Source organism: Giraffa tippelskirchi, chromosome 3, assembly GCF_054371585.1.
Source record: "Giraffa tippelskirchi isolate mGirTip1 chromosome 3, T2T-mGirTip1v1.2.pri, whole genome shotgun sequence".
NCBI classification, from domain to species: domain Eukaryota; kingdom Metazoa; phylum Chordata; class Mammalia; order Artiodactyla; family Giraffidae; genus Giraffa; species Giraffa tippelskirchi.
In genome coordinates this window covers 8,292,164-8,435,248 of record NC_137277.1, presented here as the reverse complement: position 1 = coordinate 8,435,248, position 143,085 = coordinate 8,292,164, and the positions used below count along the sequence as shown (strand labels likewise).

At 50.8% G+C, this 143,085-nt stretch overlaps 1 protein-coding gene across 2 annotated transcripts; it reads right to left on the bottom strand.

The window, feature by feature from the left end:
* Positions 1-73,523: 73,523 nt before the first annotated feature.
* Positions 73,524-141,476, bottom strand: MGAT5B (alpha-1,6-mannosylglycoprotein 6-beta-N-acetylglucosaminyltransferase B). Of its 2 annotated transcripts, XM_081575582.1 has the most exons (18): positions 140,976-141,224; positions 137,060-137,172; positions 127,863-128,010; positions 117,424-117,539; positions 116,836-116,909; positions 115,647-115,817; positions 114,720-114,884; positions 113,862-114,031; positions 96,945-97,076; positions 95,467-95,600; positions 91,088-91,218; positions 90,697-90,702; positions 83,191-83,346; positions 82,036-82,182; positions 81,735-81,851; positions 76,096-76,170; positions 75,462-75,718; positions 73,524-75,049 (listed from the first exon to the last, which is right to left on the bottom strand). In XM_081575582.1, exons 1-18 carry the CDS (start codon positions 141,041-141,043, stop codon positions 74,851-74,853), a joined length of 2,379 nt encoding a protein of 792 aa, XP_081431708.1. In that variant the 5' UTR covers positions 141,044-141,224; the 3' UTR covers positions 73,524-74,850. The 2 variants fall into 2 exon arrangements, with proteins under 2 accessions (XP_081431708.1, XP_081431707.1); XM_081575581.1 differs by lacking the exon at positions 90,697-90,702 and having other exon boundaries at positions 140,976-141,476.
* Positions 141,477-143,085: the final 1,609 nt, after the last annotated feature.

Below are 143,085 nucleotides of genomic sequence, written 5' to 3'. Positions count from 1 at the left end.
AAGAATCCACCTGCCAATGCAGGAGATGCAGGTTCGATCCCTGGGAAAGGAAAGATCTCCTGGAAAAGGAAATGGCAACCCACTCCAGTATTCTTGCCTGGAAAATCCCATGGGCAGAGGAGTCTGGCAGGCTACAGTCCATGGGGCTGCAAAAGAGTCAGGCACAACTCAGGGACTAAACAATAAAAATAATAGTTTCACAGCCAGTGATTGGTTCAGGAATGACCATGTGGCTCCATTCTGACCAATGAGTGCTGAGAGAAAGTCTGCTGAAGAACTTCTAGGAAAGACCTTCATAGCTCTTTTCTTCCTTTGGATGATGTTCTCTGAATTCAATGCCTGGAGCTGGCTCAGCCATCTGGCAGCCCTGAGGGGAGCCAGCCTGGGGCCCTGGCCAACACCCTGGGGAAGGCAGAGCAGGGAGAGAGAAAAGCTGGGTCGCTGTGTCCCTGTTGATCAGCTGACAACAACCTGCTCCCTGCTCCTCCCCAACAGCTCTGCTCCGGAGACAGCAAACTTCTTACCAATAAAACCAAATTGATTCAGGGTCTCTCTCACCTCAGCTAAAAGCATGTGGTGTGTTAGCCGCTCAGTCATGTCCGACTCTTTGCAACCCCATGGACTGTAGCCCACCAGGCTCCTCTGTCCCTGGGATTTTCCAGGCAAGAATATTGGAGTGGGCTGCCACTCCCTTCTCCAGGGGATCTTCCCAACCAAGGAATCAAACACAGGTCTCCAGCATTGGAGGCAGATTCTTTACTCTCTGAGCCACCAGGGAAGCCACTAGCTAAAAGTACCCAAACTGATTTACCAATAAGCGATTGCCAAATGCCATGACAGATGCTAGAATGGAAATAGACTCAGAACCTACCTAACACAGCCCCCTTAGGGGCTTTTTGAAGCTTTTCATGGACCAAGCCAGTGGTGATGTTGGGGTACAGATGCTGGGATGTGAGGTTGGGAGAGGATGCTAACCTTTCTCCTTGTGCCCAAGTTTCAAGGTTAGAGCGTCAAGGTAAAGGAACCACTTGACAGCTGATGTCAGGAGTGCCACGTGCATCGTTGATACTCAGCTCTATTTGGGGGCAGGAGAGCTGGTGAGGGGGACTCTGCAAGCTCTTCTCAGCTTCCCTGGAGTGGGATGGAGGCAGTGGGGCTGCTTCCTAAAAAATTTCATGTGGGGAGACTACTTTACCGTCTTCGAGGAGAACTAAAAGGGATTTACGCTCCTGGGTTTGGCTAAAGGAGACAAATAAACCCTCAGTTATTGGATTAGCATCGCAGAGGCCGCAACTGATTCAACTTTCCTTTTGGGTGCTTCGTGAGCAGGACAGTAGAATCTCAGAAGTCCTTGGCCACTGTCCAAACCCTGCCTTGGGGCTGCTAAAGCCTCTTGTCTCTTTGGGGCATGATCTAAAAATAAAAAATGAAGTCCAAAGTCCTCAGCACAAACCATTTAGATGCCACATGGTGACTGATGTTCTTTTTCTGGCAAATATAGTTCCCAGAACAAAGCAAAGGAAGAAGGGAGAACCGGATGATGGAGCTGGGTGCCTGCAAGACAACTTGAGGCTCAGTCCTTCAAGATCAGAGCCTCTGAAGCAGGGCTCTGGGAAATGGGCAAAACAGAAAGTCATCTGTGACCATAAAGGTAATTTGTGTGAAAGCCAGACTTGGAAGGAGTCATTGGTATGACTTCTTTAAAAAAAGAAAATGGAGTTAAGGTTTCCCTGGTGGTCCAGTGGTTAAGAATCCACCTGCAGGGTACATGGGTTCAGTCCCTGGTCCAGGAGGATCCCACATGCTGCAGAGCAACTAAGCCCGTGTGCCTAAACTAGGGACTCCTTGCGCTGCAAAGAAAGATCCCGAATGACACAACAAAGATCCTGTGTGCCAAAACTAAGACCCGACGCAACCAAATAAATAAATATCAAAAAACAAAATATTAGGAGGATTAAATGAGCTAATGCGTCTTAAAGACTTAGGACAGGGCGTGTTGCATAGTACGTGCTATATAGGTATTTGCTGTAATTATAATGACTTCTGCTTATAATCAGATACTTTTTTAAAGAAAAATACTTCCTTCTTTCTTCTTTTCCTCAGGATTGGAGCATGTGCCGTGAGAGGGTTGGGGGTGGGGAGGGTTTAGTGGGGACAGCAGGGGCTGGCTCCATGGATGTGATGAGAAAGACAGCTTCTCATCCCTGGCGGTTGTCGCTAGTGGGACCCGGGGAGGGCAAGAATCCGCCCTGGCCACAGAGATCCTCATCCAGTCTAGAAATTCTGCAAAGAGGCCTTCAATGTGTTGTCAACAGATTGTTGCTAGGAAAGGTGTAGCGTAGCGTCTGACTGTGCCAAGGTGACACCTGAGGATGGGGTTCGTGCCAGGGGAGGTGTAGTTTTCAGGTATTCAGGGAGCTCTGCCTGGTGGAAAGCACCCCGATACAGGTTTCCTCCCCTAACACCTAGGGCCCTGGGGAGGAGTAGGAGAGTCAGCAGGGGACAGGAGGGGGGGTGCCTATACCCCTGCCTCCCACCCTCTTTCAGGTATCAGGAAGGCACCTGGATGCCAGGTGTCCAGACGCTTTGCCTGTGTGGCTTTGCCACAAGGGGGAGCGCCAAGCACCACAAGGAGCTTCCATGCGCCTCCGGTAAAAGAAAAAGGAAAACCATTAGCATCTTGTCATGGAGAGGGGCTTTAGACGCACTGGGTCATTCCTAAGCCAGGTGGTGCAGACAAGGCAAATGAGCTGAGGGGCGTTTGGAGTAATTTCTCTGCCTGGCCTGCGGGCAGGGCCTGAAGGTGGAAGCCTGGCCTTCTGCAAAGACACTCAGTCTCCCTGAGAGAGGCTGATCTGGGCAGGTGCAGGAGGCTGGGAGGCAGGAGGCAGAGATTTGGGTGTCCAAAGGGGCCCCAGAGGGACAGGGGGTGGGTGTCAGAGCCCACCCCTCCTGGGCAAACAGCCTGGCTGCTGCAGCTTCTGGGGTTAACAGAGAACTTGGGCCTCAAAGGTCTGCTGAGAACTGAGCCCTGTCTGCTGGGGTCTCCAGAGCCTTCTGCCATGCAGTGGCTTAATATCACAGTATTGACAGAGTGCCTGGCCCTGCGGGCATCGTGGGTGCTCTGACTGCCCACAGGATGCCAGCTGGTGGTGTCCAGGGTGGAATGTTTCTGCCAGGGCTTTCCAAGGTGAAACTCAATCTCACCCCTGATATCAGATCCCAGGCCTCTGGCCCAGGGCTTGTAAACACACTCATGCACATGCATGCACACTCCTGCACACACATATACACACACATGGGCTTCCCAGGTGGCGCTAGTGGTAAAGAACCCCCCTGCCAATGCAGGAGATGTTAAGAGACATGGGTTCGATCCCTGGGTGGGGAAGATCCCCTGGAGGAGGGCATGGCAACCCACTCCTGTATTCTTGCCTGGAGAATCCCAAGCACAGAGGGCTACAGTCCATAGGGTCTCAAAGAGTCAGACACCACTGAAGCAGCTTAGCATAAGCACACACATACAGACCTCTACCGCCTAGAGATAATGTGATGAGACAGACCAAGAAGAACAGAAAAATGTAGAGGCTGATAGAAGCCAAACCTCCAGGCTGCTAGTTACCTGTAATCAGTTCCCCTGAGTCGTGACTGAAGCAGAAACCCAGTGATTTGCCTGCTGACATCCCATGGACGTGCCACTAATATCATTTGCTTCTAAGTGGGGCCGGCTGTGCTTTTCTGGTGACTCAGCACCGGTGGGGGGAGCGGGGAGCCGGGGAGGGAAGGGGCCGACCTGCGCTGGGCCAGGCTGAACTGGCTGGAGATTCCAGCCCCCCAGCCCCCTGTGCCGACCCCCTGAGATGTCAGAGAGGCAGGGTGCCGGTCCCCTTCAGCTGGCTGCGGAACTGTGACCTTCAGCCTGGCTCTGCTCTGTGCATGACCTTTTGACCTTGAACATGGAGCTAGGAGATTCCTGTTTCTGCCCTGGGTGCTCTGGGGCCACCCCTGCCCCTGCTCACAGGATGAGGCTGCTGGGCTGACCAGCATCTTGGGTGTGGGCTTTAGAGAACAGGCTCCTCTGGCTTCTGGCTGAAGGGCTTCCCAAGCTGGCTTCCACTGTCCCCTTAAATTCTGCGTCTGAATCACACCCTGCACTGCCTGTCTCTCCTGCCCCTTCCTGCCGCCCGAATTCCTTCCATGCTCTGATCCCTCCGAGTCCTGTCCTCAACTCTGCAAACATTTTTTTTTTAAGGTATATGTCTTTTTAAAATAATTAATTAATTAATTTTTGGCTGTGCTGGGTCTTCGTTGCTGCCCTCGGGCTTTCTCTAGTTGCTCGGGCTTTCTCTCGTTGCAGAGCACGGGCTCTGGGGTGCGCCCAGTTGCCCCAAGGCCTGTGGGATCTTCCCAGACCAGGGCTCGAACCCGTGTCCCCTGCACTGGCAGGTGGATTCTTAGCCATCAGACCATTAGGAAAGTCCCACTTTTTTTTTGTTTTGAAATGAGCCTTTTTGTCTCATAAAACGGCCTTCTTTCTGCCCACCTCCTCCTGGGAGGGCCTATTGGTGAGAAGGAGTTAGGGAGAGGCTTCTTTTATGTGATTCTCCACCAGAGTCTGTCCGCAGAGGTTTGTAGGAAGGAGGCCTCCAGCAGGATCCCAGGTAGAGGTGGGGGTGAAGAAGAGGGAGCTGGGAGATGGAAAAATAACAATGAGGGGGCAAAAGGGAGGGAGGCCAGGAGAGAAGCCCCTCCCGGTGGGATGTGGGTTCCGGAAGGAATCCTGATGACCCCACAGGGAATGGAAGGGACATTTACACTGTCCTACCCCAGCAATTCAGTGAGAGACCTGATACCCCTGGAAGGGACAACCTGGACCCGCCCTGCAGACGGCCTTAAGCCCCTCTCACTGAGGTCCCCCTTGGCCATCCAGATGAAGCCTGGACTCCCTGAAGCCCTGCCTGTCCCAGGGTGGCCCTCTCTGTGAGGCTGTTGCCCCGAGCTCAGTACTGCAGCCAGAGGATACACACAGAAAAAGCAGAGTCAGGACATGAACATGGGCTTCTCTAAATCCCAAGCCTGGACTCCGCTGCACTGGGACTTCCTCTCACTATTTTCCTATGGTTGCGTGTGTGTGTGTTCAGTCATGTCCAACTCTTTGCGACCCCATGGACTGTAGCCCGCCAGGCTCCTCTGTCCACGGAATTCTCCAGGCAAGGATGCTGGAGTGGGTTGCCATTTCCTCCTCCAATTTTCCTATGGTTGGGTCTCCTGTTACCTGGATCCTGTGTCTTTGTCTGACTCATGTCCTTGTTTTGCTGGAGCACATCCACCAGTACCTTCCACAGAAGGGGTAATTGGGAGTTGATGTCTTGGTGACTCTGAACTCCTTTTGTCTAGAGGGTTCTACTCTGCTCAGTCCTCATATTGGCTCCCTCCATGATCCAAAGAGACAAAAATCATCTGGAACCAAACCCTAGGCCAGAGCCAGGTGAGTTCCAGGTATCACAAGAGGAGGATAAACTCTGGGTCATCAGCCTCCAGAGGATCCTGTCTTCTGCATCTGCCCAGGGCTCGGCTGCTCTGACCTTGCAGGTCTTGTTTTTCCAACCAGTCTGCCTGAGAGCTAAGGTCTGGTCTCATGGTCTGTAACCTCTAAAGGACCACCTGAAAGGGCTCCTGCCTTAGGTACCAGCCTGGGAGGCCCAGCCTCAGTGGCCACAGGCTTTTCCCAAACCCTGATTTTTTTTTTTTTTTGTAAAAGAGAACATACCCCCTGCCCCCATGTAGCCTACTTCCTTCTCCAGACCTGTTTCTATTGTGAATCATAAGGCAGTTCAGACGGCTTCCCTGGTGGATCAGTGGTAAAGAATCTACCTGCAATTCAGGAGCCGCAGGAGGCTCGAGTTCGATCCCTGGGTTAGGAAAATTCCCTGGAGAAGGAAATGGCAACCCCCTCCAGTATGCTTGCCTGAAGAATCCCATGGACAGAGGAGCTTGGTGGGCTACAGTTCATAGAGTCGCAGAGTCAGATAGTACTGAGCAACTTAGGGTTCATGCACACAAGGCAGTTCAGGTGGGAAGGTCCTGAGCTCAGAGTCAGAAGCCGGATTTGAACTTCAAACTACCATAAGCAAATCACTCAGCTCCATTTTACAGATGAGTAAGTAGAAGCTCAGAGATCCAGATATACTTTCCCATGGTCATGTTCAAATAAGAACATATACGAAGGGTTTATATAGTATCTCAACATCACACAGAGTTTGGGACTGTTAGGACTCTTGAGGGAAATAAAGTTTTTCCTGGGGGGCCCGTCTTTGGTTAACTTGCCAGGTTGCTGAGGTTTCCTGGGTCCATATTACCCACGTGCAGGTACAGAATTGAGCGACCTTCTTAAAGCCAGAGGGATGCAGAGTTTCCAGGGGCTCATTTTAAAGCAGAAGGAATGAAAGTGTTCAGAGTAGTGGTTCAACCTTGGCTGAACATTAGACTTACCTGGGGAGCTTTTAAAAAAAAAATCTTGCTGCCTAGGCTCTACCCCAGGACCACTAAATCATGATCTCTGAAGCGAGGTCCTGCCATCAGTATTGTTTAACGCTTCAGAGAATTTCAACAGTAGCCAGAGTTAAGGGAAAATCTGGCATCAGAGATTCCCATAAGGGGGTGATTCTCAACCCTGGGCCTTCAGATCCTCCTCTTGGGAGAACCCTGATGCCCGACCTCACCGCAGAGGCCTGGATTGAACTTGCTTTGGGGCAAAAGTAGCCCAAGTGATTCAGAAATGCAGGCAGGTAGAGAAACTTTGCTCTAACATTGTTCTCATCCTTCCCTGAGGCCACCAGGAATTAGAAGGAAGAGGCTGAGAGTGGGTATCTTGTGATCCGCGGAGCTTTGGGACGTAACACTTGCTTTGCCTGGAGGAGCCAAGGGGAGCTGGTGCTGCCTTTTGACTGCTTCTCCTGCTTCCACAGCTGCTGCTGGCATTTCTTTCCAAACCATTTCCCCCATCGTTGTTCCCATCGATGCAGAAGACCCTGCAAACCCCAGGGTGATGGAAGGCAGCTTTTCAGCTCAGCTGGAAAACTCCATTGGCAAAGTGGATGGGGCCTGGGCTGGAGGGTGTTACTTCCTGAACATATGCCTGTAGAAGAAACTTAAGGTTGTTCCTTTGCCCACCATAGTCAAGAGCTCAGCCTGGGGACTTCCTTGGTGGCTCAGTGGTAAAGAATCCACCTGCCAGCACAGGAGACAGAGGTTCAACCTCTGATCGGGGAAGATCGCACATCCTGTGGAGCAACTAGGCCCGTGAACCACAACTCTTGAGCCTGTGCCTTACAGCCTGGGAGCCACAAGGACTGAAGCCTGCACACCCTAGAACTCGTGATCCCCAAGAGAAGCCACCACAATGAGAAGCCCATGTGCTGCAACTAGAGAAGAGCGCACGCAGCAACGAAGACCCAGCATAGCCAAAAATAAAAATAAACAAATGAAGAGGTAAGCCTGGAATCTGGTTCACTCAGAGACTACACACAGAGACTCTCTCACCCTTAAGAATAAACCGTGATGGGGGGATTGTTATTGGAAGTAGCATATGCCTTTTCCCTGGAGAGAAATGAAAGAATCTGAGTCTGTCCTTCTGCAGAGAACTTGCCCACTGGGACATGGCTTCCTTACTGCCTAACGGTGTACAGAGCACCCTCATGAAGGAGGTATAAACCCAGTCACTTCCTGGTCCACAGAAGGCTGGCCAAAAAAGCAGCAGGATATGGGTTTCACTTCCTGATCATCAAGGTGATACCCTGTGCTAGTCCTCTTTGTGAGCTGTTGGATTCACTCTGATGCATTAACAGCCTCAGTGCCAGGCATGGTTGAGTTACCAGAATTCCTGAATGAAGACTGCAGCTCTTGCCTTTAGGACCTCCCCACTGGTGCCCCGTCAGTGGCAAACTGGACCAGGCTGGGCTTAGAGGGGGGTAGATTCTAGGTTGGTGCTTTCACTCACCTGTTCTTCATCTGGACTTTGGATGGGAGTTTTCTCACCCCCATATAGGATATTGGTAATTAGGATAATTGCTTTACTTCAATAGATTTTGTGAGGCTCAAACACGGTAATGTGAGTGAATTGGCTTTGAGAAGCATTTCCAAGGCATATAAACACAGGGATTACAGGCCCAGGTCCCTCTGGCTCTGCGGTGCTGTGGAGCTGTGTGAACAGCCCACGATCCCCCATGGAATTGGGGGCTGCGGAATTCATTGCCTTTGGAGGCTCAATTTGCTGTGTGTGCACAGTGAAGAGAAACGGGGTGGGGGGAGGCGGCCTTTGCCTTTTATGGCAGTCTGGGAACTTGAAACACTCAAACCCATCCTTCCCAAAAAGCTTTTTATAGTCCTTCAGAAGCCTATGTCTGGGCAGATCCACATATCACAGGTATGCAGCTAGACAGGGCTCATTAAGTCATGAGCTAATGCAGGGGCTAATTAAATGCTTTTGACACTTGTTACCATCTGCTGAGGTTGGAGTAAAGTCTGAAAGTTCTGTGGGTTTTATTAAAGCCTTCGAGTCCCCACCACCCTCTTGGGCCGAGGTCCTGTGTGGTTTCCGCCCCAGAAACTAAGCAAACACTATCAGAAGACAGATTCGATCCTTAACTGATTTCCATTTTAAGACGTAAGCTTTGGGGATTATTACGAAATTACTTCAGTTAATTAAAAAAGGGAAAAGCTTTGAAGTAATTTACTAGTGTTTATGCATTTGGTCCCAGAGTGGTCTCCCTGGATATAGTAACTTCTGGCTTTCCCTGTTACTGACGGCAACAAGGAGAATCTGGGAGATTAATTATTGACATTGATTTTTTGGGGTCATCAAATGAATCCCTCAGTAAGTCTGAAGAATCTTGGTCAGACGGGTTCGGAAACTGATTGAAGAAATGGCCCTCCTTCTTCTCCTCCAGTAAACATGTGAAGAGATCATTCCCATGGTTAAAGGGGGAGGAATGACATCTCATTATGCCACCTCCCTGTTTCCCTTTTCCCTGATGCAGCCTAAACCTTCTATTAATTGATTTTTGTGTTTACACTTGGTTCTAGGAGAAAGGGAAAACTTTTATTCAGAAAGAGTGTTTTGTCACTTCTGGTGGAGTGTCTATGGTTTCCTTAATGATTAGTACAGGCTCTTTACATATACTAGATATGATCCTTTGTCAAATATATGTACCGCATATACTTCCTTTTACTCTGGGGATTGTGCATCCCTAATAAGCAACCAACACCTGCCAAAAGAGAACCAGGCATTAGAGACAACCGATAGAGAATATTCATAGGGACTTCCCTGCTGGTGCACTGGTTAAGAATCCACCTTCTAATGCAGGAGACTCGAGTTCAATCCCTGGTCCAGGAACTAAGATCCCACATGCCAGGGAGCAACTAAGCCCATGTGCCACAACTAGAGAGTTCATGTCCCATGATGAAAGAGCCACGTGATGAAACAAAGATCTCACGTGCCACAGCTAAGATGGATACAGACAAAAAAAAAAAGACTACTTATAAAGTAGTGTTACCAACACAACGAACCTGGATCTGATCCACTGCTCGGTCTAACTACCAAGTCACAGGAAATATGGGGGATGAAGGAACATGGTAAACCAAACCACGGAGTGTAAGATTTGGCTCACAGGACTCTCTACGGGACAAGTGAGCCTCCTTTTCAACAAATAAGATGCAAGGAAAACGGGTAGATTTAAAGAAACTGAAGAACCATACCAACCAATTACAGTATTTGAACCTCATATGGATCCTGATTACAGTAAAACTGTATGGAAAAATATTAAGAATTTGCTTAAATATAATCTTATGGAAAAGGAGATTAGTCTATCCTCGCCCCCCACCGTAGACTGAAGCTGATCTTTTTCTCTTCTTTTTTTTTTGCCCATGCCAGGGAGCATGCAGGATCTTAGTTCTCCAACCAAGGATTGAACCCATGATCCTGCAGTGGTATAGAATGGAGTTCTAACCACTGGACTGCCAGGGAAGTCCCAGGGGAAGACTGAAACTGAATTCACCAAGGGTTGTTAATTATTGAAGCTAGATGATGAGTCCATGGAGATTCATTATAGTATCTCTCTGTGTAATCATTTGAAACTTTCTACAGTGCAAAGGATTTTTCAACCAGGGTTTGTTGCAAGTCAGGGTGCCAGATGAAGCATCACTAAAGTCTTAAAAGCAGCAGGTCCCTCTTCACCCCATGATTTTATTTTTTGGCTTCACATGCCACTGACCCTTGAGAACTTACCCCACAGTGCTGTTCCACCATTCACAGTTCCCTTCATTGCATGAGGATGCTGTGAAAGCGTCCTGTTGCCTAGCAATGGCTGGCAGGAAATCGATCCCCCACTCTGTAGCACAGTAGTCAAATATCGATTATCTGGGTGATTTGGAGATTTGACTTTCTGGACGAACACAATTTTTTTCCTGGGTAATTGATCAAGACTGTGGCAGGGGTGAGCAACAGATATTACATAGAGGGGCTTGGATCAGGTAAAAAGACTGGCAAGGAAAGAGAGAGTGGTTGGGGCAGGGGTGGAGAGCAACTAACTGATGTCAGTGATGCCTGAGTACTCAAACCTCGAGTCTGCTCTCCAAGACTTCCGGGGGGCCTGCTCTCAATTCAGCACTCTGCAGCTGGACAGCACCTTGGGAGGCCAGGTTGTTTGAGGATGGGCCTCTACAGAACACATTCCTTCATGTGTTAGGATGGTCCTTGTTACAGCTGGCTAGTTCAGCAGCTTAATACACGATGTTAAGGAGGCCAAGGCCCCAGCCTGGAGCCTGGAATTGACCAATTGGCTTGACCAGCTGAACTAGCTTTGTTCTACTTATAACCGTATTGATATGTATTAAGGGGTGGATTTTTGCTGGGTATTTAATGGGTCTGACTCCATGTTAAGACCCTCACTGCTGGAAAAGCTGCCCTAAGTTCATGGTATTCTTTGTGGATGATCAGCAATGGTTATTATTGTTGTTCAGTTGCTTCCTACTCTTTGTGACCCCATGGACTGCAACACGCCAGGCTTCCCCGTCCTTCACTATTTATTTCTCAGCATTTGCTCAAACTCACGTCCACTGAGTTGGTGATACCATCCAACCATCTTATCCTCTGTCATCACCTTCTCCTTTTACCTTCACTCTTTCCCAGCATCAAGGTCTTTTCCAATGAGTTGGCTCTTCACATTAGGTGGCCAAAGTATTGGAGCTTCAGCAATGGTAATTGCTGCCAATTTCATCTTCAGAGGAATATGATGGGAAAGGAAGCCTGTCCCCTTAAGTTAGTAAATTATTCTTGCTTTCCAACCAGTTGCAAAACCCAGTGGCATACAACAATAAGCAATCACTTCCCACTCATCTGTCGGTAGGTCAATGGAGGTTGGCGCTGATCTTGTTTGGGCTCAGAGGGAATCGGCTCCACCATGTGAACGGGGTCCAGACTCGCTCCATGTACACCCACTCTCATTGGACTTGGAGTTATTCAGGGCACATTCTAGTCATAGGTGAAGGCAGATGGGCAAGAGAGCAAGCCTATTCACACTTACATACTTCAACCTACTGCTTATATTATGTCTGCTAACATTTCATGGGTCAAAGCAAGTCTCAAGGTCAAGCTCAGTATCAGTGTGGCAGGGGAGTATGCTCTGCCTGTGGTGGACAGTGAATATTTGCTGACCAGTAATTTATCACACCCTACACCTGAAAGGTGATCTGTACTCTAGCTTGACTAGTCCTGACATAGATATTGGTGGGAGGGGAAACATTGAGTGCACATTCCAGTTAGGAACTGCATAGGCAGGGTCTTGCTCTGGCCCACCTGCCCTCCGTGGGTCCCTGAACACGATAAGAAGTGAGGAAAGGATGCAGGACCCTGGGATCTGCTGGCTGCCAGCACAGGGGCTCTGAGAACCCCTGGAAGCTGGGAAAATGTGTCTGCAGCTTTTCCTGAGCTGAGCAGCTTTGCAGCATGAGAAGTTCTCCTATGTGTGCCTGTGCGTGCATCTCTCCCTCTATTTATAGACTCCTGAGAGGGGCAGGGATAAGTAAGGCCTCCATCATCACCAGGCAAAGAAGGCAAAGGGACTGTCAAGCCTGCCAAAGACATGTCGAAGATGCAGTCATGTTTGCACAGAAATCCCTGGCGCGCAATAAAGGCTGGGAAGAGCAAAGAGACTGAAATTAAAACACAGGCTGGCTAGTTACTAAATACAATGTTTTCTGGGAGGTGTTAGCAGCTGTTTCAAATCCAGAGCATGCAATATCATGTAACTCTGTCTTAGTAGCAACTACACAGGGCTCTGGCTGGGAACTGACACAGAGAAACCAGAAAGGCAAATGCATCAGCAGACCCACAGATTCCTAGACTGGTGCAAATAGCAGGTGAGTCCAGAGAGCCCCTGGGTGGTTCCCAGGGCTGAACCTCAGAGAGTGGGAGATGCTCGCCTTCCTCCTTCCTGGCAGAAAGTGACAATAAATTACCTCAGCCCTGGCACACAGGAAAAGTCTTTCTCTGCCTCCTACCTGCCACCATGGTTTTTGTTTTTTTTTTTTCCTTCTTTTAAGTACAGGATCAGGGAGAAGATGACAGCATTTCTGGAAATAGTAAGGAAGGCTCCCTGCAGAACATAACAATGAATTAAATCTTGAAAGATATTTAGGCCAAGAAGAAGAGTGCATAAGGACATTATGGACTAAGGAAAAAGCAGGAGGAGACAAGAAGTCAAAAAACAACAGTACGTTGTCTGTATCAGTCAACAATTGCTGCAATAGTGCCGCGTAACAAACATTCTAAAAAGTGGGTGAGGGTGAGCTGTATTCCGTGTACATTCATTCATCTGAGGACCCAGGCACAGCAGCTACCACAGGAAGCCCTTCTCCTCGCCATGACGGAAGTGCAAGAGGCAAACTCCAATGCACCTTTGCCTATGTCATGCCTGCTCCATCCCACTGATCAACACAAGTCACTTGGTCAAGACTTGCCTTTGGTGGGAAGAACTGCAAATGACATCATAAAAGGTCTGGGTACAGGGAGGGATGATGAATTGGGGCCAATACTAACATCTCCCACAGTATCTGAGGGGCATCCACAAACAATCAAACAATTTGCAGGAGTATTGCATGCAAGATGGGGTGGGGAGGAGAAGGCATTGAAGAGACGGGCCAAGTGGACAGCTGGAGCTTTGGGGTGCTGTGCAAGGAGCTTGGGCTTTTCCAGTGGGCAACAGGGGGACCAGTCTTAGCTTCCACTGCTATAGACTGGGGTGTTTCAACAACAGACATTTATTTCTTGCAGTTCTGGAAGCTTGGAAGTCTAAGATAAAGGTGCTGGATGATTCAGTTTCTAGTAAGAGTCCTGGCTTGCAGATGGCCACCTTTTCACTATGTCTTCACAAGGTGTGTGTGTGTGGAAACTCTCTGGAGTCACTTCTTCTTAGGGCCCTAATCCCACCATGATCACATCTAATCCCAAGCCCTACGCTTGTGACCTCATCTAAACCCAAGCACCTTCCCAAAGCTCCATCTCCAAACACCATTGCATCACAATGGGGCTTAGGGCTTCAATATATGAAGTGGAGAGGGGGATGCAATTCAGTCCTAGCAGAGCCTGTAAAGGATTTTGAGCTGCAGGGTGGCATGAGAAGGTTTGTGTTTTGAAATGTAGTTTTGTTTTGACTGTGCAGGAGAGATCTGAAGTGTTAAGATTGCTTGTGGTAGTGTGTGTGTGCATCTCTCCCTCTGTTGCAACAGGTTTGAACCATCCTGTGGTCATAAGAAAGGATAGGAAGGCAGAGAACAAAATTCTGAGAATTGTGTAAGCAAGAATGCCAAGGTAGATCAGGTGATGTGAGCCACCAGGGCAGACCTCCTGGGCTTCCATCTTGGGATGTGAGCCCCAAACCCCCACCAAGACTTCAGGATGAGATGCTGGTCTGAGGAGGAGTAACAAGAATGTGCATTCTAGTGTGAACCTGCCCAGGCATCACAGACATCTTCTTCGGGAGCCACTGGAAGAGGGGACCATGGGGACCTTCTGTGGTTTATTCACTGCTGGACCGTTGGTGTCTCAAACTGTGCCTGATACCCCATAGGCACCCAGGAAATGAGTGGATGGTTGAGACCTGCCTAGGCATTTGAGTCTGGAATTCAGGGAGAATGCTGGCCTACAGTCATGATCTGGTGGGTCATCCAGATTTAGATGTTCACTACAACATCAGGGGACAAATACCCTCACCCCCAGCTCTCCCAGTTCCCCATCCCTCTAAGACACACAGCACCAAATACAAGCTTTTAATTTGGGGCATATCTTGCTTCCTAAGTCTTCTTTGGGCTTCCCTCATGGCTCAGATGGTAAGGAATCTGCCTGCAATATAGGAGACCCGGGTTCAATCCCTGGATCGGGAAGATCCCCTGGAGAAGGGAATGGCATCCCCCTCCAGTATTCTTGCCTGGAGAATTCCATGGACAGAGGGATCTGGTAGGTTACAATCCTCGGGATCACAAAGAGTTGGATATGACTGAATGACTCACACACACACTCACACACTCAAGCTGAGTTGGGGAATTATTTTCAGACCACCCTGAGCCCTTACAAAGATTCCTTCCAGAATCAATACCCAAGGCCATTTAAATATTGTCTGACACCGAGCCAGCTCCCCCTGCCCTCTGCTCATCTCCCTTGCTCAGCTCCAAATGATGTTTAATTTTTCTATAAATTAACTCCCACAGTGTCCCACCACATTACCACACCTTGGAACATTCCTATTTCAATCTGTGAGCAGCTGACATGCCGAGTGATGCCACGATTTTCTCCGGGAACGTTTTCCTGTAATGTAGCTGATTAAAACATAGCTGACTGCAGGAGAAGCAGCCGTGCTCCAGCCAGCCTTGGGTGAACTAGTGAAACCCAGAGATAATGAATAATGGTTTGTGGCAAAACTGATAATGCACCCGCTATTATATTGACCGGGGCTTCGGCTTCAGTTAATCGTGCTAAATTGCTAGGCCGAAGCTCTGTTCCGCTGGAGGCCCGCCTGCTACCTTCATCTTCTGAAAATGTCCATTTGTCTGAAGTTGGGTTCCTGTTTCTTCATCCTGTAACCCCATTCAGATGAGATGGCTATTTTTGCTGGCGGCTGCCCGTGGGAGTGTGAGTTTGGAACATGCATGAAAGCTATGAACTCCATCTGCCGGCCTGTGTGCACACCTTCTTCTTGGGGCACGCACCATGTGTGCTGGACTCTGGGTGCTATGCCTTCCAGAAGCTTGTTGTCCAGGGGAGGAGACAGATACCCCACCCATCCTTTCTGTGCCCCCTGTTAAGGGCGGTGTGTGGGGCTCGGCTTTCTGTCTAGTGTTAGCTGCTCAGTGGTGGCCGACTCTTCGCGACTCCGTGGACTGCAGCTGCCAGATTCCTCTGTCCATGGAAGTCTTCAGGCAAGAACACTGGAGTGGGTTGTCATTCCCTTCTCCAGGGGATCTTCCCGATCTGGGGATCAAACCTGAGTCTCCTACACAGCAGGCAGACTCTTTATTGTTTGGGTCACCAGGGAAGCCCAAGTCTGTCTAGAGGTCAGTTCAAATCCTGCCTCCCCCACTTTCTAGCCATGAAACTCAATCCTCCACCCCTTGTCTGTAAAGTGGTGAGGGTCTCGTGCCCACTTCAGCGGGTCGTGGCATTAAACGGGCCACAGAAGTCATGTTGAGTACTGTGCTTGGGATAAAGCAAGCTCCTGCCCAACGAGCCTTGTGGTCACAATCAAGGCCCGTGCAAAGGGCCACCTGGCAAAAGGGAAGGAGGGAGCAGCTCCTGCGAAGGTCAGGGCAGCGTCACAGAGGAGGTGACTGCGACTTCAGTTTGTAGGAGGGGAGAGGTCGAAGGATCTGCTGGTGCAAGCACTTGGCATGGCCAGAGAGGGCAGGGTGAGGCCTGTCCTCCGACTTCAGCCAAGGCTGGTGGGCGGGCCTCGCCATCTGCCAGGCGCGGCCCTGACTCCATCAGGCCCCGATCAGAGCAGCCTCAAAGACAGGCGCCATTGCCCCTGGAGACAGGCCTCCACCCCGGCCCCGGAGTCGTGGCCTCCTGCCCTGCGGTGGGTAAGTCTGGGACCAGGCCTTGTGGCTCCTAGGGGTCCCCAGAGGCTGGGCTGTCAATACATCTTTCACTGGCTTGTCCTTCCCTCCCACTTCGTGGGATCGCACCATAACAACCCACCCATGTCCTTGCCTCAGATTCTGTTCTCGGGGAACCCAGCCGAGGGAGAGGAGCGTACCCCTCGCTGTCCCCCCGCCACCGAGTTGACCCTTCCCCCAGCCAAATCTTGAGAAGAGAAAACATGGGCACAATCACCCCCCTCCCCCGGCCAGTGACACCAACACTGGGACACAAGGGTGGGACAAACCACCTCCAAAGAGAAGCCTGGCTGGGGACTGGGAACCTCCTAGCGGGGTAACTGGGGTTTCCTCCACTGCTGTGGCCCACCCTCTGTCTCACTACAGTCCTCAGAGGGGCTGGGAAGGTGGTGGAGGTGGCTCGGCTCCACCCACCAGAAGCTGCCCACCCCTGCCCAGTCCTGGAACTACCCTCATGCAGCTAGACTGGCTGACTCGCCCAGTGCAGACTCTGGTTCAATTTCAAGTGTGTCAGTTGTCCAGTGCCACAGAAACGGTGTGTGACAACTCCACACATCCCAGCATCCCGCATGGAACAGTCACTTTGGCTCACAAGGCATCTACAGCTGGTGGGTGGGGTGGTTCTGGGGCTGTGGGTTGGGCTTGGCCAACCGCAGGTCCTTGCAGCCGCCTGCTGTTGACTGGGCCGAGTGGTGCAGGACAGACACAGCAGGGTCCACATCGCTGCCATCCTCCCCGGGTGAGCCAGGGATGGTGCTCACCCTCTGGTGGAGAGAGAAGGTCCCAGGAGAAAGGGGAGGTTGCGGCTTGGAGCTGGCAATGCTACACTTCTGCCCCATTTTTGCGGCCAAAGCAAATCACGTGGCCCGTCCAGATCCAAGGGGTGGGGAATAGTCTCTGTGCTGTCACAAAGGGTGTGGGGAGAGGGGAAGGCAGGAGGACTGGAGTCGTTCTTACAATCAGTCCAGAGGCAGTCTGTTGTCAGGAGAGAACCAGGTCCAAGCTCCTTTCTGCTCCTTCTCGCTGTGCAAACTTGGGCTGGTGCTGAACCTCTCATCTCAGATTCATCATCTGCAAAAAGAGATTAAACCTACCAGAAGGCTTCTTGTGTATAATAGATTAGAGACGACTCATCCAACCACATTTACTAAGCGTGTACTATGTGCTAAGCATTTCCTAGAAACTAGGATGATCAGTGAGTTGGACGAAGATGCCTGTCCTCATGGAGTTTACATTCCAGCAGCAGGAGACAGATTGTGAACAAGAGACAAGATAAGTACGTGAAAGAGAATTTAGGAGGTGCTGGGTGTGGTGGGTGGCAGAGTAAGGCAGAGAGGACGTGGGGGGAGTCTGGCGTGTGTGGGCTAGGATGCAATCAGAGAAGGCTTCACTGAGGAGGTGACATTTGATCCCAGGTATCAAGGTGATGAGGAAGTTGGCATTCCAGGCAGAGGGAGCAGCGCAGAGGCCCTGAGGCAGGGGTGTGGCTGGTGGGTTTGAAGAAGAGGAAGGAGCAGACTGAGTAAGGGGATTAGGGCACTTAGGTGGTAGGGCCAGATGGTGCCGCTTGGAAGCCCTGCAAGGGCCTTTACTCAGTGAGACGGGAGCCCAGGGAGAACCTGGAACATCTGACTGCCATGTGTGAGAAGGTCCTTGAGCTTCCCCTTTGGAGAATGCACCATGGGAACAGTACTGCTAAGAACAAAAAAGCAAGACCAGCTGGGGGCAACATCACATTCCATGTGGTGGGGACTGGGTGGGAACAGCAGGGGAAGGTGGGGGAGTGATGGTCCTACTCTGGGTCTATTTTTTTTATGCTCATTTTTATTTATTTATTTGGCTAGGTCTAAGTTGCGGCACATGGGGTCTTTAGTTGTGGCATGTGGGATCTAACTCCCCTGACCAGGGATCGAACCTGGGTCCCCTGCATTGGGAGCACAGATTCTAGCCATTGACCACCAAGGAAGTCTCACCTGGGTCTGTTCTGAAGGCCCCGGGTCCCACCTCCACTGTTTACTAGCTGTGTGGCCTTGGTCAAGTCTCTGCCTTTGAAAAAGGAGGGGTTAATAATGGCATCTTCCTCACGGGGTGCCATAGGAGACAAAGGAGCTGAAATCTGAAACACCATCTGGTAGATCTCGGGACAAAGATGACGCTGCGATGCACGGCGCTGAGGCCCCCATGGGGATGCCCACTGACCCCCTCCCGACCTCTGCTGCCTCCCCCTTTGCCCCGGTACGGAGAGCAGGAGGCCCAGAGTCCCTCCCCAGACAGGGTCTCAAGCAGGGGTTCCCCCTTGAGCTCTGTGGTGGGTGCCCATCCGTCTTCCCCAGCTCCATGTCCTGGCTAATGGCTCGGAGTGAAAACCCAGCTGCTGAGCTGTGGCGATTTCCCCCAGGGTCTTTGGTGATTATTTATCACCTTCACAGCCCGGAGTGGTTGGTTCTGCGCAGCCTGTTCTGAACTTCCTGATCTCAGGGCCGGCTGGCGTACTCCATCCAGGCTTGGAAGCCCCCCACCTTCTCCTCCCCCATCCAGGCCAGATAAAGACCCCCAGTGGTCAAGACTCCATCCTGCTGGTTAAAGGCGATTCATTAAATGGACAATCAGATGCGAATTGGCATGCATGCTCTCGGTGAGGTTTTTTTTATAAAAGTAAATGGCTAAATCAGGAAAACATCTTTGGGCAGACCATCTGTCTCAATTTGAGCTTTGAAAAATACGGTCACCTAGCAATGTTCCCATGTCAGACTCTAAAAACGAAAACCAGGCAGGCAAGCGAACATCACTCATGCTCTCAAGTGGATTGTCTGCCTCGGCTTCTTGAACCGCTGGAGACCTCCTTCCGGCCACAGCTGGCAGGGTCTGGGGCCGCCCAGAGGAGGCCAGCCGGGGGAGGGCCTAGGGCTCTTTGCAGAGGAGTGGGGAGGAGCAGCCCCACACCTGCCTCTGGGGCCTCGGTCTGTCCACAGCTGGCCACACCAAGAGAGGCACATACAGCGTTATCCGCGTTCTGTTTTATTTTCGACATCTCTGGGGCTTGCACTGTGGTTGAACAGGGCTGGCCTTTGGGGCACCCTCATGATGCAGAAATCAGACATAGCAGCTGGGCATCCTCTAGAGAAGCTGAGACAACTCAGGACTGAAAGATATGGAGGAGTGTGACTGAGATGCTGTGGGTGGCGAGTGGAGGAGTTGAGTTGCAAGTATTGGAGGCACAAAACCATTCAAAGACAGTGCCTTGGTGAGAAGGCTGTAGGGGAGATTCAAGGATGGAGCGTGAAAGTGAAAGTGAAGTCGCTCAATCGTGCCCGACTTTTTGCGACCCCATGGACTGTAGCCTACCACGCTCCTTCGTCCATGGGATTCTCCAGGCAAGAGTACTGGAGTGGGTTGCCTTTTCCTTCTCCAGGGGATCTTCCTGATCCAAGGATCGAACCCAGGTCTCCCGCATTGCAGGCAGACGCTTTACCCTCTGAGCCACCAGGGAAGCCCCATGGAGCTTGGGCTGGATCAAATACTCTGAGAATTTTTTCACTTCCATGACTTTTCCTTCTGCTTATTATATCATTCGAATATCAGTGAGGGCCCAAACGTTCCAGGTATTAAAATCGGAGTTCACTTAATGTAGGCGAGGTTGGGAAAGGCAGTCAGAGTCTGCCCTCTTGCCGCCCACAAAGTGGGCCTGGAACGTGTCCTCAGAGAGACAAAGCGTGTGTGAGGGCATCTCCCTTTGTTTGGGAATACATTTCTCTGCTCTGAGCTTGATTGTACTTCTTTGCTTGGTTTAAGTGGGTCTGCCGTATGGCATGTGGCCAGTGCCACCGTGAGCAAGGGGTGGGGTCCCTCACCTGTAGGGTGAGAGGGGTGCTTGCTGACTGTCGCCCTGCACCAGCTATAAGGTGAGACCCACTGGCCATGGGGAACCAACATGCTCTATTTAAAAGAAAAAAAATTTATTCAGCTGCGCTGTGTCTTAGTTGCAGCTTTCAGGATCTAGCTCCTGACCAGGGATCAAACCTGGGCCCCCTGTATTGGGAGTGTGGAGTCTTAGCCACGGGACCACCGGGGAAGCCTCAGGACTGACACGCTCTTGAATCTGATCTTACCCTTCTCGTCGTGGTGCACCCAGCTCCTGTGTGAGTTGTGTCTTGCATGGTGACCCCCAACAGCTGCAAACTGGGGCTGCTGCTCTTGGTAGATCCCCCAGCAGTGAGCCCCCTCCCTGGCAGTTTGCAACAGCCACTACCTGCTCCAGAGTTAATGGCTGCACAGATGGCCGAGGAGCTAGGATCTAACGGGGGTGGAGAGGCGACCTTGAAGTTGGCGTTGGTAGGATGTTGCTACCACCCTTAGGGCTGCAGGGACAAAGGCAGATGTGGAGCTGCAGACCTTAGGGCTGGGGCCACTGGTGGGGCCACCAGGAGGAGACATATCCCCTGGAGAGGCGTTGCCTGGGGGCAGAGGAAGAAAAAGGAGCTCTGGGGGTAATACTCCCACCCTCCTGTTTCCCACTAGTGGCCCCTGTGGCCTGAAACCAGGCAGCAGCTCACTGACATGGAAGCCCAGGAAACAGCCTGCAGGGCTCAGACCCCTGGAACTCAGCCATGGATGGTGAGGAGTGGATCTGGGTACAAATAAGCCCAAGACTGTGTGGGTCACACATACACACTCAGGACAAAACTGAAAAGGCACAGGACGGTTTTCTTTGGCTGCTGTAATGAATTACACAAACCTGGCGGTTCGTACATATAAGCAAATGGAGTGCATAAACCCACTGTTCTGCTCTTTGCTTTCTTCACTTAGCTGGACCCATGAAGAGCTGCCTTATTCCTTGTATCTGCTGTATGAATTGCTGCCATTTATTTAACGGGTCCTCTGGATTTTATGCTGTTTCCAATATTCTGCCATTGCACATAAGACTGCAAGAAATATTCGTATACTTGTGTTATGGCTGTTGCGTGCCAGTGTATTCATAGCATAAATGCCTGTAGTGGAACTGGTGGGTCAAAGGCCACCAGTGTGTGATAGATGTCATCTGGTCACCAGGCTGCTTTCTTGGAGGTTTTCCCTTTAACATGCCTGTGAACAATGTACAAGGGACCTGCTTCCCCATGGTCTGGCTCACTGACACCGGCTTCCATCAACCTTGTTCTTCTTGCCGGTATGATGGGTAAAAAATGGTATCTTGGTATAGCTTTCTTTTTTACATCTGAGATAAAATTCATGTAACATAAAATTAGCCATTTTTTAAAAAAGACTTCAGGGGCTTCCCTGGTAGTCCAGTGGTTAAAACTCCATACTTCCATGGCAAGGGGCAGGGGTTTGATCTCTGGTCAGGGAACTAAGATCCCACATGCCCCAGCCAAAAAGTAAAAAATAATAAAAATATTTTTAAAAGACTTTATTATGTAGAGCAGTTTTAGGTTCACTAAACTGAGCAGAAGGTCCAGAGATTTCCCATAAGCCCCTTGCCTCAATTCATGCACTGCCTCCCCACTTACCAACCCCCTCCTTCAGGGCAGCACATTGATTTCAGAGAATGAACTTCCATTGACACACTGTAATCACCCAGAATCCATTGTCTGCATTAGGGTTCATTCTTGGTGTTGTATATTCTATAGATTTTTTTTAAAAAAAATTATTGATTTAGCTGCACTGAGCCTTAATTGCAGCCCCTGGGATCTTTAGTTGCAACATGCAAGATCTTATTTCCCCACCCAGGGATCAAACCCACATCCCCTGCATTACAAGGTGGATTCTCACCCACTGGACCACCAGGGAAGTCCCTGGACAAATGTTTACCCATCACAGCAATTGCAGAGATCTTGAAATAGCATTTACACTTATCACTATTACAAAGTTACTGTGGTTATTAGGACTTCCACTGGGTCATGCTTTAATGTACTGGTATAAAGCTACATGGCTTTCTATTTAAAAAAAAACCATTTTGACAACTAGATTTCAATACAGTTGGAAGTTGCCTAATTCATGGGGCGTTGGTAGTAAATAGTTCATTTCTGTAATACTATCCCTCAATATGGGCTTTCCTGGTGGCTAAGATGGTAAAGAATCCTCCTGCAATGAGGGAGACCTGGGTTTGATCCCTGGGTTGGGAAGAAGATCCCCTGGAGGAGGGCATGGCAACCCACTCCAGTATTCTTGCCTGGAGAATCCCCATGGACAGAGGAGCCTGGTGGGCTACAGTCCATGGGGTCACAACGAGTTGGGCATAACTGAGCAATTAAGCACACATCCCTCCGTATGGGTCCAGATGCCCAGATCCCTACCACCCCTCCTCTCTCTCTGTGGGCATGGTGCCCAAGAAACTCAGTCCACCTTCCAGTACCCCCACTCCTTCACTCACCTACTCCATTTTCCCTTTACCTTCTCCCCTTGCCTACCAGGAAACTCATACTCATCCTTCAAAATCCAGCTTGTATATGGTGATGCCCCCAGTGTTGGTCACTTCCATGACTCCTCTATGGACATGCCATCTGACACCTAGAGTATAAATGTTATAAATGTACAGAGTTGGTTGAATAGTAAATTAACACAATACAGCCTGCAGTAGGCAAATAGCTTGCTCTTCCTTTTCACCAAATAAACGTACCCTCTTTGATTCATGTCTCTCATTTGGAATTTGGAGGGAATAAGAGAAGGCTAGACAGGTGTTTCCTTTAGCACTGTCCATAATAAATGACTTCACCTTTCTAGTCTCCATTTATAAAATCAGAGTCATAAGCCTTTGCACAGAGATGGTGAGAGGATTAAAAGGGACAATGTGTGCAGAGTGCCTGGTACCTAGCAGGTGCTCAATAAATGCGGGTTGTTATTAATCCTACAAGACAGCAAGAAATCACTGGCAAAAAGGTGAAATAAATGAGTTATGAGAGAGTTCTCAGGAGAGAGAGAGCGCACCTCCAGTGGAGGGATGGGATGATAAGGGAATAGACATTTGGATCTGGGAGGTGCCTGGTGGAAATGGCAAGGCTGTTTCACCTGCAAGCACTCTGTGGGATTTGGGCTGGTGCATAGGGTACCACCATGGAATCAGAATTAGATTTCCATCCTCCTTAAGTGTTTTTTACTCCTACATGATGGAGATGCTGATTGCAAATTGTCTCTTCCCATTCATTTCAGCAAGAAATTTGACTAGGCAAATTCTATTTTGTTATGTTGCTGTGCGTATTTTACAAGTTCTTGAAGAATCGTCCAACAATCTGTAATTTGGTCTTTTCCCTGAGTGAGACGGGGCTTGACCCCAGTTAGTCTAAATTAGAGCCGTGTTTGGAAGATGGAAGCCAGCAGCCACCTACGGGGGACCACCTGCCATCCCTGTTCTCTCCTTGGAGATCATCTGGGGAGCGGGTGGGGTGATGTCAACCTTTTCCCAGGTGCAGACCCTGTGCAAAGCACCAGTTTCTCAAGATAAGTGGCTGTTCCTATAGCTTAATTATGTCTTCACATTTCTACAAATGTTTGCTGGCCATGATTCCAGGTACAGAAGTGTAAAGACGTCAGGGGTTTGGACCATGCTTCCTGGGTGGGTGATCTGTGACTGGATCCATCCTCTGTGTGAGGGTCCCTTTCCTCTTCGCCCCTCCTTGTCCACTATCTCCCTCTGCACTTCCTACCTGCAACTCCCACCTCCCTCCCCTGCTCCAGGGGGCTGGAGGCTGTAGCAATCCTGAGGCTCACTGGGGAGAGGAATGTGGTACCTGAGAGCACCAATCAGCAGCCTGCCTTTAGTCCTGGCTGCTGCCCCATGCCTGTTTCCCCATCTGTAAAATGAAGACAAGGTGGTTGTAAGTATTTCATGAATTAAAAATTACAAAGTTCTGGGACTTCCCTGGCGGTCCAGTGGTTAAGACTCCACACTTCCAATTCAGGCAGTGCAGGTTCAATCACTGGTCAGGGAACTAAGATCTCACATGCTGCACAATGCAGGCAAAATAAACAAAAAATTATAAATGTTTAGAAGCCGTGTCCTGCCCAGAGGAAGCTCTCCCTGCATGTTTATTAAATTACATCCATTCATTCATTCATCATTTGTCTCTTATGACCCCATTTTTTCATTGCTATAACTTTTTCTCTTATTGTTGCTGTTGTTCTTGTCGTTCAGTCACCAAGTCGGGTCCAACTCTTCATGACCCCATGGACTGCAGCACACCAGGCTCCCTTGTCTTTCACTATCTCCCAGAGTTTGCTCAAATTCATGCCCATTGAGTCAATGATGCCACCCAACTATCTCATCCTCTGTTGCCTCCTTCTCCTCTTGCCCTCAATCTTTCCCAGCATAAGAGTCTTTTCCAGTGAGTCAATTCTTGGCATCAGGTGGCCAAAGTATTGGAGCTTCAGCTTCAGTATCAATTCTTCTGATAAATATTCAGGGTTGATTTCCTTTAGGATTGACTGGTTTGATCTCCTTGCTGTCCAAGGGACACTCAAGAGTCTTCTCCAACACTACAATTTGAAAGCATCAATTTGGCGCTCAGCTTTCTTTATGGTCCAACTTGCAAATCTGTACATGATTATCATTATTACTGTCATATATTAGCCAGAGATAATACAGGGACCTTACTTGGAAACAGAATTTTTGCAGATGTAATTAAGTTTCAGACAAGGCCCACCTGGATTAAAGTGGACCTGAGTTCTATATGACTGATGTCTTTATTTACTTATTTTGCTTTTTAGAAAAGAACTCTTGCTACTTATTTCAACTTCCAGCTGTGCCAGGCAGCTTGTGGGACTGGGGATTAGTTCCCTGACCAGGGATTGAACCTGTGTCCCCCTCACCAGTGGAAGCGCGGGGTTCTAACCACTGGACCACCAGGGAATTCCCCTTTATGACTGATGTCTTTATAACAAGAGAAGAAGACACACAGACAGACTGACAGGGGAAGAAGGCCCTGTGACAACTGAATCAGAAATCAGAGTGATGCTGCCACCAGGCAAGGATGCCAAAGATTGCTGGCAGCCCCCAGATGCCAGGAGAGAGGACTGGGACAGATTCTCCACCGCCCCCTCCCCCTTCCCCACCTCCCACTCCCCCATCCCCGCTCCCACCACCACAAAGGAACCAACTCTGCTGATGCCTTGATGTCAGACTTCCAGTCCCCAGAACTGTGAGAGGGATTTCTGCTGTGTCAAGTTCCCAGTTGATGGTGCTCTGGTACTGCAGCCCCAGGACATGAACACAGCCTCCTCATCCCTATTGAACGGCTTCCCTGGTGGCTCAAGATGGCAAAGAATCTGCCTGCAATGTGGGAGACCAGGGTTCGATCCCTGGGTTGGGAAGATTCCCTGGAGGAGGGCATGGCAACCCATTCCAGTATTCTTTCCTGGAGAATCCCACAGAGAAGCCTGGAGGGCTACAGTCCACGAGGTCACAAAGAGTCAGACACAACTGAGCGACTAAACAGCCCATCCCTGTAATCATACACATTCTGGTTTAAGCAGTTGGCAATCCACTCCAGTATTCTTGCTTGGAGAATCCCATGGAGAGAGGAGCCTGGCAGGCTACAGTCCATAGGGTCTCACAGAGTTGGACATGACTGAAGCGACTAAGCAGCAGCAACAACAGCAACAACATTCCTGTTGAACCTCACAGTTTGAAGCTTTCACCAGCAGTGTTGGCTGAAGAGGGGTCTGTTTGTCCCATGGACACTCTGCTCTGAAGAGTGAGCCCATCCAGGGCAGACCAGACTCAGAGCTCAGAGTACAGGGCATCTGTGGAGTAGGTTGGTCTGCACTGGGGTGGGGCCAGGAGGCCCCCCTCTGGGCGCTGCAGAGACGGCTGGTTCCCTCTGACTATGGACAGAGTCTCTGCCCTCCGGACACCACTGGCCTAAGCTCAGTCTTGGGGCCCATTAGAGATGAGGCTGTTGATTCTGAAAGAGGGCTCAGCGAGAACTGTAGATCTGGGAGCCACCCACACACAGGTGGAAGACAGGATTCTGTCCCCCTGGAGGGCCTCCATTCCTGGGGAAAGAATTTCTGTTCTGAGATCCAGGAAAAACATGAGAGCTGTCTCAGATCTTTTTTGGCCTGTGTCGCTCCTGCCCTTGGGTATCCCTTTCCATACGTTTTCATTAACAAATGTAGGAACTTAATCAGCACTGATTTCAACATGATTTAAAGCACTCCGTGCATGCATGCTAAGTCCCTTCAGTCGTGTCCTACTCTTTATGACTGCATGGACTGTAGCCTGCCAGCCTCTTCTGTCCATGGGATTCTCCAGGCAAGAATACTGGAGTGCGTTGCCAGGCCCTCCTCCAGGGGATCTTCCCGACCCAGGGGTCGCATCTGCATCTCTTATGTCTCCTGCATTGGCAGGCAGGTTCTTTACCACGGAGTAAAGACCCCAGGGAAGCCTTTTAAAGCTCTCCGGATTCCACAATTTTGACTGATGTGCGTTTGTATATGTTAAACATTAGTGAGATCATTAGATAGATACACTGGCACGTCAATAAAGCAGAACTGACGTTATTTTATCTAAATTCCTGTCTGTGGGCTCGGTCTGCATGTTTTGATGTTTGATCTCTGTGCCTCCTTCCAAAATGCTAAAAATCCCAGAATTTGCTTAGCTGTAGCCCAGGTTTGGGGGAAATGCTTTTATCCAGGGGCCTTTCTGAGGCCATTTCCTGGAACATTGACTCTGAAGGAATACCCTTAATGACAGTAGGACATGAAGAGCCCCAGGCTAAAACTGGCCTGGGTCTGCGTTAACCAGTTAGTGCCCAGAAAACAATTTTGAAGAGAAAAGGCAACACCAGATTTCTGGACAAACATCAGCATACGAAGGCTTCATAACACAAAGCACTCTGGATTAATTAGTGCACATTTTCACAGTTACTTTTGCATCGTGAGACACCTCAGCTTGTTCGGATAGAGCCTGCCCCAGCCCATCACCTTGCCTCTGGGCACTTGAAGACCAGTCGGTGATGGGTAGGACATAATTAACGGGGACCAAGCAGCTTGCTGGGCCCTCTGCCATTGGAGCACTGGAGGGTCCCCCTCCCCACATCAAGGAGTAAAAGCCACTGGCTAGGACAGGACAGACCCTGGAAAAGTGTCTAAATGCCACCGTTGGTGGGGTAGGTAAGTGTGGCCCCAAAGAGGGAGCCTGGGGCTAGGAGGAACTATACGAAGGTCAGAAAAGGTCTTTGGGGGTTTTCTTAGCAAACCGATAGCCCAGTTGCTGGAAAAGATCAGGGCTTCCCAGGTGGTGCTAGTGGTAAAGAATCTGCCTGCCAATGCAGGAGACTCAAGAGACAAGGGTTCAATCCCTGGGTCATGAAGATCTCCTTGAGAAGGAAGTTGCAACCCACTCTCGTATTCTTGCCTGGAGAATTCCATGGACAGAGGATCCTGGTGGGCTACAGTTCATGGGGTCGCAAAGAGTCGGACACCACTGAGTGACTAAGCACAGAAACGACCAGATCTGGAGAATCTGATGACATGGATCCCTTGATGTAAACATCAACTCCCTGGCTTCTGGCTGGTTCAATCTCCCATGGCCAGTGCCTCCCCTCAATCCAGATCAGTCCAGCCAACAGCACCCCAACCCAGTCGCCTTCCCAGGCCAGCTTCCCAGGAGGCTCCTGGGCTGGGTTAGATGCACTACTGTCATTAACTTGAAACCCTTCATATTTTTTGAACAAGGGCCCCTGCAGTTTTATTTTGCACAGGGGGCCAGAAACCAGGTAGCTGGCCCTGCTCCTTCCATATCAGAATTTTCTGCTTTCTTGTCTATCTCTGCTTCGGAACTATTGTTACTGTTTAGTCTCTAAGTCGTGTCCAACCCTTTGCGACCCCATGGACTGTAGCCCGCCAAGAGCTTCTGTCCATGGGATTTTCCAGGCAAGAATACTGGAAGGGGTTGCCATTTCTTTCTCCAGAGGATCTTCCCAACTCAGGGATCGAAGCCGCATCTCCTGTGTCTCCTGCATTGCTGGTGGACTCTTTACCACTGAGCTACAAGGGAAGCCCTCCTTATGGACTACAGACACACAACCCTCTTGGGCTGTTTTACTGGCCCCTGAGGGGCTTCCCAGGTGGTGCATGCCCACCTGCCACTGCAGGAGATGCAGGAGACGTGGGTTCGATCCCTGGGTCAGGAAGATCCCCTGGAGGAGGGCATGACAACCCACACCAGTATTCTTGCCTGGAGAATCCCATGGACAGAGGAGCCTGATGGGTTACAGTCCATAGGGTTGCAAAGAGTCAGATCCAACTGAAGCCACTTGGCATGCCGCATGCATGGATCCTCAGAAAGAGTCTGCTCATCGATGGACTTATTAGGGTGGTCAGAAGGATAAGACTTCTAAGCAGCAGACCATGACCACTAGAGACTGATCAGGTGGACTGCAAGCCAGCGCTCCCCCCAACCACCACATTCAGGTCCCTAGGAGAACTCCGATTTTGACTCCTGGTCAGCACCTCTCTCAGTGGCTGCTGGCAGGTGGCACAACCTGTTAGCTGGTCTGGTGGGGCTGTATTTCATGCACTGCCAGTGAGTCTCTGCTTCTGAAGCTCACTCCTGGGGAAGAACTTAACAGCTGGGTTGGCATTTAAATATCCTAAAATCGCTACTAAGAGTTTAGTCTAGGGTAGATCTTTAAGCTTGCAAATGAAATGTGTCTTTGCTCATGTAGAGAGCTTGGCAGAAAAACGTTTGGGGAGCAAACTAGGCTGGGCATGTGGGCAAGAAATGGAGCTGATCCAAACAGAGGGGGCGGCTGCGGGTGCCCTCCTTTGGTAGTCGATCCAAAGAGGTAAAGTCAATTAACCTGTGCTCTGCTGGGCCTTGGGTGCCAGATGCTGACAATAAGGTACACGCAAGAATAAATTCTTAATTTTGGCACTTTAATTTCATCCTTTCCTCCCAAAGCTCCAGACTGAGCAGCTGTTTAGCAGGAAAGGAAATTCAAAGCAGGGTAATAAAGAAGATTAGGTGACGAGAGCAGCCAGTGGTGTGGAACTGTATTAAACATGTTTCTAGCTTCTGTTAACTCAGTGTCTTGACACGCAGATGCCAGATCTGCCTTGCTCTGGACAACTCGATGATACCCCGGGGCATCTTGCCTTGGCCTCTTGCTCCATCGCCCGCTTTCACCCCCGCCCCCTTCTTACTCTCCACCCTGCACCTCACCCCAACTCAGAGGGAGTCCTCCTCCCTGGGGGCCACGCTTTTCCAATTCAATCCACAAGTCCACATCTCAGCCACACCCCTTATCAGATTCACACTCCTGACCCTAATCACCCCAGTGCCAGCCTCTATGCCCCAGAGTCATCTGAAATTACTCAAAGTAGCCAATCCTAGGCCTGCTCACCCTCCCTCGCCCCTTTCTTTCCAAGGAAACCACAAAAAAAGCTTCTGCTCACGGCTCCTTCCTCTCCCCCTGCCTCCCGACAGCTGCTGATGCTTCCCCACGTGGCCCCCCATGGAATGGTGTGTATCCCCTCTCTTGGAAACCATGAGTAATTAGCTATCTTTTTGGTGGGAGACATCTCCTGATCTTTTGTACCATACCTCAAATTTTCTATTCATGCACTCTATTTTAAAACACTAACAAACATCCAGGCTTCTTGCCCATTTCCAGGATAGGCAGAAGATTTCAACAAATGTTTCTTTCTTCACCCACTCATCCATCCATCCATCCATCCATCCATCCATATGTATATATATCTGTCCATTATCTATAGAGTAATTTGGTGGTTTTAAAACATCTGCCAAAGTAGAACTTGTCTATTTACTTTATTACATTGTCTTTTTAGTTTAGGAGCTTTCACTTTTACTGTAGTGAATTCTAATTATCTTATTCAGTATAATTTTTGCTTTGGGGCTCTTAAAAAGCCCTTCTCTATCTTTAAAAAAAAAGAAATGTACTATATTTTCTCCTAAAAGATTTAAAGATTTTCTTTTCCACATCTTGGACTTTAATTAATCTGAAATTGATTTTCATGCATGGTATATGATGAACCCAGGTACTCTGTGGTAAAGAGTCTGCCTGCAATGCAGGAGACACAGATTCAATCCCTGGGTCGAGAAGATCCCCTGGAAAAGGAAATGGCAACACACTCCAATATGCTTGCCTGCAAAATCCCATGGGCAGAGGGGCCTGATGGGCTACAGTTCATGGGTCGCAAAGGAGTCAGACAAGACTTAGCGACTAAACAAAAACATGATGAACAAATTTTATGTTTTTCTTCACAGATAGCCAGGCAATCTAACACCATTTATTGTATGACTCAATCTTCCCACCACTGGCTTGTCCTGATACCTCTGTCATTTGCCAAGTTTCTGCAAATGATCATCTTCTTTGGTTTCCCTATTCCATCTCATTGGTTTATTTGTCTTAGATCCAAACCACACTGTTTTATTTCTATATATTGCTCTATAGTAAGTATTTACATCTGAAAAGGCAAATTTCTTATCCATCTGCAAAATTGTCTTGGCAATAGTAGGACTTTTACACGTGGACATGGTGGCAGGTGTGGTGGACCACGGGATAAAGACACCACTCTAAGTGGTAAAATAACAAGATAGATGGAGTCTGGGATGCTGTACAACCTCATGAACCACAAACATCAGCCCTGGACCACCTCCAGATACTCTTGTGAGGGAGACATACTCATTTTTCTTGAGTCACTATTAATTTGCATGGATATCAATTAAATGCAGCCAAATATTTATCTTAGGTAATAATATTTTTCTTATTTATTAACTTAGATGAAGATCTTGGTAAAACACTGAATCAAAAGGATGGAGCAGGCAACTTTATCTTATTCTTGGCTTTAGAGAAAACAATTGTAATGTTTTACCTTTAGAGAAAACAATTGTAATGTTTTACCATTGAGTATGATGCTTTTAAAAAGGAGTACATCAAGGCTGTATATTGTCACCCTGCTTATTTGACTTATATGCAGAGTACATCATGAGAAATGTTGGGCTGGATGAAGCACAGGCTGGAATCAAGATTGCCAGGAGAAATATCAATAACCTCAGATATGCAGATGACACCACCCTTATGGCAGAAAGTGAAGAAGAACTAAAGAGCTTCTTGATGCAAGTGAAAGAGGAGAGTGAAAAAGTTGGCTTAAAACTCAAAATCAGAAAACTAAGATCATGGCATCCGGGCCCATCACATGGCAAATAGATGGGGAAACAATGGAAACAGTGACAGACTTTATTTTTGGGGGCTCCAAAATCACTGCAGATGGTGACTGCAGCCATGAAATTAAAAGATTCTTGCTCCTTGGAAGAAAAGGTTAAGACCAACCTAGACAGCATATTAAAAAGCAGAGACATTATTTTGCCAACAAGGGTCTGTCTAGTCAAAGCTATGGTTTTTCCAGTAGTCACATATGGATGTGAGAGTTGGACTATGAAGAAAGCTGAGCGCCAAAGAATTGATGCTTTTGAACTGTGGTGTTGGAGAAGACTCTTGAGAGTCCCTTGGACTGCAAGGAGATCCAGCCAGTCCATCCTAGAGGAGATCAGTCCTGAATATTCATTGGAAGGACTGATGCTGAAACTGATGTGAAGAACTGACTCATTTGAAAAGACCCTGATGCTGGGAAAGATTGAAGGCAGGAGGAGAAGAGGATGACAGAGGATGACACGGTTGGATCACATCACAGACTCAATGGACATGAATTTGAATAAACTCTGGGAGTTGGTGATGGACAGGGAGGCCTGGCACGTTGCAGTCCATGGGGTCGAAAAGAGTCAGACACACTGAGTGACTAAACTGAACTGATGATGCTTTTACCGTAGACATTTCTTATCAGCTTAAGAAAACTTCCATCTATTCTTTAAAAAATCATGAGTAGGGGCGCTTCCCTGGTGGCTCAGTGGTAAAGAATCCTCCTGCCAATGCAGGAGACGGGTTCCATCCCTGATTTGGGACGATCCCTCATGCCTCTGCGTGCGACAACTGCTGAGGCTGTGCTCTGGAGCCTGGGAGCCTCAACTACTGAGCCCATGTGCTACAACCACTGAAGCACTCGCCTAGAGCCTGTGCTCCACAAGAGAAGTCACGGCAGTGAAAAGCCCGTGCACCGCAACTAGAGAAAAAGCCTGGCAGCAATGAAGACCCAGCTCAGTAAAAAATAAATAAATAAAATTATATAAAGATTATAACTGGATATTACATTTTGTCAAATGCCTTTCCTGCGTTTGATAATAATAATCATAATAATAAGATTATTACATATATGGACTTTCTCCTAACCTTTTAATATGGTGAATGATTTTAGCAGAAATTTTAGTGTTAAGCTGTCTTTATATTCCTGAGTTTAAGACTGTGCTCACGATAAAGTATATATAGAGAGAGATTGCTGGATTTGGTTTGCTAATTTTGATATAGGATTTGTGCATCTGTGTTCCTATTTTTCTTGTAGGTACTGTTCTTGCCTGCTTTGAGGATTAAAATTCCACTACTCTTGTAAAAGGAGTTGGGAAGTCCTTCCTCCCGCTCCTATCCTAGGAAATTTCTGTGGAACAATTTGTATTTTATAAGGGTTAAGTATTCCTTGAAGGTTTGGTAAAACTTGTCTCGGTATTATTGTATAAAATTTACAAGTACAAAACTTACTTGGTAATATTGTCCAGTTTGGTGCTTTTTATTGCAAATAGATTTATGACTGCTGGTTTAATGTTCTTAATGCTTACAGGGTTTCTATTACTTTTTGAGACAGTTCTGATCATTTCTACTTTGTCTATGCATTTGTCTGTTTCATCTGTTTTTAAACATTTTGACATAAAGGTGTCCCTAATACTCTCTTTATTTTTCTAAAGAACTCTACTGTGGGGACTTCACTGGTGGTCCAGTGGCTAAGAATCCACCTGCCAATGCAGGAGACACAGGTTTGATCCCTGGTCAGGGAACTAAAATCCCACATGCTCATGTGCTACAACTGCTGAGCCGAGGTGCTCTGGATCCTATACGCTGCAGCAAAGACCTCATGTGCCACAACTGAGACCTGATGCAGACAACAAATAAATAAATACCATTAAAAAAAAAAAGAAGCTAAAGAATCAACTCTAAATATTCATTGGAAGGACTGATGCTGAAACTGAAGCTCCAATACTTTGGCCACCTGATGTGAAGAGCCAACTCATTGGGAAAACGAAGGCAAAAGGAGAAGGGGGTGGCAGAGGATGAGATGCTTATGTAGCATGACCAATTCGATGGGCATAAATCTGAGGAAACTCCAGGAGACAGTGGAGGACAGAGGAGCCTGGCGTGCTGCAGTCTACGGGGTTGCAAAGAGTGGGACATGACTTAGCAACTGAACAACAACAAAAGAATTTTTTTTTTAAAAGGAACTCTGCTGTGTAGTTATATCTTCCTTTGCATTCCTGATAATATTCATTTGTGATTTCCCTTTTTTCCCCTGATCTTTACATCTAAGAGTTTAACTACTTTGTCTTCTTGAAGAATCAACTTTGCACTGATTAATTAATTCTTTTGTAGATTTGTTTCACTAATTTCTGTACTTATCTTTATTATTTCCTTCTTCCTATTCTTTTAAATATTTCTCTAGTATTCTAATTTCTTGTGTTGAATGCTTAATTAATTTTCACTATTACTCGTTAACGAGTTTTTAAAATTATTCATTACTGCTTCAGTTATTTCCCCTGTTTGGAAATGCAGCTTTTTCATTGACATTCAGTTCTAAATATTTGATGCTTTTTATTATGTTTTATCCTCTGAATTATTTAGAAGTATGCTTTTCAGTTTCCAAACATTTGTGATTTCTCATTTCTTTAGTGTCAGGAAGTGATCTAGATGATATCAATTTTCTGGTATTTGTTGAAACTTCCTTTGTAGCCTAAGATCTAGTTAAATATATTAAGTAATAGATACATGTTTGAAAAAATATTTAGTTCCTGTGTATGTCTAGATCAAGTTTTTGCTAATTACGCAGTTCAAATCTTCTGTAACCTTACTAATTAAGCTATGATTTTCTGACAGTTCAGTTCAGTTCAGTTCAGTTCAGTCGCTCAGTCGTGTCCAACTCTTTGCGACCCCATGAATTGCAGCACACCAGGCCTCTCTGTCCATCACCAACTCCCGGAGTCTACCCAAACCCATGTCCATCGAGTCAGTGATGCCATCCAACCATCTCATCCTCTGTCATCCCCTTCTCCTCCTGCCCCCAATCCTACCCAGCATTAGGGTCTTTTCCAATGAGTCAACTCTTCGCATGAGGTGGCCGAAGTAGACAGGGAAATGTTAAATTTTTTTCACTGTGATTTTAAGTTATTAGTTTCTCCTGCAGTTTAACCTTTTTTTTGGCCACACTGCTTGGCTTATCGGTTCTTAGTTCCCTAACCAGGGCTTGAACCCAGGGATTTCAAGCAGTGAAAGTGTCAAGTCCTAACCATTGGGCCACCAGGGAATTCCTAGTTTGCTTTCTATGTGCACGTGTGCATGCTAAGTCGCTTCAGTCATGCCCGACTCTTTGCGACCCCATGGACTGTAACCCACCAGGCTCCTCTGTCCATGGGATTCTCCAGGCAAGAACACTGGAGTGGGTCGCCATGCCCTCCTCCAGGGGATTTTCCTGGCCCAGGGATGGAACCCAGGTCTTCTGCTTGGCAGGAGGATCCTTTACCACTAGCGCCACCTGGGAAGCCCTTGCTTTCTATATTTGAAACTAAACAGAGGCACAGAGGCTCAGGCTTGGCATATTTTCTTGAAGAATTATTTCTTTGATTATTGAGTACAGCCTTGCTTTCTGTTTTAATGACTCCTTTTCTGGCAGTAACCCTGCTACACCAGTTCAATCCTTCTTTGTTTTCAACCTTTCTGTATTGTTGGGGTCAGTTGTATCTTAAAACATCCTGTATAGGTGGATTTTTTTCATCCATATCAGTTAGTCAGGATTTTTTTTTTCACCCAGTTAGTATGTCAATTAAAACACAAGTGTAATACATTTACTATTATTGTAATTACAGATATACTTTTTTAAATTCTTTTTTAAAAAAATGAATGGTTCTTCATTTATTTATTCACCGCACTACACAGCATTTGAGATCTTAGTTCCCCAACCAAGGAAAAAACCTGTGCCCCCTGCAGTGAAAGTGTGGAGTCTTAACCAGTGGACCACCAGGGAAGTCCCTATTATGGGTATATTGGGATTTACACCTATTATTTTCTTTATCATGTCTCCTCCCTAATTTTTCCCTCCTGCCTTGTATGTTATTCTCAGCTAGTTTTTAAGTTTCAGTCTTTTTTTAAGCCCCTTGATTCATCATCATCATTATTAATATTACTGTTAATTATAGTCAATGCGTACTAGGTTAGTTATCATTTAAATCATTCTGGATTTAACTTTCACTCCAAATCTAGCAGTAGTTCTTTCAGTGAGGATCCGTGAGTAGCAACCTCTTTTTTTGTCCCTGTCTGAAAATGTCTCTAGTATAATCTTAAGATTTTGGATGATAGTTTAGCTGGGCATAGAATTCTAGGTTAGCAGACACATTCTCTCACTACTCCACAGACAGCTTTGTTTCTGGTATCACTGGTGATGCTGAGAACTGTCGATCAAATTGTCATCTCTCTTCAGGTAGTGAGTCTTATCTCTTGGGTTGCTTTTAAGATCTCTGTGTCTTTGATGTGCTCTTGTTTCTCCACAATGTGTCTAGATGCCTATTTATTTTTATTTGTCCTATTTAGATAATGTGACTATTCACTCTGACTCATTCTTTCAATTATGGAAAAACTCTGTAATTTTTTCCTTTAAATTTGCCTCTCCTCATTGCCTTTATTCTTTACTTCTAGACCATCTTAATTCTCTTCTTCCGGACATCTGAAGATGTGTTTTCAAAGTACTCATTCCATATTCCACATTTACATATTATGTTTTCACATTTTTGTCCTCTTTATATTTCACATTGCATTTTGGATGATTTCTTCTTATTTACATTCTACTTCTCTAATTCTTTCTTTAGTATTGTAAAAATTGCTATTTATCTCATAAACTTAATTATATTTTCAATGAAAATTTTTTTTTTTACTTTTAAGCCTGATTTTTCTCATGTCTGCCTTTTCGTTTTTCAAGATATTGTGGCTCTGATTCTTTTCACTTCTTATATCACTTAAAACACACTTTAAATGAAAAAATACACTTTAAATGTAGTTCAGATGTTCTATTAACTTTACTTATTGAGGAGATAATTCTCCTCTTGCTATTTCTAATGTCTCTTTTTTGTAATGGTTTGTTTATGACAACCCACTCCAGTATTCTTGCCTGGAGAATCCCAGGGACAGCAGAGCCTGGTGGGCTGCCGTCTATGGGGTCGCACAGAGTCGGACACGACTGAAGCAACTTAGCAGCAGCAGCAGCAGTTTACATACAAGTTTGTAATTTTTCAACTGTGGGTCCATATTAAGAGTGTGCCCGCTGCCCTGTGGGAGTCCAGTATGCTCCAGATTGTGTAATTGTCCCTGAAGAGAAGTTTCATATTTGCTTCTGCCAGAGTACAGGTGGTTTAAATGGTTCTGGACCTGATTTATGTTATTCTTGTGACTTGGATTTCCTCCATCTCTTGGATTTCATAAAATCACACATTTCCTGTTTTTGGCAGGGGTTTTGATTTCTGACAGGTGGATTTTTTTCTGTGTGAGTCTCAAAGACACTGGCCCAATAGGTGGAGTTTTTCTAGCTCCAGTTGAACCAGCTTCAGGGCAGGGATGAGCAGCTCAGAAAGACTCTAGGCTTCAAACAGGCCTTGCATTCCAGCCACATCACCTCAAGTGAGCTCTAAGCATCACCTCTTGGTGACAGAGCAGAACCTCAGCCCCATCCCCAAACCTGGGAGTCAGCCTCTACTATCCTGCTCCAGTCTTTAAAGATCTATTTTCCACCCTGTGAATTTTTTTCTCTCTTTTGACTGTGAATACTCATTTTAAAAACCTTTTGGTAGTGGCATTATATTCTGTCCTACAGAAGAGATGAGAGAAAAGCCCCCATCCACTTTGTCTACTAGAAGCCCCTCTTCTCCATTCACATGCTCTCCACCTGGTTTTAACATAGACACAGATATGTTTCCAAAGACCCTCAGATAGTGGAGGTAGGAGGATGGACACGGACCAGCAAAGGAGAGGAGGCCAAATAATGATGGAGGGACAGCTGACCCAAGTGACTGCAGGCCTAGTCTCTACAGGGATGGATTTGGGGAGACCTGGTTTTAGGGTCAGGGACAGGTCTACTTAAATAGGCAACTTGGGTGGAGTGACTGGAGAGACCCCCTTCAAAGAGTAGATATCTTATGTCTGACTCGGTTATCTTCTCAATGGTAACATGACTTCATGGGAATTAATACCATGGTTGCCCTCCATCAGCGCCGTGGTCCCGCCCAGTTAGCCACCTCCCTCTAGCAGAGGTCCAGCCTACAGACCAACTCAGCCCCTGAGCACACTGAGACCCATGGCTCTAGAATGCAGTATGGAAAGAGGACCCTGGAGGGAGAGCTTCACAGAGCCAAAAAAATAAATTCCGGGGAGGAGGCATCAATCTTCTAAAAGAGAAGCCTTCGCTTTGATCTCCAATCAGGCAGAGGAGACAGAAGGGGCAGCTGTCATCAAACTGTCACAGCTCTAGAATCATGGCTGAATAATGGCTTGGAACTTCAAGTCTGGGATGGGGCTCTTCAGACTGTATTTCATGGGAGACATTCTGAGCCCTCATCGGGAGGAAGAAATACGGTTGTTAAACAGACACATAATGGTACAGCATTCATCTAGGGGCAAATCACTGAGGTTCATTGAGCTGACCAGCCCAGCCTTGGAAGAGGGATGCAACATCAGCCAGAGGGTGGAAGAAAGACACTGCAAAGGAGTGGCATAGGGGAAGCTTGTCTTGGTTCAGCAACAGGAAAGGGAAGGGAAGGAGCTGGAGGTTTGTTTTCTTCCCTGCTCCTTGCAAGCAATGTTTTGACTCTGCAGCACAGACTTCCAAAATGAATCTCCAATCAGTGCATCTGACCAGCTATCCACCCCTACTTCCAAGATCACCGACTTTCACTGTTAAATTCCTACTCTGTGCCACCTCTAAAACCTTTGTGCAAAAGCCTGCACCATCACCCCGACCTCTGGGTAATCAGAAAATGGAGAACACCCTCCTCTCTTCAAGAAAAAGCTGGACTCTACCTGCCCAGGGAAATCTATATGTAAATTCAGATACTTTCTGAAGTAAATGCAGTCTTTCCTGTGCAATACTTTTGGTCTCCAGCCAAGTAGCAAGTGAAGATAAGACAGGCTGGCGGCAGATTGCGGGTCAGAGCTGGAACTGCCAGGATGAGGGGTTTCTGTTTGGGCGGGGACTGGGGGAGGGGGATCCATGTCCCAAAACCATGTCAAAAGGTCTCTGCTTTGTCCCAGAGAGCCCCAACAGATAGCTTACTTTCAATGCTTAACATTGTCATCAATGTACTCGGGAAAAAAAAATAGAAGAATGCGGTGGAAGAATAGTTTCAGAAGTTACGAAGCAAAGCTTTCTAAAGGCATGACACTCCCTAGGGTGTGTCTTCTATCACTGTCCAAGTTGGCCTGGTGACTGGCCCCGCCTGCCTTCCATGCTTCAAGGCTCATAGCCACCTTGCCCTGGTGTTGCCTAAGGTTTGACATCAGTCCACACAGGTTGAGTAGTGCAAAGGCAAACAAGTCCTGAGTCTCAGGGGCTCCTTGCGAATAGTGTCCATTGTGGGTCATCTATGGCTCTGCCCCCACGTGATGACAGAGGCAGAGGTTGGAGTGATGTAGCCAGGAAATCCAGAAACACTTGGGGCCACCAGGAGGTGGGAGCGGCAAGGATGAATTCTCCCCTAGAGGGTTTGGAGCACTGTCCTGTGACAGCCTGTTTTCTGACCTCTAGCCTCCAGTATCCTAAGAGAATCTTTTTCTGTTGTTTCAAGTTCATGGTACTTGGTCACAGCAACTGCAGGAAACTGATACAAAGATGTATCTTCACTCTGGGGCCCAGGCTGACCGAGCAGCCTCTACCCAGACCACTGGAGGTTTTCTGGAAGGAAAAGAAAGCAAGGCCCGGGGCTACCCTGGTGACTTAGTGGTAAAGAATCCGCCTGCCAATGCAGGAGACACAGATTCAATCCTTGATCTGGGAAGATCCCACATGCCACGGAGCAACTAAGCCCATGCGCCACAACTATTGAGCCTGTGCTCTAGAGCCCGGAAACCGCAATTACTGAGCCCACACACCCCAGCTACATAATCCCATGAGCCCTAGAGCCCATGCTCTGCAACAAGAGAAGCCGCTGCAATGAGAAGCCTGTGCACCACAATTAGAGAGTTGCCCCCTCTCTCCACAACTGGAGAAAAGCCTGCTCAGCAACAAAGACCCAGCACTGCCCAAAGTAAAATTATATTAAAAAAGAAAAGGAATCAAGGTTCACAGTATGAACTGGTCCTCAAAGCTTCCACCTAAAAGTGATCCAGTCACTCTGCTCATATTTCATTGGTCACCAGGACACCCCTGAGTCCGAAAAAGCAAGGGACTCTAATCCTCCACTGCAGAGGTTGGCAAACTTCTTTAAAGGGCCACATAGTAAATATTTTGCGGCTTCTCTGGTAGCTCAGCTGGTGAAGAATCTGTCTGCAATGCAGGAGACCCCAGTTTGATTCCTGGGTAGGGAAGATCCCCTGAAGAAGGGACAGGATACCCACTCCGGTATTCATGGTCTTCCCTGGTGGCTCAGATGGTAAAGAATCTACCTGCAATGCGGAAGACCTGGGTTCAATCCCTGGGTTGGGAAGATCCCCTGGAGGAGGACATGGCAACCCACTCTAGTATTCTTGCCTAGAGAATCCCCATGGACAGAGGAGCCTGGTGGGCTATACAGTCCATGGGGTCGCAAAGAGTCAGACACAAGAGCGACTAAGCACACACATGGTAAATATTTTAGACTGTGGGCTTCATGGCCTCTGTCACGGCCCCTAAGAGAGCCATGAAATGTGTCCGCTACAGTTGAGAGAAGCCAGACACCCAGCCCAGCCTGAAGAAGCTTGCATGAAGAGGGATGGGGGTCTGTACCCTCAGAGACATCACGGCAGGGGAATGGGGTTTGGCTGTCCTATGGCAGTGCCAAGAGAGGGCTGGGGGATGGGAAGACAGACCACACAAGTCCAGGTTTGTTAGTCCAAGCAGGGAGGTGAGATAGTCTTTGTGGACCAGAGAGAATCTGCCAGGGACCACGCACGGACCTGTCCAATGGGACCGTCTGATGGGGCTGGGGGCAGTACACCATAGGATGCTGCAGGAACTCCTGATAGATGTCCAGCCAGAGGAAGGAGTCACATGGGGCCATTCAGAATTTGACACGAGCACACCAGGGGTCACAGGTACCTTCAGAGTCGGGCAGGTAAAGTTACTCTTTCTCTTTCCTCCAAAACTCTGCCTCTGTATTTCTATTCGGCATCAGTTCATGGAGGGCCAATATTTTGGCAACAGGAACATTTAAGCAATCCATGGAAGCCAGAAGGGGAAGCTTTTCTTTGCAGCCAGATCCAGGAGCATTATGCTCTTTTACCATCCTGCCTCCTTGCAGGAGCCTCCATGAACCCCTCGAGGTGGCCAAAGGTTTGGGGTGCTGGGGTTTTCTGTTTTTGAGCTGCATTTGTTCTGCATGTGGCCTCCCTCACAGAGGTGGAAACCTGGTTAAGGCGCTATGAAGTGGGAAGTATGGAGGTCAGACTCGAGAATAGTGGGAGAGCAGTAGAAAAATAAAACCTCATTGTCTCCGATATTTCAGGAGGCCTCTGGGTTAATTGCGGTGCCAGGAGCTGTGAGTGGGATCCGCAGTCCTCCACGGTGGCCAGGGCAAATTCTGGAACACTCCTTAATTAATAGCTGTTCTTTCTGCTGTGGTTTCTGGGTCTCTCATCAGCCAATTGAACTGTTCTCCTGGAAACAAAGACCTGTTCGGAGGTGCTGTGCTTCCAGTAATTTCTTTCCTCCACCTCTTTGTCTGGAGAAGAGTTCACTGAATGGCGTGTCCAATGAATTCCATTTCTCAATGACAAAGCCCCTGGAGGGGGAGGTGGTTGCTATAGTGACCAGGGGTGGGCCACCCTCTTAATTTGCCGAGGAACAAAGAGGAAGGCACTGACCCTCAGCAGGAAGCCCGAAGTTGAACCGGCCATTGTCTCCGAGTTCTCCCCCTTCATCTCTGGGTGAGAGAGAAATGAACCCACAAGGCTGGATCAAGAGCAGGATAAGAAAATTGCCCAAGACCTCTGGGGGCCCTGGATGGTGACATTTCTGCTTCCTGTTCTTTCCAAATGTGTTTGCAGGATGCATCTCCACCCAACTCTCCTGGGAGACGGTGTGCAAATGTTGTTGTTATTTAGTCGCTAAGTCATGTCCAACTTTTTGCAACCCCATGGACTGCAGCCCGCCAGGCCCTCTGTCCATGGGATTTCCCAGGAAGGAATACTGGAGTGGGTTGCACAAGTGTAGCCTGTGCATTTAATAACTATCCACCATCCCAAAGAACAAATTGGGAGCAGACAGCTTCCCAAGGCCAGGGCTGGGAGGAGGACGGGATGGATGGAAGGGACTTCCTGGTACCATTAGCTGCCTTCACAGTCAGGCAGAACTTGTGCTGGTTTTGCTTTTAGCTGAGGATGAGGCAAAGCAAAAAAGGGAAACCAGAGGGGAAGGCTGGGAAGAACCACATCTCTGCTGGTCCTGATGCAGGACTGTGGTCATCATGCCCAAACGACCTTCACTTCCCCCTTCATGATCTTTAGTCCTTCACATCCCAGGCTCTGGGGCTCAGGGCTCAGGCTACCAGCAGGACTAGGGGTGCACAGGCATGCCCTCCATTTGCAGACACCACAAAATTTGAATCAAATTTCACTTTCAACTCAGGAAAGTCGTAGGAGCCAGTCACAAGGTGTCCTCAGCAGAATAAAGGCCCCCAGAGATGTCCACGTCCTGTTCTCAGGAGCTTGTGAATATATTACCTTATATATTTCATCTTTGTCCCGGACACAGGCCCAGAGTTCTGGAGACCCTCAACCTTTCCTAAGTGTTAAGAGTATCCTCTACCATTCATAAGGAGACCTCAACTTCTTAAAAAATTGATACATAGTTGATTTACAATGTTTTAGGTGTACAGAAAACTGATTCAGATATTCTTTTGCAGATTATTTTCTAATTTATTACCAGATCTTGAATATAGTTTCCAGCAGGTCCTTGTTGTTATCCATTTTATACATGGTAATTGGTATCTGTTAATACACATTCCTAATTTATCCCCCTCATAAGAAGACCCTTTTGATCTCACCTGAGTTTATGCTGATAAGGTAACTGAGGGTGCCCCCCCCCTCCAGCTACAGATGATCTGTGATAGGATAAATGGAAAAGAAATCCAAAAAAAAGAGGGGCTATATGTATATGTACAGCTGACTCACTTTGCTATACAGCAGAAACTAACACAACATTATAAAACAACTATACTCCAAAAACAAATTATTTTTTTTAAATCTAGAAAGAATGAGAATTTATAAAAAGTCTAAAGCATCAAGCAGAATTTTTAAATGTTTATGTAGCTTTCCCTTCTACTCTTTTTTTTGCTTCATATTTCCTGGCATTTCCAGGGCGAATTATATTACTTGTAATCTTAAAACACAATAAAATACATTCCCTAGAAAATAAACATAAAACAAAGTGGCAGACTGAAAACCAAGATTATAAAGATTTTAAATAAATAAATTTCAACTCCAAAAGAAGAGCAAGAAATAAGACACAGAGAGAACCAAGCCATAGTTTGTAGGAGGGTGGAAGGGCACCTGATTTCTGACTTCCAGCCTCCAGCACTGTGAGAAATGGACGTCTGCTGTTGATAATTCCCTCAGTCTACAGTAATGGGTTATACAGCAGCCTGAACTAAGAGAGAGCATCAGCCCACAGGCGTGGGAGGAAGGGTGACTCTCAGGATGGAGGAGGATGGAAGGAGAGAAGGTTCCTAGGAGGAGGATTTGGCCTCCATCCTTTGCAAAGAATCCCAGACATGCTGAGCCTGAGAGCTCACAGCGGATGGACTCACACCAGACAGACTGTCTGGGTCCCTAGAACACGTGTCACAAGGCATACATTGGTGTGTGCCCTGGGTGAGCAGGGAGGCTATTCACATACATATAGCCTGAGTGGGGAAGGGAGTGTGGTGCCTGGGCAAACCCTCACCCATACCCAATGGGGAGACCCCAGCCCAAGCTGGGAGAGGGGTCCCTGCTCAGAGGACAGCCAGGGAGGCCAGACCCACTTCAGAGAAGGCTTCTTAACTTGGGTCTGGGAGGGAACAGCCCTTGGGCATGTAAACTTTGACACGTGCTCATAGCCATGTGGTTAGAAAGGTTTTTTTTTTTTTTCCTGAACAGCTGATGTTAAAGAAGCACCAGGCAGGGACTTCCCTGGCTGTCCCATGGTTATGGCTTCAGGCTCCCGACACAGGGGGCCCATGTTTGATCCCTGGTCAGGGAACTAGATCCCACGTGTTGTAACTAAGAGTTTGCATGCTACAATTAAGACCTGGAGCGGCCAAGTGAATTTTTTTTTTAAAAAAGGATAATAAAGAAGCAGCAGGCAAGCTTTTACAAACAGCCAAGACCTTCCTGAGGAGCCCTGGAAACAGGGAGCGCCCTGCAGTGACCCAGTAATGAAGGGAGAGCAGAACCCTGGGGAGCAGTGGCACTTTGGGTCCCAGAAAGGCAGGACCCATCTGATCCCTGCTGGGGCGGCTGTAAAGAGGAGGCAACAAAAGTCCATCTCAGGAAGGCAGGAAAAAAAACCCCAAAAAACTCATGTATTTTCTGAGCCAAAAATTTTGCCTGGGTTCCCCCCTTCACCTCGAGAATGCGTTTAAAGAAAAAAGATGAGAGGAGCCAGGTCTGTTCCCCGTGGGGAGCCTGGTCCAGCTCTCTCCAGCCTGGGGGTGGGGGTGGAGGGCGGGCTCAGCTATTCCCGGTTCCTCTGCACGTCACTCCTTCCAGCAACCCCTTGACTCCAGGTAACCACAGTGCATCGGGACCACCGCCAAAACAGCCATAAACGTTAAGTCCCATTCTGTTAGCATTGAACAACTCTCCTTTATGAAAAGGGTAAAATCTCATGAGCAGAAATTGAAAAGTCTGCAAAAATATGTATCTGTTAATAAAACAGTGGAATTGCAAGGGGAGGAAGGACGCCTGTCATCTTGGGGACCCTGTCCCAGGGCGCTCGCATGGGTAAGACGCAAACATCTTCACCGTCACCTCACTCCCTCCAAGTCATCTTTGGAACCCAGATCCACTTCACCAGGGCAGTAGTTGGGGGGTCCCTGAAACCCAGGAGGGAGTCAGAATTTTGTGAGTTGAATTCTTTTTCCAGAGTCCTGGGGGTGATTGCTATTTAAAAGGGAAATTTTAGGGACTTCCTGGTGGCCCAGTGGCTAAGACTCCTTGCTCCCATGCCTGGGGCCTGGGTTCGATCCTTGGTCAGGGAACTAGATCCCGCTTGCTGCAACTAAAGATCTCGCACGTGGCAATGAAGATCCTAAGTGCCGCAATGAAGACCTGGCAGAGCCGAAGAATATTTGTTTTTAAAAAAGGAAACTTTAGGCATGGTAAAAAAAATATATATATTATAATGCGCATCAGCCCTCTCTATTCTTTTTATGGTAAAGCTGATTTTTAAAAAATATCTTACTTATTTGGCTGTGTTGAGTCTTGGTTGCAGCGCGCGGGCTCTCTGTGGTAGCAGGTGGGCTTCTGTCTAGCTGTGGCTTGTGGACTCAGTAGCCCCTTGGCATGTGGGATCTTGGTTCCCCGGCTAGATATTGAACCTGTGTCCCCTGCATTGGAAGGCAAATTCTTAACCACTGGACCACCAGGGAAGTCCTGGTAAAACTGATTTTTGACTCCTGTGTTTAGATCTGGGAAGAGTGTCCAGGAGGGAAAAGATGGGCAGTGACAGAAGCTTGTTGGTAACGGTCCAGCCGGATGTTCTAAGGCAACGGGCAGTTTGCAGGGGATGGACACAGGGAGAACTTGACCCTATTTGCACGTTTGCAGGGAAGGAGCTACGAGGACTCTGAGCCCTAAAGCTTCAGGTCAAGGGAACCAACTGGCTACTCTGTGGATGGTTTAGCAGAGCCTTGGCGCTCCCCTGCTCCCCTTAGCGTCCCCATCTCTATCCTCACTGTCAGGGCTATCACAGATGAAGCTGCTGTGACTATTTCTGTAGGAGTCTTTGAATACATACGTTTTCATTTCATTTGGGAGCGGAGTGATGGGTCATCTGGTAGAAGGATGTTTAACTTCTTAAGAAAGGAACCAGCTGTTTTCCGAAGTGGTTGTGCCATTTCTTCATCCCCACCAGCAACATCAGAGCATTCCAGTCCCTTAATATCCTCTCCAACAGTCATCTTGAGAGGTGTGTGGGGTTCTCTCAGGATGGTTTTAATTTACTCACATTTCCCTGCTGGCTAATGATGGTGAACATCTCTTCATGAGCTCCTTTGCTAGCTGTGTATCTTCTTCTGTGACGTGTGTGTGTTCAAATCTATTTCCATTAAAAAAGAATGTGTCATTTGTCTTTTCTCATAGTAAGAGTATTTTATACATTTTGGGTTGGGAGTGGGTGGGACGTGGTGGCCAGCTCTTCATTTTTTCACACACCAATCCATCAACTCTATATCTTGAATCCTTCAAAGCTGACTTTCAAAACCCCAGATCCCAGGTTCTTGCCAAACAGAAGCCTTGGTTTTAAAACTCAGACTCACCTTCTGCTTTTCTGCTCTGTCCTACCTTCCCTCCACCCCGGTGGGCCTGGCTCTGGCGAGGGAGGTGATGAGCTGGAGCAACTTTGTCCTTGCCCAACCCAGGGTCTCCGCCTGCTTCCAGGGAGCCACTAACCACCCCGCAGTGTGTTCTCTGAGCAGAACCTCCCAACATCCAGGTGATAACAGGAGGGGTTTCAACAAAGAAAGCCTTTAATGTCCAAACCTAGGAATTCTAGGCTGTGAAATTTGGAGCTGGGATGAGGGGATACCAGCTTTCCCCCTTGGACTCTATAAGTCCTCTGGAATCCTGTAATTCTTGTCTTTGCATACAACAAGCACCTTTCTGAGTCCCATGTGAACCCAGAAATAGGCAGCTATGGCTCTGTTTATGGGCACTTTGATATCCCCCCTCCAAGATGGAGCTGCCTTGTTACTTCAAAGCAAACCTCTGCTTCTCCCAGTGGCCAGGCCTCAGCGCCACTGTTTCTTTTTCCACATCTACCAGCACTATTTGTTATGCATGTGTTGTGTCCAGTTCCTCCACGAGGATGTAAGCGCCTCCAGGGCAGGAATCTTTCTCACATGCATCCATCCCTGCATCTCTGGGAGTGTGGCTGGCACAGAGGAGCAACAGAATGACTATTGCTTGAGTAAGGATGATCCCAAGAGGCCAAGCTCCTTGGAGTTAGCCTCAAGGGCCTCTCCCTCCTGATGCCCAGCCTCCCCATCAGGGGGTCCTCGAGTTGTTGGGGTCTCTAAGGGGTGGGAGGATGCTGTATCTCCCCATCCCGTACACAGAGGTTGAAATTACACCAAATTCCCTCCCTCACTTCCCCAATACTGCCTTTCTGCCTGACATAATCCTCAGTTCCCTGAATTTGCTAGTAAATGGTAGAGGATTCCCTCCAGTACCTCCCTAGTCAGCCCAGGAGACACTGGTGAGGTCTAAAGCTGCTTCTATGGCAACAGGATCAAGGATTTGATGCTGAAGAGCTTGGTACAAAGAGGGGTGCCTCCTGCCCTCCTGCCCTCCTGGGGAGGGATGTATGAATTGGGTATGGGTGAGTCACTTGGAATGGGACCTCATCATGAAGTAGAAACCACGGAGGCATCGATATACCTGGATGCTTCTTATAAATGTGTCACCTTCTTAACTTCTCTGAACCTCAGTGCCCACATCCCTAGAAATGCCTCTGGCTTAGCAGATGTGAGGTGCCCAGCATGGGCCTCGCATGTAGCAGGAGTCAATAGAGAGGGGCCTTGGTCCCCAAGAGCCCTGGCGTCTGGGAGGCACCACTCAGGGTAAAGGGCTCAGAACCGGTGGGAGGGCGATGGTTGGGGACAGTTCCCCCTGACTCTTTCTGATCCCATCCCAGTCTCCCAGCTTGTAGAGCCTTCACTCAAAGACCCTTTCTTGTCCCCATCTCATCCCCAGCAGCTCAGTTCCCAAGAGATACTTGATGCTCTCGCTGCTCTCATCACAGCAGACCTGTCCAGGGTCGTGCTTCTTCAGGGCCTCCTTCCAGCTGGAGAAAACGCACACGGGGGTTAGTCAAGGCACCCAGATCTCTGGCGGGCTGTTTCCTAGGTGGCACCTTGCCTTTCCCAGGGGACAGCAGGCTGGATTCCGTGTAGCCTTTGTTTCCACCCCAGCCCTGAGGAGTGGCTCTAAGGGCAGGGAGTCCAGGTTTCCAGTGGGCAGACTCTGCATGCGTAGGGGTGCAGACCTCAGGAGCAAGCCGGCCACAATATTTTTACAAATATGAGTAATATTAGTCCATAGGTCTGTCTTCCAATCCCTCCCAAGTGGCATGATTAGCCATAGAATATAATAGTTCCTACCAGAAAGGCCTCAAGAAACCACCAGATCTGAGTTCACAGACAGCTACAGGGCTGGGTATGGGGGGTGGAAGTGGGTGGGGGATGCCACAGGGTATGGAAAACTGGAGAGTACATGACCCCTCTAAAGGGGGGCTGCTACCCAGTTCCCCAGGGGTGTCACCACATAGGTACCTCCTAGCTGGGCCACCTCAGGCAAGTTACTTAACCTCTCTGAACCATTGTGTCTGCATGTGTAAAATGGGCCAGATGAGAGAACCTGCTGTATTTCAAAGGAGCCAACGAGATAACAGGTACAAACAAGCTGTCCAGTGTCAATATATGGCAGCTGTCACTGTCACTCCTCTCTCCAGGCCCCTTCTGTGTTTTGCTCGCTTGACAAGTATTTATTGAGCACCTGTGTGGTAGGTGCTAGAGCCGCCCAGATCCCTACTCACTAAGGAAGGACTGGGGGCCTGAGTCACCGACACACAGCCCACAGCTGGAAGCCCCTCCTGGGGAGGTTTACTTCAGCGGAAGACAGCTGCCTTGCATGAATGACATTCCCTTCGCAGAGTGACCCCTGTCAAAGGACTGATCGACACAGGGATATAAATAAAGTCTGGGCCTCTCCCTCCACCTCGGGATGGCTCTGTGGGTCGCCCATCTTCAGAACGCCCCGTGGGGTCCCCTGGGGATTCTGTTGTGACCACATCACACCCCAGCTTCCCCCTTGGCCCAATCTGCTTCCTACCCTCCCCTCCAGAGGTGTGAGCCCAAGAGCACCCTATCCACCTTGTGATGCTAATCTCTGGCTCAGAGTCTGCCCCCTGGAGAATCCAGCCTCAGGTGCTTGAAGGGTCCAAAAATACCCAAGTGGAATTGGACTTTGGAACTGGGTCATCTACCATCTGGCTGGCAATGGGGACCCCAGCTGTGGTGCGGGAAATCGTAGATTGTGGTGCAGGTAGCAAACATTGTGAAAAATTTCCCCCTGATGACCTGGCGTGGTGGGGGAGGAGAACGTACCAGCTGGTGTGGTGTGTGGGCTAGTCACTCAGTCGTGCTGGACTCGGCGACTCCATGGACTGTAGTCCACCAGGCTTTTTTGTCCATTGACTTCTCCAAGCAAGAATACTGGAGTCGGTTGCCATTCCTTTCTCCAGAGGATCTTCCCAACCCAGGGATTGAACATGGATCTCCTGCACTGTAGGCAGATTCTTTAGCGTCTGAGCCACCAGGGAAGCCCCCAGCTGGTGTGGTATATCTGGCCTTTGATAAACACTGAGGAAACACCTGAAGATGAATGATGCTTCCAGAAGAGATAATATAAAGCTGAGAGGGATTAATGTACAATTAAAAGCCAGTTGTTGGGACTTCCCTGGTGGCCCAGTGACTAAGGCTCCATGCTTCTAATACAGAAGGCCCAGGTTTAATCTCTGGTTGGGGAACAAGGTCCCCCATGCCGCAATGAAGAAAGACCTGGCACAGCCAAATAAATAACAAATTTTTAAAAGCCAAGTGTGAAAGATGGAGAGCCCTCTTGGAAAAACATAGGAGACTCTGATCTCTTGGGATGAGACCTCAGCTTCGTCCCAAGATGTGGCCCTAAAAATAGCAGAACTCTGTAGAAGGCTAAACTCCTAATCCAGGAAGATCTGCCATTGCCAAGGTCAGAGCCCTGGTTGGAATGAATAGGACCTTGATACATGGGATAAGAACAAATGGGTTGATTTGGGTTCCCTAAATCAAGGCTCCCCAAAACTTGAATCCCAAGATTTCCCCAAACTCTGTGAGCTTGCAGAGAGGTTCATGACTACATGTGAAAGGCCAGCACCCTCACTGCTTGACAACAATGTGGAGGCATCTCCCCTGCAAAACAACACGCATCCTTTCCAGAAACTGCTCCCTGGCTACCAACAAGTGGGGCAAGGTTGCAACATAGCTCAGCTGAGGGCACTCTGGGCCTAATGAAAGAAGAAGACCAGACCACAAAGGAGCTTGGGAAACAGCCAGCCAATTCCTGCAGGAGGCAGACAAGTCCGTATGGAACCAGTGCCGGAGGCGCTTGACCAGGTAAGTGGAACCTGGGGCCAGGGACGGGGGAACTCTGCTGGGCAGGGACCCCTGGATGTGATTCCAGCACTCTATTGGAACGGCTCCCAGCAGGGTAGGAAGGTGATGACCCAGACTGAGAGGTAGAAATGCCAGAATTCCATGGGGTCAAAAAGCCAGACAAGTGGGTGTGTTTGAGGAGATATACCAAGAAAAGCCAGAAAACCACCAGATGAGCAGGCCCCATGGGAAGGCCCAGAGGACACATCATTTACCAAAGGGTGTGGAATGTGCTGGAGAAAGGGCAGCAGCAACTCTAGGAGGTGCCTTGGTGACTCCTCTGTAAGCCCAGGGTGATGGTAGGCGGTACCACTGTCCTACCAGCATTGCTGATAGCAGTGGGAGGGAGTGGACCCCACCATTCCACTCTCTACAGAAGCAACAGAAGCCATGTAGCAGCACTTAACCATCAGCATCTCGGTGAATGCAACGATCACAATGAGCAGTAAGTTCAGAGGCTGCCATATTGGTACCACACCTTGGGGTCTCCAAGGCCATATCCATGGCCATCACAAATGCATATACCCCTGAAGCCAATAAGCCTACTGGCAATGTATCCCACAGCTGTCCCACATCAAGAAACATAATCCCAAACTGGAGGTTGCTTGTCAGTGTCCTGCGGGGGGGTATTGGTGTCTAGGCTCACGCAAGGATGATCTAATTTATATGGACGTGCGCACCTTGGTTTGACCTCCTTTTTAGTATGGGTTAGGAAATTTTACAATGCTGAAGGGCAGATGTCAGCTTTCAGAAAACTGTTAGCTATGCAAATGATTCTTGTCTAATAACAATTCAAATGAATTTTGTCTGGCAGAGATGCAAATAATTTCTGTCCTGTAGAAATGCTAATCCCAAAGGGTACAGTCTTAATGCCCTGGCGTTTATGTATTAACCAGTTTTCTATGTAACCCAGCTGCCTTATCCCAGCTTTCTCTCAGTGCCTGTATGTATCTAAGTCTCTCGATTTCTCTTTGAACCAGTTTTGCCGTGCTGCTGCTGTCTCCTCTAATGAGTTCAAGGTCTTTGACACACAGTCACTCTATAGTGGAACAGGAATCATGCTTTTTCACTTTTTGAAAATAAAACTTTGACCCCCTAGCACATATACACATAAAAGCATTTGTGGCATTATTGCTTGAAAGAGAAGTATTAGAAATGAATGTCAATCAGGAAGGAACAGGTTAAATTAATTATGGTGCATAGACAAAAGGCATATTGTGCAGCTCTTACAAAGGATGAGGCAATTGCATTTATATGGAAAACTCTCTGAGATTTAATGTTAAATTTAAAAATAGCAAGATGGAGTATGACATGAGCTCATTTAGATAAAAGAGGTGAACACCCTCCCCTTATCTCTCCAGATGGATTGATAGATAGATAGATAGATTTCTGTATATCTCTTAACCAATGTCTACATACACACACACACATTTTTCTAAGTGTATGTCTGGAAATCTACATAAGACACTTGTAACTATTAACCTCTGGAGAGAATAGATGGATTGGAAAAAAGGAGGTAAGAAGGAGAGACACTTTTTACTGCAAAAGCTTTTACTTTTTGCATTTTGTATCATTTACATATATATTCCAACAAGCAAGTTAATAAAAATTTAAATAGGGGAAAAGATGCCCAGAAGAGAACACAATATTCTAGAGATAATATAACAGTACAGGGCTTAAGACCACAAGCTCTGAGATTTGAATTTCTCTGACTGTGGACTAAGTCTATAATGGCTTTTCCCCCAAGGTTTATTGAAGTATAGTTAAATACAGTTAAATTTATGGTTTGTACATGTATGTTTTGACAAAAGTATGTAGTCACCTAACCACGACCATAATAACCAAGGTGCAAAGCGCAACACTTTCAAGCGTCATCTGTGTGATTGTGTCGTGACATATCTCATTTCTCTTTACAGATGAGAACTGTTGCATTGCATGAACGCACCACAGTTTATCTGTTCACCCATTAAGGGGTATTGGGTTGTTTCCAGTCTTGTGGTTATGAGCCAAAGCTGCTATAGACGTCCTCATCTGAGTTTCTGTGTGAACATATTTTTTTACCTTTTCTTGGATGTGGGGACTTAGTGTTACCAAACCAAATGAGGGTAATGGCTTGATACCTGTGTCAGTAATGACAGTCTAATGACACTGGGTTGTGGTGAAGGAAAGTGCAGAACTTACTGCAAGCACCAGCCAAGGAGTCCCGGGTGGCTACTGCTCAAAAAAATCAACTCCCTGATGAGTGGCAGGGAAGCATTTATAAAGGCAAGGTGAGGGGGAGTCACAGGGCATGTGATCAGCTCTTGCACAATTCCGAGTGGTTGACGGTGAGGTGGCAGGGGCGTGTCCAGGGGTTAACCTCATCAATCCTCAGACTCCAGTTGATCTGGAGGCTACATGCTTATGGTTGCAATGTAGTCAACCTCTTCCATCTGGTGGGGGTTTTAGTACCTGTAAAACAACTCAGCGATATATGATCAGATACAGCTATCCATGTGCTTCAGGGAGGAACTCAAGAGTCTGTGGCCACCATAAGGCTGAGTGTTAAATTGTTACCAGTTCTCCTGACCCGACTGTTATTTTTGTCACTACCTGTTCACACCCTTTCAGTCATTCATTCTTGAGCCAGGACTTTGTGTCTCAGAGGAGGCCTGGGAGACTACAGGTATTCTACAAACAAGAGGCGATCAGAGGACATGGGAAAGGTGGTCTGTCCAGGGAAGACCCCATAGGGTCCTGCTTGATTACACGTGGAGAGGGACGCCAGGTTTGCTTAATTTTGTAAGAAGCGGTCAGATATTTTCCAGAGCAGCCATTGCACTTTTCATTCCCACCAGCAGTATACAGAAGTTTCTGTGGCTCCGTATTCTCTGCTATTGTGTCACTAGGCTTCTCCATCCTTCAGAGTGAGAATTCAACAGAAGCCTCGTAAGGTCATGTTTATTTTAGAGAGAGCTCCTCCAGCTCCTCCAATACCTCTCAGTGCCAGTGGGTAGGGCTTTACAGTGCCCTCCTATGTGCCACAGTCCTGCTTGGTGGCCTTAGTTTTCCCTAACAACTGTTTTAACATCTTTAGCTGGGGTTTGGTTGGGTGAGAAGCCCAGGGATGGGGAAGGGTGAGCTGTCACTGGTGCTATTGTCTTATAAACAGACCCTCAGTGACTTCTCTGTCCTCAGCAACCCCTCTTTACTCTTGGGTTCTTCAGTGTCTCTTGACCTGAGCCTGAGCCTTGGAGGGTCCTGTGGCCAGTCCCTGACCCCGCTCTCTGCAGCTGTCACAGCGTATTCTGGGCTGAAACACGCTCTACTGGGGTAGCCCCATAAACCCCTCCTATCACTGGCTCTTCCAGGGACCAGGGAGCCCCCTTCCCAGGGCTATCTTTGCTGTTGTGGCTCTTCCTCTCCTGCTTGTACCCTTGCCTTTTGGTGGGGACTTGATGCTCATGTGCACAGCTCTCAAAATGGAAGCCTCACCCCAAGATTGAATCGGGGCTCGGCAGGAAATAGAAGCTCTCACAACATGAATGAAATTGGACATTGATCCACGCTTGTAATACCCCAGGCGCAAGGCTTCACATGCCTTTCTCATTTATTTATTTTTTAAAGATTTGTTTGGTTGCATCGGGTCTTAGTTGGGTACATGGGTTTAGCGGCTCTATAGCATGTGGGGGGCCTTAGTTTCCCAACAGGAGTCGAACCCACGTCCCCTGCATTGCAAGGCGGATTCTTTACTACTGGACCACCAGGGAAGTCCCTCATTTATTTCTTGTTGTTCTTTCCCCGTTTTACAGTTTAAAACTGAACTAGAAAAATCATCTCACTCCAAATTGAAGGAAACCAGAATTCCAACCCCAGCATGTTTGACACGAAGGTCCAGGTGACTCTGCAGCCTCCCTGAGGCCCTGCAGGACCATTGTCCATGGGCAATACAGCTCCAGCCTTCAGGAATCAGCAGAGTCCTCACTAAGCATCGGGGTGGGGGAAGGGAATGTTCCCGCCCACCCAGACCCCTGCATCCTGAATCCTCACCCATTTTTATGTTCCAAGAAAATTGCCAACACTAGCTTTCTCCAAGGCCCTGCTACCCCTTGCGGTGTCTTTCTCTCCTCCAGGTTATGAATGTACCCCAATTAGAGCCTCACCTGGGGCCACCTCCTGCTCTGATGGCAGTTGTAGGAGGAAGGAGATGAGATGCCTGGTGGGGATACCTGAGATCATGTCATCCTGTCCCATCACTTTATGGCAAATGGGGAAACAATGGAAACAGTGACAGACTTCATTTTCTTGGGCTCCAAAATCACTGCAGATGGTGACAGCAGCCATGAAATTAAAAGATGCTTGCTCCTTGGAAGAAAAGCTATGACCAACCTAGACAGCATATTAAAAAGCAGAGATATTACTTTGCCGACAAACGTCCATATAGTCAAAGCTATGATTTTTCCAGTAGTCATGTATGGATTGGAGAAGGCAATGGCACCCGACTCCTGTACTCTTGCCTGGGGAACCCCATGGATGGAGAAGCCTGGTAGGCTGCAGCCCATGGGGTCGTGAAGAGTCAGACACGACTGAGTGACTTCACTTTCACTTTTCACTTTCATGCACTGGAGGAGGAAATGGCAACCCACTCCAGTATTCTTGCCTGGAGAATCCCAGGGATGGCAGAGCCTGGTGGGCTGCCGTCTATGGGGTTGCACAGAGTCGGACACGACTGACGCGACTTAGCAGCAGCAGCAGCAGGTATGGATGTGAGGGTTGGACCATAAAGAAAGCTGAGTGCTGAAGAACTGATGCTTTTTTGTTGGAGAAGAGACTCTTGATAGTCCCTTGGACTTCAAGGAGATCAAACCAGTCAATCCAAAAGGAAATCAGTCCTGAATATTCATTGGAAGGACTGATGCTGAAGCTCCAATACTTTGGCCACCTGATATGAAGAGCTGACTTATTGGAAAAGACCTTGATGCTGGGAAAGATTGAAGGTGGGAGGAGAAGGGGATGACAGAGGACGAGATGGTTGGATGGCATCACTGACTCGATGGACACGAGTTTGAGCAAGCTCCAGCAGTTAGTAATGGACAGGGAAGCCTTACATGCGTCCATGGTGTCGCAAAGAGTTGGATACAACTGAGTGACTGAACTGAACTGAAGGCAGAGCTCCTCCCCATAATCCCCCACCTGATCTGCAGGTAACACCACTGGCAGAGCTTCAGAGAAACTGAAATGTATTGAAGGTCTGGGCTTCCCTGGTGGCTCAGTAGTAAAGAATCCACCTGCCAATTTAGGAGACACGGATTGGATCCCTGGGTCAGGAAAATCCCCTGGAGAAGGAAATGGCAACGCACTCCAGTACTCTTGCCTGGGAAATCCCATGGACAGAGGAGCTTGGCGGGCTACAGTCCATGGGGTCACAAAGAGGCGGGCACGAATGAGCAATTAAGCAACAGCAACAACATTGAAGGCCTACCAAAGTCACTAGCATTAGGGACACCATCTCTAATTTTCCAATAATCCTTTCAGGTAGGGAACGATCATCCCCATTCTTCTGATGAGGAAGCTGAATCTCAGAGGCTAAGAAGCTTGTCAGAGACCAGCAGCTGGTAAGTGGCATCGACATTAACCTGCTGGTGTCTGAAAGGTGCTCACATCCGTGTGTCCCATACAGAGTGACAGGACTCCCACCACCGCCACAGCCTGGCATGGCCTGGGGAGGCAGCTAAGCCCCAGAGGCTGAGCACAAGAGGCCCCAGGCCTGGACATTCTTAAGGCCACTCGGTTGGGATCCTGGGGAATTTTGGAGGTGAAACCTGGGCACCCCTCTCCCCAAGGTCCCGGAGGTAAAAACCACGTTGTTGTTGGTCAAGTTTCTGGGTCAGTCCTCTGTCGCCTGCGTGGTCCTGCTGGCCGCCCAAGCCCACGCAGCCCCTTCAACCCCTGCACAAATCGATCCAGCATTTCCTCACCTATGCAGGGCAGGAGATGCATCCCTGACAGACGACGGTAGAAAAAACCCAAGGAGGCAAGTGGAGAAGGGGGTGTGGTGCGCCGGAAAGGAAGAGGAAGTGAAATTTGACTTTTAAAGGAGAACTGTCCCCAAAATTGGTAGTTGGAGAGAACTTTGGAAAAACACCTGGTTCAGTGCCCTTCCCCCTCCCCACTTCCCACCCCCACCCCCTGCCAACTTTCCCAGCAGAGTGTGCGGGGGTGGGGTGGCATCTTGGTTCAGAGTAGGCACGGGGGGAGGGGGGAGCTGGAGGGAGTAGCAGAGGCTGGGGGCCAGCAGCTCGCTGGGTGGGGAGGGCGCTCAGGAGCCGGGGTGGGGTAGTGGGGACTGGAAGGAGCTCCTGCTTCGTGCCAGGCTCCGTGCCAGGCGCCCGCACGCTGAGCTCGTTAAATTCCAACACAGCCCTCTCCCCCCTCCACCCCCCCAACCTCAAGCCTCAGGACAAGGTCTCACAGTCTCCAGATGAAGAGGGGGAAGCCTGGCCTTGGGAAATTTCCATTCTCACCGTCAAGGGCTTACAATCAATCGATCCTGCCCTCTGGGCACCCTTGCCCTGAGTCCCTATTCTCCTTCCCCACCTGGGAGGCAGAGAAGGAAAGGGTTTGGGGGGCGGTTACTGGCCACTGGGGTCTCCTGGATTCCGAGGCGCAGCTCCTCATACATAAAACAGGAGGAACCTTTTCCTCCGCAGTTAATCAAAACCTCCGGGCAAAGACTACAAATGAAGGGCCCCTGTCAAGTCATTTCCCTTGCAAATGAAGCCACAGCTCAAGCATCTTTTCCTCTTTTAAACCTCATCAACTCAGCAGTCGACCCAGGAGCCCGGGGCTGCTCAGCTTGCCTGCTTCTCGAGCAGGTAGCTGGCACATTTCAATTAGCTTGACGAGTCCCCCATAAGTAAGGGGTTGGGCATCTTCGATCCCTGACCACCTGCCCTCACTGAAGCCCAGGGGACTGGGGCTCCTGCCCTCAGCTGTAATTAGTGTATTTACAAGGCTGGTGCCCCAAAGCCAGGCCCCGCTGAGAGATCTCCTGAGCAGGTCACCAAGCACACACACCAGGTCTTGAGGAGCCCCCAGTGGGGCCTTGGTGGAGGGATCTCAGCTTGCAGAGCTCAGCCCCAGATAAACCAAGAGATGAAGAAAAGATCCATTACTCACTCTCTGGGCACCTGGAGTTTCTCTATCTGTAAAATGTGTTAATATGATTATCTGCCTTGTAGAGCCATCGGGAGTAGTAAATGAGATGGTCTGGGCATAGCCCTTGGCACAGTATCTGGCACTTATAAAGCATTTCATAAATGTTAGCCAGGATTTATGTCAATATTCTATCAGCACCAACATCAGACCACCTCTACTGTGGAAAGCTGCCAGATCGTAGCATCAGCCATTCACTGGAAGAGCAGGAGCTTAGATAAGTTACCTAACCTCTCTGTGCTTTCCTGTTCTCATTCCACAAATAGTGTACTTATTTTGTGGGGTCAGTGAGGGGACTTAACTCAGACAAAAGAGCTCAAGGACTCTGAGAGGCATACAGACTCTAGAGCCAGAGTCCCAGGTCCAAATCCCAGGTCCACTTGTCTGTGTGACCTTGGGCAAACCGCTTTACCTCTCTGTGTTCCATGGTCTTCCTCTGTAACATGAAGGATTACAGTGTTACCCATGTCAAGGACTAGGAGACGTCACTAAAGGATAATTTCTGTAAGTAAAATCGTGGCTTAAACAGAAAATGAACATGTAGCAAAGATTTTCTTTGAACTCGTTAATTCCTGAGGGAACCACAGCCAGTACAAAGCAGAATTCAAAGAACACACACATGTGGTAGTTGGGAATGCTGAAATGAATTTACAAACAAATGTGATAGTCAACGCATTCCATCAGACTCAGCTCCTATGCATTCCTTTGGACAAAAATTGTGTATCTTACTATCAGTTTTCTACAACTTAGAATTGTAAAATAGCTCCAAGATGACACAAAGTGGAGATAACCCCAAAGGTGTGTGAGACAGGACACACAGCAACAGGTTTGAGATTTTTGTCTATGTCGGGGTCTTTCAGCATATACACAGAGCTTGGAATAGAGTGAGTACTATACAGGTTTTTGTAAAAATAAACAATGTGGAAATACATAAATGAAGGTGGACCAAGTGAGAACAGGCAACAACCATTTTATTCAAGGTTCCTATAGCCCCCAACACTTTTCTTCCGGAAGAAACAAAATCAGGCAGGTAAGGCTTTCCACGGGCCCCACCTGTGCGCTGGGAGCTGGCAGCCTGAGGCAGCTGGTGGAGGGGGTGGTCCACTAGCAGCGGGTCACCCCACGTGATTGGTTAGAGGTGCATATCTGGTGCTCTTTGATTGGTCCTAAGTTGGAGGTGGGGTCAAAAATTAGGGATGCTACTGGTTATGAATCAAGTCCTGGCTATTTGGGGCCAATTGTTACAGGAGTGGTTGTTAGAGACTGGTCTGACTTCCTCCAAATCTGACTTACAAGCCATCAGGCCAGCTTTTTGGACTGGTTACTGTAAATAGTGGGTTGGTTTCCTGGGCTGGTTGCTGCAGGCTGTGAGTCAGAGTTCTATTTTTATATACAGTCTGGCCATAGCGTTTGGATATTGAGTCTCTCAGTAACCACAGTGCCTGATGCCTTGGACCCTCCATCAGTGGTAATTACCATCAGCTGATACTCACTGATTACACACGATAGCTAATCCTGACTGGTTTAAGCAGAATCAGGAACTTACTGCCTTGGGAGCTAAGAAGCTGTCGGGAGGCTGGAGAGCCAGGCCGGGAGGACAGGAGCCAAAGTGGCTCCAGCCCTGTGCCTGACAACACCCGTGTCGGCTCTGTGTCACTCTTGGAGATAAGGTCCTAGGGAGGGTGGGCGTCTCTGTTGATCTGCCTTGGGTCATATGCCACCAAAGGAGAGAAGTGACTATTCTCCCAAGGAAACCGGGGTTCTGACACCATAAGAGCAATGCTCAGTTACTGCATCTCCAGAAAAACACCAACATCCACTCAACCACCCCAGGACATGGGTGCCATGGAAAATCCATGTTTCCAGGTGGGGACAATGAGGCACACAGGAGGTCAGTCATTTGTGGGATTCAAACAGAGTCAAAGTCTGCTCTCTTCAAAGCCCAGACTCTTCCCCGCTGTGTCCTTTTGCCTTGTTGAGTAGGTCATCCTGGTGTTCCCCGACACTTAGGTATCTCGGAGCTCCCACCTGCCCATCCCAGCACAGCACATGGAGTCCTTTCTATCCTTTAAATTCGAGTCCTTCTCTGCTTGAACACCCTTAAAAGTCTGTTCACATCACTGATCACCGTGTGTGGCCTCCTTCCCCAGCAGCAGACAAGCTCCTGGAGGTCACCTGTCAGTAAACATAGGAAAACTTTAAATGGAAATCTTGAAATCCAAGGGTCTATGAGAGAGGAACAGAGCAAGGAGAGTGAGCAGACTTTCTGGGGTTGTTCATTTTCTTATTGTTGGATTTTAAGAGTTCTTTGCATATTTTAGATCACAATCGTTTATCAGATGTGTCCTTTGGTAAATATTTTCTCCCAGTCTGTGACTTGTCTTCTCATCCTCTTGAATCGGATCACACTTGGCTAAATTCAGTTAAATCTTACTCCAAAATTCTGCTTCTGAGAGAGGCAAGAAATTTATGCCCCTCTCCACCCTCTCAGAGATCCCACAGGAATGGAGAAGCCCCCATCTTCATCCCCGTGTGATCCCCATGGAGATGCTTCTCTTCCAAGATACTGATGGTCCATTCAGTTATGGGCAGCTCCATCCCTGGAGGTGAGTTTGGGATTGGGATTCTTTGCCAGGGTTTCTGAGGCCAGAGCTCTTTCATCTCTATACCTGTGCACCATCTCTTCTGAAGACCTGTCACCTGGTAGGGGTCCTCATGGACCTGGGACACAGGTTTCCCCACCATCAGAATCATCCACCCTCAAAGTTCTGCTCTACTTTCTTCCTGGGGAAGCTGTACCCCAGGCTAGCCAGTGTCCCCATTTTGAAAGCCCCGGAACTGTCCACCCCCAGTAATTCAGTCATCTGGACTCAAGCCCACCCCACCTTGTTCTTTTGGGGGTGGGCAAGAAAAAAGAACTCTCTGAAGTCGGGTTCTTTTACAGGAAGGACAAATTAGACATGCCACAAGGGAAATTAACCTGTCGCAAATGGTCACCAGGAGGCCAGAATGGTGCCTTTGTTCAAAGCTGGGTTTTCTGAGTTCTGGAATTCTGCCAGGAGTCACTGCCTCCAGGGAGCTTTTTCTTTCCCCACCTCCCAACCATCCCCAGCTAACCCAGCCACGCCCGCCCCGTGTTGCCCTAACATCGTGGCTGCAGCTCTGATGCCACAGTGATGGGATGGGGGAGTCACCAGTCCATCTCCCTGATGGGCTGTGAACTCCCTGAGAGCAGGGCTGTGTCTTATTTGTCTCTCCAACATCTGGCACAGATGGAGCCAACGTATTTCCCATTGTTGTTGTTCAGCTGCTAAGTTGTGTCCGACTCTTTGCGACCCCATGGACTGTAGCACGCCAGGCTTCCCTGTCCTTCACTATCTCCCTGAGTTTGCTCAAACTCATGTCTCTTGAGTCAGTGATGCCCTCCAACCATCTCATTCTCTGTCGCCCCCTTCTCTTCCTGCCCTCAGTCTTTCCCAGCATCAGGGTCTTTTCTAATGAGTCAGCTCTTTGCATCAGGCGGCCAAAGTATTGGAGATTCAGCATCAGTCCTTGAAGGTGCCAACTCCAAGTCTTGGGTTGGTGCAGGAGGCGCCCCACCTTGGGGAAGCTCCTAGGCTGATGGGGTTGGGGGTAAGTGCTGGAGTCCTTGGCCTTTGGGTTCACCACACCTGCCTTGACTCCACTTTATGCCACTTTCCTCTGCCTACACATACTCCCCCGTTGGTGAGAGCAGCTCCTTTGAGATGCCTTTTGCATTTTCATTAATTTCTATTGAATAATTGAAACCATAAAATTAATACTTTCAACCTAAACCTGAATTTCAGTGTGTGTGCTTTTTATAATTGTAATTCCACTGGAGTCTGAAACATTTGAGCGAGTCCTCCTTCTCCAGGGACGGAGGGAACAAAGCTCTGTCTGGAGGGCTTAAAACACAGTGCTGGGCTCAGGCAGTGCACCCGGATGTCTTTTTTTAATTAACGGATGGATGGAAGGAAACAAGGACCCCAAAGATCAAACCAGCTGTATAGAAGCTTCCAAAATCAGGGATGATTCTCCTTACTTTCTGGGCTGGAACCAATTTTGTTTCTTTCATCAAAAATGAAATCAAAATTGCAGAACACCAAGGGGCTGAAGACCTGGCCTGAAAAAGTTTTGCTTTTCCTTTCTTTCCTGTCTGATGCCAGCCCACCTCATTCTGGATGTGACCTTCCTCCAGCCTTCTCCCAAAGGCAGAATTCTTAAAGCATAGGCACCATCCTGGGCCCTGGAGCATGTTTAGTGATGATGGGGAAGCAGAAAGCAGAGAGCTTTGGTCTGCAGTCCTTAGCGTGGTCCCTTGTTGGGACAGCCATGTGACAACTCTAGCAGGCGTGGACACCCTCCTTGTCTCTTTTACTACTACTTCTCCCACTCTGGGCAGGAATTAGGGGTCCTCGGTGTCACCTCAATGCGGTTCCCATTAGCCTTAGTTGGGATACAGAGGGATGAACATCTCGGATTTTAGAGAAACATAAAGAGCAAGTGAGCAGGGCAAATGCAGATGGTCACGTTCACGTGACCGCTGACCTCTGGGAGGAGCCCTGGCACCCCAATGAGTCCTGTTAATACCATTCTTTCCCCAGGAGAAGGGGAAGGACACAATTGTTATCCAGAGTCAGCAGTGACTCACAGCCTCCTGGAGGGGGTTTTCCCAAGGGGGTCTCAACAGGAAAAGAATAAGGCTGATGCATCCAGGGAAGCCAGGAGAGGACCCAGTTGGAGAGAGATGGAAAGCTGAGTGGGAGGCAGTCCCCAGGAGAAGCTACCTCCCGGATCCACCTTGGAGGCCCCTGGAGAGGTGGGAGATGCACAGGGGAGGGTTCTCTAGGCTCTACCACCTGTCCTTGTTCAAGTTTGGCTTGTTCAAGCCTCACCTGGCTGATCATCACAAGCCCTGGTAGCTTACGGTTCTGCTGCTACATTTTTCACTGTAATATAAATGCCTCTCCATTTTGGGGTCGACCACAGTACCTCGAGGGTCTAGCTCAGGTACAGAACTGGAGTTTAGGACTCAGTGTAGAAAGAAGTCTGACCACCACTGTCCCCATTCCTGTCTTTGCTCCACCCGCACCTCTTTTTTTTTTCCCCCACCTTGCTCCTTCCTGCCTCAGGGCCATTGCACAGCCTGTTCCCTCTGCCTGGGATGCTGTTCCTTTTGGCTCACTTCCTCCAGCTTCCTGGCCAAATGCCATCTCTGTAAGTACCTTCTTATAAATCAATAGCCACCTTCACACTCCCTCTCCTTGCTGTAATTTTCTTAGTTTGGTTTATCGTCTATCTTCCACCAGCTGCAGTATAAGCTCAATGGGAACAAGCATCTTTTGTGCACAGATTCCCTACATGGGATTCAGCACATAGTAGTTTCTCAATAAACACTTCCTGAATGAATGAGCAACTCACAATTGCTGGCAGGAGAGGGAGAGCAGGGTTCTGGGTTTAAGAAGTAGAAGTCTCAACTTTGGGCTCAGTTGGCACAGAGACCACATGGCCCCGAACTGGTACCAGTGGCTGTGTCTTGCCCCTTCCTGGAGGGCAGCCACCTGCTTCTAGGCCATCTGCTTCCCTCCACACTGGTGGCCACAGCCGCACCAGCTCTCTCAGATTTGAGGGCCCACTCTGATCTCTGGGGTCCCCCCTCCCTCCCTCTCCAGGACCCCTCCTATGTGTTCTGGCTGCACCTTTATCCCCATGACCAGGCCCCTCACTCACACCTTTGCAGGCCCCATCTGCAAAGTTGGGATCAGTGAGAGGAACGGGGGCATCTGAGCCAGCTTTCCATGGCAAATCAAAGTTTAAAAGATGCCACTTTTAATTACGCTTGAGCACAGTGTATCCTGAGGCTTTTTGTGGTAAATGGCTCTCAATAAACAGTTTCTTCATTATTTATTATTATTATTATTTTTAAGCAGTGGCAAGGCAGGAGGCAAGGCCCTGCTCAGCCCACAGCCATAAGTCAGCTGTCAAACCCTGGGATGAGTAGGGTGCTGAGCAGCTGCCTGCCTGGGCTCGGGGGGTAGCGGGAGTAGCCTGAATGGACCCAGAGCCACAAAGTGCAGACTCTGGGAGGAAAGAAAGCGGGGGGTGGGGGTGGGGTTGGTGCCGCACTGGCACAAACACCCCTGCCACCCCACGAGACACCCTTCTAGGGAGCCCCTCCATGGGGTAATCAGGACTTTATCTTTAGCAGAGGGGGAAAGAGAAGAGAACTATCATTTACTCAACAGTGACTGAGGCACCTTACATGTGGCAGAAACCCATTTTTCATAAATGAAATGCAGATAAGACATAAAAAGCCCTAATTTGTAGCATGTGCCAATTTCCAAGGCGTAAACACTCCCACCACAGCCAGTTTCAAGACACCAACTATGTGATACTTGGCTTGTAAAATTGCTAAAAATTTAAAAACCATTTCTGTGAGCCAGTAGGAACCAGGCCCCCTAGCCCCCCAGTGTATATGATGGGATTCAAAACTTCTCTGCAAGGAAGAGTGATGGTTAGTTAATTTCATGTGTCAGCTTGACTATGCCACGTGTGCCCAGATATTTGGTCAAATGTTATCCTTGGTGTGTCTCTGAGGGTGTTTCTGGATGAGATTAGCATTTGAGTGAGTAGGCCGAGTAACACAGATTGCCCTCCCCAATGTCAGTGGGCCTTGTCTAATCAGTTGAGGACCCGAAGAGGACAAAAAGGCTGACCCTGCCGTGAATGAGGCCTGACTGTCTTGAGCTGGGATATAGACTGTTTCCCACCTTTGGACTGAAACTGAAACACTGGTTCTTCTGGGTCTTAAGCCTGCTGATTTTTGGACTGGAACTTACACTATTGGCTTTAGGCCTTTGAACTCAGACTTGAATTACACCATCAGCCCCCTGGGTCTCCAGCTTGCTGGCTGAACATCATGTGTGCTGCCAGCCTTCATTTTATAGATAGATAGATATCTCCTATTGGTTCTGCTTCTCTGGAGAAACCTAATTAATACAGAGGTAGTTGGGGTCACCAGAATAATGCCCCCACCCACCAAAGATGTCCATGTTCTAATCTCCAGAACCTATAAATATGTTACCTCATATGTTGATTAATTTTATGTGTCAACTTCACAGGGCCACAGTGCCCAGATATATGGTTAAACATATTCTGGATGTTTCTGTGAGGGTTTTGGGATGAGATTAACATTTAAGCAGGTGGACTTTGAGCAAAGCAGATTGCCCTCCCTAATATGGGTAGGCCTTACCCAATCGGTTGAAAGCCTGAATAGAACAAAAGACTGAGCTCCCCTAGGAGAAAATTCTGCCTTCAGACTTGAACTGCAGCATCAGCTCTTCCCTGGGTCTCCAGCCAGGTGGAGACTTTGTACTATCCAGTCTCCATAATCATATGAGCCAACATCTTAAATCTCTTTTGATATATGTACCTACCCTGCATATACACATACATACACATCTGCCTCTCTCAAGAACCCTAATACGCGTGGCAAGGGAGAAGACGGGAGAATTATGGTTGCAGATGGAATTAAGGTTGCTAATCTGCTGACTTTGAAATAGTCTAAGTCAGGGAGATTGTCCTAGATAATCCACAAGGGCACAGTGGAACCACAAGATGGGCAGGAGGGGCAGTGTCCAAGTGATGAGATGTGACAAGGACTTGACCAGCCATTGACAGCTCTGAGGATGTAGAGGGGCCATGAACCAAGGAATGCAGGCAACCTCCAGAAGGAGGAAAAGGCAGGAACAGATTCTTACCCAGAATCTCTAGAAGGGACGCAGCCTTGCTGACACCTTGATTTTAGCCATGAGGCCCACCTCCAACTTTGACCTCCAGAACTGTAACCTGATACATCGGTGTTGTTTTATGCCACTAAGTTTGTGGTCATCTGTTACAGCAGCTGTGGGAAACTAATCCCAATATGTTTGGTCCACAGTTAACTAGACGATGCTCCTAAAGCCCAGAGAAGCAGGCTGCCCAGGTTGCAATAGTGATGAGCATCAAAGGGGTTTGAGCCCAGGGGTGCCTGATTCCAAAGCCCAAGTTCTTTGTTCTGTCTCATGAGAAAAGCCACTCTTGAAATATAAATGCCCTTGGGGAGGTTACCAACTTAGCTCTACTTCAGCCTAAGTAACTGGAAAGTTTTCTTTACAGAAAATAAACCACCACAAACAGCAATGTCCAGGTGAAGGCACAGCTGAGCTTGTGAGAAGGATGGAACCCGCCCCCTCCTCAGGGTGGGTGTGGCCCAGTTGTAGCTGGATATGAAGACTACCAGGTGGTCAGCCTAAGTGAGCAGACTTTAAGTCTATGAGGCCGAGGGGCGTTTCCAAGCCCTGCACCAAGAGGCCTGGGTGTTGACCACTCCCTGGAAGCCAGAGGCGTGGCCTGGGGTAGGGAAAAGCAACCTCTTAAGGACCACAGCTTCAAAGGAAATTAGGTGTCCCAGGGCAAGGAGATAAGGAAGAGGTTGATCTGTTTTCCTGGAAGAGGTGAAATTTGAGATGCTGGTGGAGCACTTTCCAGAATGGATGAAAACCAAGCGTCATCAGATGCAGGAAGCCTGGTGAGTCCCATTCCCCAGGCCCTGGGTACTCGTGCCCAAGACACAGACACCAGATAGGAGAACTTGTATCTCTTGGGTCAAACGCCGCACCAAGCACTTAGGCTGGTTGCCAATGTTTGTTGAATGAATGATAGGGAACAAGATGGAAAATGAGCATGCCAGCTTTAGACAAGATGGGGAATTCACAATCTCTACCCACCCCTCCATCCCCACCTTCTGAGGACCCCAGAACGTGGTGGCCAAGAGAGAGTTTCCAGAGGACTGAGGCAGGGGCTAGGGCAAGAGTATCAAGCATCCAGGGGTGTCTCACATGGGTCCAAGGAGCCCCCACACAGCCCAGCCCCCAGCTGCAATTTTCTCCAGAATCACCCATCTCCAGAGTCCCATATTCAAATAAATGCAGAAGTTGAGCCTGGGTTATACTTAGCAGAGTCAGAGGGAGTCTAAGGCTGAATCGAGCAGAGTCGACCTGGGAAGTCGGGCTCGAGGGACCGCACCCCTCCTGCTGGATGTGCCTGGATGATGCTCCCAGGTGCCCTGAGAGCCTGCATTTGGGGGTTTGTGGGGGAAGCACCGGCGTGATCCACAGCCTGCCTGCATGCCTGGGCACCAGCGTTGTCTCTCCTTTGAGGGCTTTTATCAAGTCAGCACCACACTTTTATGAGAAAAGATGGACTGGGCTGTGTTCTGGGGCTGACAGCCTGGCCAGGGAGCCATCCGGCTTGTGACCGAGGGCATTCGGCTCCGGCCTCTGGGCTGGTAACCTCTCGCTCCTGTTATTATCTTTAAAAGCAGCAGCAATCTGACCCCTTGTGTATTAGTTTCCTGTGGTTGCTGTAATCAGTTATCACAAACTGCATGGCTTAAAACAGCAGAAATTTTTTCTCTCACGGTTCTGGAGGTTAGAAGGCTGAGCTGAAGAAGGTGTTGGCAGGGCCATGCTCCCTCCGAAGGCTCTAGGAAAAAAACTTCCCCTGCCTCTTCCAGCTTCCTGTGTTGCAGGCATCCTTGGCGTTCCGTACTTTGTAGCTGCATCGCTCTAATCTCGGCTCCGTCTCCACGTGGCCTTCTCCCCTGTGTATGTGTGTGTCCAAATTTCCCTCTTTCCTAAGGACTCTGGGCCCATCCTAATCTGATACGACCTGATCTTAATTTTGTCTATGAAGACTTTCCAGATAACATTCATAGGCACCGGGGTTGGACTTCGATACATCTGGGGTGGGGAGGTGCGTACCATTCAACCGTGACACCATCCATCTCCTTCTACCCAAGGACAGCATCACCCCCGACCCCCATCTCCAGCAACCGTGGCAAAGAGAAGGCCCTCCAGGTGGAGGTCGAATATGTGGTTCAGCTGTGGGCTGGGTGCCGCTCTCATGAGGCTGACTGATCTCACTGGCCAGGTACCTGGAGGCAGCCCTGAGCCTTCACAGCCCACTTACTCAACACCCACCTCATCTCACTCGTTGCATCCCGGGTCGTACCTGCCTCACCTCCTTTCATCCTCAACTCTCCTGTGTGCTGGGATCATTTTCCTCGGATCGTACAGGAGGAAACAGGAGTAAAATGAGGTGAGCCCCACAGCAGCAGATTGGGTGTCCAGAAGCCAGCCTGGGCCTGATTCAGCTCTTGTAAGAGCTGAAATGGGGGCTTTCACTCCCATCTTCCCTTCCAAGCTGGGGAATAGGGGTCTGCACAGGCGGAGCCTGGGGGAGCAGGAGGGGCCTCTCCCTAGCACAGTCCTGAAACGATCCCTGCCACCACCTCCATTTAAGGAAATATTGTGACCACTTTAAAAGTAACTAGACAAGATGCTGGAGGAACCAGCGTGACCACGGGGCAGAAAGATAGAAGTTAAAACGTGGGCCTTTTTCTCCTGAGATTTTACCCTGCCCTGGGCTCATCTCCCCAGACATGACAGGAGGAACATGTGGGGTTCTGGGGTGGGGGGGCTTTGAGTCAGCCAAAGAGGGGGGGTGCAGCTATGGTGCCAGGACATGGGGCAGGCAAATCCGCCGGGCCCGGCCCCAGGTTAGAGGGTCCCTGGTGACCAGGAGGAGAAACAGGAGTCAGGAGTGCCTCCCAGCCCTCTGCAGAGACCAGAGGAGACCCTGGCCCCTCGGCAGGCCTCCCACCTCCCTGGTTCTTGGCAGGCACGCTGGTCAGTAGTCTCCCTGACTCTCCCTCCTGTCCTTGAACTCAGGATTCGGTCTGGGAGCCAGCTGAGCCCTGTGTGCACTCTTGGCCCCAAGCCTGGGCTGGACCCAGTCTCTTCCCTCCTCATTCACAGGCTTGGCAGCCTCCTGAGCCCTGGGCTGTAGGGAGGAGCTGCTCTGGGCCTGGAGGCTGCAGGGGGTGGGGTGGGGGTGGGGTGTAAGCCTTTAAACAAGGCCTCCTCCAGTGCCCTCAACCTAGCCCAGACTCTGAGAACAAAGCTGAAGGTTGAGGGAGCAGAGCGGAGCCATCCAGGCATGGTGGGGAGGCCCGTGGTTCATGTTGGATGCACATTAGAAACACCAAAGGAGGTTCTCAGGCCTGCCCATCACCGAGAGATTTCGGTTTAATTAGTCTGGGTGCATCCTGCATGTGAGGATGGCTAACACTCGCCACGGAGGACTGGGATGGGGCTTCACCACACCTGTGGCCACTCCATGCCTATTTCAGCAGGGGTGGGGGTGAAGCAAAGGGTTGCCAGCTTTGGTTTTAGGGAGGAAGGGCCCCCTTAAAAGTAGCATCTGGCCTTATATTGGGGTTGCAGTTTCTTCCCAGGGCCTGGCTTCTTTCTCCTGCCACTCACCTGCCCCTCCAGCTTCACTTGCCACCTCACATTAAGTTTTAAGAGACTTCAAATGTAGGCTCCTATACAAAAAACTCTCAAAACTTACAAAACTTAATAATAAGAAAGCAACCAGAGTTTAGAAATGGGCAAGAGACCTGATCAGACACATCACCAAGAAGATATATACCAATGGCCAATAAGCATATGAAAAGATGCTCCACATCCTATGTTATCAGGGGATTGCAAACTAAGACCCTATTAATAATAAGTAAAACACCTACCCTGCTCCAGTATTCTTGGCTGGGAAATCCCACGGACAGAGGAGCCTGGCGGGGTCACAGTCCATGGGGTCACAAAGAGTCGGACACGACTAAGAGACTAAACAACCACCCAGTTGGTCTAGATCAGTGGTTTGCAACATGTGGGCATTATCTTGGTAAGAACTCAAGTTCTCAAGCCCTACCCCAGACCGACTGAATCAGAAACTCGGTGGGGTGAGAGCAGCCTGGGCTTTAATAAGCTCAGAGTCAGATGACTCAGATGCTGCCCGAGTTTGAGAACCATGGGCCTAGAACAGGCTTTCTTACCTTAGTTCTGCCGATGTTCCAGGCCGGATGGTTCGTGTTGCTGGGGCCTGACCTGTGCACTGTAGGAGGCCGACACACATCCCTGTCCTCTACCCACTGATTTCTGGTAGCAGGCCATTCCCCCAGCCCTGTTGTGACTATCAAACATCTCCAGACAGTGCCAGTTGGCATCTGGGGAGCTCATTGTCCCTGTTGAGAACTAGGGGAGTGTCTCAAATACAGAATTACGCAAAACCCTGAATACATCCTATGACTTGGGCACCATACTAGGCTATCCCTCTACTGGGTCATTTGATTCTCACTTTATGGCAAATTCCATCTCACTGCTTACAAGCTGTGTGACCTTGGGCAAGTTAAACTCTCTGTTGCCTCAGTTTTCTCAGCTGTCAAATGGGGGATAACTCCGTTCACGTCAGTCGCTCAGTTGTGTCCGATTCTTTGAGACCCCATGGACCACAGCACCCCAGGCTTCCCTGTCCATCACCAACTCCCGGAGCTTGCTCAAACTCATGTCCATTGAGTCAGTGATGCCATCCAACCATCTCTTCTCTTCCTGCCTTCAATCTTTCCCAGCATCAGAGTCTTTTCCATTAAGTCAGCTCTTTGCATCAGGTGGCCAAAATATTGGGAGCTTCAGCTGGGGGATAACTAGTGCCTACCTGATAGGATGGCCAAGCACATAAAATGAAAAATTGTATACCAAACTCTCAGCATGGTGTCTGAAGCACAATAAATGCCCAGGAAATATTGGTCTTTTTTTCTAAATTGAAGTCTAGCTCATTTACAATACTATATTTGTTTCAAGGGTACAGCAAAGTGATTCAGTTATACATACACATATTTCAGATTCTTTTCTGTTATAGATTATTACAAGATATTATAGTTCTCTGTGCTATATAGTATATCCTTATTATCCATTGTATGTATGTGCGTGCATGCTAAGTTGCTTTAGTCATGTCCACGCTTTGTGACTGTAGGAACCGTAGCCCACCAGGCTCTTCTGTCTAAGGGATTCTCTAAGGAAGAATAATGGAGTGGGTTGCCATGCCCTCCTCCAGGGGATCTTCCCAACCCAGGGATCAAACCTGTGTCTTCTGTATCGGCAGGCGATTTTTTACCACTAGCGCCATCTGGGTAGCCGTGTATATCTGTTAACTTCATCCTAATTTATCTCTCCCTATCCTTTCCCCATTGGTAACCGTAAGTTTGTTTTCTATGTCTGTCTCTTTCAGTTTTGTAAACAAATTCATTTTCATTATTTTTAAATACATGTAAGTGACATCATATACACCACATCTATTGAGATGACCGTGTGGATTTTGTATCTTTTTGATGTGCTGTAACACATTTGTATATGCTGAATCATCCTTGCAACTCTGGAACGAAGCCAACTTGATCATGGTGTATGATCCTTTTTATACATCATTGGATTCATTTGCTAATATTTTGTTGAGGAGTTTTGCATCTATATTCATCAAAGACATTGGCCTATAATTTTCTTTTCTAGTGTTTTTGTCTGGTTTTGGTATTAGGGTGATGGTGGCTTCATAGAATGACTTTGGGTGTGTTCCCTCCTCTTGGGTCTTTTGGACTAGTTTGAGAAGGATTGGTGTAAGTTCTTTGTATATTTTTTTAGAATTCTGCAGTGAAACCATCTGGTCCTGGACTTTTGTTTACAGGGAGTTTTTTGTTTCATTAAATTACAGATTCTATTTCACTTCTAGAGGTCAGTCTGTTCAAATTATCTGTTTCTTCTTGACTTAATTTTGTCAGGCTGTATGTTTTTAGAAACTTGCCTATTTCTTCTAGGTTGTCCAGTTTGTTGACATATAAATGTTCATAGTGTTTTCTTATGATTTTATTTCTGTGAGATCAGTTGTCATTTCTCCTCTTTCATTTCTTATTTTGTTTATTTGGGTTCTCTCTGTTTTCTTGTTGCTGAACCTGGCTAGAAGGTCATCGATTTTTTTTATCCTTTCAGAAAAACCTTATTGATCTTGTTTGGTTTTTGTTTTTTAATCTCTATTTCATTTATCTACTCTCTAATCTTTATTATTTCCTCCATTCTGCTGACTTTGGGGTTTTTGTTCTTCTTTTTCTAAGTTCTTTTAGGGGTAGGTTAGGTTATTTGAGATTTTTCTTGTTTCTTGAGGAAGGCCTGTATCTCTATGAACGTCCCTCTTAGAACTACTTTAGTTGCATCCCATGGATTTTTGTTTTCATTGCCATTTGTCTCAAAGTATTTTCTGATTTCCTCTTGGATTTCATTGTCAGCCCATTATTTTTTAGTAGCATGTTGCTTAGTCTCCATGTAATCTCTTTTTCTCTTGTTTTTCTTTCAGTGGTTGATTTCTAGTTTCATACCATTGTGGTCAGAAAAGAAAGATGCTTGAAATAATTCCTATTCTCTTAAATCTGTTGAGGCTTATTTCATATTATACCTTGTGGTCTATCCTAGAGAATATTCCATGAGCACTTGAAAAGGAAAAAAAGTTATTTATTTACGGTTGTGCTGGGTCTTTGTTGCTGCGCGCAGGGCCCGTTCTGCATTGTGGCGTGCAGGTTTCTCACTGCAGGGCCTTCTCTTCTCGCAGAACACAGGTGCTAGGGCTCAAGAACTTTAGTAGTTACGATGCACAGGCTCAGTAGTTGCTGCACAGGCTTAGTTGCCTTGCAGCATGTGGGATCTTCCTATATCAGGGATCAAACCAGTGTTGCCTGCACTAGAAGGCAGATTCTTAACCACTGGACCACCAGGGAAGTCCCCATGTTATGTCTTTTGATCAGAGCATTTAGTCCATTGACATTTAAAATAGTTATTGATAAGTGTATTTATTGCCATTTTAAACCTTGTCTTCTAGTTGATTTCATAGTCCTTTATTCTTTTTATTTAGTGTCTTGCTGGTTTTCTCTTGTATTGGGCTTGAGTTATTTCTTTCTAGTTTTTCTGTGATTCTTTTGTATGTTTTTGCTCTCTGGTGACCCTGTGTAGACTGTGTGAATCCAATATTTTTGGTGTGAGGGCTGTTTTTGGTGTGGGTGCCTGCTACGTCTTTCCTCAGGGTGTGCTGGCCATTGTCCTCTTGATGGGGAGTATGTTTGGTGTTAGGGAGACCAGAGCCTACACTGAATGTTGGGTAGGGAAGCCTCTTTGCTTTGTGGTTGTCACAGCCCTGTTGGGGGCAGGGTCTGCTCCCCAGTCCTTGGAGTAAAAAACCCCAGATCTGGCTTTAAGCTGCAGTGTGAGGTAGGTAGGAGTGGAGTGCTCCTACTGGGAAAGAAACCCTTGTGTATTCCTCCCCAGGGACTGTCCACAGGGGACATGCAATTCTGTGATGCTGCCCACCACCTGCTGTGCATATCAATGAAGTCTGCTGCTGCTGGACCCGCCCTGGACTCACCTCTGCGGAGGAAACACTGATATTTGGCTCAGATGTCAGCCCTGCCCCTGCAGTGTATACTCTCACAAAGCCCGTGGCCACTGTAGCCACGCCCTGCCTGAGCAAGCTGATAGTGGAGGGTCCTATGGCAGACTCATGGCCCATCTTATGTGTGTTAACAGTGGTGGCCTAGACCACATCCTAGGCCCTTTGGGCTGTTTCTGCACAGCTAAATTGAGCCTTCTCCCTGGGTCTGTCAGCTGAAACCCCATCTATTGCACACCCTGCACGTACTGGCAGGAGTGTGTTTCAGGCTGGGAAGTGCAGCAATGACAGCTGTCAGTGCCAGTCTCTCTCTCCCCTGCCTGGCAGCAAGGCAGCACCTGCACAGTTCTCTCAAGCAAAGACCAGGCCATTCCAGCTCCCTGTCTGCCCAGCAGGCCTCCCAAATGGCAAAGGGGGTTCCCAGGATGAGGGACCTTTTCCTTTCTCACAGCTCCCTCCCAGGGGTACAGATTCTCCATCCTGCTTTTTTTTCCCCCTGTCCTACCTGGTTACATGGGGATCTTTCTTGCAGCTTTGGTTGTGAAGGATCTTCTGCCAGCTTTCAGTTGGTTTTCTGTGAGAACTGTTCCATGTGTACATGTATTTTTGATGTGTTTGTTGGGAGATGAACTCATCTTTTTCCTCTGCTGTCTTGACCTCCCTCCCCTAGTCAGTCATCTTATCACGATCCAGCTCAGAGATTCTCATCAAAATGCATTTCTGTTCTCTGACCTCACAGCAAGCACAACCAGCAGAGGCCAGACCCAGGTGGACAGAACCGGGTACAGCCTGCTGGTCAAGCAGGGTCCCTAAAGTCACAGTGCTGGGGTGGTCAGAGGGGCCAGTGGACTTCTGACACCTGTAGGGATTTCCTCTGAGCAGGCTGACACAGCACCAACCTTGTAGATGGAGTGACAATGTGGAGGAGGGGCCCACGGGCCCCAGATATCTGCCCCCAACCCTAGGTGTTCACATCCCACTCCTCCTCCAGGCCTGGGCATCCCAGGAAAAAGATGAGAAATAGCGCAGCTCCTCCTCTGCACCTCACATCCCAATAAAATATTTATTATTTCAAGAAATAAATCTTTAAAAAAAGAGAGAGAAAAAAGAGTATCTCTATTGCTTTCCCCCGACAGGTCAGGTCCTTGGTGACTATTGAATTTCTGCGGCCACAGGGGCCACCCAGGTCGAGAGGGCTCTCTGATGGGAGGCGTCCACCCTCAGGCCCACAGCGGGGCTAGTCCCCCCTCTCTGGACTCAGGGTCCTGCAGCTGCCTCCCTGAAAGGGCGGAGGGGCAGGCCTAGGTGGGCGGGGCAGGTTGCCAGAAAGGGAGAGGGATTAAAAACCAACTGGGGTGGGGCGGCAGTGTTTCTGAAGTCCTGGTCTTTTTCCTCAAGCAGGGCTCTGGGCTCAGGGTGAAGGAGAAGGCATGCCACACAAAGATGGATGGACAGCTGGATCCAGAGGAGGTCTGAGGCTGGAGGAAGCTGCAGGTAGGGACGCGGATGCAGCATTGATGGGGTGGGAGGGCACAAGGGGGTAGCAGGCCTGGGGAGCCAGGAAATAGGCGAGGTGTGCTGTGGGGCTGAAGGTCCATCCCAAGCCTACGAAAGATGCTTGGGAGGTGGGGCGGGGCCTGAGGCTTTGGAAGCAAGTCCACGGTCTAGAGTCTCAGCCATGCTGGGGGAGGTTTCAGGAAATGCCCAAAGTGAAGAGAGTTGGAACAAGCAAGAGGGAGACAATTCAACCCAGGGTCCAGGTGGTCTCTGCAGCTTCTGACTGTAGTCCCCAAGTGTGGAGGGGAGAGGGAATTCGGGAAAGCTAATAGGAGGCATAAACAGGGTCCCCCCACCTGGCCTTTCCTCAGGCCCCCTACCCTTTCTGCCCACGTTGCAAACAGCTCCAGAGGGATAAGGTTGACCCCTCACGTATCACTCCCCACTCTGTGGACCGTTCAATGAGCCATCGAGCAAGCATCACTCTGCTTCCTCTGTCATATACCCAGAGGGCACCTCGTGGCCCCAAGGACAAGAGCCCTCTCTCCATCTGGTTCAGATCTGGTCTTGCACAGAGCAAGGGACCTCTGACCACCTGCTCCTGGGCCACTCAGTGGGACCCTTGCACAAATCCCCAGCTGCTTGGCCACTGCGCTGCCCTGTGCCCCTGGGAGGAGCACGAGGAGCCTGCCTAGGGCGAGCACCAGGTGCTTGGCAGAGTCTCCCCCCTCCCTAGACCTATGCACCAATCTGCCCTGCCCATGTCCTGGTCAAGGAAGAAGGCTTCAGTTCGGGGGCGTCGAGGGGAGGGAGGGTCACTGGAGCTCAGAATCTGCTGGTGCTTTCTCCTGCGGTGGGGAGGGCCAGCCGGGTGGTCACCCTCACAGACAGTCCTGGCACAAGGCCACCTGGCCCTTGCGGAAGTCTCGGCAGGGGCAGAGCCGCCGATACTTCGTGCTGGAGCCGGCGCAGCTGAAGAGCAGAGGTTCCTTCTGCAGGAAGCACTCCTGGCCAGGCTGGGCGAATGCCGGGTACAAGTGGTTCATCTCTGACTCAATGCCGTCACAGGGCACCTGCAGCCTGGGTGGGCACCGCCGGAGGTGGTCATTCAGTGGGCACTGCCCATTCCCCCCGCCCCCGGCCCACCCATTCCAGACCCAGGGATGTTTCTAGGAGGCACTGGGAGAAACACTGGGGTGGGCAGCTCCTGAGAGAGTGGGCAGGAGGGTGGGGCCACAGGCTGACGCAGGAGAAATGGGGCAGTTTCTGCGGCCTGGACCCAGAAGATGCCCAGCCAGGGGTCTGAGGCTTTGCCAAGGGTGTAGAGCTGCAATGTGGATACCTGCCTGGAAGGTCCCTTCCAGATCCTTCCTCCCTGGGAAGCACTGAGTCCCCCTCACCCTTGCTTGCATGCCAGGGGGCAAGGTGGTCAAGGGAGTGAGGGGCTACAGGTGAGGTCAGCTGGGCTGGGTCAGGCAGGGGGCTCACTCACTTCTGGAAGGCGTCCTGGCTATTGAGGAAGGGGAAGAAGGAGGGTTCGCAGATCAGCCCGTGGTCCAGGCAGGCATCTGTGCAGGCCCTCCCGGTGGCAGCCAGCCAGGCCCGGAGGGAGTGTGCTGGGGGCCAGGCCCCAGGGGCCAAGCTGGTGTTGCGGGCCCATTCCAGGTGGGTGGCATTGGGAGCCAGGATGAAGGGGCTCTGTGGGGCTTGGGCCCCAGGTGGGGCAGGACCCAGGGCTGCACAGAAGTCCTGCAGAAGGAAAGCAGTGTTAGGAGGAAAAATGGGGCGCCTCTCTCCCGCTAACTCAACCTACTCCCTACTACCCCCTCACCTGCTACCAAACTTTTAAACAGCTTTATAATACAATGAAAAATAAGTCTTTGCATTTCCATGCTATGATATGGAGGCTGGGATGCTAGAGCTGGGGGTCCAGGAGAGGGGCGCTCCAGGCCTGGTGTCTGAGCAGTACTGCTGGCTCCCTGACAGTCCAACTCCACCCTCCGCAGGGAAGGAAACAGGCTGGAGAAAGACTGGGGGGTTAAAGCACCCTGTACCCCGGGCAGAGGTGGGTCCTCAGACTCTGGAGCCGCCCCACCCCAGAGACAGAGAGTGAGGGACCCACACACCTGGTGCTGGATGTAGGCATGGATTCGCTCCAGCATCCCCTCACACGTGTACTCATAGGGCAGGTAGGGGTCCACCTGTGGGAGAGACAGGCAGACACACGGGTCAGGAGGAACCCTGGGCCTCCCCAGACCTGGCCACTCGGCTCTGGGAGCAGAGATCTGGGGGCTCAGGCATCCTGCACCCAGCCAGCCAACCACCCCATCCACTCAGACGCCCTGCTCCCCAGCGCACCTTGCAGTGGCCCCCAGGGGCTCAGGACGGCTCATCTCTCCTCCGCTCCTTTCCAGCTACACTGAGTTTCTCCTCTTCCCCTAAAGCTCATTGTTCCATCTCAACTTGGGCTGTGATGTCTGCTCTTTCCGAGCCAACCCCTGGATTCATTCTCCCCTTCCCAGGTGGCTCAGTGGTAAAGAATCCACCGGCAGGAGACATGAGTTTGATCACTGGGTCAGGAAGTTCACTTGGAGGAGGAAATGGCAACCTAGCCTAGTATTCTTTGCTTTCCTGGTAGCTCAGCTCAGTTGGTATAGAATCCGCCTGCAATGCAGGAGACCCCAGTTCGATTCCTGGGTCAGAAAGTTCCCCTGGAGAAGGGATAGGCTACCCACTCCAGTATTCTTGGGCTTCCCTGGTGGCTCAGTTAGTAAAGAATCTGCCTGCAATGCGGGAGACCTGGGTTCGATCCCTGGGTTGAGAGGATCCCCTGAAGGAGGACATGGCAACTCACTCCAGGATTCTTGCCTGGAGAATCCCCATGGACAGAGGAACCTGGTGGGCTATAGTCCATGGGGTTGCCAAGAGTCAGACATGACAGTGACTAAGCACAGCACAGCTTAGATGTCACCTCCTCCAGGAAGCAGACCCAGACTACCACCTCCTGTTTAACTTCTGTTAAAAGACCACTTTCCTTGGCCCCAACCCCAGACTTCCCCAGTGTAGAACTGGCACCTGTGTCATCATTTCTGATGTGTCCCTTTTCTCCCTCAGGTTAGGAGCCCCATGCACTCTGGGACCATGACTTGTCCACCATTGAATCCCTGATGCCTTACCCACTGCCTGGTACACAGTCGTCACTGGGGAAGTAGTCATAGAACGGAAAGCATCCCGGCTCTGCCTGTGTCCTGCCCAAGATGCAGAAGGTTCACGCAAAGGAACCCAGAGCATCTCTCAGCCTGATGGAATGAGATCACATTTGTGAAGCTTCCTGCCCAGACCAGGCACCTGGGAGCTCCATGAACTAGGTGCCCCAAATGGAGGCCACATACTGTCCATCTAAATATCAAAGTTATACAGCAGAGCACACTGGGGCTGATGGCATCAGATGAATTTGGCAGCTGGGGCCCGAGAAGTGAAGGGAAGAGAGAAAGGAGGTCATGAGGGATCCGCCTCCTGGGAGTAGGGACCTCCACCTCTCCTCCACTCTTCTTACCTGGCCACACCTGCCCTGTTTACACCAACCACCCAGTGGCCCAGCACACAGCCAGCTTGGAGGAAAGATCGGCCAGGTGGGCAGGAGGCAAGATCAGGCTGACATAGGAGATAGTCCATCTCAGACTCAGAGAAAGATCTGTTTTAGCCTTCAACACCCCTGCCCCACTCCCCACGTGTGTGTGTGTGTGTGTTGGCACCAAACCCAGCCAGCCCACCTCCTGTTAATGCCATTTTCCGACCAGCAGAGCCAGAAATCAGGTAGCTTCAGCCCTGGTAGTGAAATCCTGCAGGTCTGCTCAAGGCCACACTCCCCACCCGCCCTTCCTCCTCATCAGAGGTCGGTGGACTCAGAGCCCAATCCTGCCTTCTGGAGACCCCACCTCGAGGGGCCGCAGGCCCAGCCTGAGCCCTCTGATCATAGCGATATGCCCGACATCAAGCTGAGGAGGGTCTTGGGAAGCGGCAGCCGCCACCAGGACCGAGTCTCCGGACAAGACCCCTCCCATCAGACCTTGCCCCAGTCCTTACTTCACCTGCACTGTGATCTGGCGTCCTTAATCCGGGGGCAATTCTGGGGTCCACACCCAGCCACATCCTTCACAGCCCATCGACCAGCACGGCCTTTCAGCACTGAGCTCTGCAGAGTCAGTCCCAGCCCAAGCTGCTGGCCACCGAGGCCCCGGCCGCCAGCTGCTGCCCTAGCAGTTCCCCAGTCGCCTCGGGTACAAGGCTTCAAGTCCTGGTTATAAATAAACTCCCTCCCTGGAGAAGAGACTTCCCCTCCAAATGTCACTGCCTGCTCTAGCAGCAGCCACCGAGTTATCCCCCTCGTGGTTTGAAGCCCATCACGCGGTGATTCAAAGCTGCCCTCCCCGCCCCACCCGTGTGAAGGGACCATTCAGAGCAGCCACATCCCACCTGCCGTGAATCTCCCACCGGATGAGCCAGCCTGCCTGGAAATTACCCCCATTAGGTCTAATTACAGGTGTGCACAGTGATCCATCTCACAGAATGGCAGGTGCTGGTCCTGCTGGAATTACCGGCCTGTGATAATAAGAACGGGAGCGGGGGCGGGAGACGGGGAAGCAGGCGTCCCTCCCCCCACCTCCCTTCCCCTCCTCTCCCCCTCCGATCACCTTGAATGGCCTCACCCTGGACAGAGAGATGCTTGAAGGGCAAACCCACCGAGGCTGAGAAACCTGAAAAGAGCCCCCACCTGGAGCCTCCTCGCTGCCTGTTGGGGGGGGCGGTTGGCAGGCAAAGGGTGGGGGCCGCCAGGCTGGTGCCTCAGGTCCCTCTCAGCCCCTCCTCCCTCTCCCTGCAAAAGGCCCCACGACTCACAAAAGAAGCTGTGTCCCCTGATGGCGGCCCTCATCCGCTCTCTGAGCTCCTGCCAGCTCTGTTTTCTAAACTAGGATGATCAGATTTACCCAGGGGGCTTGTTTAGAATGCAGACTCCAGTCCAAGTTCGATGCAAGAAACAGGGCACTCAAAGCCGGTGCTCTGGGACAACCCAGAGGGATGGGATGGGGAGGGAGGTGGGAGGGGGGATCGGGACAGGGTAGGGGGGACACATGTACACCTGTGGCTGATTCATGTTAACGTATGGCAAAAACCACCACAATATTGTAAAGTAATTAGCCTCCAATTTAAATAAATAAATTAAAAAAAAAAAAAGAGTAAAACGCAGACTCCAAGCCACACCAGTCCTTTGAAATCAGAAGCCGGGAGCAGGCCCAACAGTCTGCCTTTTAAACACCTTCCAGGCTAACTGGGAGGTGGGGTAGGAGTGGGGTTGGTTAAAGGCAGAGGGGCCAAGGGCTGGTTTGTAGTCCAGCTGCAAGAGTCAGCCTGGTGAATCCGCAATACCTTAGTTCCTGGACCCTTATGTTCTTGTGGTTTTAATTAACTAATTAACACAATTAAACAGATGTTCATGTTTTTAAAAACTCAAGAGAAAACAAGGCAAAGGAAGTTTTCCTCTGACCCCAGATGCCCAGACCCTTCCCGGGGGCAGCCATGTTATCAGTTTCTTGTGTGTCCAACCAGAAACAATGTGTGACTAGATGAACGGGCTCATATGTACAGACCACCCCCTCCCCCGCCCCATTTTAGGCCTGCAGCTGGGAACACCGTCTCCACAGGGCTGGGATCTCACTCACTGAGTTTCTCTCGAGGGAGGGATCCTGGATGTGGGGCCAGGCCTGCGGCCTGGGGTCGGAGAAAAGCCTTCAGAGGTCCCCCTCTCACCCCCACCTCCAGGTGGAAGCCTCGGATGACTGCTTTGGCAAGAGGTGGGCAGAGGGAACGGGAAGAGGGTGGGGGGTTTCCTCCAGGATAGCATCCCACAGCACCCTCCCTCCATACCTTCCACGGACGTGCCTGTTCAGCCCAGTGTTCAGAGCTGACCCCCTCCCCCACCCTCCACCCATCCAGCGATGGAGCTGGGGGAGGAACACCATGGTTTCCTCATTTCTCAGGTAGGACAATTCGGGGTCTGAGTACCCTACCTCTCAGAGGTCCCCGCTAGCGTTGAGCACCAGGTGCCTGCAAGCAGGGGTAACCTCCAAAACACATCCTGACTCACTGTCACTCTAGAACCTTCTTTCTTGGGATCACTCCCCAAATAAACTACTTGTACTCAAATCCCTGTCTGGGGTCAGCTCCTGGAAGAACCCAGTCTCAGTCTGTGACCTGGAGGAACTCCCAACAGAGGAGGATTTGCTTAAGTGGATGCTTCCCAAGGGAGCGGAAGGCTCTCCCCGCACCACTGATGGAGGGTCCCGGGGTTCAACCGCTTCGCAGGTCAACCTGGCCATGTCCGCTACAACTAGAGGGGTACCTAGGCTATAACACGGCAGTTTCCTTGATGCTTTCTCTAGAGAAACAATCACACCCGCTCAGGAGGGAAGGACGAGGGTGTAGTGGGTAGAGGAAGGGACTCTCTGGAGCCACTTGCTAAGAGGATGGGCTAAGTGGAGAGAGGGCTGAGTGGGAGGGACTGATCCATGGAAGGCAGGAGGATGTTAAAAAAATGCCAACCTGGCAGTCCAATGGTTAGGACATGGGGTTCAATTCTTGTTCAGGGAACTAAGATCCCACAAGCCACATGGTGTGGCCCTCCCCCCCCCAAAAAAGAAAAAAAAACCCAAAAACGCAAACCTGCTTATGGTCAGGACAACCAGGCAGAACTCTGGACCCAGAGCCAAGCATTTAAGACTGTAGGGGGATCTATGCCTGCTGGCCTCTGCCCCGAGCCCAGCAGTGCCCCCAGCTCCCTGGGCAGCTGGGCGTCCTCCTACGCATGGATCTCCCTTGGAGAGCCCCTGCTCCACATGCCCGACTCTGCCACAAGCCCACCCTGAGCCGCACATCCCCCCAGGGAGGGCACACTCAATGAATGAACAACGAGGTATTGGGCAGGGAAGAGGACTCAGCAGGAGTGGTTATTTTGGCTCAGCATGGGGTCTGAGCTACCGCAAGAAGTGGGTCCAGAGGGACTGTGGTGAGCAGAAACCACCCCCACACACCCTGTTCACACAGTCTGACCTCTTCTCTATATAAAGGGACCATGAGAGCTCACAGGGAGCTCTCAGATGCCAAAGGTGCCAGTAGAGGAGATGAGCTGCACAAGCCCCTCCCTGCCCCCTCCCATACACAGGTGCACCCCACACACACCAACACTTACTTGCTGGAGGAAACACAAATGCTCCACCCACTTGCTACCCAAAGGTGGCACCACCACCACCCCAGATCTGGTTTGAAAGGCAGGGCTTCAGCCCCACCCAACCTGCTGAATCTGAACCTGCGCTTTAACAAGATCCCAGGTGATCTGTGTGCACTGAGATGTGCTGTCCAAGACCACAGAAACACCAAGAGTCCAAAGAACCTTCACGCATTCATCTTGGAAACCACCCTGCACCTAACTTGTGCTAAAAGGACCTGGCCTCCAAAGACATTCAATAAGTGATTCTGGATCCAGGGCTGCCATGTAAGGTTGTTCAGGCTGCCCACTGCACAAAAGCATATTTCCACCTCCACTTTCTCGACAAACACACACACATCCAAGTTGGTGAGTGGGGCCCCTGCACAAATTTGCCAATCCAGGCCTGCGAGTCTGAATTCACCAAGAGGAGCATCTTTTTCCACTTATAGCAAAGACCCAAGGCATAGGATATTGGCGGTACTGACTGGATCTGAGCCTTACCTGGGTTGTCATGATGGCCTGGATGGCTGCTTCAAACTCCTCTGAGTTGTTGTAGTCAACGGTCCACACATGGGGCTTGCCAATGAAGTTCTCTGCGTAGGGATGCTGAGAGAACACCTAGCCAGGGCACAGAGACAGGCAGTTTCTCCCTGTGCTGCCAAGCTGGGCTGGGCGAAGAGGAGGTGCCCCCACCCATCTGGGCCATCTCTCCCTTCACCCCAGGCACCAGTCTCCCACTTCCAGGAACTTTGGGGTCTCATCTCGGAGCCCTTGGATGTGGGCTCAGGCCCTTCCCACTCACCTCTCTGGAGGTAGGCTTGCCCCGGAAGAACTCATGGTTGAGGGAGCTGTGGGGCGGGCTGAATCGGGACTGCAGGAAGACACACCCGTTGGCGATGGCCTCCAGGGGGGCAGGGCCCTCATAGGGAAAGCCAAACCCTATGAAGAGCTGCAGAACCAAGGTGGCATGATGATCAGGGAAGGTTGGGTATCACAGCCCAGGAACCCCGAGAAGTTGGGGGTGAGGTTGGGGTCAGGACATTCACAGGAGACAACTGGGGCAATAGAGAGCACAGGCCAGCTGTGTGCCTTGGCCATTGTGAAATGAGGAGGTCTAATTAGGTAATATCAATGGCCTCTTCCTGCTCCAAAGACTATGATTTGGAGAGGAAAAGAGAAGAACAAGGGTTCCCAAGCTTACAAGGCTTCAGGCCACTCCCACATTTGACCTCAAAGGACCTTTACTCACTCACCCAAAAGACATTCATTCAGCACCTGACTTGTACTAGGAGGAGTGCTCATAGGGTTGGCCCCTGGAAGATGATATAAGTGATTCTGAATCTGGGGTTGCCATGTAAGGTTGTTCAGGTTGCTCACTGCACAAAGGTATCTTGTTTCCACCCCAACACATACACACCACACATATCCAAGATGCCTAAGGAAAGGAGCTAAGGTCAGATTAGGAGAGGACCTAGCAGCTGGCTAGAGACCCTCCAGCTTCAGGTGATACTTCAGGGCCCAACAGCAGGATCACACTCCAAGGACATAGTTCAGGGACTTCCAGAAGCAGTCAGTGGCCCAGTGGAACTCTAGCCTGGCTGCACCTCCTCCCTTTGCCCCTAGCCTGCCTTTCTACCCCCTCAGTGGCTCTGAAATCCGTGCCTGACCCAGAAGTTGGCTTGATTGGTGTGAAGGGGCAGCAGGTGGGAAGCCCAACTCTTTTTTCCCATCACTGAGCCCCATCCAGCTCTCTTTCCCTGATGGGTATCCCTATCTCTAACCCTAGCTCTGACCAACACCTAGGAAGCCCGGACACAAGGTTCAGGGCAGCAGAGTGTACAGCGGCATGTCCACACGAAAAAGGGGGCACGAGTGATGGTGGCAGATGTGGCAGGTGTGTACAGGCAGCCTCCTGGGCGTCTATGGCGGGCTGGGGTGAGGAGGGGGTGGGGCTCACTTTGGCCTTGCGCAGCAGCTGCTGGAACTCAGGCTGCGGCAAGAGGCCGTGGTTCTTCACAAAGGCCGGGACTTCGGGGGGCCGCTGGCTCTCGTAGTACACGGTGCCGTGGATCTCCATGTACTTGTTCAGGATGCTCAGGAACTTCTCCTTCCCCTGGAAGAGGAGGAGGAGGAGATGGGGGCCTTGCTCTGACCACAGACGGCAGAGCCCACTGAAGAGACATCACTGGTCGGGAAGTCAGAAAACGTGGGCCCAGTGTCAAGTTGGTCCCTAACCAGCTGTGTGACCTTGAAGACGCCCCCTCTCCTCTCTGAACCTCAATTTCTTTATCTGTGAGTTGCAGAGATTGGACTAGACCAGGGGCCCTAGGCCTGTTTAGCCATGGACCTGTTGTCTTTCCAAACGCCTCTCATAGAAACCAACATCCAATTGCATCCAAAAGGAAATCGACCTTGAATATTCACTGGAAGGACTGATGCTGAAGCTGAAACTCCAATACTTTGGCCACCTGATGAGAAGAGCCAATTCACTAGAAAAGACACTGATTCTGGAAAGATTGAGGGCAGGAGGAGGGGGCAACAGAGGATGATGGCATCATCAACTCAGTGGACATGAGTTTGAGTGGGAGATGGTAAGGACAGGGGAGCCTGGCGTGCTGCAGTTCATGGGGTCACCAAGAGTCGGACAGGCTTAGTGACCGAACAACAAATGGAACTACTTGGCCTCCTCTGGACCCTGATGACCTCTGAGGACCTCTGCAGAGGTGTGTAGCATACGTGAGTAGATCACACCTCAGCGCCTGGGCACCCATCTGACCCTACGGCCTGGGCCCTGAGCTGGGAGCTGCGGTCAGTGTAGGACCTCAGTAGGAATAAGCATGGGATCGGCTGCTGGGTTCTATTTTTTAGAATTTTTTGAGGCTTGCAGAAGAAAGGAAGGGATAAGTTGAGGGGAAAGTAGCTACAAGATCATGGATCAGGGTGGGGCTTGGAGCTCTTTTCAGGGAGTGTTGGTTCCCAGCAGATAAATGGGTCAGAGAAAAAGAACCCATGGTTCCCCATGTCCTACCAGCCAGCATGAAGTCAGACCCACCAGGAGCTCCAGCCGAGATTTAGTTTATAAACCACAACTCTTGAAGAATGTTATCAACAGATATTAAAATAATTAACAACTTACATTTTGAAACTCAAAGTGCATAAATTTTTCACAAGGAGGCCTTCCACATTGGGTAATGCAGATCAGCCCTGTCTCTGAGAATGACCAGGAAAGACAGGAAAAACATCTATGATGGCCCTGAAAATCTAACAAAGTAAATGAAAAATTACGAGGCCAAGACCTGGGAGAAAGAGGAAAAGAGATTGTTGAGGCCAGTGTCAGGTTTGGTTTTCCTCCTGGGGCGCCCACCCACTGATTCCAGGGGCAGGATCTAGGCAGCTGAGCAGACATGGGAGATGAAAGTCCAAGTTCAAGGCCTGCCAAAGATAGGGACCGTTGATGGAAACTACACTTTGGGTTGAAATTCTGAGGAATTACATCACAGATGAAAGGGTGGACCGGAACTAGAACCACTCTTAACAGAGGCTGAATTCTTTAAAAATGGTCTCAATCACTATCACTGATTAAGGTGATCTATGGGACTTCCCAGGCGGTCCAGTGGTTAAGAGTCCACTCTTCCAATGCAGGGGGTGTAAGTTCAATCCTTGATTGGGGAACTAAGATCCCATATGCCATTAGGCATGGCCAAAAAAATTAAAAAAAAAAAAAAAAGGCTATCTGGGATTGCAAGGGCCTCAGTTCTAAGCCAAGAATAAAAGAAAATCCTCTCTGGAGGAAGAGAACATTATTCTTGACCTCAAATTATTTCTACGATTTTTCATATTCACTTTCCAGAACCACCCCTAACTCAAAAGGAAAAAACAAAGGAACCAATGAAATCCCAATCAAAATCCCAGCAGGCATTTTTATAGAAATTGAAAAGCTAATTCTAAAACTCATTTGGAAGTGCAAGGACCTAGAACAGACAAAATAACTTTGAAAAAGAAGAAAGTGGGCAGACTTATCTGATCTCGAGACTTATTACAAAGCTACAGTAATCAAGACTGTGATGCTGGCATCTAGTTAGACAGATAGATCGATAGAACAGAATAGAGAGTCCAGAAATAGACCCACACACGTGGGGTCAATTGATTTCTGACAAAGACGCAAAGACATTTCAGTGGAGGAAGGGAGTCTTTTCAACAAATGGTCATGGATCACTCAATGCTGCTGCTGCTGCTAAGTCGCTCTAGTCGTGTCCGCCTCTGTGTGACCCCATAGACGGCAGCCCACCAGGCTCTGCCGTCCCTGGGATTCTCCAGGCAAGAACACTGGAGTGGGTTGCCATTTCCTTCTCCAATGCATGAAAGTGAAAAGTGAAAATGAAGTCACTCAGTCGTGTCCGACTCTTTGAGACCCCATGGACTACAGCCTACCAGGCTCCTCCGTCCATGGGATTTTCCAGGCAAGAGTACTGGAGTGGGGTGCCATTGCCTTCTCCAGATCACTCAATACCTATATGCAAAAAAAAAAAAAAGGAAAGGAAAGGGGAAGAAAATACAAATTTAAAAAATTTTTTTTTACAAAGGAAAGGGGAAAAAGTACTTCAATCCCTACTTCATATCATATATAAAAGTTAATTCAAAATGGATCACAGGGACTTCCCTGGTGGTCCAGTGGGTTCAATCCCTGGTCGGGGAACTAACATCCCATAAGCTGTGCAGCTTGGCCAATTTTTTTTTAAAAAAGGAGAGACTTTGGGGCAGAAGCAATATTTAAAGAAATGGTAGCTGAAAATTTTCTAAAATTAGTGAAAGGTCAAACTACAGAGTCAAGAAGATCTACAAACTCTATGTAGGATAAAAAACAAAACAAACAACAACAAAAACCACTGAAGCTTGTTTTAGTGAAACTACTGAAAACCAAATAAATAGAAGCCTCAAAAGCAGGCAAAGGAAAACACACACACACAAATTACCTTTAAAGGAACAATAAGACCCACACTGACTTGTCAGCAGAAATGATAGAGGGCAGAGGACAAGATAGAATTTGTACATGATGAACATAATCACTAAGACATTTTTAGAAAAATCAAAAACAGGGCAAACCCAGACTAGGGTGTTTCCTTCTAGAGAAGGACAATGATCCTAAATAGAATCTCAGTGACGTAGGAAGGAACACAAATCAATAAAAAGGATGGATGTGGGTAAATGTAAACAAACACTGATTTTATAAAACAACAATACTACTAATATATTGTGTGCTATACAATATTTGGACAGTATTAAAATACCATAAGAGCATATCAGTTGGGGAGAATAGAAATAAAACATTTAAAGATTCTCTTACAGTCCCATAAAAGCTTTAAAGTATTGACATATTAGGCTTTGATAAGTCAGGGATGTATGTTATAACCTTTACGGTCGCCTAAAGAATACAAAAACATTAAGAAAATCAGAACCAAAAAAATAAGAGAACATAATTAGCTAGGGGAAGGTGGATTTTAAAAACTATATCAATGTAAAAGAAGATAAGAAGTGAGGGGGGAAAACACGGAACAGCTGAGAAAAAGGAAAAGAGGACTTCCCTGGTGGTTCAGTGGTTAAGAATCTGCCTGCCAAAGCAGGAGACAAGGGTTCGATCCCTGGTCCGGGAAAATTCCACATGCCCCAGGGCAACCAAGCCTGCCTGCTGCAACTAGAGAAAGCCCTTGCAAAGCAACAAAGACACAGCCAAAAATAAATAAATAAATACATAAAATTTTTTAAAACAGAAAAGAAAAGAAACCAACTAATAAAATAGTAAATTCAGAGTCAAATAATATCAGTCATCACACCAAATGTAAAAAGGATTACTTCTTATAAATTGACTCATGCCCCCAGAAAAATATCAAATCAAGGATGTAACGTGCGAAGAAAACATCTCCAAAGCCCCTGTTCAACTTCCTGACCCCATCACCAGAGCAGCTGTTGTTAACAGTTTCTTGTGTGCCTTCCTCAGATCTTTTATGCATGATAAGCGGATGCACATTTTCTCTAAACCACACACATACATGCACAAATGGGCTCATGTCACATGCACTGTTCACCAAGGTTTTTTCACCTAATCATATATACACATACATACATATGTGAGTATTTATGTGTGTAAATGTAAAGTTTTACAAAACAATAGTTACCCTTAGTACATATAAAGTCCTCTGATACCGTTTTATTCTATTGTTTCTAGGCTATCCTATTTCATTTAGAAAGGCTAATTAAGACTCAGAAAAAGACACACTGTAGGATCTCACTCATCGTTTGCACTGAAAAGTCAATCTCATAGAAACAGTAGAATGGTGAGTGTCAGGGGCTGGGGGTGGGGGAAATGGGACCATGGGGGTCAAAGCGGACAAACTTTCAGTTACAAGATGAATAAATCCAGGGGTTTAACGTCCAGCATGGTGACTATAGTTACTCAAACTGTACTGTATACTTGAAATTTTCCCAGAGAGTCAACCTTAATTGTTCTCACCACGCACACACAAAGTACACAAGGTGATGGATGTGTTAATTAGCTTGATGGTGGCACTCATTTCACAATGTATATGTATACCAAGCCATCATGTTGTACACCTTAAATACATACAATTTCTCTTTGTCAATTATACCTCAGCAAACCTGAGGAGGAAAAACAAAACGAAAGACAAAGCTGAGTTGCAGTTTGAAAAGCCGAGCTTAGGTCCCCCACACGGCGCTTCTGATGTCCAGAATGATTCCTCCAGCAGCAAGGCTGGATTTGCCCTGCACCTGGATAAGCAGTCTTTTTCCCATCCTCTCATTCCTGGTCCCTGGGATAGACTCTCATAAAATAGCAGTATCTAAGCCTCCAGCTCTGGGGACCCAGGATAAGACAAACTTCCTCGACACAAAAGTCATCAAACCCTCGCCCTGTAAGACAACCGCACCTTCTCCTTCCTCCTCCGCCTCTCTGCCACCTGGTCCCCTGAACTCTGGATGGCATTTGTCCCAGGATGATGCTGTCATTCCTTTCTTCACCCGGCCGCCTCTGCCTGCCTTTGGTCCCAAAGACCAGAGCAAAGATATCTTTTTTTGGAAGCAGCTTCTTTGAGGTCTGTTGCTGTACAGCGTTGCTCCTGGCTATCCCAGAAGCTCCTGAGCCCGAGATAAAACCGTCCTCTTCCCAGATCTCATGACCTCTCATTCTCTTGGGGCAGTCTCTGAACAGTGTTCTCTGGTACAAGCAGACACTGTCTGTGCTCACTCCCTTGCCCAGCGCCCCAGGCATCCTGGCAGCCAGCTTGTCTGGCATCATATGAAAATGACCCCTTGCTTCTGTCCCCACGCTGGGCACTGACATCTCAGCCAGGGCTTGGACCCTTAGTCCAGCCTCCAGAGCTTCTCTCTGCCACCGTCCAAGGCGTCATAACTGAGGAAGCTATGTAGGGTCGGAGCTAAGAGTCTTGGCCCTGGAGTTAGATGTGGGTTCGAATCCCAGCCCCTCCCACTCAACTAGTTTGTCACACTAACCTCATAGTTGATGGTCAAGTGAGAAAATATATGTGAGCACCTGGCAACAGTAAGCTCTGGCTGGATGAATATTAACCATGGCTGTGACCTCCAGAACACCTGACCTACCTCCTGAGAAATCTGTATGCAGGACAAGAAGCAACAGTTAAAACTGGACATGGAACAACAGATTGGTTCCAAGTTGGGAAAGGAGTACGTCAAAGCTGTGTATTGTCACCCTGGTTATTTAACTTATATGCAGAGTACATCATGAGAAATGCTGGCCTGGATGAAGCACAAACTGGAATCAAGATTGAAGGGAGAAATATCAATAACTTCAGATATGCAGATGACACCACCCTTACGGCAGAAAGTGAAGAACTAAAGAGCCTCTTGACGAAAGTGAAAGAGCAGAGTGAAAAAGTTGGCTTAAAACTCAACATTCAGAAAACTAAGATCATGGCATCTGGTCCCATCACTTCATGGCAAATAGATGCGGAAACAGTGACAGACTTTATTTTCGGGGGCTCCAAAATCACTGCAGCCATGAAATGAAAAGACGCTTGCTCCTTGGAAGAAAAGTTATGACCAACCTAGACAGCATATTAAAAAGCAGAGACATTACTTTGCCAACAAAGGTCTGTCGGGTCAAAGCTGTGGTTTTTCCAGTAGTCATGTATGGATGTGAGAGTTGGACTATAAAGAAAGCTGAGCGCCAAAGAATGGATGCTTTCAAACTGTGTGGTGTTGGAGAAGACTCTTGAGAGTCCCTTGGACTGCAAGGAGATCCAACCAGTCCATCCTAAAGGAAATCAGTCCTGAATATTCATTGGAAGGGCTGATGCTGAAGCTGAAACGCCAATACTTTGGCCACCTGATGCAAAGAACTGACTCCTTGGAAAAGACCTTGATGCTGGAAAAGATTGAAGGCAGGAGGAGAAGGGGACGACAGAGGATGAGATAGTTGGGTGGCATCACAGCCTCAATGGACATGAGTTTGAGTAAGCTCCGGGAGTTGGTGATGGACAGGGAGGCCTGGCAAGCTGCAGTCCATGGGGTCGCAAAGAGTCGGACAGGACTGAGTGACTAAACTGAATTGAACTGTGACCTCATAGGGTTGTCTTGGCACAGATCATGAGATGCCCCTTAATACCTCTTTCCTCCCCCTTCCTCAGTCACAGAACTCCAGGGCTAAGCTAGGCACGTGGCTAGAGCGCACCTACTTCCAATGTCCCCTAACTCTGGCTGTGGCCACAGGACTGAGACCTAGCCACGGGGCCATATGGCACAGAACTGTGTGTATGTTCAGGAGATATGCTAAACCTGGCCTTCCTCCTCCTCCCCCAAACCACCCCCATCCTGCACCACCAGCTGAAGGGCGGATGTAATGACTGCACTGTTTGTGGTCACCTTAAACCATGAAGCAAGACTGCAGATGGAACTGAACATGGCCAGTCAACCAGAGGAAAGAGCCCCAGGGATCAGCCCAACACTGACGGCTCCAGAGCTTGTCAACAGGAAAGAGGACACACTTCCCTCTTGTCTCAATCACGGTTAGTCAGGGCTTTTCTTCAACAGCCAGACCTAATCCATACAGCGTGAGAATCATTAACTAAGATGGCCATGTGACAGCTTGACACGGGGTATGGGAGCTGCCCGATGGTTCCCACGATGGGCATCTTTACTATTAACCTTTAACCTCATGTCACCTGTCTTAGGTCAACAGTCCATCCTAGGAGCTGCCCTGTTCCACACCAAGCTGGACCCTGACCTGCAGGCCCCAGAGAGAACCCACCTGAGACCCGGATGTCCCCATCACCCTCCTCCCACCTTGGTCCAGTCCATCCACAGGTGCTACCAAGCCCAGAAAGCCCAACTTGGGAGCATCCGCAGGGGAGACCCCGTGGAGAGCAGGGAGCTGCAGGAGGTGGAAGGAACATGCGGCAAACAGTCACCATACCTGGAGCTGCCTCGTTGCCAGGGGGGCAGAGAGAAAAGAGGAGAGAGAACAGGTCAGCGGCCAGGTAAGCAGTAACGCCCCACACAGACGGTGCTTCTTGGAGGGACTTTCCCCTGAAGCTGGGGTTCCAATCCCTAGTCCTCTTTTATTTCTTCCCTGCCTCCCACCCCCCAGAATCCCATGTAGCCTAAACCCCTTTGGTGGGTTAGAGTGTTTGTGGATCTATCGGAGCGAGGGTGGGGGATGAAGCCGTTTGAATTTGTTGCAAAGAGTCGGGGCAGGGAGGGGAGTGAGGCAGGAGTCCCAGGGCGGTATTTCCAATGGCAGTTCTTTTTTGACCATTAGTGGCGGCCGTTTCCACCGTCCAGGGCCAGGGGCCGGCGGGTCTCACCTTCCAGATACTCGCCTCCTTGCCGTACACCACCGCCATGTTGCTGGCCTTGCCATCTTTGATGAGCTGCTTCTCTGTCTCGTTGAGCTCCTCGGACACGAAGCCCATGAAGGAGTTGTCTGGGGTGTGAGCTGCAGCCAGACCACAAGGTCAGGAAGGGGCATGCCCTGGTCTACCCAGACTGGCCCCATCGGAGGGGACCCCCGTTTGGCTGGGAAGTGGAAGGGGGCTAGGAGGTAAGGGGTGCGGTTTTGGTGGGGCGGTGGGGAGAGCATCCATCCCTCAGGGCCCCGGCCCGCTTCCGAGGCATCTCTCACCGCCTCCCCACTCTCTCCATGCAGATCTGTGCTCACAGGGCCCTGCTGAGATGTCTTTCCTGACCCCAGCCCCTCTCCGTCTCCTTTCCCTGTTTCATCTTTTGCCCCAGAACTCACTGATCAGACACGACAGTACACAGTGATTTGTTCTTGTGTTACTGTCAGAATCTAAGAGGGCAGGAGCTGTCTGTGTCCCCGGCCCCTGGGAGCGCCTGGCCTGGCTGGTTCACGCATGCGCGGACCCATCGTCTTGTTCACACCTGAAAGCTTCTGCCCCTGCCTGTCACTTAAAGCGCCCACCTCCCTTTTCCACAATGAGAAAGCTGTATTCTGCTTCAGGGCCCTACTCGCACGTTACCTCCTCTCCTCCCAGGAGCCTTCTCTGGGGTCTGAGTGCCCTCCCTTTGCGGGCCTGTCCGCCGTGCTTAGGTCTCGGGCAAAGCGCGGATTCGCACCCTGACTCGCTTCCCAGAACCCAGAGCACCAGGGGCAGGATATGTGTTTCAGCTGCGGCTCTAGTAACTCGGCCACTTTCCAGGCATATCACTGATTAGTTCTCTCTGCCGCGGCCGACTAAAGGAGTAGGCACAGGTGCCATCCATCTGCAAGGACCACGGTCTCTCCCTTCCATGCAAAGGACCTCGAGCAGAATGCCTATGGAACCCAATTACACCTACTCTACCTTCCCAGCGGGAGAGGTTGCATGTGGGAAATAGGTTGGCAGCAGCCATATGGCCTTGATTTCCCAGAACAAACCTGAGGCCAAACACCCCGTTTCTTCATTTCAGATGCACGTTTCCACATTTTAGCATTTCTGTAATTGGGATATACTTTTTTTTTTCTTTTGGCCGTGCCACCCAACATGTGGGATCTTGGTTCCCCCACCAGGGATCGAAGTCCCTCACCCTGCAGTGGAAGCAGGGAGTCTTAACCACTGGACTGCCAGGGGAGTCCTGGGATGTACACTTTAACCAAATGTGAGATTTAACATAGTATGTCTACCCAACCCCCTCAATACCCACAAAATTCATAATCAATATCTGGTGCATCTTAGAAGAGGTGGTGGTTTTCTATCCAGAAAGCTCATGGATTTTTGAGTGTGAAAATCTGACCATTGTAAGGACGAGTCTTTGCTGACTGCAAAACAAAATGATCTCCCCTCTTGGCTTCCCTGGTGGCTCAGCTGGTAAAGAATCCACCTGCAATGCAGGAGATCCCGGTTTGATCCCTGGGTCGGGAAGATCCCCTGGAGAAAGGATAGGCTACTTACTCCAATATTCTTGGGCTTCCCTGGTGGCTCAGATGGTAAAAAAATCCACCTACAATGCGGGAGACCTGGGTTCGATCCCTGGGTTAGGGAAGATCCCCTGGAGGAGGGTATGGCAACTCACTCCAGTATTCCTGCCTGGAGACTCCCCATGGACTGTAGCCCGCCAGGCTCCGTTGTCCATGGGGTCACAAAGAGTCAGGCATGACTGAGCGACTAAGCATACACTAGGGTTTCAGAGGCTTTAGGGTGGGGGTGGGGGGTGGGGGGTGGATAGGGAGGGGCTGGAGGCCAGGAGTTGTTTCTGTGATGCTCAGAGCTCAGGAAGCTCTCCTGTCTCAGGAGGCTCTGCCCAGGCTGGGCAGAAGCCCCAGGAGGGCAGACAGACTCTTCTCCCTGACTCAGTTTGCCTACCCAGCCCCCACCCTCGCCTATGTACCTACTCTCTGGCTCCAGCTGGGGCTGCAACCAGGCCTCCCTCCTGCTCGCCATTTTCTCCCATTTTCAAGAAAATCTCATTCCACCAACTCCACAAGAAGTGACAGGTTTAGAAAAATTAGCTAAACTTGTAGACATGGGATAGGGAATTATTGCAACCAATTAAAATAACAGGGACCATGAAAAAGAGCTCCTGGGGGCAGGGCAAGGTGGGGACAGGCAGCCAGCCTCCCAGTTGCTCGTTGGGTAAATCAACCAGCTAAATGTGGAAAGAGGTCTGTTCATGAATTCCTTCCTGGACTTAGGCTATCATTAAGACAGGCAAGTTTGTGTTTCGTTCTCTCTTTCTTTAATTTATTCAATCAATTAACATTTTCTGAAGACCTCGATAGGCTCCGGGGAAATAAAGCTAAATCAGTCAGTGGCTCCTTTTTGAGTGTTTCCTAATCTATCAGTGGAAATAAATGTATAAGCAAATAACTCGTATTTCAATATATGCTTTAACAGAATTAGGTTTAAGAGTTATAAACGCATTCTGCCTGGAATAGATTAGGTGATTAGTGAAAGTGCTGGTAAAAAGAAGAGACATTTGACATGGGGTTTTGGAGGATGAGTAGGAGTTTGCCCTGGTTGGGGAACTAAGATCCCACAAGCAAAGCACACGCTACATGGCATGACAACAACAACAACAAAAAAAGTCTTCATGACATTCCCTAGCTCAGGAACCTACAGTGACTCTCAAATTACCATATCAAATATAAACTTAGGAATCTTTGCTCCCACCTCTCTGTTCCCAGATCCTGTGTTTTTCCTCTCTGCTGTCACATATGCTATTTCTACAGTCCAGAGCATCACCACCACTACCCACCCACCCCACTCCAATCTCTTGGCTGGGAGCACATTGCCACCTGATGACCTGTTAGGACAGTCACTCTTCTCATGGAGAAGCCTCATGCAACCCTGCAATGGGCTCTGGGGAGGGAGTCTGGCACCCACAAAACTATGTGACTTCAGACAGGATATTCCACCTCTCTGGGCCTCAGTTTCCTCATCTGGGCTCCAAGGAAACTTTCCACCTTCCCACTCAAGCCATTGGTGATGGTTTGGTCTCTCAGTCATGTCCGACTCTTGTGACCTCATGGACTGCAGCCTGCCAGACTCCTTTAACCATGGGATTTCCCAGGCAAGAATACTGGAGTGGGTTGCCATTTCCTCCTCCAAATCAAGCTAGTGTATTATTCAAAAATCTCATCTACCTCTAATGCAGCCTAGAACCTGAAGAGTAACACAAAAGAAGTCACTAAATACCCAGAAGGGATGCAGTCACTTGACGGGCTGAGTAAAGATCAGCTACTTTACTTATAAGCAAATTCCTCGGGACCCTGCTTGGAACCAAAGTCACTCTTTACTTAGAGACAATCCTGATGAGGATGCTTGTCTGACTTTCTGACCCACAGCCTTCAAAGAGCTGCCAATTAGACATGCAAGATGTCGTGGGAGGCAGATAGCCTAACAACAATTAAAAGTGACAGCTGACAGCCTCCCAACTAGGAGAAAAAGCGCCACATCACACAGCGACAGGACAAGGGGCCACTTGGCAGGGGACACGGCTCTGCACACCTCTGCCAGCCCCGCAGGGCAGGCTTCACGCCAGAGAGATAGAGCGTTGACCCTGAGTTGTCAAGAAAAGGTTAAATTATTTTCAGCATGCTGCATGGAAGAGGGGAGGTCAGTGTGTACACATTTTAAAGTCTCATTAAAAAATCTTGAAAGCTCAGCTCAAATGACCTCCCTTGCCTGAAGCAGCTCCAGCCCCCACCCACAGCCTGACTTCTCATCATCCCCAGTGTTGGAGCCTCCTGGAACACTTGCATTTCCAGAACCTTCCATTCTTTCCATGTCCATCTTCACTACATCTGTTTCCTCTGCTTAGAAAGCCTCGCTATGCTGCCCCTCACCACTCATTAGGCCTCCATCATTTTGGAATGTCTCTGGAAGGCCACAGAATCCTCTTTGGACTGGAACCCTGTGCTCAGCTGCTCTCTGAGAGCAACCTGTGCTCCAGGAGGACAAAGGCTGCATCCTCCACGTGTTGAAAAGAACACCACGCTGCCCCACCCACACCCCAGGCCGCCCCTCCCCCCCCACACACCACCAAAGGCTTCCTTTGTGGTTCACACCTTTGCTGAGAGGGGATCGAGGCTTTCTTAGCCAAGACCAATGGCTGGATGCATCTTGCTCCCCACACAGACCCCGAAAGAAAGAAAGGAGAGGATAGAATGGGACCTGCCTCCTCCCCACCCCTGGGAGAGGCCCCACCCATCCCGCCCCACTCCACGTGGCGGCTGGACACTCACGGAACATGGTCATGAACTGCTTGGGGTTGAGGTTCCAGTAGCCCCAGTTGGTCCGATAGCCATGCAGCGTGGCGTATTCTTCGTGGTTGTACGCAGGTTCGGTCCCAAAGGTGTCAATGACCCGAATGCGGCACCTGCCCCCACCCGGCCCCCAGGAACCTGGGTCACCAATCTCCTGGTGTCTCCCTGGGCTGGGGTGGCCCCAGCCATGGGCTCTGGAACCTGAAGGTGGCTAGTCAGGGTGGTGCGATGTGTGGTCAGGGCTTGGGCTCAGACACTAGCTGGCTGTGTGACCACAGGCAAGTGCCTTAACCTCTTTGGGTCAGCTTTCCCATCCGTCAAAGGGGGATAACAACCACCGCACCATCTCAGAGTCTCACGTGAACCATGGGCCACTAACTCAGAAACCATTAGTTTTTACAGCTGCCCAAGGGGAGCCTAGAAGGGGGGGCCCTTCCTGGAATGTGGGCCCTCCCCATTGTCCAGGATTCACCTGCACAATTCGCAGTTTCGTGGGCAGGGAGTCCACAGCCCCTCTGCCCAGGAGCCTGACGCCCCCAGGAAGTGCCTGGCCTCTCTGGGCTGAGATGCAGAAGAGAAGGGCCCCAGGGAACCAGCTACCACGTGCCTCAAAGTCTCCTCTGCAAGAATGGCCACTGCAGGTGGGCCTCCCAGCCGGTGGGGCTCTGTCCCACCCTGAGGCCAGAGCCCAGGACCCCTACCTGCATCTCGGCCACCCCGGGAGGGGGCACCTAAAGAAAACCGCTGGGTCTCAGACGCCCCTCCAAGGCGCTATCCCACCTAGAGTCCTTCCAGGTGACCCAGAAGTGCCCAGACTGCTGAGGTCAGCACTCCTCCCCTCCACCACCCCGGGAGAAGAGGCAGGGGTGGGAGGAGGAGGCCCCGAGTACACGGAGAACACGCATTAATAATAAAAGCAATAACGCTGCCTGTCACTTTTTTTCCTAATAAAATCATGTGGGATAGTCAATGAGACTGGAGCACACATAATAAATAGCAAAGCTCTCTGTGCTGAATTAAACCCCATATCCTGCTGGCTGCAGAGAGATGGAGCGATGGCATTGGCCTTCCTCCCACCCAAGAGGGGGCCGGACGGAGGAGGGAGTGGGGAGGGGGCTGCTGGGTCCTCACACACAGGGATCACGCCCGGTCCTGTGCCATGTTCCCTCCACCACTCCCTGCTGTTCCTCTGCCCTCTCCAACGGGGTCAGCTCTGACCTCATCCCCTCCGCCCCCCAGCCTGCCCAGCAGCAGAGAGGCCCTGGAGCACCTGGCTGTGGTTTATTCATTGTCATTCAAGTCAGCCGAAGCCCAGGGGTCAGAGCTGTCTGGGAAGGAAGGTGGGGGGTGGGGTGGGGGGAGGTGAGCCTTCACTCCACCCACCCTGGAACCTGGGACAGTGCAACCCCCACCTTGGGGACCAGTGGACAGTCACCACCCTCCCGCTGCCCTCTCACCGGTACTTCTTGAAGGAGAGTCCCATGTGCTGCTTCATCTGCTGCAGGCCGTGGTAGTCGGTGTAGATGAGGTCGAACGGCAGGGGCATGGTGAGCGGGCAGTTCCCCCGGCCTGGCGGCACCCCTAAGTTACTGAGAGAAGAACCCTTCAGAGTCTGAGCCCTAAGAGGGGCCCACAGACCCACTTTCCCATCCAGCCTTGTGTTTGGGGGATCTGGACCTCGCCCTGGTTCCTACAGCCCAGAATAAAATGGGGAGGGGGGGGACACTGTAAAGGAAAGTGAGGTCAGTGCATGAATCCTGGCAGACTCTTGAAGAGGAAGCCAACAGGGCCGCCATGTACAGTTGCATAGGTTTTTCACTGCACAAGAGTCTCCAACGAGGGGCAAATGGGACTGAGATCCGGCCTGGGCTACCTTGCCAAGTCTGCACGTGGCCTGGGCTACCTGCCAGAAGGAAGTGAACCTTCTGTTAATTTGCACAAACTTGATCCCCACAGAGCTGCATCCACCCAGAGGGGGTGTGGACATTCACAAAGTGCCATGAACACCAGTCAAGGTCCTCAGCACAGCTTCAGCATTTGTTTGGAGCTGAAGGTTCCCCAACCTCAAGTCCCAGAAGATACAATCCTGCTCTGCTGACTGGCTCCTGGCCACAGAGATGCCCAGCCCCTGCCCCACAGGGGACCCTGCCTACTGGGTCACTTTTTTGCACGTTTTCCTCTGGGACAGGGCTGCCTCTGGTGACCCAGTTCGGAGTCTCTGGGTCATCACACTGGAGCCTGAAGGACATGGCCTCCCTTCTCCCAGGTCCACCTCCCTAGAGACAGGCTTAAAGACCCCTGCCCGGCCCCCACAGTGCCAGCATGAACTTTGTCCTGCTCACCCCTGCCCACCCTCCAGGAGCCCCTGCTAAGCCTGCCTACACACACCCTACAAGGATGATGGGGTTTTTAGATCAGTGACTCAATAAGTCTGTACTGAGTGGCTGAGCCTGGCAGGGAGTAGTGTCGGCCCCCAGGGAAGCTCTCCTTTTTGGGGGGCCCCCAGCAACCTCTCACCTCCCCCTGATTCCTGCCTCCCTTGGATTCATGGTCCAGATGCTGGAAGGCATCCGTGAGACTTCCCTCCCAGTGAGTCCCTGCAGGGATCCACCCGGCAAAGGGGCCATGGTTATCATGTGTTCCCTGGGTCACATCTCGGGCCCCTTGAGACAATTCAAGCAGGCGGAAAAGCAGCACCTCGACGCCTCTGCACGCTCCCGCTCACACTCAGCAACACACCGACAGAGGCTCTGGATGCACCGTCCCCCAGAGCAAACTGCCCTAACGCAGCCTTTTCAGCAATGTTTATGGCAACCTGATGACAAAGCCATGATGGAATGATGTCAAGGGGAGCTTTGGGAGACGGGGATCGAGGCATCAGGGGTTGGCCTGTGCCAGCAAAGAAGGGCAGCAAGACAGAGGGGGGTTACTCTGTACTGCCCCCCACCAGCCAATGCACCCCAGCCTCACTCAGCTTCCCCACACTAGCACCCCAAGTGTAAGAACCTTTGCTGCTAAGTGGGGAGAGGCGAGCACAAAAATCTTATAACCATTTTCTCTCCATTTCTCTTGTGTGTGTGTGTGAATATGCCACAGTTTATTCATTCAGTGGAAAGGCATATGGATTGTTTTCTGATTTTTGCTCCTGTTGCCCACTGTCAATATAAATATCCTTATACATACACCTCCTGACATAAATATACAAGAATTTTAGGGGGTATATAATCAGAAATAAAAATTCTGAAGCTCTCAAGTATTTATCTAGGAGTAATTGTTAAATTTAATAGATAATGCTCAACTATTTTGCACAGTCGTTTCTTATCTTTAAACTTAAAACTGGCCAAGCTCCCCCACTCCCCACCCATCCAATCTCCAATGATCCCTCTATCCAACCAGATGGCCACAGGCAGGATTCTCAAAGCCAGGACTTCTAAGGCAGGGTCCGCCTCTTCAGCTTTTTTGTTGAAGTACTCAGAAAGCCTGGACCTCAGAGGTCTGGAGCTATCAAAGGAAGCAGCTCCCATAACCTGGAGACTTTATGAAATATCTGGTGGTATTTTTTAAGTGTCAAGCAGGTTTTATATTATACTCTGTGGGATCCTGTTTTCTTTCAAAGATGGCTGTCTCTCACACACACACCCCAAACTCCTCCAGTCAGATGGAGCATCATTGTTGTCCTGGGTTATAGAAGCTCTGGGTTGAGGACAGACCCTGGTCCCCCTCCCCACTGCCTCCAGGCAACTGAGAACCACAAATAGAAAGACAAAGTGATGACACCTCTTGCAGAAGTGAGGAAGGGGGTGGCTGCTCCTCCCTCATGGAATCTGGGTCTGGGAAAAATGAAGACGATTCTGAAAATATAAACCGTAGGTGGGTCTAGTTGCTGCTACCTGCACCAGTCACGTGATTTCCCTACGCTGCCTTTCTGGCTGGTTACCAGGCAACATGTTGTCCCTCTGTAGCCATGAGTGGTACCACAAAGTCACGGGGGGCTTCCTTTGGTTGCCTCAACCCCTGGCCACACCCTTGGCCCCAGCCCCAGCCCCAGACACCAGGGCCGCTGGGAGGCCCGATGAACAATCACGGTCCTCTCCTGGGAGGTGACTCCACACTGATGTTCTAGAGCCTCTGTCATCATCTCCCTCACCTTCATGGCTACCATTTTGAACACAGACACCATCCTATGTGCTTTCAACTCATTAACTCATCAATCCCTTTCGTCTGGACAGCTACCCTATGTGATCAGACCCATTTCTAACTTGCTCCCCTCTTTACAGATTAAGAAACAGAGACGTTTAGTAATTTACCCAGGATCACAGAGCCAGGGAGGAGTAGAACTGGGACTGGAACCCAGGCAGTAGGCTCCAGCACCCACGCTCCCACCAGCCGAGCTCTCCTTTCTCCCCAGGCTCACTGGGCACCAGACAGTACAACGGTGTGTCATCAGTCCACAGTGACATCCTGAAACTGGAGCCGCAGGCTGCAGAGATCAGCCCCAGTCCCAGTTCTGTTGCTAACCTTGGAGGAATCATAGCCTCTAGGAATTTCATTTTTTTCATCTGCAAAAGACAAAAAATGCCTACCTCACCAGGTTCCTGATAAAATCGAGTGAGGCAAGGAGAGTGAAAGTTCTACTGATTATTATGACCTCAGTCATCAGTTTCACCTTCTGAATTTCCAAGTCTGGAAATTCCTGACTCCCACCCCAACACACACACACACCCCTCACCTAAGGTCCCAGTCATGTTTCAGCTAGAATCTTGAAATCATTTCCTCTCTATTCTGCCTCCTCTAGTCTTGCCTGACTCTTTTATGGAGAGATGTTTCCACAGTGTCAACCTGGTCAGTCACCCCTGGTTGCATCTGATCCTTTTCAGAGCCTTCTCACCTCCTGCTCCTTGACTCAAACTTTGCCTCCTCCTCCAGGAGGGCTTCCCTGGTAGCTCAGCTGGTAAAGAATCTGCCTGCAATGCAGGAGACCCTGGTTTGATTCCTGAGTTGGGAAGATCCCCTGGAGAAGGGAAAGGCTGCTCACTCCAGTATTCTGGCCTGGAGAAATCCGTGGACTGTATAGTCCATGGGGTTGCAAAGAGTTGGACTTTCACTTTCCTTCTCAACTTTCACTTTCCTTCTCCAGGAAGCCATCCTTGGATCTCTGGACAGAGTGAGACGGCCTTCTCCTTTGATACCCCTGCCCCGGCATCCCACTGCCCTCCCTGCCATCCCTCTGCACTGCCTTGAGTCACCTCCTCACAACTTGGGCCCCCCAGGGTAGGGCTAGATTACCTTTGAAAGCACAGAGCTGATACAGGATCTGACCCAATAAGTATCAGGTTCATGAAAGAATTAACAAAGCAACGAACCCGGTGAACCCCCCCAGGAAGAACTAGTTTAAAGGTTGAAAATATGGTCAAGAAAAGCATGTTAGGAGAGAAGGGGCGGGTGAGTGAGAGGAGCCCAGGGCTCACGTGGGCATCTCCAAGGGTTATCAAGACCTCTTGGTCTGTACTGGACACAAGTGTCCCCTGACATCATGGCAGAAAGAAGAGGAGGAGGGACAAATCAGCCCAGAGACAGCAGGTCCCCTTCCCAGGGGGACTTAACGAGGAGCCCCACCATCCCTGCAGCCACAGAAAACAAAGATTTTCAATTTACAGTGACTGCACTGGAGATGCGTCTGCAGTTTCCTCATTACTCTCATCAGGAGGAATCTGAGCTCGTCCAGAGAAGAGCTAAGAGGGTCAGTCAAGGGGAGAGGGGGCTATGGTTTTATCATTTGTAATTTAAGTTCACTTTTATGGGCAATTTTACGCTAAGTGGTTGGTTGGAGCAGCGACATGACTTGAAAAACACTCTCTTGACAATCTTCAGCCAAAGGTGCCCATGGAGGCTCAGTTGTACAATTCCACCTTACATGCTGACTCCTCAAAAGGCCGCTGTCCAGACGGTCCCATAAATCCAATGTCAAGTTCATTTCTCTTCCAATTCTTACCCAGAGCTGCATCGGGAGGGGCTCGGGAAGCCTCCCCACCCCCACGGCACTTTTGAGACGGGGACAAGCAGCATCTCAGCATGAAGGGACTTCAGACGCACCCACCTAGCAACCCCCGTCCACCTGCCCACGACCACCCCTAGCGCTTGCGAAGTTTCCATGGAATTGCCAAACTGGGCAGTTGGAATGAATTTCCAAATGTTCCCAGGCCACCTGAGTGGGAATCTCAATGCAGACGAAGGGGGTGGGGGAGAGGTGATCTAGGGATATGGCCCTTGTACTGGTCACCCGGTCATCTGGTCTGTGTTCCCAACCCAGACTAATTGACCCGTGAAAGCCAACCAGGGCGGGGGGGATGGGGAGTCAGGGTTTCGTGGGGACAGTTTCAGTCTGGGAAGATGAAAGAGCTCTGGAGGCGGATGGTGGTGACAGTTGTACAACTGTGTGAATGTATCTAATGTCACTGAACTACACTTGGTTAAGATGGGTAAACTTTATACGTATTTTACTGAAATCTCTCTAAAAATCCAAAACCAAATTGTCCACACTCACGATGTCCATGCATAGCCCCACAAACTCACACCCAGCACTCTCTCTCCCAGAGGCACCCCTGCCCCATCTTCTACAGGGCTCCCCACAATGGAAGTAGTGTTAGTCATTAGTCGTTTTCGACTCTTGGCGACCCCATGGACCGTATCCCGCCAGGCTCCTCTGTACAAGGGATTTCCTAGGCAAGAATACTAGAGTGGGTTGTCATTTCCTTTTCCAGGGGATCTTCCTGACCCAGGAATCAAACTCATGTCTCCTGCATTGCAGGTAGATTCTTTACCAACTGAGCCGCCAGGGAAGCCCTCCAACAATGGAGAGGCTCAGCAAACAGGCAGAGCAGGATGTATTAGCCACTCTTGGCCACCACTTCCCTAGTGGTCCAGTGGTTTAGACTCCGTGCTCCCAATGCAGGGGACTTGGCTTGATCCCTGGTCAGGGAACTAGAACTCGCAAGTTGCAACAAAGATCAGGAAGCCCAAGTGTCGAAGCTAAGACCCAGTGCAGTCAAATAAATAAATATTTTTAAAAAGATCAAAAGGTAAGATGCAATAAGGTGCAGAAGAAAAAATACAACCCATGTCCAATAGAAGAAAAAAAAAAAACTCTCAGCTAGGAATCAAAATGCTGAGTTCTATGCATATAAATTTTAAAAAGAGATGAGTGATAGAGATAACCCTTATCTGTAAGTGTAGAATTTATATTGTTTCTTCCCATGTACAAAAAAAAAGAAAAAAGTGCCCAAGTTCTAACAGTGAAGAGGATCCCTGGGTGTGAGCTCCAGCACGAATTTGCTGGGTTGCCTTACACCCAGTATAAAAGTGCTCCAGTGTGCACCTCCACTCCCATTCTGTGATACACAGACAAATCTCCACGGTCCCTCCAAGGCTAAAAATTCTTCGGGTTTATGTCTCCCTGTGTTTGGTCTGTGGCTGGAAATAATTTCTCCAGGTAGCGCTCAAATTCTGGAACAGACTATTCTCTCTCCCTGTCTGTCTTCTCTGTGTGGGAAGGACCTAATTAAAAAGCATCCTTACAAAGTGCTCAAAGATCTTTGCCTTCAAGTGCTAAGAGAACAGGGGAACTTCAGCTTCCCTGGATCCATCTCATTACTGGGAGCACCTGGCTGGGCAACCCAGGACCTCTGTCTCCTCAGGGGTCCACTAGCCCTCTGATGCCATCTGGTGCCCATCCCCTGAGCATTAAGGCATTGACCTTGTCTCTCTCCCAAGGTCCATTGTTAAAGCGCCTGCTGCCCCTTCCCCAGAACACAAGGAACATACAGAAGCAAACGCAGAAAGTTAACTGGGCATCTAACAAGCTGCTGTAGAAGGCAGGTTAGTATCACTAACGAGGAAGGAATTAAATTCTCCTGCCAGGTTTTCCTCTCTTGCCCAGCGTGGGCTGAACTTCCTAAGCCCGACAAAAGCAGCCTTATGATGCCCTCATGATGGGTCCACCCACAGCTTGCATCCCCTGACAAGACAGTGCCCTCGGAGGGTCAGGGATCACAGCTAAAGAGAATGGCCGGGTCCCCAGCAGAGTCAGGGCTCAGAGGAAGCGGGAATTCAAAGGAAAAGCAGATTGGAGCAGACTCCAGCCACGCTTTAGCCAAAGCCCAAAGGAAGTACAGGCGGGAGGATGCTGAAAGGGAACTGGGCGGCCTGCATCGGGCCTGTGGTCCAAAGCCAACACTTTCTTCCCCAGCGTTCCTTCCTAGTAAGCAAACTCAGGGCTAAGAATAGGGCTGCCACTCCCAGGAGAGGTGGATGAAACCACAGACTCATTCCTCCAGCTCCCCGGGGGCTGCGGTGCCAGGAACGCATCCCTCTGGCTGCCCCCTGCCTCCTTCCCATTTATGTAACCATGTGCGTGAGTGCTGAGCAGCAATCCAGGCTCCTCTCGCCAAGCCAGGCTTTCCGTGAAGGTGGCTCTTGGGCCCAGGTGCAGGTTTGGATCACCGAGTTCTATTCTGGCTCCTGATGGCCAGACCGGTCCCAGAGGGGCCGCCTCTTCGCTCTCGGGTGGGGTCTGCCCTTGGGATGTCGGTTTTCGGTTTTTCTGGGGATTCTCACACCCTAGACACTCTCGCTGTTCTATGCGTGCTGTGTGCTAAGCTGCCTCAGTCATGTCTGACTCTTTGCAACCCTGTGTATGGACCATAGCCGGCCAGGCTCCTCTGTCCATGGGATTTTCCAGGTAAGAATACTGAAGAGGGTTGCCATGCCCTCCTCCAGGGATTGAACCTGAGTCTCCTGCATCTCCTGCCTTGGCAGGCAGGTTCTTTACCACCAGTGCCACCTGGGGAGCCCCTCGCTGTTCTGTCCAACTCCACAAACCTTTGTGGAGAACCAACCCATAGAGGAAACAAAGATGGGGTGAGACCCTGCTCTCAGCCACATTGGAGCAAGCCCTATGGGGGATGTGGGTTAATGGCACAGCCCTGGGGTGCCAGCCATGAACCGTGCAGGGATCTGAGTCCATTCCAGAACAGCCCAGGAAAGAACAGTCTGGTTCCAAGAAAAGTCTTCTCTTTACCAGAGCCCTTTGATGATTTCGGGGAAATTGGAAGGAGTGCTAGGGGTTATTTGTACCATTCTGTCTTCTGCCAGCTTCACCGGGAATAGAAAAGCCCCAGGCCAGCCCTGACCCCGTCCTGAGCTGGGAGCAGCAGAGTTTTATCCCTCCTGTGGGGGGCACGTCAGTCTCCAGGAAGTTCGCCCACCATCTGCAGAAACCAGCCCTCCCCTTCCTTTCTTCTCTGACTCCCCCCAAGTTCTCCCCACCCCACTGGGTTGCATGAACCTTTCCTGAGAGCTTGTGATTTCTTTTAAATCGCTCTTCCTTTGCAACCTCCCAGTCCCAATGTGGACCAGACCAGCGCTGGAAAAGGCACCTTGGCCATTGCATCTGTGAGGTCAAGACTTAGAGGCCTTGATTAGCAAGAAACAGACTCCCACTCTTTGAGGCTCAGAGCAGCATGGAGTGGGAGGAGCAGGGAATCGTCTCTCCTGGATGCCCGGGAAGGATGAAGGCCGGGGACCAGGGCAGCTCCGGGCCCCCAGCAGCAGAGGTCTCCCACCTTCTGCAGTATCCAGCTGTGCTGAATATGATCCCACAACACAGATTAAAAGGCCTCCTTGGAACCCAAGAGAAGGAAGGCAAAAGAAGGGAGAGGCAGGAATTCTCTGGGGGGCCAGTGGTTAGGACTCCTAACGTCCAGTGCAGCGGGCACAGGTCTGATCCCTGGTCGGGGAACTAAGAGCCCATAAGCCACGTGGTGTGGCCAAAAACAAACAGAAGGGAGAGGGGATGGAGTGTTTTATTGTAAATTAGCCATTAGCCTCTCATGCTTCCTCTAGGAAGAGGTGGGAGAGAAAGAACCACTGTGTACAGGGTCTGCTAAGTGCCAAGCAGAAGCTGGACATGGCTCTTCCTCCCCTGATCCAACTGAACAATCAAATATTTCAAGCATCCAGAAAGTTATAGAAAATAGTACAGTGACATGATGAATATCTATGCTGCCACTTCCCAGCCTTGTCAAGTCATCAGATTTCTGCCACATTTGGTTCAAGGGTTTTTGTGAAGGGTTAACACATTAGAAGTCCAGGGCAGCCTTCGGGGTGTTCCAGTCTCATCTACTGTCCTCATACCTCCTGCCCCCTCTACCTCACTCCAAGAAGATGCTCATTCCTCTTACTTCAAGGATGAAATAAGGACTTCCCTGGTGACACAGTGGTAAGAATCCACTTGCCAATGCAGGGGACATGGGTTCGATCCTTGGTCTGGGAAGATTCCACAGCCTGCAGACCAACTAAGCCAGTAAGCCTCAACTACTTAAGCCTGCACCCTGCAACTACTGAGCCTACACGCTGCAACTTTGGAAGCCCGTGCGGACTGGAGCCCATGCTGTGCAACAGGAGAAGCCCAGGTACCGCAACTAGAGAGCAGCCCTCGCTGGTTGCAACTATGGAAAGCCCACACGCAGCAACGAAGACCCAGAGCAGCCAAAACAAGAGAATGTTCTAAAAGATAAAATAAAAAGCATCGATGGGAAGGCCGCATCCCTATAACCCCATTGGCAGCCCCACTACACCCTGCTCTCTTCTCCTTCCCCCTGGGGGCCACCCTCTGGGCCACGGTTCATGATAATGTCTTTCCTCCTGGAGCTTCAACCACTCCCTTTTCTGGCTCCTTCACACCAGCATTTAAACATGCTCACAGGGACTTCCTAAAGCAAATCAGTCCTGAATATTCACTGCAAGGACTGATGCTGAAGCTGAAACTCCAACACTTTGGCCACCTGATGTGAGGAACTGACTCACTGGAAAAGACCCTGATGCTGGGAAAGATTGAAGGCAGAAGGAGAAGGGGACAACAGAGGATGAGATGGTTGGAAGGCATCACTGACTCGATGGACATGGGTTTCAGTAAGCTCCGGGAGCTGGTGATGGACAGGGAAGCCTGGCGTGCTGCAGTCCATGGGGTCCCAAAGAGTCGGACGCAACTGAGTGACTGAACTGAACTCAACTGATAGGGACTTCCCTGGTGGTCCAGTGGCTAAGACTCTGAGCTCCCACTGCAGGGTGCCTGGGGTTCAATTCCTGGTTGGGGAACTGGATCCCATATGCTGCAACTAAGTTAGCATGCAGCAACCAAGATCCAGTGCAGCCAAATAAATAAATATTAAAAAACAACCCTGAGGCCTGCCTGGGCTGGCTGCTTAGAGGGTTTTCTGGCTACAGCTTGGTCAAGCTGGGCTGAGTACAAAGGACAGGATGTGGTCCCTGCCTTCATCATTCTCCAGGATCCCTCCCCAGTGTTTCCCTTGAACAAACATTGAACAAACAGAAAGGCCAAGAGACCGACTTCCACCAGGGCCAGTGCTTGACAGCTAGGAGTCTCCCCTCCTCGCCCTCCTTATTTAAACATTCTCCTCTCAAGCTTTCATCATTTGCCAGTTAAGTCAACTAATTTTCTACTGAACCCAATTTCACTCATGGAGGGAGGAAGAGCTCAGTCATTTTTCCTCATGCCATGTACTATCAATGATGCTTGAAATTATGCAAATAAAATGGATGAGCACAGCTGATCCTGGGCAGGCGGAAGGGGAAAGGCTTCGTTTTAAAATGCCCACCATGGATCCGGACATCCCTGGGCACGTCTCAGATGCAGCCAACCGGGGCTCTGGCTTCGTGTCTCCTCCTGCCGCACGCGTAGGGCGCAGGCAGGACTGCCTGACATCCCCGAGCTGCAGTCTGATCAGAGCCCATTGTCCCCACCCGCCACCGCCGTCACCCCGGAAACATCTTGCAGGAGCAAAACCAGATGTGGATTCCGTGCACTGCCCCAAACATCATGCCAGCACATCGGTTAATTAAAACACCAAAACACGAGGAGCAGAGAAAAGCGGCTCGTCCGTCCAGCCTCGTTGTGGAGCCAGTGACCAAGACATCTGCCGCGAACATCTGTGAATAAACTACAACAAATGTACGAGCTGCGTCCTCATCCTGCTGCCTTCCCCACGCGGGGCGTTTTGCCGGCCCAGGGAGACGTTTCTGCAGCAGGAGCCAAGCCGTGACTCTCAGAATTTGGATTATCTGCACACCCCGCTGATCTATTTTCACATGACCCTGGTGCCTCTTGCAGAGAATGGCTCCGCCAGGCTGGGAGACAGGACCCCCGGATGATCCCACCTCCCGCAGAACCCACAGCAGCACCTTGCCTGTATTCAATGGTCTCTCTGCCCGTGACCCCCTTCTAGGCTCAAACGGCCACCATCTTGTTATAGGTTGCCTTGTTGTCCCCCCACCAAGCATATGTTGGAGTCCTAACCCCAGAACCTCAGAATGGGACCTTATTTGGAGGTAGGATTCTTACAAAGGTGACCAAGTTGAAATGAGGTCATTAGTGTAGGTCCTGATCTCATATGATTGGTGTCCTTATACGAAGGGGGATGCTGAACCCAGACACATCCGCAGAGAGAATGCCACGTGCAGAAGAAGGTAAAGATGCAGCTGACGCTTCCACAAGCCAGCGAATACCAAAGATCACTGACGGCCAATAGAAGCTCAAAGCCTCCAGACCAATCAACCCTACCAACGCCATGATCTCAGACTACCCGCATCCAGAAGCGGGAAACCACCCGCTTCAGTTGTTTCAACCTCCCAGTCTGTAGTATTTTGTTACAGCAACTCTAGCAAATTAAATCACCTCTGTATGTTAACATCCGCTCAAGGAAAGGCCTGCATGTGTGTAGCATTCAGGTGGTTCCGGCAGAGAATGAGTTTCGGGAGCTCATAGGCTAGGCCCAACCAGCAGCTGTCACCAGGAAAAAGTACATCCAGGAAAGGGCATGGCATGAAGTATTGGGTTGGCCAAAAAGTTGATTCGGGATTTTCCATAAGATGTTATGGAAAAACCCCAAGGAACTGTTTGGCCAACCCAATACATTCCAGGTCAGCAGATTCATACAATGTCCCAGGAGGGGTGCAAGAGGTCCCACTACCTGGGCCACCTCTGGGGGGTATCTCCTTGGCCTGCCTCCTCCACTCGGCCCCTGCCCTGCAGCCAAGGGGTAACAGGTGCTTTCAAGTGTGCAAAGGCAGGCTCAAGAGGAATTCACACATCTTTTCACAAATCCTCTAGGGTGCTGAGCCCCTACCCCAGGCCTGTTCCTCGGGACCCATGCACACACTGCAGTATCCTAACCGCATAGCTATCCTGCTAAACAGACTGGGAGGTGGGGGATGGGGCGTCGAAAAGCCATATCCTCAACTTTCCTAATTCCCAACCATCACTGCTCATTAGATCATAGATCGCCGGGGGAGCTTTGAAAACTTGATACTCAGCCCCACCCCAGACCAATTAAATCAGAGACACCGAGACACCCAAAGGCCGGCAAGTTTCCAAGGCAGTTCCACTACAGCCGGGGTTAAGAATTCCTACCTGAAATGAATTTCAACACAGCGGAGGCTGTTAATTTTATAGACATAACTGTACTATGTCTCCTGGGGGAAGGAGGTTTTCTTTTTTTAATTTTTATTCTTTCAGTTGTCTTAAATTGTACCTGGTATCAGATTTAGAAAAAACCTTCCTGAGACTGTTCCCTCAGGTGGCTAAGCTGTTTATACAATTCTGCCCCGTCTGAGCAAGAGCCTTTGATGCCACCTACACCCCACAGGGAGCCCAGGGCAGAGCTGTCTGGGCACTGCCTTGAGCCTACTTGCTTAACAAACTGCCAAGTGGAGATGGGGTGACCTCTCTCTAGAGCTCCTGCTCCAGGGAGTTTCAGATCTGCATGGGTGACACATTGGTGGATATGGAAAATATGGATCCTCTGTGGGGTCTGTGTGTGTGCATGGGGGTGTACCTGTGTGCATGGGGGTGTACCTGTGTGCATGGATATGCACAAGTGTGCCATGGGCTGAATATCATAGGTAGGGCTATGTGTATGTCCATGTGCAAGGGTGTGTGTTTGCATGTGTGTGGAGGCATGCATCTTCACCCAGAGATGTGCATGTGTGTGCATGCAGGGGTGTGCCGACATACAAGGGTGTACATATGTGGTTGTGCACAGGGGCATGTGTGCATGCATGTGGGTGCACATGTGCAGTGAAAGAAATGGCAGCAGGGGTGTATTTCAGGCATATTTCACAAGGGCCTCACTTTCGGGACAGCCCATGTGCAGCGACCCCCATCTTCACTGCTCTGGCCCTGTGATGGACATCAGCAACCTCACTGATCATAGGCTCAGCTCCAGCTAGGCCCAGTGAGTAGCCAGAGGAGAAGGAAGTACTCTGGGCAAGTAAGGACTCAGGGTCGAGGTTGGAAGAGGAGATATCCCAGCAGGTGCTGAGCAGAACAACCGAGTTAAAAGTCCTGCCTCTTGGGCTTCCCTGGTGGCTCAGTAGTAAAGAAGCCATGTGCCTGTGCAGGAGACATGTGCTCAATCCCTGGCCCAGGAAGACCCCACATACCACAGAGCAACTAAACCCATGAGCCAGGACTATCGAGCCTGTGCTCTAGAGCCTGTGTGTCACAACTACTGAGCCCACATGCCACAGTGATTGAAGCCTGGGCACCCTAGAGCCCATGCTCCACAACAAGAAAAACTACCACGATGAGAAGCCCGTGCACTGCAACAAGAGAGTAGCCCCTGCTCGTTGCAACTAGAGAAAGCCCAGACGCAGCAATGAAGACCCAGCACAGCCAAAAATAAATAATAAAATAAGTGAATAAAATGTTTTTTAAATTCCTGCCTCTTAGGGAGACTTGTCAAACAGCTGCTCTCTCACACAGAGATGGTTCTCTAAGTGTGATGTTGGGCTGTCACAAATGCAGGGAGCCTTCCCATTCCCTGAGGGAGCAGTTAAGAAAGGAAGTTCTCACCTCTCTGGCCCCAGACGATGCACAGTCAGAAGGGAGGAGTCCAGCTAATGCTGATAAACGTGAATTCATCTAACCTGGAGGTGGACCCAGGTGTTGGTGGTGTTGATAGAAGGATGCTCCATATTTGCAGGGGACTTGTGTGTGGCAGAGCCTGAGATGCAGGCTCTGGACAATCCCTACCCCCAGGATTCTTCCCACTGCATCTTGGGGTCTCTGGTGACCTGGGGACAAGGGTCCCCAAACCCTTGCTTACTGCTCTGCCTGAGGCAGGTCTGGCTTCCCACAGCACTGGCTGTGCCATCTTAAGTTGCCTGAGATTTCTCTGACTCCCTGCACCTTGGGTCCCTTTTCTCTTTCCTCCTCCTCTTCCCCCGTCCCATCTGAGTTTCCCATAGGAAGCTTTGAGGCCAGGAAGAGATGCCTCTTTTCATTATTTGCAAATGTCAGCTGCTTCTGCAGCGTTCTGCTCCACGGTGTAGATGCGTCTCCCGAGCTCTCTGTTCAGAGGGAGCAGGGGCGGGCACAGCACGGTGAGCAGCAGTGCGTGCTGGCGGGCAGCGAGAGGGCACACCTAACTCTGAAGTGGCCTGCACAGTGGGAACAGCTTGTCTGACAACAAAATGCCACAGGGTGGGAGCCAGCTGGTTCCCACTCCCAGCCCTGGGTAGCTAGTTCAACAGTTCAGCACCAGCCTCCGGGACAGCTCCCAACCTAGCTCATTCCCACTCAGGTGATTCAACCAGACGGGGCGAGGCTGCTGTTTCCAAGTGGCACCTCCTCTCCCAGAACTCGCTGCCCCCGACCTGGGATGTGTTTCCAAATGCTGCCACAGCCATGCAGCCCCTTCATCAGGCCCCGTCACCTTCTCCCCCTACAAAGCAGACCCTCTTCCACATCCACACTTACACGTGCTGTTCCTCCCTGAAGACCCTTTCCATCTTTCCTAAACCTACTGGAGACAAGCACGTCAACCTAAAAATATTATTCCAGAGGGATGAATTTCAAGCCATGGTGATGAAAACCTTCAAACTACTAGGTCATTTAGTAGCCTCACAGCACACCCCAGTCTCAGCCTCTTTCTCCCCTGACTCTGTCTGACAACCTGAGTCACTGGCAGATTCGGAGTCACTCACTCTGAGTAGCTACCCAAGACCAGTGCTCCCTGGGCCCTGTCGACCAAGTATTGTCGATGGCTCGGTCCCTGCCAGCATCCTCCTCTCTCCAACACTTCTCTGCTACAGAGCATCAGCATTTGTGGTCAGGACAAAATGCCCATTAAAAAAAGAAAAGAGAGAGTGACATCTAGAACTAACAGACCATACAGCTGGTGGTCAGGCTCTAGACAGGAATCACATTTTAGCTTGAAAACCACCTGAGAAGTAAGTTCATGGGCTGATGAAGAAAAATCAATTTGCAGGCAAACAGTTTAGGGGCCTTCCTTAGTTATGTGCTCAGTCATTCAGCTGTGTCCAACTCTTTGTGACCCCATGGACGGCAGCCCTTCAGGCTCCTCTGTCCATGGGATTTTTCAGGCAAGAATACTGGAGCAGTTTGCCATTTCTTCCTCTAGGGGATCTTCCCAACCCAGGGATCGAACCCGCATCTCTTGTGTCTCCTGCATTGCCAGGTAGATTCTTAACCACTGAGCCATCTGGGAAGTCTCCTTAGTTAGACCCTGGGACAAATTAGGACAGTCTCATTTCAATGCCAGTGAAAGGAATAGAAATACACCCAGCACAAAATCTCAAGCCATAAAGAAAATGTTTTGATAATTTTGAATATATTAAAATTAAGATCTTCCGTTCCTTAAAAAAAGACATAAAGAAATTACAAAGACAAGCCACAAATTAGATTGGGAGATTTTAAAACACATATAACTTACACAGGATTTATACCTATAATATATAAAGAACTCCTACAACTCAATAAGGAAAAGATAAACAGCAAAGTAGAAAAGTGATAAAGGACACGAATGGGCATCTCATCAAGAGGAAATAAGGAGAGCCAAGCATATGACCAACCGCTCAACCTCGTCAGTTGTCAATGAAAGTTAAGATCATAACAAGATACCACAATACCACTCCACACCCCCAGTGAGAAAGCCCAGTAACACTAAGTGTGGGGAAGAATGTGGCCCCCTGGGAACCTACACATGTTAGGACTAGACTGGTGCAGTCACTTAGGAAAACAACTGGCATTTTCTTGTCAGGCTGAAGTTTTAGACATCCTAAGTCCCAGCAATTGTACACCTAAGTCTATACCAAAGAAAAAACTCAGTCTATATCCAAGAGAAACTCTGACCCAGGGATACCAGGTAACATGTACAAAAACGTCCACCACAGATAGTATCATTCAAAATAACTTGAAAAAACATGGGGAAATGTCCACAGATAGGAAAAATTGATAAATAATTGTGGTATATTCACACAATGGAATATTATACAGCAGTGAACATGAATGGCATAGAGCTACAGGCAGCAACATGGAGGAATCTTGGAAATCTAATAATGAGTGAAGAAAACAAATCTTAGAGGCTACATTAGTAGGTAAAATTTTTACAAAGCTCAAATTAAACCAAAATAAAAACTGAATCATATATTATTCATTGATACATGAATTTGTAAAACAACAACAACAACAAAAGAACAAATTTATTTTTTAAAGCAAAAGAATGATAAACACAAAATCCAAGTTCCAGGTTTCCTCCAGGGCTGGGTGGGGTCGAGGGGAGAGGGATGGGTGAGAGAAACCCCCAGGTGAACACAAGAACACTGATAATATTCTCATTCTGCAGCTGGGTGGCAGAATCATAGATCACTTCATTCTTGTGCTTTGTGACATATGGTACATATATTTTTGTATGTATCAAAGGTGATAGATAAAATAAGAAATATCTTACATATTTCTATATCCCACAAATATAGTGATTAAAAATGAGCCTAATCATACACACACACACACAATCCTATCCCTTCTAAGCCCCAGTCTCCCACCTCCAACAGCATCTGAGGGACCCTGGAAAGGCAAGCACTGGAAGAGGTAGGCATCACTGGCCCACCTCCCCACCCTCCAGGCCTTCCTGGCCCCCACGAAGAAGCCCAATTCCAGAAGAGGACCCCTGAGGCTGCACCAAGTCACCCAGGATGGAAGCAGCGGGGACTCTATCTGATGACGTGGCTTAGTTCCACATACCAGTATCTGTCGGTCCCTGAGTACAAACAACAGGACTCCCCTTAGGTCCAAGACGGAGAACAGGACCCTGTTTAAACAGCACTGAGCAAATACGTTCCCTGGTGCATCCCCCAAATGACGAGGGATCAGTGCTGAGGACAGGAGGGCGGGAGGCAGACTGAGCCAGTGGAGAAATCTATTGGGAATGTCTCCATTTGACAGTAGCTGGGCTCCTGGGAGACAGGCTCACCTTCCTCCCCTCCCCCGCACTCACCTCTGCAGCTCCTTCAGGGACACTGTGATCCGAAGGCCGTGGCCCAGGACGTAGAGTGCAGCCAGGATGTCTGCCCACTGCACCATCTCCCCCAGAGGCCCGCCCTTCAGCACCCGCGGGCTGAACACGTCCCCAGACTCCTCCGTCAGGAAGCCGATGTGGACGAGGATCTGGTGGGGTCGGGGGTGGGGGGACACAGAGGGTCAGCTTGGAGGAGCAGCAGCCCTTGGCCCGGCCACCCCCGGGGAGACCGGGTCAGCAGAAGACACAGTCTCCCTCCCGGCTGTGCTTTCTGGCACCAGGCACAGCGGAGGGACCAAGAGGCAGGGTGACCTCGCTGGAGACACAGGTGAATAGGACGGTCACATCCTGCCCTCAAGGCGCTTATGTTCCAGATGAAAGAGGCAGACAACAGTAAACACAGACAAGAGATAATTCATGAAATGACAAGAACTCTGAAAGAAATAAACAGGGTGAATGAGAGTCAGGTAAGTATTTATTGCATGGATGGATGGATGGACAGACAGATGCAGGAACCAACGAGCCGAGGAACTCCCCCAAACAGGCTGCATTATTCCCAGCATTCCAGGCAAATGACACGACTTTTCTGCCTGACAACAACAAGACGTCCACAGAATGTAGGACTCCTAAGGGGGAGAGGATGTCACTCTGTCCCAAACTTGAGAAGGGTCAGGACCAACACACGCATCTATCCTGACTCTGCCGCTGCACCACGCCAGCTCAAATTCAAATAAACACAATGCAAGTCTTTTAAGGGTAGACCCAGGGTCCCCTTGGCAGCCTGAGGCCCTGGGCTCACTAACTCAGCTCCTTGAATGCGCTGGGAGGATGAGGTACCTGCTTCTGGTCCCTCTGGACACCCCCTAGTTTCTGCGCCAGGCGCTGGGCGGCCAGTGCCCACTGGGCCGTGAACCGCTTGGTGCGTTTCTTCATGAAGATTAGCGATTCCTTCCCGCTGCCCATCAGCTCCAGGAGGTGGGACAGATTGCTCCGGAAAACTGCCTGGAGTGGGGGGGTCAAGACCTCAGTTCTCTAATTTCCAGCTAGCAGCTCCACCACCATCACCGGCCACCCAGGGCATCTTCCCTGTGAGGTTGGGTCTGTTCTAGCTCCTCCCACTTTCCTAAGAGTCATGAGCCTCGCTCTCATCTCCCCAACATTCACTCCCCAGCCGCATCAGTCTGTCCCAGCCCAGCTCCAGTCAGCCACCAGTCCTGGGCCCTTCAGGAGGGGGTCAGCTGTGACCTGTTCCCAAGATCCCAGCTCTGACAAGGAGGCAGTGAGGTCGTGGTCCAAACCAGGGCTCCAAGGGCAGAGAAGCCAGGCTGCCTTTCAGCGGAGCCAGAGTATCTGTATGCCTTAACAAAGTTAACTCAGCTCTCCAGACCTCAGATCTGTCATCTGTTAAGTACAACTGTGTAAGGACTGCTGTGAGATTTAAGTACAAATAAAGTGTCTGGCACACAGGAAGCCTTCAATGAGTGACAGCTATTATTACTATTATTCCGGCCCATTAAGGGAGGCGCCTCCGGGGCCCCAGCCTTCCCCTCGAGTAGTTTCAGCTTTGCAGCATCCCGCAGGAGTTGGGGCGGGCACCCGCAGGAGTTGGGGCGGGCACCCGCAGGCTGCCAGGCTGGGACCAGCCCCACCCACCAGGCAGAGCCAGCTGGCCTTATCTTACCCAGGGGCAAAGTGTTCCCTGCTGTCCGCCAAGCACGACCCGGCCACCAGCCCCTTGCCGACCCATCCACCCCCCACGCCTACCTGGACTTTGGGAAGGGTCTTGGGAGCCCTCCGGGTGGCGGTCTGGTTCCTCCAGGGCAGCGGGGGGCAGAACCACTCGACCTCACTGAGGTAGATGAGGAAGGAGCACTCGGTACCATCCACCCCGAAGAAGGCGTAGCAAGGGTCAGAAGTCCAGCGGGCACGCATCCACTGTGGAGAGGGCCAGCCTGGGCCAGGGAGCCAGCGCCAGGCCCTCGTGTACCCTCGGGGCCCCCTTGCGTGCATGTCCTTGGGGACCCCAAGGTCCCCCAGGAGAGGCTCCCTGGGGCCCATCCTAAAGGTGCAGCAAGGCCTGAAGCAGAGAAGAGAGACTGGACCAGGGTCCTAGGGCCCAGCCCTGTGTCTCGGCCACTAAGAAACTCAGGGAAGGCCAGACTGGACCACCATCACCCAGGCCCAGAAAGAGAAGGACCCTGCAGGAATGAGGCCAGGTCAGGACACATGCGATCAAACAGTGGAGGTGCAGCAGCTCCGGGCCTGGCGAGTCCCTCATCATTTGTTCTCTACCCATAACCAAGAGCCGGGTTCGGCTAACGCCAAGGTCAGGGTGCACCCTTTGAGCAGACAAGGGCTGCAGCCAGGGCAGGACTCATCCACAGTGGCCCCCACGTGGTCCCCAAGAAAGGGTCTGCAGTGCCACTGCCCTCCACTCTTACGGATTTCAGCACCAGTAGGGGCTGGCTTTTATGCCTGTAAACTGGCTCTCCAGATAGACAGACTCCATGCAGCTGGGTACGGGGGGCGGTGGGGGGGTGCGCCCTGGGCCGGGGGGAGGGGTTCTCTCAGTCCAGCTGGGCTAGAAGGGATGGGGAGAGAGAATGAGGTCCACTCCTTGTGTGAAATTGTTGGGATGCAGGCTGCTGGGGGTGGCCTATGTATATTTAATAGCTTGTCTGCTGTAAGACAGTACTGAAAACCCCAAAACATGACCCATTCTGGGAAATTTGGTTGGTGGGCCAGGCAGGTGGCCCAAGCAGAGAAGCCATTTCTCTGAGGCTGGCCTCTGCTAGCTAGGGCCAGTGTGAGGGTCCGGACGCCGGGCAGAGAGCCCCTTGGTGGTGGATATTGCTGCTAGCAGAACCCCAGAGCTAATCTGGGGCATGGCCCCCTCAGAGGGGCCCGCTTCTCCTGGTCACCCCCACTCCCAACCCTCAGCCCCAGGCCTCACCTCCACCTTCCCTGAGCAGTCAGGGAACTTGGGATCACTGGGCGCCTCACACTGGTCCCGCCGGCCTTCAGACACTGCAGGGAGAGAAGGCCAGCTTGCTGAGGACCTGGGTCCGGGAAGGAGCCCGGCAGAGAAAGCACAAGGTGAGTGGGCTGGTCTGCGTGGGAAGGGGAAGCGTGGGAGCATACACTGCCCTTGACCTGAGTTTTCTTCCCTGAAAGGCCACCTGCCAGGGGGTCCCTGGGCCTGAGTTGCCCCCTCTGCCACCACGCCCACCCTCCTTAGGCAATTCAGGCCAATGAGGAGCTGGCCTGAATGGCTAGAGACCAGCTCTCTGGACAAGCAGACCTCAGGCACACATCTGAATGTACTCCCGGCTTTTTGAGGCGGGCTTCCCAGCCTGATGCTCCCCACATCAGAGGAATGGAGGAGCCACCCAGGGATGGTGGAGTCACCCCACTGAGAGCCCAAGGCAGGGCCCCCAGGAGCCAGAGGAGCTGCTGCGGGGAGAAATCAGGCCCCACCCCGGATGTCCCACCACCCTGTACTCTGTCCTCCTGGGGGTTGCCAGGCACCCCTGGCCCCTACCCTTGCTGTGTAGGAGCAGGCTGTGGCGCAGGATCTGGTCCACCTTCACAGCAATGTCCGAGACGTTCTGGGCGATGGCCTGGATCCGCTCCATGAGGCCAGTCCCGGCAGGGAGCCTAAGAGGAAGAAGCCAGGGTGAGCCTGCAGCAATGGCCTTCCCGGGGACAGTGGGGGAGGAGGGCCCAGCCTGCCCACAAAGGAATGCAGGGCCCCCAGCACCCAAACGCCAGCCTGCGCTGAACAGAAATGCAGCGACCGATAGGCCAGCAAACGGAGTCGCTGCTGTACCAGCCGAGGCTGATGGAGCTCGCTAACTAACCATCAACGTGCCCACCTGGCATGCCTCTGGGAAAACCCACATCTGCAGGTGCCAAGCCAAGGGCAGCGCTCAGGCTGACATGGGCAGAGGAATTCCCTTCAAGAGCCTGGACAGGATGTGTTTGGGGACCCCCAGGTGATGGAGGCCCTTTTTCTGGGCTTAGCTGGCCGCCCTGAGTCTGTTTCTCTATTTTTCTCCTGGGGAGGGCTGATTCTTGCCAAAATAATTTCCACACAAAGTAGCCTGGGGACTTGCCAACTATTAAAACCTCTAGTAAAATTATTGCTGGATTCCCAAGAATGAATTCTCCCAGGACCCTAAACAAGTTCACTGCCACAAATATCACAGCCCTCCGACTCACCATCAACACTGGCGCTGCCTTAATTTTTGGAGAATTTATTCCCTGGTGTTGATCACCACTCCCCTCTCAGAGGAGTTTATTAGACATCAGATGCAGTATTTATCTCACGGCAAAAACTTCTACTGAGACAGATTCCACTCGGCTGGCACGTGGGGCTCGCAGCAAGGAGGGCTCTGGGGGCCCCTCTCCAGAAGGCCGATTCCTTTTTTCTGAATACAGTAATTCCATTCCCTTTGATTTTCATCACCTCCTCTGGCCTTGCAGGCCAAGTTTAAGCTCCATTTATCCCTTTACAAGGACTGGGTCTTCCTTGCCGCACATAATAAATACACGGAGGAGATTTTTCCAACCTGGGCTCCTCTGGGATCTTCAAACCCCACCTCCCACCAGGAAAGGCATAGTGCTGGCCCTCCCCAGCCACCCGCCCCCTTAGGCCACCCTCCCCCCACCATTTTCCTATTTTAAAACTTTGGCTGTGCTGGGTCCTCACTGCAAAGCACAGGCTCAGCAGTAGCGGGGCTCAGGCTTCTTTAGCTGTGGTGTGTGGGCTTAGTTGCCCTTTGGCTTGTGGAATCTTAGTTCCCCAGCCAGGGGTCAAACCCAAGTCCCCTGCATTGGAAAGCGGACTCTTTGGCTGTGTTGGGTCTTCACTGCTACACGGGCTTTTCCTCTAGTTGCAGCAAGCGGGGCTACTCTCTAGTTCCTGTGCTTGGACTTCTCACTGCGGCAGCTTCTCTTGTTGCGGAGCATGGGCTCTAGGGTGCGCGGGCTTCAGTAGTCACGGCTCCCAGGCTCCAGAGCACAGGCTCCATGGTTGTGGCGCTCGGGCTTAGTTGCTCTGCGGCACGTGGGATCTTCCTGGACCAGGGATCAAACCTGTGTCTCTTGTATTGGCAGGTGGATTCTTTACCACTGAGTCACCAGGGAAGCCCTGAAGGGCTGATTCTTAACCACTGGACCACCAGGGAAGTCCTCCCTGCTCCACTTTCTGTAAGGAGAGGAAGGGCGTGGAGACAAAAGGCAGAGGTGGCAGGAAGCGGTGAGATGAGCCCTCCACACACACCTGTGCACACACATGTACACTCGTGTGTACACACGTACACAGGCAGTCCAGTCCATGCTCTCCAAATTCTCCTGGAAAATGGCATTGCCTTTCATTCACTTCCTGTGGCTGCTGTAACAAATGACCACAGACTGGGGGTTTAGAGCAGTATAGATTCTTTCTCTCACACTCTGGGCACCAGAAGTCTGCAGTCAAGGTGTCGGCAGGGTTCCTTCCTCCTGGAGGCTCTGGGGGAACATCTGTCCTAGCTTCTGGGGGGAGCCAGCAGTCCTCAGTCTCTGTCCTTCCTCGGCCTCCTTCTGTGTGTGTCCAAATTTCCTCTTCTTAGAGGAACACCAGGCATTGGATTAGGGCCCACCCTGATCCAGTATGACCTCATCTTAGTTTGACTGCATCTACCAAAGCCCTATTTCTGAACAAGATCATATTCATAGGTACCATATCCTTAGGCCCAGCCTTCATCCTGCTGCTTCTTTCATGGAAGATGAAGAGCAAATGGGGGAGGGGGGAGCATTTGACTCCTCATGCTTCTGGGTCCACATTATTCGGAGACTTATTGGAGGGCTTCCCAGGTGGCACTAGTGGTAAAGAACCCGCCTGCCAATGCAGGAGACATAAGAGACATGGGTTCAATCCCTGGGCCGGGAAGATCCTCTGGAGGGGGGCATGGCAACCCAGTCCAGTATTCTTAACCTGGAGAATCCCATGGACAGAGGAACCTGGCAAGCTACAGTTCGTCGGGTCACAAAGAGTCAAACACAACTGAAGTGACTTAGCATGCAGGCATCGGACTGAGAAAGGACCTCAGAGTCAGAGATCCTGGATTCAAATCCTGGTTCCACTGGAGAGCTGTGTGACTTTGGGCAAGTAACCTAACCTCTCTGAGCCCCGGGGTTAGCTCATATAAAGTCTGAATAATTTTAGCTCCCTCACGGAGTGATGAACTGCAAGGATTAGACATGAAGTTGACTGTCAAGGGCTCAGTATACAGTAAGTGCTCAATAAATGCTTGAGACGCTCTCACTCCGTACCTCCAGGAGTCACCCCATCCTTGAGAGGAAGTCTCATAAGTCTAACTACAGAGCAAAGCACTTCACTTTTGGGGAGATTCAGCAATTTTCATATGATAAGCAATTTTTTTTTTTTTTTGCATAAAACATATCACCAGCCTAGGCTTTAAAACAGCACAGATGGCATCTGTCTGATTTAACAAGTTCAACTTGTTCAAAACAGAATTACTTGGCGTCACTATTATTATACTGGACTTAGCATTTGCACAGCACTTTCTATTTTCATATAATATAGGATTAGGCTTCTTTCCCTGGGAAGTTTTTTTTTTAATGACAACAAAAGTAGATGTTGTGAGACTTCAAACCACAGCACATCTGTGACCTGGGAAACGCTTCTGTGGAAAAGAGAAGGGGGGGTGGACTGGGGACAAGGTGTGCGGCTGCTCGCCGCCGACGGTGTTGTCACCGTGAGACTGGCGTGGTGGCAGGGCTGGCTTCTCCATCAGGCCAGGGAGGTGCATTGGCAGGGCCCACAGTGCTTGTAGGGGTCCACAAAATATTTTCATTCTTCTAAACATCAGGAAAAAATTGTAGGTCAGGAAAAGACTTTAATATGTAATGTTACTATAAGCATCTTTATGCCAATGCAGTCATAAAATATAATTTTGCTATTGGTTAAATATGCTCGGGCATAAGTGGCTTCCTGGAGCCAGCTGCCCTCCAAGGCTGACCCTGGTGTGGCCAACCTCTGAGCACTGGCCCAGGGTCCCCTGAAGAAGCAACCAACACCACAGGCTGCCCACTGACCTCAGGACCCTCTGCCCCTCCACCACCCAGAGCTAGGGGCCAGGGGCCAGAATGGAGCTGGGAACTCTGGCTCCAGCCAGTAGCCAGTGGCCACTTCCCCCCAGGACACGGGCTCCAGGCATCACCTCCCATCAGGCCAGGTCCTCAGAAGGCCCCTTTGAGCCTCGGCCCCTCCTCCCAGCCTCGTGAGGCCATTACTGATTCCAGTTCTCAGTCCCCTGGCCCAAGCATGAGCGCTCCAGGAAGCTGCAGGAAGGAGGTTTAATTTTGAGTTCCACCCATGATTTATGAGGGTTGCATTCAATTAATGAGATATTGATTTCTGCGCAGCTGGCCAGCGTGCTTGCTGGGAGTTGTTATTTTATTATAAAACTGATTGCTTTCCTTTTAAAACAGAGAGACTCGCGTTCACAGGTGCCTGAAGACACATGTATCAAGACACAAACGCTACAGCCAGAAACACGAGTGCCGAGAATAGGAGATGGGTTCTCTCCAGGTGTCCGTCTTTTTGTCTGCCTCTCACACACACCACATACAAGACAGGAAACCCCCATCCCTGGTGTCCAGTCTTCCCTGCATTTTTTCACTGCTCTCCTCCTCTGCTTCCCCCTCTTCACCCCCATCAGAGGTCTGATGCCAGCAGAGTGCTCCCAGCAGAGTGCTCCCAGGACCTGCCTGCCCCTCCCCAGGTAAGAGCAGAGAGGACGCCTTATCTCCTGCCCTGAGAAATATACATATACACATACATGCACATGTATGTATCAGAAAGACAAGACAGATAGATGATAGATAGACAGACAGTCTTCCCACTGTTGATAGGATCAGAGCTGGAGTTGGACTGTAGTTTCATCACTTGGGGAAGGGACTGGTACTCCATGGGTGGGGCAAAGCCAGACTACGGGGAACAGAGCCCCCATCCCCACCCCAGAGCCCAGCGTTCCCCTGGAGGATTTTCTTTTCTAACATCTCATATGTCTTATTTAGGGCTTCCCAAGGTGGCACTAGTGGTAAAGAACCCGCCTGCCAGTGCAGGAGATGTGAGAGACATGGGTTCGATCCTTTGATCGGGAAGACCCCTTGGAGGAGGGCACGGCACCCCACTTCAGAATTCTTGCCTGGAGAATCCCATGGACAGAGGAGCCTAGTGAAGTATAGTCCACGGGGTCGAAAAAGAGTCAGACACAAGTGAAGCAACTTAGTACGCACTCATGTTTATTTAAGACACACTGATATCCTGCTATATATGCCTTGTTTCTTGTCTCTTTTACTTAGACCGTATGATGAATAAATACATTGCCAGCCATTAAATATTTTTAATGTATTTTTAGTGGTTACATTGTATTCCATCATGTGTATCCATACCATATTGATCTTTTCCCCACTGATTTTTTTTTAATATTTACTTTTATTTCTTTTATTTATTTGGCTGGGCTGGGTCTTAATTGTAGCAGGCAGGATCTTTAGCTGCAGCCTGTAAGGTCTAGTTTCCCCGATCAGGGATCAAACCCCGGGCCCCCTGCATTGGGAGCTCTCAGAGTCTTAACCACTGAACCACCAGGGAAGTCCCAATAGTAGGACTCTGAGGTATCTTAAAAGTACATGTGTCTATTTGGCTGCATCCTCAGTGATAAAAATCTTGTAATTAATACATATTTCCCAGTTTGATAAGTTAAACAGTTCCTTAAGCGTGGGATTGTTATTAATAATGAAGGAGGATTCTTTGTTCTGTTACATGTTCTTTTGCCTCAAATTCTGCTTTGTTTGGTATAAATATTGCCATCTCAACTTTCTTTCCGTTTATGTGTCCTGGATACATTTCCTTTTATTTTTAATTTCTGAGTCACTGGTTTTGAGGCCTGTCTTACAAACAGCATACAGTGGGATGCTGAGAACCTTTGTCTCTGTTAGGGATGTTTAACCCTTCGCATTTATGTCACATTTGACAGGTGTCTGCCCTGGAGTGACTTTCTCAACCAGTCACCAACATCTCCCCCAACTCCCGTATTAGTCCGGCTTCTCCCCAGCCCAGGGGCCAGACACACTCCCAGATCGGTCGTGTTAGGAAGGGGCAAATCCAGAGGCTGGACCCAGCACAGGGCCTGTGAGAAGTGGGGCATGTCTTTTAAAATTGAGCCCCAAGTCATCTTAACCAGTAGCGTGTCCCCTGTCCTACACCCCACCCTCACACACAGAAGCTACACTCCTGGCATGTGGCCCCGCCAGCACAGAGACGGCCGAGGATGTCTAGAGGCTTTATATTATTATTATTAATTTATTTATTTTTTGGCTGCGCCGGGTCTTAGTGGCGGCATACAGGATCTTTGATCTTGATCTTCACTGAGGCACGCAGGATCTTTAGTAGTGGCATGGGGGGTCTAGTTCCAGGGATGGAACCTGGGCCCCCTGCATTAGGAACCCAGAGTCTTAGTCCCTGGATGACCAGGGAAGTCCTCAGAAGCATTTTTGAGTTTTTAAATAGAGCTTTAAAAAATTGGGGAAAAAAAATAAAACCTCAACTCCTTACTCACAGACGATAATTCTGATGGATCTTCCTTCCTGCCGTCCCTTCTCCACAGGGAGGGGCTGCTGGCTCCCTCTTCCTAAGGATTTCTGACACTCTTTGAGGACAAGAATCCTGACTTCTGTCTTCTGGGTTTCCTCCACCCGTTCCTGACACCCCAGCCCAAAGCCTGTACCCAGTAGGCACTCAACAAATACAGATTGGCTCGAAAGCAGACAGCCTCAAATCTCAGCTGTCTTTGCCACTGCAGAGAGGCCTTATGGAAAATTCAGAGATCACTATTTGGTTTTAGGATACATAATACGATGCCATTTGCAATAAATCGGCAAATAAACCTGAATTGTGTTTTCCTAGGCCAAATAAAGCGAATTTGCTTTCCCTAAGGATATACCAGCCATGAGTGGGAGGCACAGCCCAGAAGCTTCCAAAGGGCAGAAGGGGGGCAGTGGAGTTTGTTCTTTTTAAAGCCACAGATAATTGCAAAGTGAGAAATCTGAGTGCAGATAACTGAGAGTTTGCTGGAAACACAGCGGCGGCAGGGTTCTCACCTGCCAGCTCCATGCTGGACAACCTGGGGTGGGGTCAGGGTGGGGACAGGACTGCAGTGTTCGTGCCCATGGGAAGGGTGAGCAGACAGCCTCCGCGTGCCCTGGACACACCCACCACTTCGCTCCCTGAAGCCAGAAGCAACAGTGTCCCTGAAATTTATGGCTCTGCCTGTGGGGTTTGATGGGCTCTGCTGGTCGTGATGGATTGTTGCTATTTCCTGGGATGAAGCTGGAGCGGGTGGAGATGAAGGGCTGAGCAGGGGAGGGAGGGCGGGCGGGGACGGGCAGAAACCCGAGAGACACTGAATGTGCTGGCGGGAGCATTCCCGGCCCCAGGAGGCGGGCCCGGCAGCCCAGGAGCACTTGACCCTCTGCTCTCACCCTGGTGAACAGACCAGTGTGGACAGAGGCTGGATCTGCAGCCCAGACAGCGGGGAGCACAGCTGGGGCAGCTGGGACAGTGGAAAGGATGAGAGGTGGGGCGAGGCGCTAAATCAGAGGGGACACAGCAGCATCAGAGAGGGTCACCCTGTGCACACAGAGAAGTGGCCTCAGACCCCCGGCGGAGTCCAGGGGTGCCCAGCACCTTTGCCTCCATCTCCCGTCTCTGCCCCCTGGGGGAGGGCATGGCAACCCACTCCAGTACTCTTGCCTGGAGAATCCCATGGATAGAGGAGCTTGGCGGGCTACAGTCCATGGAGTCACAAGGGTCGGACACGACTTAGTGACTAAAACAACATCACCCGCCTCTGCCCCAGCCCCTCTCTTCCCCTCTCACACGCTCCTCATCCAGAGACATCCCTCAGCTCTAAGAATAGGGTCCCAACCCTACCTGTCATCACTGACAAAGCTCTAGGCCACCTGCCCACTGCCCTCTCCCAGGCACCACCGCACTCTGCCAGGTGGACCTTCACACGGGTTTCTTTCCTTCGAGACACCAAGCTTGGGACTTCCCTGATGGCCCAGTGACTAAGACTCCGCACTCCCACTGCAGGGGTCTGGGGTTCAACTCCTGGTCAGGGAACTGGATCCCACGTGCTGCAACTAAGACCTGGAGCAGCCAAATAAATAAATATTTTTTTAAAAGATACCAAGCCTGCTTCCCCAGGGCCTCTGCATTTGCTGTTCTCTCTACCTCAAATTCTCTAACCCCTACTCCTCACGTGGCTGGCTCCTCCCACTCATTCAGAATTGAGCTCGCATATCACCCATTCCCATGGGCCTTGACAGACCACCCTGTTTGAATAGCCTCTTTCCCAGTCATCTGCTCTCTCAACGCTTAGAGCTTGGCTCAGTGTCTCCACATTATCTCATTTCTTTTTCTCCGTTACTGTCTGTCTTCCCTGCAGGAACGGGGACAAGGCTCATGGTTGTGTCCCCAGCACCGGGAGCAGCGCCTGGCGCTTCGCTGGGGCCAAGACGTATTTCAGGAGCAGAGAGATCTCTAGTCTCTTCTGCCAGATGCTCAGTCTCTGGAGAGCCACAGCAGGTAACCAGGGACCCAGCACATGACAGCGCAGCCCACCCAGGGACCCCAACTTCCCAAGGGGGAAGAGCTCCCACCAGGAGCTGGGCACTCTGGCGAGCTCCTCACATCCACCATTGCGTTTAATCCCAGGCTCCAGAACTGTCATTTTATTTATTTTTAATTAATTTTTATTGGAGTATAGCTGCTTTACAGTGTTGCACAGTTTCTGCTGTACAACAAAGTCAACCAGTTATACCTTCTCTTTTTTTTGATTTCTTTCCCGTTTAGATCACTTAGTACATTGACTAGAGCTCCCAGTGCTTTACAATAGGTTCTCATTACTTATCTATTTTATACACAGTATCAATAGTGTATTTATGTCAATCCCAGTCTCCCAATTCGTCCCCCGCCCTTCCCCGCTTGGTGTCCCTCTTTGTTCTCTACATCCAGTTATGTAATTTTAGTGCCTACATTTCCCAAAACAAAAAGAGTCAGAGCAAAGGTCTAACGAAGGATTTGTGTCTCCTGAGCTGTGAATTGTTACTAATTGATATGAAAAATCTTGCAAAGGGATAAAAACAGACCCCCAAGAACCTGCATACTTAATGAACGGCCACCAAGAGCTCGGTATTTAGAAAGGTGGGCTTCCGGTGGGGCCAGCTGGCCTGGGCCCTGAGCTCGGCCCAGCTCCTCGGCAGCTGTGCCACTTGGAGCGAGTTCCTAAACCCCTCTGAGCCTCCGTTTCCTCCTCTATATGATTAGAGGCCCCCGGAAGTCACCATGGGATTGACGAGCTCTCGGCGGCAACACCTTAAGGTGAGCTGTGAGTAAATGTCACCCATTAAGAGGACTGTGCTATTCTTAGTCGCTCAGTCATGTCCAACTCTTCGCAACCCCCTGGACTGTAGCCCGCCAGGCTCCTCTGTCCATGGGGATTCTCCAGGCAAGAATACTGGAGTGGGTTGCCATGCCCTCCTCCAGGGGACCTTCCCAACCCAGGGATCAAACCCAGGTTTCCCGCATTGCAGGCGGATTCTTTACCATCTGAGCCACCAGAGAAGCCCTCGTGAGGACAGAGATGATGATATTGGCCGGCCTGACTGGGCACCCAGAACATTCAGTCACAGAGGTCTGCTGAAGTAGGGACCCAGGGCCAGCTGTTCAGCCCAGGCAGCCTATGGGGCCGAGGATCCCCCACCAGACCGAAGGAGGAGGCTGTGCTTCAGGCTCCCCCAGGCCGGGACCCCTCAAGGACCATCACTCACCACCGTCCCTTCCTTTGATCTTACCCAACACCAAACTTCAGAAACAGCTTTGGCTTTTACATACCACACATTGGCTGAGGTATAGCTTTTCCCACAAATTATCCAAAAGTGTTCAAACACATTTTTCAGCAGCAGAACACTTTTAGCAAATCACACTGGCTGAGGTATAGCTTCTCCCAAATTGTGTAAAAGTGTGGGTTTCAAACTAATTTTTTAGGAGTTAGAACACATTGGAGCTTCCCTGGTGGCTTAGATGGTGAAGAATCTGCCTGCAATGCAGAAAACCTGGGTTCAAATCCTGGGTTGGGAAGGTCCCATGGATACGGGAACGGCAACCCACTCCAGTATTCTTGCCTGGAGAATCCCATGGACAGAGGAGCCTGGGGGGCTACAGTCCAGAGTTGCAAAGAGTCGGACACAACTGAGTGACTAACGCTTTCACTTTCAGAACACATTGAGAAGCTGTAGCTCATCAAGATCCCAGTATCTATTAATAAAAGGTCAAGGGCAGCTTGTCCCTCTGGGATGGGTGGGGTCCCAGCCTCGTCTCCTCCACATCCGAGCCTGGGGGCCAGGACTCCCAGCTGGGCCAGCCCTGGCTTCATGCCTCCTCATTCTCAGGGGTTCAGGAGAACCTCACACCTCAAACCACCACCTGGGTTCCCAGGGACAGGCAGAAGCACGTGGGGCTGCCGCACAAACACTCGGGGAACTCTGCACATTGGGGCCTTGGCAGGGGAATATTTAAAATGCATAAACCAGGCAATTCTTCCTGCAAAGATGGCCCAGGTCCACGGGAGGAAGACAGATGATCACTGAGGTCATTGCATCCCACGTATAGTCACACACGCTGGTCAACATGGACAGAGCTCAAAATTGTCACAAATATGTACAACGGGAAGCCATTTAGGGAAGATTGGCAAAAACCACACACTATGCATTTATTGTGTGTGTATGTATAAAATGCATTCTGAGGCAGTATCCCCGGCCCAGCACACAGCAGGGTACCACTCCTCCCCGACTCCAGGTGCCCCTCCCCCACTCCAGGATCCCCTCCCACTCCTGGGTCCCCCTCACCTGTCCATGGCAAAATGCCCATCACCAGCAGCCCGGTGCAGCTCACTGCTGTTCTCCAGTCTGGCCAGTGTGTCCATGCGCTTCACCATCAGCTCCAACAAGTCACTCATCTTGCGGAGGACACCACGGGACTCCGGCCCACCCATCACTGTGGGCAGAGGGTGGGCACAGTCAGGCATGGCCCAGGCAGCCCCAAGGCCACCTGAGACCACATGGTGTCCAGTCAGGGGTGGCTCAGAGCCCTGCCCCACTCCCTTCTTCTCAGAAAGAGGAGGGATATATGGCAAAAACCACCACAATATTGTAAAGTAATTATCCTCCAATTAAAATAAATAAATAATTTTTAAAAAATAAAAGAAAGAGAAGGAACCAGGAGTGATCCTGTCCCACCCCTCACCCCTGCAGGACAGGAATCCAGAGAGCCCTGGGCCCACCCTGCTCCCTACCAGCTGTGTAACATTGGGATAATCTTTTAACCTCTCTGAGCCTCGGTTTTCATCTCCTGCAAAATCGAGCTTTACACATACTCTCAGGTCTGTGAGATGACAGGGAAGGCCCAAAGACCCTCAACAACAAGTTCCAGACAGAAATGGTGGATCGGGGTTTCTAAAAGTACGGTCAACCATCCACCCACAGCTGAACCTCCTGGCCAGGTGAAGTCTAGATTCCTGGGCCCTCATGTAGATCTGCTGATTCAGATCTCTAGGGCCTGGGGCCCCAGACTCTGCATTCTGCTTGCTCCTCATGTGACTCAAATGCACAGGAGAGGCTGCAAGCTTGTGTTCAAAGGGGTGGGGGCCCTGGCCACCTCCCTTTCCCATCCACTCCCCCAGACCCCACTCTAGAAAACCAGGTTCCCAGAGATCAGCTCCAAGGTTGAGAGGCCAGGATACCTCATGAAGGATAAAATTAAATGAAAATGAGGTGCTTCAACCAAGATCTCGTTAACCAGCCTGAGACTTTCCACAATTTCCCATCTAATCATTCCTGATCATTAGCACCACACGTGTCAGCATGGGACAGCAGCCCTCACCTTCCTTTTTAATTAAATTTTGTGAAGGTTTTAAATGGCCCCTCCAAACCATCCATCGGTGCTCGGTTCCAGGCATGACAACCCCCACCAAGGCTGCCTGCAAACCTTAGGGGCCAGGCTCTGAATCTCCCTTAACAACTGACCTGGGTCCCTAGAGACCTGGATGCTCCCAGGGATTTGCTAGGCTGCTGATGGGGGGGCGGGTTGTTGAGGGGCACCTTGGGTAGGGATTCCCAGAATCAGACCCCCCAGATAAAGGTTTGAGTGCAGGTCATTATGGGGAAGTGAGCCGGGGAAGGGGAGACAGACCAGAGAGGGCATGCTATCAACCTGGGGAAACCAGCTGGTGCAGAAGCAGCCTCACAGGTCTCTCCCTGGGGGGGAGGGGGCCGAGTATGTGTACACCACCTCCCACCAGTCACTGCTTGAGGGCTGCTCCCTGGGACAGCCATGTTCTGGTACTTTCCATGAGGTGGCAGCGTTGGCTCCAGCATGTGACGGCACTCTTTGAGGGCTGAGCACCATTAGCATCTGCTTCTCAAGAAAGACAGGCTAGGGGCCCGGTGGACTCAGGGGCTGGGGTGGACACCTGGGCTCTCACCTGCCTCTGACAGCAACCCCTCAAGGGGCCGTGCGGCCAAGGGCGTCACTGTAATGTTCTCAGCCTCAGTGTCCCCGATTCAAGGCAATAAACTTTAGGTCCCATCTGCACCCCAAGTTCAAGGTGCCAGGATGCAGGCAAGAGGGATCACAGCCAGCCACAGGGAGCCAGAGGCAGAAACAAGAAGTCGAGTGGGGAGGGGTCAGGAAGGGGCCAGTCTCCTCTGCTCCATGCTTCGGACTGAGCCAAAGGGGGACCTAGAGAGGCTAGTTGTCACCCAGGCTGCTTGTGACATTTCCACTGTGCCTGTCCCTGTATCCCCTGGTGCCAGGCCCATTCCAGTGGCTGCGGCCGCCTTCTCATACCAAGTCACCTTCTGGCTGGGTGACCCTGCCTGCTCAGCCAGCCTGAGCCTAGAAGGGAGGCTTTGGGAGGCCAGGGGCTTCAGGTTACTCAAAGAGCCTCAGTCCCTGGCTCCAAAGAAAAGAGAGAGCATCGATGATGGGGGAAGGATGGGGGGAGCAGAGGAGAGACATGAGGAGGGGTTGGGTGCTGGAAAAACTAGGCACCAGAAAGAAGGAAGGAAACAGTCTCCACCCTCCCCACCTGAGTAGCTGAAAGAGCTAACGGTCTCCCCACCTCCCCCTCTCAGAAAACTGGGTGGATTTTTCCACTGGGATCAGGAAATTTCACTGTAGTGTTTGATGAAGCAAAGTGAGGTCTCTCCCACCACTCAGCCCCTCCCTGCTCACTCATGGCCTCAATCATTTAGTCCCTCAGCAAGCAAGATATAAATAGCTCCTTCTCCCTTTCAGCTCCACAGAGTTGGGGACAGTTGACTCTTTGAAAGTACTCTCATCCAGAGACCTCCCACCCAAGCCTGTCATCCAAATGCAATACCTCACCTTCAACCAGTGCTTGGAGCACAGAGTAAAACGAGAGAGGAGTCTCCATCATTTCAGCTAGAAAAATAGGAGCCCATCAGATGACTGAACCTGGAGCTGCTTTGCACAGGCCCATGGGAGCCACCCATGTTCAGGGTTACCCGATGGACGTCCTGGAATTGTGCAGTGCACGACCTGGCTGGCCTCCCTGGGCTGCCCTGATGGCTCACAGCGGGGGCTGGGGTGGCCCCTTCCCCAAAGGAGTTGGATGAAAACTGGAAAGTGAGACCACGGCTGGGAACACTCTCAAGCCAGAGCCTGTTATCTGAGGCCTTGCACTCAAGCCCGACTGGACCACAGAGCTTGGGCGGCAGCTGGAACCTGCAGACACAGCACTCCAGCAATACTGAGCCACGTCACAGCTCCTGGGGCCGAGCGGTGTTCCCTGCAATGCCTCGGGCCTGCCACCTGCCCTGTCACAAGGCTGCCCTCTCTCCAGGCTCATCCCAAGTGTCCTTTTCCCCTCTGAGCTCACTGTCTGCACCCCTTCCAAGATCTCACGGACAATGCCTACCCCGCCCCCACCCCATTTCAAAAGCTGCGATACAGCTGATGGAGCCAATAACTGCAAGGGTCGAAAGAGCCAGACGGAGCTGGACCAAGCCTGGGGGCAGCACCAGGTCCCAGGAGAGGCCTTGACTCCAGACCTGCTCTGCCCCCCGGATGGTGGGGGGAGGGGACAGGTCACTTGCCTTCTCTGGGCCTCAGTGTCCCCTCCAGTAAAATGCGAGAGTCTGGCTCACTGAGACCCAAGGGTCTACAGGCTGACTCCTATTCCATCTCTTCCCCTAGCTGCCTCCAGAGATATGGAGGTAATGGGAAAGAAAAGATGTGTTCCCATGAAAGCCTGCAGAATCTCCTTAGGGAGAGAGCTCTGTTTTGTTTTGCTAAACCCCTGGGTGGGCCAGAGCAACGTCTTGATGCCCAGAGCAATGAGACAGAGAGAAAGCAAAATGACTCTGCATATTCAGCTAGGAAGACTGAAGTTTCCTGGCTCAGCCTGGGAGACCAGGAACAAGAACAAGGCCTGGGGACATGGGCAGGGGGCAGGACAATGGCTCAGAGGGGTCGAACAGGACCAGGATGCTCCACTGTGAAAGGGATGACCCATGAGGAAGGGTTTCGGGGGGCTCTGAAAGGCAGGGGTCCAGGAGAGAATTGTCATCTGCTCACTGTGCTGAGCGGTGGTCCGAGCCCCCACCCCCAAATCCCCCCAACCCACATGTGAGAGTTTAGGGGTAAGGGGTGTCCTTCCCAATAGGTCAATATGGGAGACACAGAGGAGGCAGGAGGGGAGACACCCAGGAGGGTAATTCAGTAGAAGCAGATCAGAGCCAGAGGTGTCCAGGGAGACAGACATAAGCCCCCTAGAGTCCTTGGAGATACCTGAGGGTTCTGGATTGCCCTTCATATGAAGGACGAAGACATCCTTCTTTAAAATTGTCAACAGAGGGACCTCCTTGGTGATCCAGTGGTTAGGATCTGTGCTTCCACTGCAGGGGACACGGGTTTGATCCCTGGTCATGCCACTAAGATCCAGCATGCCATGCGGCATGGCCAAAAACAAAAAATGTCACCAGAGTGACTCCAGAAGACCAGAAGGCTTTTAAAGTGGCTCTAAGGAGACAGAGTCCCCTCTTGGATGAGTCTGAAGGTCACCTCCATTGGACTGGGTGAAGACCACAAGATACCCTCCCAGCACCTGGGGCTCGAGCACCTACTGTGGGCATCCACAGATGGTGCAGGACTCCAGAAGCTCCCCACCCATTGCTTCCCGAGGAGCTCCAGGGCACTGAGCACGCCTGCTGCCCTGCACGAGGCAGGGGGCAGGTCCCAGGAGGGAAACAGGCCATGCAGACAGTCAGTCAGGCTGGCAGGCCCTGCCATGTGACATGCTCCCCGGATACCGCCGGCCGGGACCACAGGCAGAGCAGGCTCCCGACGCGCCTGGCCCTGAGTCACCTCCCTGCTCTCAGCATCCGCTAAATTGAAATGTATTTAATGTGAGGTCCCTGGTGACACATCTCAGAAGTCACACATGTTCCCTCCATATTTCCATATCAATAAGCAAAGCTGTGATGCTGAGAGATACAAAGGGGCCTCACGTTTACCAACAAGGGTGCTTCCTCACCCACCGAGGCTCCATCCCCTCCCCGGACGTGTGCTCTGTTTTTCTCCCTCCTGTCCACCCTTGTCCTCTTTCTCCTCCCCATCCCCACCCTTTTCCACTGGTTCCTGAAAACTGAAGGAGCCCCCACCTCGCCAGATGGAAGAGACCTCCCAGGCACTCAACATGGGGGCTGTGACTTGGTGTTTGCGCAGCTGGAGAAGGGCGCACATTTGTCTCTCTGCACATGGCCATGGAAGAAACCAGCTGAGGCCATGGGAGCTCTGGGCAGCGTGGGGGACAAGGGCAGGCCCTGGCACACCCACCCATTGCCAGCCTCTGAGAAGAGAAGCCCCCTTAGCACCGAGATCCTGGGCCAGAGACAGCTACAGAGCGAGGCACTGTGTCTCTGATATTCCCCAGGTTCAAATCCTGGCTGGGGCCAGTCCACCGGAAGATCTCAGGGCAGACACAAGCGGCTGAATCAAGCACTTCCAGCCTGCAGCCCTGTCCCTGGAGACGGCCTCTGACCTCTACTTCCAGACGAGATGGCGAGCCGGGAACAGCCATGCGGGCTCCGGGGGAATCTGCAGAGACCTCGGGAGAGAGGCCTCAGACACAAGTTCAAGTCCCCTGTCATGAGAAGGGAAGCAAGTTCCTCTTAAGACAAAAGGAGGCAACAAAGAGGAACTGGGGTGTGAAGTGAGGACTGGAGAAGTGAAAGTCGCTCAGTCACGTCCGACTCTTTGTGACCCCATGGACTATACAGTCCATGGAATTCTCTAGGCCAGAATACTGGAGTGGGTAGCCTTTCCCTTCTCCAGGGGACCTTCTCAACCCAGGGATCAAACCCAGGTCTCCCACACTGTAGGCGGATTCTTTACCAGCTGAGCCACCAGGAAAGCCCGGAGGACTGGAGAGGGAGCGTTAAAAAAAAAAAAAAATCCTTCCACCAAGCAGGGCCCAACCGCAGCAAGAGGGAATTAGGTTAGCCCTCCTCCCGGGTCCGACTCTCCTCCGCTCAGCCTCCTGCTTCCCTGCATGTGAGGATGAGTGTGCAGAATAGCGAATGAGATGTTTGTCTGTCACACTTCTCTCCCCAAACTAGAGAACTTCATCACAAAATAGGAACTGGCCCCCAGGGGAACCCAGAGCCTCCCCAGGGAGAGGCAGTGGAAGGCTCCCCCTTCCCCAGTCATGTCCTCGTGGGGACGCGCTCCCCTCACAGGCTTGACAGGCGAGGAGAAGACAGGTCACTTCCCTATTTGCGCTCAGACGGTGTTCTTGACCAGGGGAGGACTTTTCTTCCTAAGTTATTTTTTCTATTTTTTTTCTAACCCCGAGTGGGCTTCCTTCTAGTTCTACCTTGGGCTTGCGGAGATCCTCAGAATAAACACCATCTAACACCCAGCCCCCACCGTGACCTCGCTCCCCAGACCCCTTCCAACTGTCCCCCACTTCCAACACTTCCCCGGGCAGCTCCTGGATAGACAGGCTGGCACCTCCTAGGTTGTCTGCGGGGCGCCCTAAGCCCAGGGTGGGGGGGTCTCCTTTGAGGTGGCATCTCTTACAGGATCAGGATTCTAAACCCCCAGTGCAAACTTGGGGCTCTTCCAAGTCCCTGCTATGGGTCTCTCCAAGCAAATCAGCTCAAACCAAGGGCATGAAAGACACTGAGGGGACAATGGGACCTGGGATGTGAACCGAATCGGGGTCACCTCCCCGGGGTTCTCAGAGGCCTCCGTCCTGGTCCAGCTCCCCACCCCCACCCCCCACCACCACCACTGACACTCTGCCTTTATTTCCATATTCCAGGCAGGAAGTTCCCAGCCCAGGGGGCCTGGGAGGTGTGAAAAGACTTGGATACACTTAGGTCTGAGAACTGGTGTCACAACACAGAGGAGACCTGGCAGCTCCACCCCCCAGGTGGACCCAACAGAAATGCCCACGTGTGTCCACCACAGACACGTGCTGGAATGTTCACAGCAGCCCAATTCAGGAACATCCCAAGCTGGAAACAGCCCAGGGTCTGCCCTGGGGCAGTGGATAAATGCATTGTGTCATAGTCACACAATGGATGCTGCACGGCAGTGAAAACAAATGTCGGCAACCACACGCCAGGAGACAGGTGAATCTTACAAATGCAATATGGAGAGAAAAAGGCACAGGCAACAGAACACCCGCCAGATGATGCCATCCTCATAAAGTCCGAGAACCGGGCGACGCTCCTCTGTGTTATTAGATGTCAGCTCCTGCATCCATGGGGAAATGGAGAGTGGAAGGAAGCCTGAGGGTGCTTCTGGGGACGGATGATGCTCTGTCTCTGGATCTGGGTTGCTGGGTGCCTGGATGGGTTCAGTTTCTGGATACTATACCCTGATGGAAAAGGGCTTCCCTGGTGGCTCAGATGGTAAAGAATCCACCTGCAGTGCGGGAGATCTGGGTTCGATCCCTGGGTCGGGAAGATCCCCAGGAGGAGGACATGGCAACCCACGCTAGTATTCTTGCCTGGAGAGTCCTCATAGACAGAGGAGCCTGGAGGGCTACAGACCATGTGTCGCAGAGAGTCGGACATGACTGAAGTGACTAAGCACACACAGCAACTCATGGAAAGTTTAAACACGTGCAACACACACACACACACACACACACACACACACACACACACACACCTCTAGTCTAACTGCGGGACCCTGGGCAAGTCCTCTCCCCTTGGTAGCTCTGCTCGTCCCTTAGACACAAGATCTAGGTTGGAGCTGGGCCCCTTCTCCCCATGCTGCGCAGACGTGCATAGTACAGAGCACAGCAAGACCCCCACAAGCCCTGGTCCTCTGAGCACTGCCAGGAGGGGGGCCCCCGTCAGGGAGATGAGCGCTAGAACCAGAGCCCACCCATACACCCCTCCTCCTCCAGCCCCTGATTCCCATCTCCTGGACCCCCGACCTTTCAGAGGTCAGCTTGCCCAAGCCCCCTGTGGCAGCCCACCCAGACAGACACGACCCCTTGTCCGGAGTGGCCCCAGGTAGCCTGAACATCACTCCTTATACCCCACCCCTGACTCTCAACCTCCCCCCACCCGTCCCCAAGCTACCCCTCAAGGGCATCTTCACAACTGCCTCACCCCCTCCTCAAATCTTAAATCCTCAGGAGTCTCCCATGTGGAGATCCCAGGTCCTGGCACCTCTTTGGTCCTCTTCCCTAAACCTCCTCTCCTGCAGAGCCTCCATCTCAGACTCAGCACATCCCATAAATGTCTGCGGAGCTCACACTCTTTGCCAGAAGCTGCTCAAGACCCTCCATCTATGTTATTTCACGCTCCCTCATGCAATCCTGGGGAAGTGGGCATTGTTAGCCCCGTTTACCAGAGGAGAAGACAGAGGCTCAAAGAGACCGAGGGACCTCCATGAATCAGAGAAGGGACAGATTCATTTACATTCAGGTTTGAATGACTAATAAATGTGAAATTCCTGCTGGGAGTTTTTTGCAAGTTTAAAGAAGTACCCGTTAAACTGAAGGCATGAATCTAAAGAGGAGACACCAGATGGCAGAATAAGTGCCCCTGAGAGCACCCACCCCAGATGACAACCCATCCTACTGGAGGGTTTATCTATCATTGGGAAGAGGGGAGTCAGAAAGATGAGGCCTGGGGATTTGAGAAGGTGGATGTCAAACACAGACTTCCTGGGGAGTGGGGGGAAGGGGAGAGCCCACAGAGCAGCCCCCTGAACAGTTCCAGAAACCCCCCTTGCCTCAGTTTCCCCACTATGTCCCTCCTTCCCACAGTTACCGGGAGAGCCCCCATGACACAGGGGCTTTCTGAACCGCTCTCCATTCTTCCTTGAGCAGGATGGAGGGGGGCAAGTCCCACCTTCAGGAGGAGGCCTCCCAGACCATCACCCGGTCACACCCCGTGCCACGTGAGCTCATCCAACCTGATCCCTGAAGACAGTCACTCCTCTCCTTTTCTGAAAGTGAGTTAAGTGACCTGGCCACCGGCACACGGCTGGTAGGGGATGAACCAGGGCACAAACCAAGCCCATCTGGTCCCCAGAGCCCACGCTCTGAACCTCCATTCCCCTGCCTTGCAAGTATCATGTGGCCAGGGACGAAAGACCACAGAGCTTGGATGTAAGACAGGTTAGCCCATGGCCAGTCCTCTCCCCTGTGCTGTGGCCGCAACCTGGGCCAAAGGGGCAGACTGTGTGTGTCTCAAAGAGACAGGGGTCATATCCAGAGACCCCAAACTGCTCCACTAGAGAAGCAACACAGGCCGCCTCTTGTGATGCCGGGGAGCTCCTGGCTCAAAGGCCCTTCCTGACCTGGGAACCTAGGCCAGAAGGAGCCTGATGAGTACAGCCAGGTCAAGAGCTAAAGCCCCGACCATTCACACGTCCACCAACAAGGTGTCCAGACACCCAAGACAGCCCCAGAAAGCCTCCTGCAGGGTGAGGCTCAAAGGCTTCCCTCTCCTCCGACCCCTGAACCCCCACACCCCTTTCCCCACCAAGATACCTTCTGTGCGGATGGTGAAGGGGGAGTCCCCCTGGCGCCGGGCCGAGAACTGGCCTCCCAGAGATGTCATCAGGAAGCAGAGTGAGAAGAAGCCAATGCCCAGGACAAAAAGCCTGCGGAGAGAAATAGGGCGGGTCAGGGGCAGGTCAGCACATGCACTCCAATGCCATAAGGGCTCCCTATGAATGAATGAGTGAGGGATGGATAAACGGAGGAGTAAAAGATCAGGGGGCTGAGCTCCCGGGCCAGCAGGTCTCCCATCACACAGGATAAAGAGAGCTGGACTACAAAGACGTGACCACGAGCCACACACAAAAAACCAGGAGGGACACTGAGGCACACAAGGTATGAGGTTGGGCAGCTCCTAGCCTCCAGACAGAAGCTGGCCCCTCAACAGCAAAGGTCCTCACAGTGTGGTCCCCAGGCCAGCCGCATCAGCATCACCTTGGACACATGAGAAATGCTCTTTCTTGGGCCCCAGTCCCAGGCTTACAGAATCACACACTCTGGGAGGGGGATCAACAATGTGTTTGAACAGGTTCTCCTGGTCACCCAGATACACACTCAAGTTTGAGGACCACTGGTATAGGTGAAGACAGCAGAACCCGATGCCAGCTAGAGGGCAAGTACTTGGTCCAGACAAAACCCACTTGGATCCCATCAATCACCTGGAACATGGTCAGCTCTTGTGTACACAGGCCTTGCTGTTGCAACCAGTCATGAGCTCGCTTGAACACAGCCTTGTCATGTTCAGAGTGAGGGTTAGGGGTGGAGGGGAGGCTCCCATTACTACCAGATGGTAAGGTCTAGAAGGGCAGGGTCCTGTGGCCACCCTCTGTGTCCAGACTCTCCCTAACCCACATCTTCACCAGGCAGGCACTCGGTAGCTTGTACCACGGACTGGTCAGAGTAAGTCAACCCCTGTGTAAGGAGTGTCACACAAGGGTTTGCTGGCACAGTGTTCCGGGGAGTTGACCAAAACACAACAGTTTATACTTCAACACATAGCACTTGATTACAGGCCAAGCGGCACTAGGGAATCTCCAGGGGGACACCCAGCAGGGAACCCACCCTCACGTCTGGCCCCAGGCTCCTGCTGCTTCTATACCAGATTCTGGGCCAATCCAGCTTTAGGGCAGCAGAGGTGGAGGCTGTTCTGGGACCTTGAGTCTACTGGAGGACTTGACGAGCTGGCAGAGCTGAAAGGGAAGCTGCTCCCCTCCAGGTCAGGGTGAGGAACCGCATTTCTGGTGGAGCCAGCCTCACCACGGGGAACCCCACAAGTCATGCCAGAGACCTCCATCCCCCCACCTCCATCCCCATCCTCAAACCCCACATTTGTTTGTATCTCTATGCAAGACTTGCTTTACGCATTTTAATCTTCATTATCTGAAACTGGCAGAGCAGTATTTAATTAAAATTTGGTCCATTAAAGAAAACACATAATTGTGGAAGAAAATAAAAGCACAACAAAATTCCCAGCCCATATTTAAAGGAAGCCATTAGAGATTAAATCAGAGAGGGGAGCAGAACGAACCCCAAAGCAGAGATGGAAAAGGGAGCTTCCCCCAGCTCCCTCACCTCCCAGAGACCCCTCACGGAATTCCACCAAGCCTGAGGGGGGTGCTCTGGCCCTTGGATCCCCAAGACGAAGCCAGGCTGGTCTCAGGCTAGCAGTCAGAGGGATGTTGTAGGGGGAGGGTGGTCACACAGCCAAGAAGATCCTGGAGAAAAGCAGTTTGTTCCCCCAGCCTGAGGACAAGGATAGATCTTTCCAAGTTTCTTGTCCCCCACCCCACCCTCCCCTTCCCCAGCTATGGGGTACTCATATTTAGAACTGGACGCCAGGGTCCAAAAATCTGCTATGAGAAGGTACCTAGGCCTTTAGCACAGAACCTCAAGCCCCAACACCTCATTTGCATCTCTCTCTCTGCCAGACCCCAATCCCGGGGCCATTTACAGTAGATTCAAATTAAGATGATTTTGTCCACCCTCGTATCTATTCAAGCAACATTGCAGAAGCAGCTAGGGAGTAAGGACCCTGCCAGACTCTGGGAAAACCAACAGAAGCAGTCTGCCCTGGAGGATTAACAAGTAGAGGTGATATGGTTCGAGGCTGTAAACACAACACCACCACCCCCAACCATGTGAAACCGATTTGAAGACCTCACTGGTGGCTGTGGGTCTCTGGGCAGCCTAGGATTACCCTGGGGTGAAATTACATAACCTGGGGGGAGGGGAGGGGAACCTAGGCAATCCCACCTCTGAATCCTGTTTCTAAGAGCCAGAAAGAGTCACAGGGGCAGGGCTCCAGAGAGAAGGAGCTTAAGGGAGCTGGCGCTGTCCGTGGTGCTGCGGTCAGCCACCACCCTCAACCGTGCTGCGAAATGTCCAGTCAAGCTGGGGTCAGCGGCTGGGCTTCCCATGGCCTGGAGGGAGAGGCCAACACTGGGTGGGAGAGACAGGGCTGAGGACTGTCTGGTTGGCTAGGGATTTGAGGATTTCCCTGGAGGAACAATGTCCTTTCCAGAGATGATAGCTTCCCACCCTGCTTCACAGGGGAACTTCAGTGGGGTGGGGGCTCTTGACAGGCCCAATCACCTGCCCAAGGCTCTACCCTGGGGACCCCCGGTTATGCAGTCCTCTTGCATCCTCTGGACACTGGAGATCCAACTTGATCCTTGTTGCCCTAAAGGTTGTCTCCTCAACTCTGCACAATAGGCCAGGGGTGGGGGGTGGGAGCAAGGGGCAGAGGCAGTGGGGAGGTGGGAGCCACGGTCTCCCCATGTGGAGTGGGGAGCATAGGAGGGGTCTCCTCTCTCAGCCTCAGGTCTGGAGGGGAGGGGCTCAAATCCGGCCTCTCCCGCACCCCAAACTTCAGGCATCTCTGTACAGTTCCCACCCTCACAGGCTCCCTCCCTCACCCAAATCCCATCTGTGACCGCATCCAGATCAGGCCACCCCCTTCTCCGCCCGGGTCCCGCAGCTCCCTCGCGACCTCCGCCGTCCAGCCCCTGGGCGAGGTGACACCCTAATTCTGCTAGGCGCTCATCGCTTAGCGCCCCAACCCTGGCTTCAGGCCGGGCTCCCACAGCACTTGGGAGGAGCGGTAGCTGCCCCGGAACCGCCAGGCTCTGGGGGTCCCTGGGGTGGGACCCACAGAGCCCAGCCAGTCCCCCAGAGTCCATAGCCCTGCCTGGTCTGGACCGCCCAAGTCGGGGTAGGAGGTCGGTCTTGTCTTCCATCCTGCCTCCACGCTCTGGCCACCCCTCCTCCCCACAGTGTCGCCCCTGCCCCAGACCTCTCCAAGGCCCGCGATCGGGGATGGCATTCCCAATGGTTGGGGGGGGGGGTCCTTGCCCCAATCTCGGGGCCCTCCCGTGGGACAGAGGCCCGCACCTCGCCGAGGGAAAAGGAGTGCGCGCTGAAGGCGGGGTCAAAGAGGGCGGCTCGGGGCGGAGGGGGTGGGCGGGCCAGCGGCCGGGTGGGGGTGCCGCCCCGCTCGGAGCGCTAACTTTGCCGCGGGGGCGGGGCCGATCGCGAGGTGGGGAAGTACCCGGAGAGGAAGGGAAGGGGCGCCCTGGCTGGGGCAACTTCCCGGGCCCAAGACCACAACATGGGTGATTTCTGCCCCCTTTCCCACCTTCGCACCCCGAGTCCTCACCGAATCTAGACCAAACTCGGTCCACGTCCCAGAATCACACACCCTCCCCACCCGAACCGGGACCCCAGCTTCATGCCTTTCCCAGCCCCACTGGCCACCACCAAGGGTGGAAGCACAAACCGCCCCCCTCTGCTACTGGGACAGTCACAGTCACCCTAGGGACAGGCACCCTCGCAGGGGCTGACCTCGCCCACCTATCCCGCGCCCCCTTGGAGAAAAAGCCCTCCCCGCGCCAACGGGAAAGAACTTTACCGAAAGGGTCTCAGGGTGACCAGGCATCTTCTGACCATTATCTTCCCATCGGGGTTGACTGTGATCATTGTTCAAACTTGTCCGGGCGAGAAGCCGAGGGCGAGGCCGGCCGGACGGTCCCGAGCTCGGCTCTGGCCACGTCCTGGCCGCAAACCCTCTGCGGGCCGAAGCCAGGTCCGAGCGAGGCGAGGAGGGGGCGCGGGGGCCCGGCGGCTTCGCGGCCCGCTGGGTCGGCGGGGGCTCGGCGGGGGCTCGGCGGGGGCTCGGCGGGGGCTCGGTGGGCAGGGGCCGGAGAGCGGCGCGGCTGCCGGAGGCCGGCGAGGGCGCCCGGCCGGGCCGTCTCTGCGTCTCCGCCCTCCCCGCTTCACATTCTGGAGGCCGGGAGGCGGCGCGCCCCCAGACCGCCGGCCGCGCGTCTGCCTGCTCGGGCTCGCTCGCAGGGCGGGACGGCGCCGCGACGCGCAGACGGGCTCCCCGCCGCGGGCGCCCTCATCCCCGCCCGGGCCCGCGCCCTCGGTGCAGGCTAGCGGCGGCCCCGGCCCCGCGCCCCGGGCCCCCGCGCCTCCGGGCCGCGCCGCTCCCCGGCCGCGTACCGGGCCGCGCCCATGGCCCCCGGCGAGGGCGCCCCGCGCCCGCCCTGCCGCCCGCTCTCTCCGCTGCCCGCGCTCGGGTGTCCGGTGTCCAGCCCCGCTCTGCGTTACGCCCGGAGGCGCCGCATTGTTTCCTCGGAGGAGGCGGCCGAGTAGCGGCTGGGGCGGCCCGGGAGCGGCCGCCACGCTTCCTCGGCGCGCCGGCGCCACCTAGTGGCCGCGTCCTAGCGGCGCTCTCTTCAGGCCCGAGGCGGGGCGCTGGGGTGGGCAGGCGGGCGGGCAGGCGTCCCTGAGCCGCCTTCCAGCCCTGCAACTTCCCCAGGCCCCGCTTTCGGAAGCATGCCGGGTGCCACCAGCTCTGAGGGCCGAGGGCTGCTTGGGCTCCTGAAGAGCGCAGAGGAGGTCGGCGCTAGGAGGAGGTTGCCCCCTTATGCTCGGTGCCAGAGCCCTCCCTCGGGTCGCTGCCCCTGCCTCAGCGGTCACAGGGCTTCTGCATCGGCCCCTTCATACCCACGATTTGGCTTTGCAACCTTCACCCACCCTTTGGCCCTCTCTGGACAGAGACTGCAGCAGCTCTCCTTTGCTTCCTTTTTTTGAACACGGCCTGTGACACTGAGGCTCTTCCACTGAGCCCAGAAACAGGGGCAGATGGGTGCTCTGTAGGCTTGGGTTCTAGTCTCAGACCCTCGGTTAACCAGTGGGTGATGCCTGAAAGTCAAGGGGACTCCTGGTTTCCCTCACTCTGCCCCACCCCACCCCATGGCTCAGTGGCAAAGAATTTACCTGCAATGCAGAAGCCTCAGGAGACACGAGTTCGATCCCTGGGTCAGGAAAATTCCCCCGGCAGAGGAAATGGCAACTCACTCCAGTATTCTTGCCTGGAGAATCCCATGGTCAGAGCAGCCTAGCCAGACTACAATCCATAGGGTCGCAAAGAGTCCAACACGACTGAAGTGACATGGCAGGCACAAGGGAGGTTTACTCCTTCCAACTCCAGAAAGCATGCATGTCCTCCCTTCACCCCACCCACCCTGCCTCCACTTCTTGACCCTCGAGAGGTGTTTGCCTTTGCAGAGAGGGGTCAGTGGCCCCTGTGAGTGCCCAGAGCAAGAACCAGGCCTGGATCTGAGGACGCTGCTCAGGCAGGAAGGGCACTTGCCAGACCAGCTTGGCCAGGCACAGCCAGGGAAGGCCCAGGCTGGGAAGAGCCCAAGGCCTCAGGCTATGTGAAGAAGGACATGGATGACTCCGAAGGCCTTTCCAGAAGAGCAAACCTCTATTCTGGTCCATCCAGTCCTTGTCTGGTCCAATCAGGACCCCCCCCATCCCCCCACCCTGCCCCTTTGCTGCTTGCCTAACCCACCCCCCAGCCCCGATCAGGGCCATTTCTCACCAGCTGTGACTCACATTCTGCTTTTCCTGGTCCTTCCTCATCAAAATTCACCTGTCCAGTGTTCCATTACGTCATCGACACGCTCGCCACTAATGTGAAAGCCAATGATGAATTGGTGTTGGCGGAT

Bases quoted from the DNA above. Each gene is read 5' to 3' on its own strand.
- MGAT5B (XM_081575582.1), bottom strand. From the start codon at position 141,043: ATGATCACAGTCAACCCCGATGGGAAGATAATGGTCAGAAGATGCCTG. The intron at 114,885-115,646 runs GTAGGCGTGGGG...CCCCCACTCCAG, and splicing joins AGACCCTTCCCAAAGTCCAG to GCAGTTTTCCGGAGCAATCT. The intron at 82,183-83,190 runs GTGAGCCCCACC...TTGGTTCTGCAG, and splicing joins AGCTGCTGCGCAAGGCCAAA to CTCTTCATAGGGTTTGGCTT.